Source organism: Saccopteryx leptura, chromosome 3 (assembly GCF_036850995.1).
Source record: "Saccopteryx leptura isolate mSacLep1 chromosome 3, mSacLep1_pri_phased_curated, whole genome shotgun sequence".
In the NCBI taxonomy this organism is placed as follows: domain Eukaryota; kingdom Metazoa; phylum Chordata; class Mammalia; order Chiroptera; family Emballonuridae; genus Saccopteryx; species Saccopteryx leptura.
This window is the reverse complement of record NC_089505.1, coordinates 352,766,017-352,910,195: the sequence shown is the minus strand read 5'-3', so window position 1 is coordinate 352,910,195 and position 144,179 is coordinate 352,766,017. Positions and strand designations below refer to the sequence as shown.

General features: G+C 40.6%; 3 protein-coding genes, 1 long non-coding RNA gene and 2 other non-coding genes across 7 annotated transcripts in view; 1 reads left to right on the top strand and 5 right to left on the bottom strand.

Moving 5' to 3' along the window:
* Window positions 1-1,782, bottom strand: part of UTP23 (UTP23 small subunit processome component) — an 8,366-nt gene extending 6,584 nt beyond the window's left edge. Inside the window, exon 1 of the mRNA XM_066379385.1 lies at window positions 1,493-1,782. Within this exon, the coding sequence (XP_066235482.1) occupies window positions 1,493-1,680 (188 nt within the window). The 5' untranslated portion in view covers window positions 1,681-1,782. The remainder of the gene's footprint in view (window positions 1-1,492) is intronic.
* Window positions 1,783-28,291: 26,509 nt separating this feature from the next.
* On the bottom strand, window positions 28,292-36,649 carry LOC136398069 (uncharacterized). The gene is made up of 3 exons (XR_010749971.1): window positions 36,441-36,649; window positions 34,108-34,193; window positions 28,292-28,343 (listed from the first exon to the last, which is right to left on the bottom strand). It is a non-coding gene; the product is annotated as an uncharacterized lncRNA (long non-coding RNA).
* Window positions 28,571-28,677, bottom strand: LOC136401884 (U6 spliceosomal RNA). The gene has a single exon (XR_010750809.1). It is a non-coding gene; the product is annotated as a U6 spliceosomal RNA (small nuclear RNA).
* Window positions 36,650-37,023: 374 nt separating the features above from the next.
* Window positions 37,024-140,647, top strand: EIF3H (eukaryotic translation initiation factor 3 subunit H). 2 transcript variants are annotated; one of them, XM_066379384.1, is made up of 8 exons: window positions 37,024-37,183; window positions 66,361-66,517; window positions 127,109-127,276; window positions 128,722-128,821; window positions 129,985-130,134; window positions 136,361-136,478; window positions 138,239-138,371; window positions 140,424-140,647. In XM_066379384.1, the coding sequence occupies exons 1-8, from the start codon at window positions 37,052-37,054 to the stop codon at window positions 140,519-140,521; spliced, it is 1,056 nt and encodes a 351-aa protein (XP_066235481.1). In that variant the 5' UTR covers window positions 37,024-37,051; the 3' UTR covers window positions 140,522-140,647. The 2 variants fall into 2 exon arrangements, with proteins under 2 accessions (XP_066235481.1, XP_066235480.1); XM_066379383.1 differs by having other exon boundaries at window positions 136,358-136,478.
* On the bottom strand, window positions 45,275-45,454 carry LOC136398103 (thymosin beta-4-like). Its single transcript, XM_066372512.1, has one exon. The coding sequence runs from the start codon at window positions 45,452-45,454 to the stop codon at window positions 45,275-45,277; it is 180 nt and encodes a 59-aa protein (XP_066228609.1).
* Window positions 56,877-56,983, bottom strand: LOC136401902 (U6 spliceosomal RNA). The gene has a single exon (XR_010750826.1). It is a non-coding gene; the product is annotated as a U6 spliceosomal RNA (small nuclear RNA).
* Window positions 140,648-144,179: the final 3,532 nt, after the last annotated feature.

The following is a 144,179-nucleotide window of genomic DNA, read 5'->3' as shown; positions in this document are numbered from 1 at the left end:
CCACCGCCTGATCAGGCTTAATAATGGTTCTTGATGATTTAGCCTCAATTTATTGATTGACTGATTTTACAGAAAGAGGAAGTAAGAAAGAGGCAGAGACAGAAACATCGATCTGTTTCTGTATGTGCCCTGACCCAGGATCGAACCCACTACCTTGGTGTATCAGGAAGATACTCCAACCAACTGAGCAACCCAACCAGGGCTCAATTTTACCTTTTTCCAAGCTTCATTTCCAACTATACTTTGAGCCCTAATCTCTTTCCCAGGCACTTCACAACTCCATTCCTTTGTTCAAAAGAGCCTCACAACAGTAAGTGTCACTTATTTCAGTCACTCAAAATAGTCCTTCCCCTCAGGACTGAACGGTGACTGGGCCCCAATGTTTCCTCCTCTGTGAAATCTTCATGATTTCAACCTCCTTCCCATCCTCACAAGGTTCATCCTAAGTGTTTCCACACTGATGAGAGGACACTGAACCGGAGTCAAAGGGCACCAGCTGGAGGCTGACACAGGCGCGCTCTTGCCACGAGGGCTGGGAGTTGTCCTGTCTGCCCAGTTATCTTCAGTGGCTACAGAAGTGCTTGGCGTATGGCTGGAAACATAACAGACGAATAAACAGATGACCCTGGGCAAGTCTGTAATCTCAAGTCTAACTTGTTTTTCTTTGGAAATAGAAGATGTTACTTCACAGGGAAGCTGGGAAGCTCGAAGTTTATTATTTAAAGTAGAAAAAGCCATTCGAATAATAGCACCCACTTAAAGGCAATAGGTTTCAGCCTGATCAGGCAGTGGCGTACTGGATAGGATAGAGCGTCAGCCTGGGATGCAGAGGACCCAGACCCAAAACCCTGAGGTCGCTGGCTTGAGCGTGGGATCATATACATGACCCCATGGCCCACGGTGGCTGGCTTGAGCCCAAAGGTCACTGGCTTGAGCCAGTGGTCATTCGCTCTGCTGGAGCCCCCTCCCTTCCAGGCACATATGAGAAAGCAACCAATGAACTAGAAGCGCAGCAAGGAAGAATTGATGCTTCTCATCTCCCTTCCTGTCTGTCCCTGTCTCTCTTGCTGAAATAAATAAACAAATAAATAAAGGCGGTAAGTTTCAGATACCAACAAAGGCTCTACATATATCCTACCACCTCCTCCTTTGATACTTTGGCGACCTTACAAGCACTTACGGTCTCTTTTTTACAGGTAGAAATCCAAGGCTCGGAGAGGTTAAAAACTGGCCGTAAATGACAGAGTTAGTAGGACGGGGACCAGAACTCAAAGTCCCGTCGGACTACAAAGCACGTGGTCTCAAGTCGCCAGACAAGCGACTATTTCAGGGCATCGTACTTTCCGCTACTTCGTAGATACTCCCCGACCTCCTCGGCGCCACCGCTGAACTGTCACCCCTCGTGGGCTCGCCCAGGGGGCCTGGGAGCAGCGGCCGCGCCTCTCCCGACCCCGCCGATCCCCGGAGCCACAGCCCCATCCCGCAGGCCCACCTGGTGGTGCACAGCTGTATCTCCCCCATCAGGTAGCGGGGCAGCTGCTCCCGCAGCTGGATGCGACCCCGCAGCGCCGCCTGACAGAAGGTACCGTCCAGCAGGACCTGGTACGGCTCGCGGACTCCGAAGTTGTTACGGAAGAAGCCCAGATGCTTCTTCGCGTGTTTCTGCCTCGTGATCTTCATGCCTGGCTTCCACGGACCGAGGCCACGAGACCACGAGGGACCGCGAACACACCCCTCACCGCCGTCTAACTTTGATGTCGGCTTCTCCCGGAAACGAAGCTCCCTTGGTCCCGGAAGCAAACGCCCCCACCTCCCGGGTCAGCCAGCTTTCTCGTTTACGTCACCCCCAGACGAGCGCGCGCCTCAACACGGTGCCCGCGCTTTAAGGGGCGCGCCCTTGGGGGCGGAGCTTGCGCCTAGACAGGAAAACCCCTGAGTGCGCGAGTTCTCATAGGGACGCACATGCGCAGTTATAGACTAGATGAGAGGACGTCGACACTGGGTTTAATGCGTTACTGGGCAAGCAGTGAGCCTTTCAAAAATTGGCGATGTAGTAATAGTGATAATTTTAAGCCTTAATATGTTATAGGCACTATCCTAGGTAATTTACCCTATATCTTTGATGTTTATAATTCCCAAGTGAGGGGAGGAAAGGGGTCAAAGTATATTGGCTAATTGCCTGTGCAGCTTTGTACTGATTATCTTCCTATAAAGAATTTAAATGTTAAGAATCTTTACAAAGGGCACGTTATTTAGTGTCAGAACCGACACTGGAATCCTGATCAACTGCCTTAATTTTAAACGTTCTTGCAAACCCCAACTCCCTCCTCCCCGCATTGGAACTACTATTAATAATTAGGAGCCAAATGTCAGGGCAGAGTCCTACGATTTTGCTCCTCCTCCCTTTAAGACCATCTTAAATTACTCACATGCGTGTATTTTGGGAGAAACTCTCAAGAGCAGGATCCCTAAACTAGAATCCTACTTCTGCCCCTAACTCGAGCCATTTGACTTCGAACAACTCCTCAAGACAGCTGGGCTCAGCTTCCAAACTGTCAAACAGGTTGGCAGGACTAGATTGTTTTTAGAACCCTTCTTATGTCTCTAGTTTCTGAGGCAGGAAGACTACATACTGGGTTAGTAACAGGAAGGTACAAAGCTAAGTGAAAGTTTAGAAATTCCTTGGTCAATTTGATTAATGAAGAGAGCAAATCAGAAAATTTTGAGTTCCCCGGTGGCTAATTGCCAAATATCCACTTCAAGGCAAAATAACCAAAGAATGGGGAGTATGGAATTTTGCAGTTTTGTCCTGGCCTGGAATCCATCCCAGATCTAGTTTTGGCTAAAGATTGAGAGAAAGAACCAACACAGAAAAATGATTTACAAAGTGATTGAGATGTATTATTTGCACTTGGGGATTTTATTTGAAAATACAGATTTATGGAATTGGAACTAAGATATTCTATAATGTCCTGATTCCCAACACAACATCACTTAGATGACTGCTTTCATTTAACAGAAAATAAATTTAGGTATTGGAAGCCATGAAGAGTTATTGTAGGACTGGGCTCATGGTTCTTGAGTATAATTACTTACTACTTTCCAATTTGAATCCTGTCTTTATTTCTGCGTGCCAACCCCCCACTCTGAATATACACCCACCACAGAGAAAGAAATTATACCACTTCAGCTTTGCAAAAATAGTAAAAACGTTTATAAAAATAGGCTCACAACTTTATCTACCAGTTCCATCACACACATTGGTCACATTTCACTACTAAGAAAAATGTGGTCCAGGACTAAGAATTTGAGTCATAAAAAAAAAAAAAAAAAAGAATTTGAGTCATATTCTAGTTTTTTTTGTTTTTAATTTACTAAACTACAGAATAATTTATTTCATGCTCTTATGTTTATGACAGTGCCATTTGCATGCCTGACCATTATTATGCAAACATTAAGACAGTTTATAATGGTGAAGATCAAGTTTAAAGATGTTTTCTATTACAGCAGTGTTTCTCAAAACATGATCCTGGGACAGGCAGTAAAAGATGTTGGTGTGCTGGTTTAAAATGCCCATTTCTGATTTAGAATGAGTATTGAGGGAGAGGGATTACTATTTAGAGAGGAAGTGACATTTATTACAGTCTCTGCAAGTCATTATTATGTATATTAGTATTTCTGAATGACCGTTTGCAGTAAACATCACTGTTTATCCAATACAACATTTTTATTAAGTGGCCCACTGAACATTTTTTGGCCTGATGCCAAATGAGAAGTATGACCAGTTACAACTAAGGCAGAAGCCAAACATTGCCATTATTGGATAATGGATTTAGATAGAAGTTTAAATGTGAGAATTTACTTTGAAAGTATTATAATATTATTATTAAAAATTGTAATAGTAATTGAAAAAATTTTTAATCTTATGGTGCAGGATCGATAATGTCTCAGCATTGATAGCTACTAGTTTTTTCTCAGGCACTGAACATTTTTCATGCCAAATAGACATTCAGCTATGTAGGTAGGGGGTTAATTTATTTTTCTTCATTTTTTTCATATTCATATTCTTTATTATGTCTGAATCAAATATAATTTATAATGTGATGTTGTTGTACATGATTTTGAAGATTTTTGTTCATGAAATTTTGATGAAGCCAAGTTGACATGAGAATGATTTATTATTGCAAGGTGTGACTAATTCCCAAATAAGATTTTTCATGAAAGATTCATGGCCTAAATGTCATTAAATAGGTAAACATTAAATTAAATTCAGAAAGGTCATTTGTTTAATTTTATAAGTGCTAGAATACCAGATAATTCAGCAAACACATGCATTGTGATATTATTCTGCCTTACATTCTATTTAAATATTTATAAACATTTATTAACATCCATTAGCTCAAAAAAGAATACAGTGTTCTTCCTAATGCTATCTATCTAGCTAACATATTCTCTAAATAAATAATTTCCATAAATAAATCATTTAAAACAACTTAGGTATATTGGTTCATATTGAGGGCCTATTAAATTCTTCACTCAGATCCCCTATGATAAATTCCATCCTGGACTGACTTACTGTTAATTTTCATATGTAATGTAAGGTATTTTGAAGGATGGATCTGGAAACTGCTACATTTTAAAAACAAACATTTTCAAATGTAATAGTTTTCACATGCCTATTATAGCAAGTGGAGCAATGGAACAACACAAAGATAAGCATGCTTTCTCCCTTTCCCAAGATAACATGTTGACAGCCTACACTGTATCTTGCAGTTTCGGTGGGGGGTTTTTTTTGCAGTTTTTTGATATTCATTTATTTATAACATTGACCCTTGAACAACTGGGTTTTAGGAGTGCTGACTCCCACTCAGAAAAAAATCCGTGTATAACATTTGACTCCCAAAAATCTTAACTATGGTTGTTTCTCAGAATCTGCAAGGGGCACCCCACCCTCAAATACTCAAATCTGCAGATGCTCAAGTCCTTTCTATAAAATGACATAGAATAAGGCTTACAGTCCACCCTTCTCATCTGCGAATTCCCAAATGCAGATGCAAAATATTGGTTTTGACCCAGGGTTGGTTGAGTCCAGGCATTCAAAACCTGGGGAGATAGACGGCTGACTGTGCATTTATTTAAAAAATAAAAAATCGCCTGACCTGTGGTGGCGCAGTGGATAAAAGCTGGAGCGCTGAGGTCGGTAGTTCAAAACCCTAGGCTTGCCTGGTCAAAGCATATATAGGAAGCAACTACTATGAGTTGATACTTCCCACTTCCTTCTCCTCTTTCTCTCTCTCCCTCTTTCTCTCTCTCTCTCTCCTCTCTCTAAAAATCAATAAGTATAATCTAAAACAAAGAAAAAGAAAAAATTCACATACAAGTGTACCCACACAGTTCAAACCTGTGTTGTTAAAGTCAGTTGTTTATCATTTGCATATATATGTGCATACATACGTAGGGATTTTTGTCATTCTGTTATTAAAAAATTGAACCATATTTTATCACTTCTATGCCTTTTGCTTTTCTCACCGAACACTTGGGAAAAATCCACCCTCATACCCCTTCCCATACATACCCCAAGTCAGTTAGCACAGCTCTCATTCATTATTTTTAATGGCTGCATGAAATTTCCCACAGAAGCACCACATAATGGTTATGATACAGACTGTGGATCGCCACTCAATATCTCTCCTTTTCTTTTCAGTAACAGAGCCACAATTTTATTCTGGTGAGTAATGTGCCCAGAAAAGAGAATCCATTTCCTAGCTTTCTGTGCAGTCCAGTGTAGTCATACAATAAAGTCTAGCCAAGGCCATGGGAGTATCAGTGTTACAAGGGACTTCTTGAAAGGCTGCTTAAGAGAAGCCAACTTAGCTTGGTGATGGCTACTTTTTTTTTTTTTTTTCCTACCTCCTGCCTTCCTACTCCCTGGAATTTGGATGTGATGGATGGGACATTAGCAGCCCATTTTAGATGAGTCTAGGCTGGGGACCATATGCTAAACTGGCAAAATGGAGAAGAGGAGTCTGGGTCTTCTGTGACTGTGAAACTATCTTTCCAGCTAACTCTGTGCTTGTTTTACATGAGAACAAAAATAAAGTTCTACTTTGGTTTAAAAATATTATTTTAAGTTTATTTTCATTTTTTGAGACTTTTTTTTAGAGCCGTATTAGGTTGACAACAAGACTGAGAAGGTACAAAGGTTCCCCAAATATCCGCTGCCTCCACACGTGCCTAGCCTCCCCCACTGTCAACTTCGCTCACCATGTGGTACTTCTTTTTTAAACCAAGGAGAAACCTACATTGACACAATAAATTTCTTTTATGTGCAGCCAAACCCAATCCTAATTGATAAAGTTAAAACTACTTGCCAGAATTAGAGAATTTTTCCCTGACAGATGTCTTTGATGAAACTTTGAAGTTAGTTAGTGTTTGCCGATACAATTGCCCTTTCTTTGAACAGGTTCAAAACCCTAGTTTATAAGTTTTCTGTGAAAGGTAGTCTACTTTCGCAAAGTAAAATAAACGAAAGCCTTTTTATATACTCTAGAAGCTATCTTGACATTTGTTTCTTTTGAAAGTATAAACAATTTGATTTGAACTGGGTATGTCAGTGAGATGTATCTCCTGTTGAGAAATGTTAGTTAAATATGAAGAACCCCAGCTGCTTGGGCAAAAGAAACATCAAGGAAATATCAGTGTAATTAGTGACAATCCAGTTGTCAATTAGAGAGAGCAAGTAAGATTTTCTGTCTGTTGGTCCAGCTGGTACTAAAGCTCTTACTACCGAGTAAATGACAAAAAAGAAACTGTCTCTTGAAAAAAAAGTTTCAAGGGATGTCTGTTTGTCAAAAATATTAATATTTCTAAACCAGACAGTCATTGGGAAGGGCCTACCATTGGTTATCGGATGACAGTTGTCAGATGGCTGTAAAATCAGACTAGCAAATTTTCTTGCTATAATATTTTATTTGAATGAAATCAGAGAACAAATGGTGCCGTGTGAGGTATGTCGAAAGGAATTCAGTAGTTCATGATTACAGACCTAAATAATGCTCTCCAGTGGGATTTCTCTACAACATGTTTAACGGTATTCATTTAAATGGTAACAAAACTGGTAGAGAGGAGCAAAAAGTTAGAGTGGCAGCGTGTAAAATGTTTTACTGTGATGCATAACAAATTGCCATTTGAAATTTAATTAAAGAATAACTTTAACCGGTGGAGACAGTCATACTGTATGGGAGCCTTTCATTTTAACCTATCAAAACATTTTATAAGATTAATGAATTCTTTTTAAATTACTCTAGGGAAACAAATCTTATTACTATTACTTAAAGGAGTTTAAAGTTCAAAAATGGAAAATTATGTCAGATTATGGCATTAAAACAACTTTCTAAAAATACTGTTTATTTATATTGAACAAAATGTTGAAGATAATCCTTTCACTCATGGTTTCGTATATATTTTTAAAGCAGCAGGAGGACTTCAGGGCAGAAACTGAACTCCTGGCGGCAAAAAATTAAACAGGCTTTCAGAATCCAGTAGAATATTATTTCAAAGTCTCATATTTATAATTGAATTTCACCAATACAAGGTATTAATGTCATTAATTTTATTATACAAAATAAAAGTCACTCTTAGAATCTGTGCAAATATTTTCAATGCAAGATCACTATGCTTTTTAATATTAGTTGTAAGTCATAAATCGAAATGCTGGGATGAGGAGGTCAAATGTCATTTTAAAAATTATTATTTTAGCAAACATACAGAAAACATCCACATGCTGAGTTATATGTATGACTATTTCTTTATTTTATTGGCTCTGTTTTCAACCTCCTTATTGTTCCTTCCATAATACTGAACAAATCAGCCCTTCAAAGTGTAACCTCACACAGTCTTATTATGCATAAGTATGCAGGAGGCACATGACTTAAAATGTTCCCAATTAGACTAAAAAGAAATACTTTATTCCCCCATGGCTGAATGAGAGATTTTCTTTTCCTTCCAATAAACATTTCTTTAAAAGTGCATGTGTCCATTGCTACTGGCAGGGATTTTGAGATTATGGTGTCACCAGTCTGTGGATAGAACCAAAACATTGCAGAAGTCAGAGTCAAGAGAATCAAAAAATATGGAACTGAAATCTTGATGCTGCTTTATGCTAGAGTATGCTCCCCTCTAGACATTTAGTTACATGCTAGAGTACATTCTGTTCTTCTTTAAAATAATTTTTTTTAATTTTTTCTTACTTGAAGTCTGAAACATATTAACTAATGGAATATTTGATCCAGGCAAACAACATATTTATAGTATTACCTGTATAATATCTTGTTTTAAATAAATTTACGGTGCTCTACATATGCTCTTCTTTTATGTTAGATAACACTGTGAGGAGGCAGGGATGCAGAAATAACTGTATCAATTAGCTGCTTTCAACTATCTCCTAAAGGCATCTTTTCTACTCTAGTTAACATTAAGCAAAGCGTTTAGTGTTTTAAGGGAAATGATTTTCTTTGGTCAAAGTGTTTAGTGTTTCAAGCCAAATGATTTTCTTTGGTCCAATGAATATTTATGGTGTTCTAAAAACGATAGTAATTGAATCCAGAACTTTAGTTTTCCCCTATTTATATGTTGTTTCTTCTCTCTTTCCTTATGTCTAATTTTTATTTCCTAGACCTGGCTCAATTATGATGGCACCATATTTTTCTTGGGGAGGGAGAGATGGGAAGATTACTGCCATTTCCTCCCATTTCCACAGAGTAAGAATTTCTGATCTTCTTCTCATGAGTGAGTAGCATTGGAGGGTAGACTCACTGCGTCTCTCTAGATCCTGTTATCTTGTGACTTCCTAGAGAAAGAGGGACTATTCTAACTGTTGGGCAAATAAGTTTGTAAAAATCTGTATTTTCTGGTTTTGCTTACTTTTATTGTTAAAAATGACCACTGCCCAGGTGAAAGTGCTAATTACCTTCCTGCTTGGGAAGGGCCTTTGTCTTGCCAATGTTTACTGGAAGGGAGATTTTGCCCCCACCACCGAGAGGTGCCGGAGGATTTGTTTTTCTCTCTTCCCTGATCCTTTGCCTTCCATGGGAAAAGCAGCTTTTCTGCTTTTCCCTTAGCTTTTCTGGTGGCTTGCCTGTCTTGGTGAGACATCAATAAACAGAATGGTTCACTATCCTTCAACTCTGCTGTTTCTTTACCGTCTGCCTGAATTCAATAAGAACCTGCATGTGAATGGCCACTATGGTGGCCTCTGGCCATACATTAATGCTTCAGAAGATCCAGTAACCATCACATAACAATATCACCTCAAGAGAAAAAAGAATATCTCTGTGCTTCTTTCCTAGAAAATAATCAACTCACAAGAGCTAAAAACACACCCCTTTCAGGATCTCTTGCTTAAGACTTTTATTACAGATGGTGCTTACTTGCTTCCTTAGTTTCTAGTGGGTACTAGAGAAGAACCACCTGTATGGCCAGGGGCTGCCATTGTGGCCATTCACATGCAGGTTCTCATTGAATTCGGGCAGACAGTAAAGAAATGGCTGAGTCTAAGGATGGTGGGCCATTCTGTTTATTGGTGTCTCACCAAGATAGGCAAGCCACAAGAGAAAACAAGGGAGAAGCAGAAAGCCTGCTTTACCCATGAGGGCAAGGAATTAGGAAGGCCTCTGCGATGCTAATGGCAGAAACCAAGAATGAGAGCCCCCAGTCTGCTTCATTCTATAGTGTAGAAAATTAAAGGCTTTAAGTCAATATATAAATAAAAAAGTCTCTGATACAAAGCCACTTATCTGAGGCATAAATGGGATTCCTCATAAGGGTGCACCGCTCCCTATCATGCAATAGTCAAGGGGAAAAGCTTAGTTTTGAGAAAATCTTAGTATTAAAAGGGTGGGAAAGGCTTAGTCTTAAAACTAAGCCTTAGGCTATGAGGACTTTGCCAGCTTACAGCCTGTCTCCCACACCCAATATACATGACATTTACAAACTTATTTGACCACCACTACCCCCTAGTTGTTTGCCATGAATGCAGTTACTTCCTAAAGGGATAGTAAATACAAAGGTGAGATTATTTTCCACCCTTTTCCTTCACATCAAGGCTAGAGGAGACGCTGAGTCGGTCCCACAGAGGCTGGCTGGGAGGCCTGAGCAGAGCACTCTATATCCACCTGCATACCGCCAAGAGCGGGGCTCAGACCAGGTCCAACGCTGTCAGATGCTCAAAGTCTGGCAGGAGTCAAAGGAGGACAAACACTCCCAGACAACGTGATGAAGGAAGTAGGATTTATTTAGCAGCAGAGCTGCGCGTCCCTAACAGAGTCAACAAAACACAAGCTCCCCTAAGTTAGATTTCTCACATCTTATATTTCTTTACAGCTTTAGCTTTCACGGGACAAATGCCTGATTTCTATGACTTCTTTGTTTGCAGGCCTACGTGACTTTCGTGCCTTTGGGAGGGGAGGGGAGGGGAAGAGGAGGCAGGAGGGTCTGTCCTTGATCATTTTATTACTTATTCTTCTTGCTGGAGCTGCAAGTTCATTTCAAGGAACTGATAACAAGTAAGGTTCACAGAAGTGGTTTGTTAGTTTTTCCAACTTTCCTGTCTGCCCTTGTTCCCTCAGTCAAGAACGCTGACTGAGATGGGCTGGAGCGAGAGACCCTAAGCATTGCAGGCACCTCTCTCCTCTGCATTCTTCTTGTTTCTCCTCCTTCAAAGGGAACCTTGCCTTCCACAGAGGTCTGGAAGCAGGCAGCAACTGAATAGAAATAAATTGACATTTTAAAAAATCCTCAGGTTTATCTGAATACTGAATAGGAATAAAGTGACATTTTAAGAAATTCTCTGGCTCATCTTTGGTATCTTCACTCTTTCATTTTATTGCAGGGGTCCCCAAACTACGACCCACGGGCCGCATTCGGCCCCCTGAGGCCATTTATCCAGCCCTTACCGCACTTCCGGAAGGGGCACCTCTTTCATAGGTGGTCAGTGAGAGGAGCATAGCTCCCATTGAAATATTGGTCAGTTTGTTGATTTAAATTTACTTGTTCTTTATTTTAAATATTGTATTTGTTCCTGTTTTGTTTTTTTTACTTTAAAATAAGATATGTGCAGTGTGCATAGGGATTTGTTCATAGTTTTTTTTATAGTCCGGCCCTTCAACGGTCTGAGGGAGTGAACTGGCCCCCTGCATAAAAAGTTTGGGGACCCCTGTTTTATTGCATTCAAAGAGATTTAAGAAAGCCTTCGCCAAGCCAGGAAAAGCAGCTCCAGGATGGCTGGTTCTAAGGCATGGAATGGTTACAGTCAGACATTCACTGGGCTGTGTTTTCTTAGTGGGCAGAGTTACTATGCCACAAAAGCAGAACTACTCAGACTGTTTTTATTTCATTGTTTTTTTTTCACTCAGGAATGGCAGGCTATCTTTTGCTTCCTCTCCTCATGTGGAACTCACCGATGGGCAGGGCCCACAGCTTGCTTTGTGTAAAGCCAGCAGCCATGGCCACCATCACAGCCTCCTGGCCAGTGCAGGTTTGCATAGGATTCGGGCAGATGGTAATGAAACAACGGAGCCAAGAACTGGTGGGCCATTACCTCTAATCCTACCTTGCGCCCGGCGGGCAAGTAAAAGTACACACTAGGCTCCAAAACCCACTCATTCAGTGCTCACAAAGCTACTGACTTATCCGAGTTTCCTAGAATCAAAGGTTTCTAGCTCACTAGCCTTATTCACCTCTATTCCCCATCTCCTTCTCTCTGCACAAACTCTGCACAAACTGGCTTCTCCTGCAGCACTCTGCCACCTTAGCTGACTCTCCTCTCCTCCACGTGACCTTTTTCTGCTCTCTCCTCTAATGCTAATCTCAGGAACCAAGAGGGAGCAAGCTCCCGGTCTGCCCCATTTTATAGTGTAGAAATCAAACCTTTAATCCAATACATAAACAAGGAAGTCGTCGATACAAAGTCACTTATGTGAGGCATGATGGGATTCCTCATGAGAGTGCACCACCCCACATCATGCAATGAGTCAGGGGTGTGAGGAAAAGCTTAGTCTTAAAACTAAGCCTTAGGCCAGTGGTAGTCAACCTGGTCTCTACTGCCCACTAGTGGACGTTCCAGCGTTCATGGTGGGCAGTAGCAGAGCAACCAAAGTATAAATAAAAAGATAGATTTAACTATAGTAAGTTGTTTTACAAAGATTTATTCTGCCAAACTTAGCAAAAATCCGACATAAAGTACTTGGTAAGTAATTATTATTATATGCTTTAACTTGCTGTAACTCTGCTTTATAAATTTTATAAAGTAAAGTTACTTCCCTACTTTATAAATCACTATTACTGTGGAACCCGTGGGCGGTTAGAAAATTTTACTACTAACAGAGATACAAAAGTGGGCAGTAGGTATAAAAAGGTTGACTACCCCTGCCTTAGGCTATAACGACTCGGCTTGCTTACAGCCTGTCCCCCAAACCCAATACAAACTATAACCGAGCAAACATATATATCATATTTAAAAACTTATTTGACCAACACTTTGGAAGGCCCTTATGGTTCTTTCCTTTTTTGCCTCTAACCAGATTTGAAATATTTTCAGCAAATATAGAACTATGTTAAAAACTTTAGATCCTGTGACAGAGAGAATGAAGAACATATTGTTAGAAATGGCAAATTTATTTTATCCTCTAACTGAATATCCACAATAAAATGAATACCCACACTATCAAAAACTGCCTTTTGTGGGGACATAATGGCAGAAGTACAACTTAATGGTTGTGACCAACTTTATTTGGGTGATTGAATATATTCAGTATTCTGCTTTATTATGTTGGTTCATTAGATTATTTAATCTATTCTGCATGCTTCAGGTTTATTTTGCTTGTATTTTTCTAGGGTCTTCAAGAGGAAGCTTAGGTTATTGATTGGAGACATTTCCTATTTCATAATGTTTGAATTTAGCTACGAACTTCCTTCTCAGCACTGATGTAGCTGTGTCCCATACAACTTGACAGTTTATATCTTCACATTCATTTAGTTCAATGTATGCATGTTTATTTTGTTGTTGTTGCCGTTTAACATTTTAATTGAATTTATTGTGGTGACACTGGTTAACAAAATTATACAGGTTTCAGGTGCACAATTCTTCAACATATCTTCTGTACACTGTACTGTGTGTTCGCCACTCCTTCCCAAGTCAAGTCCCTGTCCATCACCATCTATCACCCCTATACCTCCTCCCTTCCCTTTGCTCACCCCTAGTAATCACCACACTGTTGTCCAAGTCCATGAGTTTTTTCTTTTTTTAGTCCTTTTTCCATTTTTCTTTTAATTTTTTTCAAGACTTCCTCCTTGATCCATGAGTTATTAGATGTATGTTGTTTAGTTTCCAAGTAGTTGGAATTTTTCTTGTTATCTTTATGGCTGGACTTCTATTTTGAATCCATTGTGATTGGAGAAGGTATTCCGAATGATTTTAAACTTGTTGAGATTTGTTGATAGCTCTGGATACAATCTATATATTCTACAGGCATTTAAAACAAATGTGTATTTTGCTGTGGATGGGTGAAATGTTTTATAAATGTCGATTCGATCCTACTGATTGATGTTGTTGCTCAGTTCCTTTTTAACCCTGTCAATTTTCTTTCTAGTTGTTTTATCAACTGTTGAGAGAGGGAAATTGATGTCTCCAACTATGATTGTGTATTTATTTATTTGTCATTTTAAGTTTTATGAATTTTTCTTCACATAAATTCAAGTTTGTTACTGGGGCATACACAGTTAGAATAGCTAGGTGGCTTTGTTGATTGACCACTTTATCACTATAAAATGTCTCACTCTGTCTCTGGTGATTTTCTTTGCTCTGAATTCTCCTTTATCTAATATTAATATGCCCATTCCTGCTTTCTTTTGATTAATGTTGGCATGATACATTTTTTCCATCATCTTACCTTTACTATGCCTATATCATATTTGAAGTTTGTTTTAGACAACCTATGATTAGGTCATTTTTATCCATTCAACAAATAGTTGTCTTTTAATTGATATATTTAGAGCATTTATATTGATCTAATTATTAATATATTTAGGATTAAGGCTGTTATTTTATTTTTTTCTCCATATTCTCTCTCCTTTTATTTCTGTTTTTTTACTGCATTTTGTGGTCATTAAACATTCTTTAAAATATCACATTTATTTATCTAGGGTGTTTTTACTGTACCCTTTTGTAAAGCTTTTTAGTGCTTTCCTTGGTATTATATTAGATTTGAATAATTTATCACTTTACTGTTAAGTCATTTCACCAGTTTGAATGAAGTGTAGAAAACTTACTTTCCTATATGCTCCTTAGTCAACTCCTTTTACTAATGTGATGGTTTTAAATATTCTACGTCCATTCAGAAACAGCAATCTGAGATATTATATGTTCACTGGACATGGCTGCATGATGTCCCTTCCTTTAACCATGACAGTGAATACAGCTAAACCTAACCCACTGGACAAAGATTGGAGAATGGGTTTCTCCCCCAGAAAAATGAGGGTACTGTTATCATAAACTCACCAGGTGGGTGCTGAGAAGGCAAAACTCCCCACCTCCCCCCAAAAAGCCACTGTTTTTTCTCAAATAAATAACAAAACAACTTAACCAATGCCCTATTTCTTACACACACATTTTATACTGTGTTAGTTATTTCTTCTGGGATTAATTTCACAACATTTCCACCCCAACCTGAAAATTGTGGCCACAGATGCCCAAACAAGCCAAGGGCATTTAAGTCTATTCCTTCTGTCTGACATAGTCTCCCTTCACCAACACATATCCAGCTGCCACTTTCCATCTGTAGAAACTCGTAATAATATTTAAAGATTCAGATTTAAATTTAATAGCTCTGTGAAAGATTTCCCAACTCCCATGAGTCATCACACAGTTCTCACACTTACATAATATGACATATATAAATCAATTACAGCATATAATATATTGTATTTTGATAGTTTCTATGTGATGTTTCCCTCACCTGGAGTGTGAATTACTTGGGAGTAAAGACTGCTGCAACAGTTAACATATCTCTAGTGGCTAGGGCAGTAACTGATTCAATTTATATTCAATGAATTAATTATTAAATAAGTCAAATGAAATACTGTCTCAAATTTAGCAGCCAAATTTTGTCTTTACATGAACAACTTGAGTGAAGAATTTCCAAGCAACTGTTAAGTGGGACAGGTAATATTGATATTAATGAGTCCAGAAATTCCCAGAGGTCTTCAGATAAGATTGCAAATGAACATCATTTTTACCAAGCCATACTGGCTGCACTAACATACTGGGAACAAAATCAGCAAAGTCAGCACTCATTACGGTAGGCAAAATAACTCAGATGGATCTGTTTAAAAAGTGCTTGGCGGCCCTGGCCGGTTGGCTCAGCGGTAGAGCATCGGCCTAGCGTGCGGAGGACCCAGGTTCGATTCCCGGCCAGGGCACACAGGAGAAGCGCCCATTTGCTTCTCCACCCCTCCACCGCGCTTTCCTCTCTGTCTCTCTCTTCCCCTCCCGCAGCCAAGGCTCCATTGGAGCAAAGATGGCCCGGGCGCTGGGGATGGCTCTGTGGCCTCTGCCTCAGGCGCTGGAGTGGCTCTGGTCGCAACATGGCGACGCCCAGGATGGGCAGAGCGTCGCCCCCTGGTGGGTGTGCCGGGTGGATCCCGGTCGGGCGCACGCGGGAGTCTGTCTGACTGTCTCTCCCTGTTTCCAGCTTCAGAAAAATGAAAGAAAAGTAAAAAGTGCTTGGCTAGTTGTGTTTAATATTTATAATACTTATGAGAGGGGTAAATAAAAACAAAACAGGATACATATATAGAGATTTCCTGTAAGGCCAGTAGTTGCCATTGTCACCATCATGCACATGCAGGTTCCCATTGGATTCGGGCAGACGGTAAAAAAACAGTGGAGCCAAAAATGGTGGGCCATTCCTTTATTCTAGCCTCGCACTGGCCAGCGAGAAAAACACACACAGATGGAAAACACTTCCCTTTCACTCAGAGCTCACAAAGCCACTGACACATTCAGTTTTTCCTAGAATCAAAGGCCCCTCCCAGTCAGTCTCAGTCACCTCTGGTAGCCCATCTGCACACCTTCTCCCTTCTCCTTTCTTCACAGACTGGCTTCTCCTCAGCACCTGCCATCTTGGCTTCCTGCTTTCTAGCCCTCTTCCTCCCTGCTCTCACTCTGCAAAAATGGCTTTCTTCTTCTTCTCCTCCTTCCTCTCCTTTCAAAGCTTTTCGGCACAAAAACCCCTCCTCCAACCAACATTAACAATGGCCCTTCCCAAGCAGGAAGGTAATTAGCAATTTCACAGATCACATATCTGGCGTTGCCCAGCACCATTTTTAACAATAAAAGTGAGAAAACTCAAGAAACACAAATTTTATACACTGATTTTCCCAACAATTCCTTAAGGAATTCTCTGGGTAAGAGAAAACCAGACAAATTTATAATTAATGTATTACTTTATTTATTTATTTTAAAACAAAAAGACTGAAGGATTATATAACATAAGAGGAAGCCATTATAAAAGGGAGAGAACACAATTAAACAGATTCAGCTATGGCCCTTGTGAATTATCAAAAATTGTGGCTTTCCTGTAAAGATTGCTGTCTTAGGGACAAATGCTGATGAACTATTTCAGCAGTTCCTCCTTCTTCAAAGACTTATATGTCAACATAGAGCTCCATGTTTCATAGGACATACTCAAGCTCACTCCATGCTCCCTGGAGCTTTAGCACAAGGGAATGCCCTTTTTTTTGTTGTTGTTGTTGTATTTTTTCTTTTATTTATTTATTTATTTTTATATTTTTCTGAAGATGGAAATGGGGAGGCAGTCAGACAGACTCCCACATGTGCCTGACCGGGATCCGCCTGGCATGCCTACAGGGGGGGGGGGGGATGCTCTGCCCATCTGGGATGTTGCTCTGTTGCAACCAGAGCCATTCTAGCACCTGAGGCAGAGGCCATGGGGCCATCCCTAGTGCCCGGGGTGGCTTTGCTCTGGTGGAGCCTTGGCTGCGGGAGGGGAAGAGAGAGACAGAGAGGAAGGAGAGGGGGAGGGGTGGAGAAGTAGATGGGCGCTTCTTCTGTGTGCTCTGACTGGGAATCGAACCCAGGAATCCTGCACACCAGGCCAATGCTCTACCACTGAGCCAACCGGCCAGGGCCTAGGAATGCCCTTATTGATCAAGCTACCCAAAAGAAAATTATATGGAGCAACCATGACAGACCGAGCAAGTCAGTCTCATACTATTCATCACCAGAACGCTGCAGCCTGGTGTAAACAGTTTCAATTTTCCCAGGAAGCAGCACGGCAGATTGGGAAATCCTGTCCAAGGGGTCCTATACTGCCCCTTCATTTGGAGTTAACCCTCAAGGACCCCTACCAGGACAACTTTGGCAGATGGATGTTACTCATATACCTTCATTTGGCAAACAGTCGTATGTCCACATTACAGTAGTTACATATTTCGGATCTATAGTAACCTCTGTCAGAACAGGAGAGGCTGCTAAGCATGTTATAGCTCATTGTCTGTATGCACTGTTCTATTATTGGATTTCCTAAACTGGCTAAACTGAAAATGCTCCTGCATATGGAGCAAAAGCATTTACTGTATTTTGTCATGCTTACAATCTTTAAAGTTAAGGTATTATTAAAGTGTATTCAGCAAACATTTTAAGGTCAATTAAAAAAAAATTTTTTTTAAAGGGGGTAGTCATATCCTGGAACTCCTACGGGTCTACCATATCATGCTTTTTACTTAAAAAAAAATTACATTTCTTTTGAATGCTGATGAACAGTAGACACCAAATCTTTTTTGCCTGCAAACTACTACCTTCTTTATTAGATCCAGCTAATAACACTGTTTTGTCTTTTTCCAAATAGCTCCAGATATATAGAAAAGATTTATATAGGCGGATAGGGATCCTCAAACCCCTCAGCGAGATCTTCTGAGCATGGCTTTTAAGATACCTAGAGGCAGAAAAAGCCCAATAGAGATCAGGGGAACTACCAGCTTTTAGGATACACCCTTAAAGGCTCCAACGCCCCAAAGGGGTCTCATAGGATGCCATCTGGGTCCTGCTTCAATAGTGGAAAGGAAGGTCATTGAGCTAAAGCCTGCCAGGCTTACATGCCTCTGCTGTGAGGAAACAGGGACACTGGAAGGTAGGCTTTTCCCTCGCTCCTCTAAGGGAGGGTTCAGTCTCTTCCAGCCCTGCTCCAGCCACCTATGACCTAACCTTGCCCAGAATGCTGGGGTTTGCCACTGAAGGCTGAAGGTGCCCAGGGCCGTCGGCCCCATCTACGACACTGTGGATGAGCCTAGGGTATTTCTTCCAAGAAGCAGATAAACTGATCTCATTTGCACAAGGGCCACTTAACTATGTTTTGCCTGAATAGTCAGGTTTTTTATTCTTCCCTCAAAGATCTCTGTTGTGGGTGTTGATAGTCCTATTTTCTGCTGCTTTGCTTAATATATAGTGTTTCCTTTATCCCTCCTACCTCAATGCCCCACTCATATTTCAGGCTGGGACCTACTCCTAATTTAGAGCTCTCTTTTCCCCCTTTTGCCAACTTCTATTATGAATCTACCTTTGCCACCCAGCTTAGTGTATCCCAAGGTTCTCTTTACCATGCCATAGTCACAGAGCTCCAGGGAAGAGCAACCTGGTCTCATCTCTCCAGGCAGAGGAGAACAGAAGCTCCATATCCATGCATGCTGCAAATGGCTTTTCCAGTCTACCTGAATCATTACCAGCTAGAAGCAGTGGTCACTGGGACTTGGACATGAGCTGCAAAGTATAGAATGGTGACAAGAATTCCAGTGTCATGAGGACTTTTCCTGGATGTGGACTTTTCTGGACTCCTGCTCCCTGTGACAGCTCCTAACAGACTGAACTGTAGTTGGGTTGCATTTTTCAGGGATTTGGCATGGTGATGGGGCCAACTTGGACTTGGTGAACATGTTAAGGACACTACTCTTTTATGGATTCTTGTTGTATTGGCCAAGAGTTTGCTTAAAGGCTTTCAATCTCTGTAAAAAAAAAAAAAATAGAAGACTGGATAAAGAAGATGGGGCACATATACACCATGGTATACTATTCAGCTAGAAGAAATGATGACATCGGATCACTTACAGCAGAATGGTGGAATCTTGATAACAGTATGCGGAATGCAATAAGTGAATCGGAAAAAAACAAGAACTGCAGGATTCCATACATTGTTGGGACATAAAAACGAGACTAAGAGACATGGACAGGAGTGGGGTGGTTACGGGGGGTGGGGGGAGGGAAAGATGGGGAGGGGAGGGGGGGAGGGGTACAAAGAAAACTGGATAGAGGGTAACGGAGGACGATCTCTCTTTGGGTGATGGGTATGCAACAGAACTAAATGACAAGATGACCTGGAAATGTTTTCTTTGAATATATGTACCCTGATTTATTGATGTCACCTCATTATAATAAAAATTTATTTATAAAAAAAAATTGTGGCTTTCTTAGTGAGTGTCTATGGTTTAAAGAATTGCAAACAGAAAAGAGAGATGTCCCCATGGGCACCTGAAAATGAGAATTGTCACCTTTAAGTAGGATGACTGGAGCATGATATTTTGAAGAAGGCAGTCATATATATGTATCTAGCGGCCCCTGGGTTCTGAAATTTAACATAGAAATAACTAGAGCAGATCAGAGCCTGAAAAGGTCTCCCAGGAGCCTGAGAATAGGCCCATGGGGGTTGAAGAAGGTGAGGGATTATGCTTGGTACACAATAAGCCCTCCTTTACGTTTCCCAGTTTGGGATGAAATGAAACCTAACCTGAACGCTGTCCTACTTTGGTAACAATGGGGAACATCATGGTTGCCTAGGCAACAGTGACTAGCATGCTTGATATACAGGTGGGTCTCAACAAGTGACTCACCAGAAGCTGCAGAATGTGGGGGAGGGAGAGGTGAGAAACAGTCCGCAGATGCAGAAAGGATTTGTTTGTTTGTCAACACCATTTTGTAAGGTCAGATAGTTTTACACTTGTTCATCGAGATGGAAAACTCAGTTTCTGGCAATGAAAGGTATGACTCTGCAGCCCAGCGCAGAAGTCAGATAAACCAACTGGTGCAGAAGATTTCTATGGATTTGTAAATAACCTGAGAGAAGGAGATTACAAGTTTATGAGGGATAACAATTTGCTAGGCAACCAGGTGAAAGTACAGAAGAGTAATTGTGGAGAAGATTTCAACTAGCTAAAGAAAACCTACTGGAAAACTCAGATGAAAACGCAGGTATTTCGCTTGTGAGGGGAATAGTAAGGGGTGGAAAAGAAACTTCATAACAATAAGTGCCAGCTAGAGATTATACAGAGTGGCACAAATTAATTTCGTGCTAAGTAACTTCTTATTAAAACAAATGAACAAACAACTGGCATTTACTTGTTTGTTTATTTATTTATTATTTTTTTATTTTAGTAAGAGGAGGGGAAGCAGAGACAGACTCCCGCATATGCCCTTACCGGGATCCACCTGGCAAGCCCACTAGGGGGGTGATGCTCTGCCCATCTGGAGCCCTTGTTCTATTGCAACCAGAGCCATTTTTTAGTGCCTGAGGTGGAGGCCAGAGAGCTATCCTCAGTGCCTGGAGCCAAGTTGCTTGCCATTCGAGCAATGGCTGCAGGAGGAGAAAAGAGAGAGAGAAGTGAGAGGGGAGAAGCAGATGGGTGCTTCTCCTGTGTGCCCTGACCAGAATCAAACCTGGGACATCCACACACCAGGCCAACTCTCTACCACTTAGCCAACTGGCCAGGGCTACTTGTTTTTTGGTAAGAATGTCAAGATACAGCCTGACCAGGTGGTGGCGCAGTGGAAAGAACGTCGGACTGAGATTCAGAGGACCCAGGTTCGAGACCCTGAGGTCGCCAGCTTGAGCACGGGCTCATCTGGTTTGAGCAAAAGCTCACCAGCTTGAGCCCAAGGTTGCTGGCTCCAACAAGGGGCTACTCGGTCTGCTGAAGGCCCGTGGTCAAGGCACATATGAGAAAGCAATCAATAAACAACTAAGGTGTTGCAATGCGTAATGAAAAACTAATGATTGATGCTTCTCATCTCTCTCCGTGCCTGTCTGTCCCTGTCTATCCCTCTCTCTGACTCACTCTCTGTCTCTGTAAAAAAAAAAAAAAAGAAAAAAAAATTAAAAAAAAAAAAAAAGAATGTCAAGGTACATTTTTTTTTCCTGATTCACATTTGGGTTGTTTTAATTGGGAAACTGTGGAATAACCTATGGATATTTTTCCTTGGTTTTCTACTTCATTTGAAAGATTCTCCTACTTCCTGAATTATCATTTTTTTTCTACATAAGCATGTGACTACCTCGTCAGCAAATGCAAATATTTCATATTTTTATCAAGTATTTCTCAACTGGGGGCACTGGACAGTGTGTAAATATATTTCTGGTTGTCACGGGTAAGGGGGTGGGTGCTACTGACATCCAGGGGCAGAGGGTAGGAATGCTGTTAGACACCCCACAATGCACAGGATAGTCTCCCAAAACAAAGAATGGGACAGTCCCAAAATATCAGCATTGTTAAGGTTGAGACACTTGGCTCTAACCTCAGGTCTGGCGGTATATCCCAGTGTGTTCAAGAGACATTTACTATGTAATAAAGAGGATACTAAAATAGTTTGGCTCTTAAATATGTTCTTACATGTATTATGCTATTCATTTGAACTAACCTTTTATGTCAATTCAATATCTTGGTAACAAGAAGTATTTAAATACTTTAAACCTATAAATCTTCTTTATATTTGGGTAATGGCTATGGTAGTCTTATATTTTAAAACAACTTTATATAATCAGAAGCAATTAAGTCAAAAGTCTAAAAGTAATGTTGTAGACTAATGAGAATTACATAGTAATGTAAGTTGAAATAACAAGCACATCACCCCATTAAAATTAATAATAATAATAAAGAATAAATTATATAGATTTAAATAAAAAAGAAATAACAAGCACTGTACCTTAACTGGAGTTTGCTTTAATTGTATTAGTTTTTTGACAGTGGAATGAAAAAAATGTTGTCTTCTGACATTCCTCCTACAGTAATACACAAGGCTGTGTATATAATGAAATATTGAAAATAGACATCCTCCAGATTCCTTTTTTTTTTGTATTTTTCTGAAGTTGGAAATGGGGAGGCAGTCAGACAGACTCCCACGTGCGCCCGACCATGATCCACCCAGCACGCCCACCAGGGGGTGATGCTCTGCCCATCTGGGGCGTTGCTCTGTTGCAACCAGAGCCATTCTAGCACCTGAGGCAGAGGCCACAGAGCCATCCCCAGCGCCCGGGCCAACCTTGCTCCAATGAAGCCTTGGCTGCGGGAGAAGAGAGAAACAGAGAGAAAGGAGAGGGGTAAGGGTGGAGAAGCAGATGGGTGCCTCTTTTGTGTGCCCTGGCCGGGAATTGAACCTAGGACTCCTGCACACCAGGCCAATGCTCTACCACTGAGCCAACCAGCCAGGGTCAGATTCCTTTTTAAAAAACAATTCTCTAAATTTATCTGGGATTATTCCACTCTTCAGATGGAATTAAAACTTTCTTGCTTTGTCTTGTAAACTATGTCTTGCATAGTTTACAAAATATTAATTATATAAATGTGCATCTGTTTACAAAATCTGAGTATTATCATTTTTGTTTATTTCTGAAATAAAGTTTCAGAGTGCTATTTTGTGATGGCTCTGATTCTGGTAGTTTCTTTCTGAGTTTCTCTCTTTTTGTTTTGTTTTGTTTATTTATTTTTATTTTGTATTTTTCTGAAGCTGGAAATGGGAAGGCAGTCAGACAGACTCCCACATGCTCTGGGATCCACCCGGCATGCCCACCAGGGGGCGATGCTCTGCCCATCTGGGGCATTGCTCTGTTGCAACCATAGCCATTCTAGCACCTGAGGCAGAGGCCATAGAGCCATCCTCAGCACCCGGGCCAACTTTGCTCCAATGGAGCCTTGGCTGCGGGAGGGGAAGAGAGAGACAGAGAGGAAGGAGAGGGGGAGGGGTGGAGAAGCAGATGGGTGCTTCTCCTGTTTGCCCTGGCCGGGAATTGAACCTGGGACTCCTGCACTCCAGGCCGACGCTCTACCACTGAGCCAACCGGCCAGGGCCTGTTTTGCTTATTAAATGAGAAAAGGGGAGACAGAGTCAGACTCCTGTATGCACCCTGACCAGGATCCACCTGGTAAGCCCACTAGGGCGTGATGCTCTATCTATCTGGGGCATTGCTCAGTTGCTCAGCAACCAAGCTCTTCTTAGTGCCTGAGGCGGAGGCCATGGAGCCATTCTCAGCACCAGGGCCAACTTACTCCAATCAAGCCATGGCTACAGGAGAGGAAGAGAGAGAGAGAAAGAGAAGTGAGAAGGGGAGGGATGGAGAAATAGATGGGTGCTTTTCCTCTGTGCCCTGACCAGGAATTGAACCTGGAACTTCCACACACTGGGCTGACACTCTACCACTGACCCAATTGGCCAGGGTCTTGAGTTTCCCTCTTTTTGGTTAACAGATAAAGGAGACTCTTCAGATGATGTGACTCTTTAATAAACTGGCTTAACTCTTTCGAACCAATTGAAAATGAGACAAGTGAGCAAAAAGAACACCAACTTTGGAGAGAAGTAGCCAGGTTAATCCACACAATGTCTTCAGATTCAATTCAGAAACTAATTTTAATATTAATAATGGGAATCTAAATCCAGATATTAAATATGCACCTTCTACAAGACTCCCCAGAGGAGAAAGCATGGAAAACAGTCAAAGTCATGTGGAAAGAGCACAATATGAATTAAGATTTACAAGACTATCTAGATCAGGACAAAGTACTACTGGAGCATTGATGGAAGACCCACCTACCAAAGGCCAGCAAAGAGCAAGAAGCAGAAGCCCAGACCACAGTACAACCAGTGTAAGAACTGAAAGAAAGCCACTTCCATGTTCACTGGGTCTACTTTCACACGGATTTCATCATAGTCACTAATCTCTGAGAAGTGACTCTGTAATAGACCAGCTTAACTCTTTCAAACCAATTGATATTGTGTCAAGAGGGCAGAGAACACCAACCTTGGAGGGAAGTGAGCCAGGTTAGTGCACACAATGATTTCAGATTCAGTTCAGAAATTAATTTTAATCTTAATAACAGGACTTCAAATGCAGAGAATAACTATGAGCCATCTACAAGACTTCCTGGAGAGGAAAATATAGAAAATAGCCAAAGTCATGTGGAAAGTCCACAATATGAATTACGATTTACAAGACCAGCTAGATCAAAGTACAGGTAGAATATTAATGGAAGTCCCACCCGTAGTCAGTGTGGAGGAGGCCAGGACTGTGGCTCTGGATGGGTGAAGACTGAACTACTTAGTGGGTGCCCAAGAAACCCTGTCAAGCAGGTTGGGGGGGGTTCCTGGGATCCAAATTGGCTGAAAAACACAAGCATAACCTCTCCCTTGCGTTAGAAGAGGGTGTGATCCCAGCCACTGTGCCATGGCTGGGTCCTTCCAGTGTCATTTCAGAGAGAGGGGTGGGGGAGAGAGGAGCGAGAGATACAGGAAAATAGACAGACAGACAAACGAGGGGAGAAAAGAAGACACATGGGGGCATATAGGCTGGCCCATGGTTCTGCAGCAGGAACACGTGTTGGAGTTAAAGCTGGGGTAGAAAATGGCATCTGAGAGGCTGGGGTGGGGCATTGAGCCCTGGCAGGGAATGCGGAAGTAGCGACTTCCGCTTCTTCCGGTGGCGGAGCTGAAGGCGCGGTTTCTAATGTATCTAGTTTCCTTTCTGCACACTCGGCTGCAAGTCCAACAAACTTGGTGGCTCAGCCCTTTTCTTCCTCTACAGGGGGAGGCGAATATGGAGGTAGGGGTTCCTCTGAAGGAGGAGTAGCCTGTGGGACCTTAGGGACCAGCAGAGGGTCCCCAGCAGGAGCACCGGTCAGGCAGGCATGTATCGCTAGCAGGGCAGGAATGAGGCCAAGAGGGAAGGTTTGTCCTTCATGTACTTCAGCTTGAACGGACATGCTGGACAGCTCAGGCCCAAGTATTGGAGTCCAAAAGAGGCGTGTCCAGAGCCAAGGGTTGAAACCTGAGAGGATTTCCCAGTAGGTACAAAGAGCCTTTTCACTAACTTTAACTTGCCTACTCTGCAGTAGGATATAGAGGGCTCGAGCTTGTGGGGCTCGGGAGTAAGAGAGAAGGTTTCCCATTGAAGAGAGTCACTCCACCCATCCCTTGGATGCCAGTTGGGTCCCTGTTTGGGCGCCAGTATGTGGACAAGGCCCACCAGGGGTGAGGACAATGGAGATGCAGAGACCTGACTCTGGGGACCACGTTCAGTAACACAGATCCACTTTATTCAGGAAGTAAGCTAGCTTATATACATAGGTTCAGTCTATAGGGTGTTACAGCGTGTTCTTCAAAGCCAATGGCTGAAAAAGTCAGGGAGCTGCCTGGTTGGCACTGAGTCACTTCCTTAGAGCGGGCATGCTCCCTCCTGGGTGTGCCTAGGAGGGTTTCAGGTGCTGGAGTGTTCTCACAGCATTGCATCAGCCACAGCTGCTAGGAATGCACTCTGCGCTCCACCTACACCCACCAACCAGAGGGCAGCAAGGAGCAAGAAGCAGAAGCCCTGACATAGAACCAGAACAAGAATTGAAAGTACTTGTAGATCATCTGTGTTTACTGGGTGAACTTGTACAAAGACTCCACCATTGTGGATCATCTCCATATTTTGAGCAGCCTTTGGTAAATAAGACTGAGGGAGTTTTTAGAACTCAGCACCAAGAAACAATGAGACAGCAAATAACCAAACTTGAATTACAAGAAAGGGTTCTTTTTCTAACTTCTGGAATGAGGAATGCTGTTCGAGGAGACTCTCCTTCAGACACAAGTATGATGGCGAATCTGGGGGTTGAAACAGAAAATCCAACCACATGCTTCTATTTTGAAGTAGGACCAGTTCATCCTGTAGCATATTCTGAGAGAGACCACATAACTTGGAGAACTCAGATAACATCTGAGACACCAGGTAACACTGTCACGTTAGGAAGTGAACAAGGAGAACTTGGGCATATGTTTTCACACTATAAACAGGCGATCTGAGAGCTTATATCAGGACCACTGGAATTCCCATTTGTAGAATTTTAAATACTTGTTTAAATGATACAACATCTGGAGCAATTCAAAGCACGTTAAGGCAGACAATAACAGATTTTAGTGACTCAAGTAACCTTATGGACAGTGACAGAGATTTAGAGCCTAGTTTCTCAGCCCCAAGTCAAAACATAGTAAGGGCAGCGTTACCCAATGGAAGAGATATTTGTCAAGGTAGTAGGAGTTTCAGTTCCAATTCCAGTTCTAGCTGTGATTCCTGTTCCACATTGACTTCTAGTTCAAACTCCAATTACATGTCTAGTTCCAGTTCCAGTCTGATGTCCAGTTCCAGCTCTAGTGATGGAAATTCAGAAATTATTACACTGTTCTCTGAAGGCAGTGAGGAAAGATTTTCTCCGCACTCATCATCAGAAACCAGAAGTGACAGATATCTATGACCTCCATAACATTTGATGAAAGTGACTCTTGGCCCTCCCTTCATCAGCTTTTCTCTTACATGATTATTATAACCATCCTACAGGGCTCAGCAAAGCACAGAATAAAAACTTGGCTGTAAGATCTTCTGTAGGAAACGATACATTAAAAGTCTATCATTTGCGATACAGAGTATACAGAAGGCAGTAAGCTCCGCATCCTCCCTGGCTCCGATGAATATCATGTACACTGCATTGATCACTGGCTGGCTGAAAGCTCCATGTGCCCTATTTGTCACAGGAGTGTAGTAGATTCTGAGAGAGAGTAGATTCTAACTGAGATATGAATTCTCAGCTATGCAAACGATTACACTGAGGAACAAACAATAGTCATCTGTCTTATATCTACTTTTGGAGTGATGCTCAAATATAACAATCTGAATCTAATTATGAATCTATGCAACAATATGAACTGACTCATTGGTTCTTGAAAAAAAATATTGTATTTTCCCCAATTTCTATTTTCAAATACAATAAAATATTAAAAGTCATAAAAGTCTTAGATTATCTGACAGTAAAAACAGTTCACACTATAGCAACTCATTGAATTTCAAGAAAAACTTGGCAGGTACACTGGGTTGGGATGATCCTTATTCATGACAGAAATGCCTTAATATGATTATAATCAATCCACATAGATCCTGGGAGTTATCTAGTTATGTAAATCCCAAATAGCTATCTGAAAGCCATGTCCTAACTTGGCTGTGCATGCAAAGAACAGGAACCCAGCCATGATAATTAAACAATTTAAGAATTTATTAGAGCCTGGCCGGGTGGTGGCACAGTGGATAGAGCATTGGCCTAGGATGCAGAGGACTCAGGTTTAAAACCCCAAGGTAGCCAGCTTGAGTGCACGCCCATCCGGCTTGAGTACAGGGTTGCTGGCTTGAGTGTGGGATCATAGATATGACCCCATTGTTGCTAGCTTGAGCTCAAAGATCATTGGCTTGAAGCCCAAGGTTGCGCGCTTGAGCCCAAGGTTGCTCACTTGAGCAAAGGGGTCACTAGCTCAGCTGGAACCCACTGATCAAAGCACATATGAGAAAGCAATCAATGAACAGCTAAGGTGCCGCAATAAAGAATTGATGCTTCTCATCTCTCTTCCTTCATGTCTGTCTGTCCCTGTCTGTTCCTCTCCCTACTTCTCTCTTTCTCTAAAAGAAAAACAGAAAGAATTTATTAGAGTCACTCACACAAAGACGTCATGTTACATTCATAAACTGGTGTAAAAAGCTTTGAAACTCTCTTCATACCTCTCTCTCCAGCACTTTACCACACCCTAATACTACCTTGGAGATTCTCCTAGTCCTCACTACCAATATATAAGTCAGAGTCCTAGCCAAAAATTAATGACACACTTGACAAAGGTGATGGCATAGCATTAAACAAAGAGACTATTTACTAAAACTGTAAGGAATGAGGGAAAGCAAGGGATGATAAAGTACGCTGAGCCTAGCAACTGAGAGAAGCCACTACTGTCACCACTAAGTGTGAAGGGACATAGAGACTGTAACGCAGAATGTCCTGCAATTAAACAGGGACACCCAGTAAGATCTGTGACCTTATATAGACAAATGGCAGCCACTGCCAACCAAAAGTCTAGGGGTTTCATGGAAGCAAATGGTCTTACCTTGCTTTCCTCCTTACTTCTGATTTCCTGTTGGTAGTTCACACGAGCCAAACCCAGCCTGAAGACACAGAGCAAGAGAGACTGGTTGATGAAACTATCAGAGGTCAGCCTCCTGAAATTACAGATCAGGGTGGAGAAGGATGGTAAATGTATCTGAAGAGCAAATCGGACAATCTACCACAACCAGCATTCCCAACTCCATTCAAACCAAGTCTGTCTGGGCTTTCTTGCTTTTTCCTCCGGTTCTCCATTTTCTGCTCTCTCTCTCTCTCTCTCTCTCTCTTTTTTAATATGGAACGCTTCACGAATTTGCGTGTCATCCTTGCGCAGGGGCCATGCTAATCTTCTCTGTATCGTTCCAATTTTAGTATATGTGCTGCCGAAGCGAGCACCATTTTCTGCTCTCTTTGACTCAGCTCTTTAACAACCCTCTTAAACACGCAGATCTTGTAAGATAAGAGTAGACATTACATTTTATCTTTAGAATACACTTCATTCTTAGGAGTGATGAGATGGTAAACTTAGAACTTAATTCTTTCTCATAAAACATGTCCCGCTTTGGTTTGCTGTGATTGTAAACAAAGAAAAAAAAGTAGTAAAGGTAGTAAAGCTGTGTATTCAAGTTTCAACAGCTTTTTATATATGTTAGTTCATATAATTATTTTAAAAATAGGTTCTATTCCTTATAAAGGGCTGTGTGGTTTACAGATGACTCTTAATCTTTCTGTGAATGGTCCAAAGCACCTGTTTGCTGCTTGGAGACTCTCAACGTGCAATCTAAAAGCCCTAAAAGTAAAACCTAGGTTAAAACACATCTACCTAAATTCAGTTCTAATTGTCCCCAGTGAAAATAAAAGTATTGCCCCAAATCACAACTATTTAAAATCAAATTTTAGATTATGCTTTCTTTCCAGTCTGAACATAGTAAAGGATTCTTTCCCTAATGCAGCCTAAAATTTCAACTCCTTTCTTGGGGGTTGGGATATATTGGCCAGTCCATCAAATTTTGCTTAAAATTTTTGATCTTGGTTTAGATGAGAGTACATTGTATTAAACCTAAAGCAATAATCACAATCATCATAAATTTTGTGCAATATGCAACCTACATTAATGTGGGCAGTGTTAAGTATAAATCTGCTCTAAAAATTTAAAGTCAAAATCATCACTGACCTTTATTTCCAATGTGAATTGCTGGCAGCCACAGTCATTGCACAGAATTGGGAGTGGTGGTGAAGTTTTTAAATACATTTTGCACTAGCATATTTTCCACACAGAATACACTTTCATGGCCAGAAATGTAGACTTAGATCAATCCTCTAAAGTTTCACATTTAATTTTGAAAGCTGTGTGAATATTCTGGTTTGTATTAAGTATTTCTGCTCTGGCCAGTTGGCTCAGTGGTAGAGCGTCAGCCTGGAGTGCAGGAGCCCCGGGTTTGATTCCTGGCCAGGGCACACAGGAGAAGCGTCCATCTGCTTCTCCACCCCTCTCCCTCTCCTTCCACTCTGTCTCTCTCTTCCTCTCCCGCAGCCAAGGCTCCATTGGAGCAAGGTTAGCCCGGGCACTGAGGATGGCTCTGTGGCCTCTGCCTCAGGCACTAGAATGGCTCTGGTTGCAACAGAGCAACGCCCCAGATGAGCAGAGCATCGCCCTCTGGTGGGCATGCCGGGTGGATCCCGGTCGGGGGCATGCAGGAGTCTGTCTGACTGCCTCCCCATTTCCAACTTCAGAAAAATACAAATAAAAAGAAAAAGTATTTCTGATACCAGTTTTATAAAAAATACTTTTTATTTTTTTAATCTAGTTTTAAAATCTTTTATTTTTTATTGACTTTAGAGAGAGGGAGGGAGAGAGAAATATCAACTTGTTGTTCCACTATTATGCACTGATTGGTTGATTCTTGTATGTGCCCTAACCAGGGATTGAATCCACAACGTTGGTGTACCCAGATGATGCTCTAACAACTGAACTACCTGGCCAGAGTAGAGACCTTCTTTTAGTCATTCTTTTGGGGTAGCACTGGTAGCGACAATTTTCTTAGTTTTTGTACATCCAAAAATGTTTAGATTTTCTTTTTATTTCTTAACAGTATTTTGGCTGAACATTGGTTTCTGGGTTAAGAGTTCTTTTATTTTAGCAGTTAAAAAATACTATACAGATTCTTTCTGGTCTCTGTCATTTCTGATGAGAAATCCATTTTAATTCTCATTGTTTCATTCTTATAAGTAAGCCATTCTTTCTTGTTACTTTCAAGATTTCCCCCCTGGCTTTCAGAAGTTTAACTCTGATAAGCCTTGCTGTGAATTTCTTTGGATATATCTTGTTTGTAGTTCATTCACTCAAGCTACTTGAATCTGTAGGTTATGGCTTTTCCCCTAGTATTTGGGAAGTTTTCAATCTTTATTTCTTCAAATTCCTTTTAACCCCTGCTCTATTCTTTTTCTCTGAGACTTCCATGACAGGATTGTTATTTTGTTTTTGTTTTTTTCAGAGTGCCACAGTTCTGCAAGGCTCCGGTTCATTTTCTTTGTTGTTGTTCCAGTCCGTTTTTTATTGTGACAAAATATAAGCTTTAACAATTCATTGCTATCAAGTGTGTTCACACTGTTGTGCAACCATGATCACTGTTTTATCATCCCAAGTTGAAATCTCTACCCATTAAACAATAACTCCCTATCTTCCCTATCCCAGGTCCTGGTGACCACTATTTCACTTTTTTTCCTTCAAAAATTTGACTATTCTAGGTACTTACTGTAATATAAATGGAATCTTATAATATTTGTTCTTTTGCTTGTTTAATTTAGCAAAATTTTTTAAGATTCATCCATGTTGTAACAACTATCAGACTTTCATTTCCTTTTAGGCTGAATAATATTCCACTTTATGAATATACCACATTTTGTTTATTCATTGATGTTAAAGGACATTTGAGTAGTTGCCAACTTTTTACTATTTTGAGTAATGCTGCTATGAATATTGGTGTACAAATATCTGTTTGAGTCCCTGCTTTCCATACTTTTGAGTCTATACCTGGATGTGGAATTGCTGGATCATTTAGTAATTCTATGTGTAATTCTTTGAAGAACTGCCATACTCTTTCACATAGTGGCTGTACCATTTTATATTCTGTTCATCTGTGTACAAAATGGATAGTTTCTATTGTCCATCTCTATCCAACCCATTGATTTTTTTCCTTTGTCCTTTCCATTCTGCTATTAAGCCCATCCATTGAGTTTTTTATTTTTGGTTACTGTATTTTTTAAGTTCCAAATTTTCATTTGATTCTTATTTATATCTCCTATATCTTGGCTGAGACTTTTAATTTCTTAGCTGAAACTCTTAATCTCAAGTGTGTTTGTAATTGGTAGTTGAAACATTTATGACGGCTTCATTAAAATCTTTTCAGATAATTCTAATATCTCTGTCATGTCGGTGTTGGCATCTATTGATTGCGTTTTATCATTCAGTTTGATATCTTTCTGGTTCTTTTTTTTTAATTTTTAATTTTATTTATTTTTTACAGAGACAGAGAGTGAGTCAGAGAGAGGGATAGACAGGGACAGACAGACAGGAACGGAGAGAGATGAGAAGCATCAATCATTAGTTTTTCATTGCGTGTTGCAACACTTTAGTTGGTCATTGATTGCTTCTCATATGTGCCTTGACCGCGGGCCTTCAGCAGACTGAGTAATTCCTTGCTGGAGCCAAAGGCCTTGGGTTCAAGGTGGTGGGCTTTTGCTCAAACCAGACGAGCCCGTGCTCAAGCTGGCGACCTCAGGGTCTCGAACCTGGGTCCTCCGCATCCCAGTCCGACGCTCCATCCACTGCGCCACCGCCTGGTCAGGTGATATCGTTCTGGTTCTTGATGAGAAGATTAAAAAAAAAAATTAAACCATAGGCCCTGGCCGGTTGGCTCAGAGGTAGAGTGTCGGACCGGCATGTGGAAGTCCCAGGTTTGATTCCCAGCCAGGGCACACAGGAGAAGCACCCATCTGCTTCTCCACCCTTCCCCCTCTCCTTTCTCTCTATGTCTCTCTTCCCCTCCCGCAGCCAAGGCTCAATTAGAGCACAGTTGGCCAGGGCGCTGAGGATGGCTCCCTGGCTGCTGCCTCAGGTGCTAGAATGGCTTCAGTTGCAGTAGAGCAATGCCCCAGAGGGGCTGAGCATCGCCCCCTGGTGGGCATGCTGGGTGGATCCCTGTTGGACACATGCAGGAGGGAGTCTGTCTGTCTGCCTCCCCCCCACACTTCTCCCACCCCACTTCTCATTTTGGAAAAAAACAAAAAAATGAATTGAAGCATAAATTTTTGCATATTTTGTTATGTAACTCTGGATCTTAAGACCTTCTGTTTCAGTTGGCTTCCTCTGACATAGCTCTGACAATGGAAGGAGGGAGTCCTTCCTTTTACTGTCCCATGAGGGTACAAATAGAAGTTCCATGTTCAGTTTCCATTGACTCCCTCAGGAGTGGGAATAGTTCTTTGTTACTGATGGGGGATGGAAGTTTCAGCTTCTACTAGGCCTCCACTGATACCTCCTGGATGAGAGGGGTAGGAGTGCCTAATTACTGCTCTCCAGGTTTCCTTCATGGGATTAGTGATTTCCTTTACTGCTGTGGTAAAATCCTGACCCTCCACTAGGCCTTCTCTGACACCACTCCATTTGGGGTTGAAGTGGCTGCCTCATTACTTACTGTCTGATGAGGGTTAAAGATCAAACTCTCCACATGGTCTCCACTGACAGTGTGCAGAGAACAGTTTTTGGTTTTGGGGTTTTTTTTTTGGTCTGTACTTCTGGGTATTTCCAGATCACTGGACTTCAGCTCCAAGCATGGGACATATGTAGCAAATAGAAACAATGGGAAGTCTCACCACTGTCTTGTTTTTTGGGTCCCAATGTCCCTAGCCACTCTTCCTCCTTCTTTTCACCTAGCAGTCTTTTTTATTTTTCTTCTATATATAACGTCCAGGGGTTTAGATGTACTTATCGGGAGGAATAAGGCAATGTATTTCTACTTCTCATTTTGAACACATTTTAAGATGGAGCCTATAGAAATTTCTGATGGATCAGGGGGTGGGGTGAGAGGAAAACAGAGAAGTCAAAGATGGCCCCAAGGGTTTGGTCTTGTTAATTAGAAGAATAGAGACATCAAATGAGATGGCAGAGATTATATAGCAATTTTTGGGGGGGGAGTTGGGCTTCAATTTTGGAAAAGTTAAGTGGGAGGTGCCTGTTGAACATTTAAGTAGAGATGTTGAGTGGGCAGATGGACATGCTTGTGTGGAGTTCAGTAGAGAGTTTTGGGGAAATAGAAATTTGGGATTGATCAGCATATGCATGAAATTAAGCATCTTGAGAGTGAATAAGATCAACATGATAGGGAGTAGAGATAAGGGAACAAAGATGTGTCAGGACAGAACTCTGGTGCTGTTCAATATATTAAAAGGTTGGGGAAGGGCAGATAAATCATTAATGGTGACAGAAGCAAGGAGAATCCAGTGAGATAGGAAGGAAACCAGGAATTCAAGCAAAGGAAGTAACATTGCTTCTAGGCCCTTTCTAGTTAGGGTGATTATATTGATTTCTTATTTCAGATTCTACTTCATGGGTCTTCTCTTTCTCTTTCTCTTTCTCTTTACTCCTAGATTTATAGGGTTGGGTCCCTGTAAACCCATTGTAAATTGAAAATATTGTAAGCTGACAATGCATTTAATTCACCTAAATTAACATCATAGCTTATCCAGCCTACCTTAAACATGCTCTGAACACAATAGCCAAAAGACATTGGCAACACAGTACACGGTAGAGTTTCGATTACTTACCCTCCTGATCTTGAATTTGACTTGGGAGCTGTGTTTCGCTGCCCTGTCCAGCATTATGAGGGAGTATCATACCACATATTACTAGCCTGAAAAAATATCAAAATTCAAAATTTTAAGTACAGTATGGTTTTTATTGAATGCATATCATGACTTTTGCACCATTATAAAGTCAAATATATAAGTCAAACCCTTGTAAATTGGAGGTCTGTGTTGCTACCGCTTGGCTGTAGGCTGTTTCATGCAGAGGGCCCACATGCATTGTCTTGGGTCAGGTTAAAAAAACCTACCTAGTGTGATTAGCACACATGACTGCAAAAACCTTAGTGGGCTATTTCCAAGGCTAAAAAAATGGCAAAGAAATTTAAAACTTTACTTACTAGTTTTATTGTTACTAGTAATATTAGTATTTTAATTTTGAAACAAAACTGTTATGGGTTGTAGGATAAAGCAATTAATAAATGTATTATTGCTTGTAAGTAAACTGAGTGCTTTCTGGTGCTCATCATTTCAGCTACCCAATGATAGGCAAAAACTTCCAGTTCTGGTTCTTCCATGAGGAATTTTCTTTTTTCTTCTTCTCTCTCTTTCCTTTTTTGATTATCTTTCTCTTAGTGCTTTCTAGTGTAATTTACTATAATCCACCTTCAGTACTTCTAAATTTGTGGAGACTCTCTCTGTGTCCCAGGATAAATATTTCATGTGCAGTTGAAAAGAATGGATATTAACTTTTTGTTTTGTTGTATTTCTGAATTTTTCAGGGGTAACACTTTTAGTTCCCAGATTGTAATATAACATCAGACTTTCAAAACAAGAACTTCAGGGCAGGATATAACCTTCACGGGTGTAACCACTTCATTAGTTCTGCCAGGGTATTTACTGAATGAATCAACATTTCAAAAATAAGGGGTAGACAAAATGATTTTGGATGCACAGAATGTTTTAAACTCCTCCTCTAAGATGGTTTTCTAAGGTTGTTAAGTATTCTTTTAAAACTTGAGATGTGGCCTGACTGGGTGGTGGTGCAGTGGATAGAGCCTCAGATTGGGATGCGGAGGACTGAGGTTTGAGACCCCAAGGTAAACAGCTTGACGCGGGCTCATCTGGTTTGAGCAAGGCTCACTCACCAGCTTGAGCCCAAGGTCGCTGGCTTGATCAAGGGGTCATTTGGTCTGTGATAGCTCCCCATCAAGGCACATATGAGAAAGCAATTAATGAACAACTAAGGTGCTGCAACAAAGAATTGATGCTTCTCATCTCTCTCCCTTCCTGTCTGTCTGTCCCTATCTGTCCCTCTCTGACTCTCTGTCTCTGTCACCAATAAATAAATAAATAAATAAATAAATAAATAAATAAATAAATAAAGTAAAACTTGAGATGTGCTTTTTAAACTTAAGTCAGTGTGATTTTTTTTTTTTTTGTACTTTTCTGAAGCTGGAAATGGAGAGAGACAGTCAGATAGCCTCCCGCATGCGCCCGACCGGGATCCACCCGGCACACCCACCAGGGGGCGATGCTCTGCCCCTCCGGGGCGTCGTTCTGCTGCGACCAGAGCCACTCTGGCGCCTGGGGCAGAGGCCAAGGAGCCATCCCTAGCGCTCGGGCCATCTTTGCTCCAATGGAGCCTTGGCTGCGGGAGGGGAAGAGAGAGACAGAGAGGAAGGAGGGGGTGGGGGTGGAGAAGCAAATGGGCGCCTCTCCTATGTGCCCTGGCTGGGAATCGAACCCGGGTCCCCCTCACGCCAGGCCGACGCTCTACCGCTGAGCCAACCGGCCAGGGCCAGTCAGTGTGATTTTTAGGGAATATATTCTGCACATCCTTCAACACTTTGCATAAAATAAGTTCTTGCTCTTAGGTAAATCTTACCTTAAGCTAACAGCAGCAAAGGAATATTAGTTTTGGTAATTCTGAAAAAAAACTCCCATGCTTTAATTAATTTCTGTATAATCTAAGTGGTTAATTTTAGGTAAGAAGTTATCCACAATTATATGATAGTCCTGGACGGTTGGCTCACTGGATAGAATGTTTGCCTGGTGTGCAGACTTCCTAGGATCAATCCCCAGTCAGGGCACACATGAGAAGCTTTCATCTACTTCTTTCCCTCCCTCTCCCCCTTCTCTCTCTCTTCCCCTCGCACAACAGTGGATTGATTGGTTCAGACATCGGCGAGGACAGGGAGGATGGATAGCTTGGTTGGTCCCAGCGTTGGCCCAGACAGGGGTTGCCGAGTGGATCCTGGTTGGGGCACATGCAGGAGTCTATCTCCCCCTCTTCTAACTTAAAAAATAAATAAAATAAAATTACGCAAGACAAAATGCAATACTGTACTACTCACCACTGATTAACAGAGTAAGGTTGGATAAATCAACGTCTGTTTCCTAATTATATGTAACCGCAGTCAGTTAAACTCTTTAATAGTTCACAAGATTGGGAACTGGAATTAATAAAAAAATAAGAGAAAGCATTTTTACGCAGGAAACGCCATGTAAATGTGAAGTAGAATGCTATTAGGATCAAGACTGACTAAAAGTAAAAATGGAAAACATTCAAAAAGGTCTACTTTTGGCTTTGGCGGGAAGCTCAGCTTACTGGAATATCATCAGAGTCGCAGGTTGGATCCCTCCATCAGGGCACATACAAGCAACCAATGAATGCACAACTTAAGTGGAACAACACTTGGATGTTTCTCTCTTCCCGTTCCTCTCTGTCTCTCTAAAGTCAATAAATAGATTGAAAAGGTTACTTCCACGGGGAAGCTTCAAACGCATCATGTACGTCAACAAAAGGTGCCGCTGGGGAAAGATAAGAGATGGGAGGTGAAGTCCGACTCCAACCTTTCCACCCTGCTCCGCTCCTCCAACGTCGCACTGCGCATGACGTCACGTAAAGCTTGTACTTCCGCTTCCGACTACTCACATTTCCCTTTCTTCCTGTCCCGCTGGAAAGATGGCGTCCCGCAAGGAAGGCACCGGCTCAGCTACCACTTCTTCCACCTCCACCCCCGGTGCGCCAGGGAAAGGCAAAGGCAAAGGCGGGTCCGGAGATTCGGCCGTGAAGCAAGTGCAGATAGATGGCTTGGTGAGTGGGGTGCCGGTTCCCCGGGTCCACGTGGGCAGCGTAGATCCGGGCTCGGTCCCGCCAGAAACGCTTCCTAGGAGCCTCCCCTCTGGGCTAGGTGAGGCAGGGCCAAGCTTTTTCCCTAAAACTTTCCTTTTTCATCTCGACTTTTTGTTGGGGAGATGCGACAGCCTTCTCTGACATCTGATCAGGTGGACTGAGGGCCGAGAAAGGGACCGAGGCTAGCGGTGTGTGTGACACATCCTTGGGGTCTTGTTTTGAGATGCTCGAGAGAGGGGACTGCAGAAAGAATTTTCTGGGAGACAGGTAGGTGACCGAGGTGTCGAGAAGGATCTAGGACTCTAGGATTTTTGGAAGGGGAGAGTAAGGTAAACTTTGTTTCCCTTCTGGGATATGAGAGCTCTAACGTCCCGAGTGGAGATTTATTTCGTAGCCACTTTTGTACCTGTGGTTCAGTGCTTTACCTGAAGCAGCTTAATTGGAACGAACATCTTCTGTGTTCGCTTCTTTCCCCGTCTGTGAATGTTGAAGTGCCTCTGGATTTGGGTTTAGGCTTCCTACCATCTGGTCTTTGCTTGACACAGTGTAAGAAAGTAGTAAAAACACGCTTCTGGAGCCAAACTGCTTGGATTTGAATCCCACCTCTAATTAACTGAATGATATTGGGTAAATTACCTAATCTCTTTATGCCTTATTTTTCTCATCTGAGTTCTTTTGAGGATTAAAATTGGCTATGTATCAGTAACTAGCAGAATGTCTGGGACATAGTAAGTTTCCATTTTCTCTTAGCTACTGCTGTTACTATTTGCAGTTTTTAAGGTCCCTTCTCGTGGCTTTAGTTATTATTTATATCCTGATAACATGTAGGTTTATATTTTTTGCCAGACTTGATTCTTGAATGCCACTTTTGAATACTCAGCTGTCTGCTTGACATCACTGTTTGGATAGGCACCTCAAATTTAGCATGTACAAAATAAAATTAGTGACTTCTCTCCCTCTTTAATCACTCCTCCTCATTGGTATTACCCCAGTCTGTCACATCTTAGTAAATGGAATTACCATCTCGCATTTGAATAAGTCAGAAAACATAGGTATTTCTTTTATCCTCAACATCCAGTCCTTCAGCAGATCCTGTTAATTCCATCTCCAGAGTATATCAAATTCACCTGCTTCTCATCCGAGGACCACCAATCATGTCCACTTAAAACACAGAATTCTTACCACAGTCTTCAAGGTCCTGCTACTCTTGTCTCTTTTTGCAAATGCACCTCATACTTTCTTCTAGGCTCTGGTCACAGTGACCTTTCAGTTCTGTGTTTTTTCTGCCTGCAATATACTCTCAAATAGCCCTTCCCTCTCACCTTAAATAATACCATCTCAAGAAAGGCTTTGCCTGATAATGTTGCCGAAAGTAGCCTCCCAATCATTCTCTATCACACCACCCTGTATTCCCTTCATAGTGTTTTCCACTGCCTGTAACTGCTGTTTGTTTCCTCGGTTACTCCACCAAAATATAAGCTGCTGAGGGCAGACAGCGACTAGACATTTTCACTTGTTCTTCCCAATACTGATCCTGTTAACTGACACCAGTAGAATAAATGAATGATAAAAGATTTTATTTTATTTTTGTACCACTCCTAGTTCATGTCCTAATAACCTCTTTTATGGATTGTTTTAATGGTATCTTGAATTGTTGTCTTAGCCCTCTTTAGTCTATTCTTCATATTTTCATTAAAACATTTACTTAACGTGAAAGTTCTGATCTTGTTAACTGCCTTCCGAAAATGTTTTCAGTGACTTTGCAGTGAATTAAGGCCCACCAAGATGATGTCCTGGCTTTTGTGTTTAGGTTTATTTCCTAGTATTTCCAGGCTTCCTAGGAATTTTTCATTTTATTATTTTATTTATTTATTTTTTTTTACAGAGACAGAGAGTCAGAGAGAGGGATAGACAGGGACAGACAGACAGGAATGGAGAGATGAGAAGCACCAATCATTAGTTTTTCATTGTGCGTTGCGACACCTTAGTTGTTCATTGATTTCTTTCTCATATGTGCCTTGATCGTGGGCCTTCAGCAAACCGAGTAACCCCTTGCTCAAGCCAGCGACTTTGGGTCCAAACTGGTGAGCTTTTGCTCAAACCAGATGAGCCCGCGCTCAAGCTGGCGACCTCGGGGTCTTGAACTTGGGTCCTTGGCATCCCAGTCCGACGCTGTATTCACTGTGCCACCACCTGGTCAGGCGGAATTGTTCATTTTAGCTACATGAAACTATTTTGTAAACCAGATGTTGGATTGCATTTGTTTCTGGCACCTCAATAGTAGCTATGACCAAATTTTTGTTCTTGTATTCTTGAGCTTTTCCATTCTTATCTTCTATTCTACTTATCAATTCCTGTTACTTTAATATTACGTTTCCCTTAACATGTAACATTTTCAAGACTTTACCATATTAAAATATTCAGCTCTGTCTCTACTTAGCATTCTTAATTCCCGCTTTTTTCCTCTTTAAGTCAGTGGTTAGAAGTTGTCCATATTAGCAGTTTTCCACTATTAACTCACCTGCTATTAGAATCTGCCACCACCAGTTACCTGACTTAGTTTTTAAAATTATCATTGATGACATTTGCAAAGACATGAAAAAAAAATCAAAACGTTGTATATGCAAAGTCGTGTCTATAAGACATAATTTAAACCGCAAACTGTCCAGTCACTTGCCATTCAACTTGAGAAATAGAACATTGCAAGTATGTTTAAAGCTCTGTCCCCTATTTTATCCTTTTCTCCCCTGTTATCACTGTTGTGATCTTTGATTCAGTAATTTCTTGTTGATTTTATAGCTTCACCACACAAGAGTATTCCTAAACAGTTTGTTTAGTTTTGCCTGTATGGGTCAATTAAATCATAGTATGTTCTCCTATCTCTTGAATTTTTCACACACACAGACACACACACTCACACACTCATATATACACACATACCGTGTTTGAGATTAGTTTATTCTAGAGTGAGTAGTTACAATAAATTTTCATTACTATATACCATTTCATTCTATGGATATAATATAAATTTCTTTGTTAATGGACATGGCTGTTCTCCTTGTGTGAAATGGTATCTCTCAATCATCTTTTTTTCTTTTTTTTTTTTTTTTTTTTTATTTTTCTGAAGCTGGAAACAGGGAGGCAGTCAGACAGATTCCCGCATGCACCTGACCAGGATCCACCTGGCACGCCCACCAGGGGGCGATGCTCTGCCCATCCCGGGCGTCGCTCTGCCCATCCGGGGTGTCGCTCTGTCTCGACCAGAGCCACTCTTGCACCTGGGGCAGAGGCCATGGAGCCATCCCCAGTGCCTGGGCCATGTTTTGCTCCAATGGAGCCTTGGCTGCGGGAGGGGAAGAGAGAGACAGAAGGAGAGAGGGAGGGGTAGAGAAGCAGATGGGCGCTTCTCCTATGTGCCCTGGCCGGGAATTGAACCCGGGACTCCTGCACGCCAGGCCGACGCTCTACCACTGAGCCAACCGGCCAGGGCCTCAATCATCTTTTAAGTGGCTATTTTGTTAGACTTGTCAACGTGTCTTTTACTGTACACTGCACAGAATCAGTGATCAGTATAGCCTTTTGGAATGAAAGAGTGGATCTTCATTGTTGTAAAGTGTTCTTATTGTTCCCGGGCAAAATCAAGCTAATTATTCCTGTTGAACTTATGGTATAGAACCCTTCTTGTTCTCCCAAACCAGTTGGAATCTTAACCTTTCTTGTACACATTATACTTTTGATACTTAGAAAGTATGGTCCATGTACCAGCAAGACAAGCAGAACTGGCCTTTCTTGGTAGCTTGCTAGAAATGCTGAGATACAGTATCTCAGACTCGCAGACCCCTCTCCTGACACAGTGTATCAGATGATTAATCGTATATTAAATGCTCGAGAAGTACTGCTCTCTCTGGTCTACATTGATCTCTTCCTTGCTTTGAACTTTTTATGTGGATGGCTTGCGCTGTTCCTCTTGGCATATGATCATATGCTGTTCATTAATGGTTTACTGTTGACATATTTTTCCTTTCTCACTGAGATGTTAATATGAAGGCTAAAGTGTAAAACATTTGTGTCTTACACAGTTCTAGTGCTTCAAACCATTGCTATTGAAATCTATTATCTTTTAAATGTTTTCCCCTTAATGCAAAATGTTACCTTGTTGTTGAAAATTGTTAGCGACCTTATTCCTCCTTAATGAAAGTAGGCTAGAGGATGTTACTACTAACTGGAAAAAGTCAGAGGTGCATACTTCTTTGTCATCCAGATGTCAGCTGAGCTGTCACCTCACAGGGTCCTGACTGAACTGAAGTGTCCTTCTCAGTTCACTGACCTTTCTATCACCCTGTTGGGCCTTTGATACTGTCTGAAATTCTCCACTTGTTACTTTGTCTTCTCGCACTAAAATATCAGCTTCTTGAGAGCAGGACTGATGTCAGATTTGTTCACTATAATTTTTACAAATGTTTAGAACAGTGACTGGAAAGCTCTCAAATTAATTCAGTGTTCCTTTCTCATGCACCACGAAGTATATTTCCCCAAACTTCGGTTTCTTACAGATTTATTACTTTAAAATGTATGAGGAAGTGAATATATCAGAATCTTTGTATTTAGTAATCTCTCACATTCCAGGTGATTTATAACTAAAACAAGTCAGTTTAGAAATAATCTCAAGTTTGGAGAAAGGGAACCTTTAGTTTATTGTCACAGATTAAGAGGTATCGGGGAATCAACATTGAAGAAAATAGAAGGTATGTTAAGAAAAATTGGAAGAAGCACTGGCATGCTATTCCTAATTAAGGTAGGTTACCTGCCTTAACTAGGTGAACCGAAGTCCCTCGGACTTTTCCTTCCTGGGGTGCTTCCAAGATTTGGATAAACCCTGAAGATATTCTGGCCACTTCCTTTTTCTTCAGGTCAGTGGGCGTATTGAAATCTATTGTCTTTTAAAAATGTTTTCTGACAGTGCTTCCTGTGTTCATGGCATGTACAATGGTGATGACAGCTGTACTAGTGTGTTTCTTGTAACTATCTTGGGATAATTTAAAGGGCCTAGAATACATGGCATTTCTCCTGGAGGAGATGATTTAATTAGTGTCTCTGGGCCTTAGTTTCTTCTGCTTTAATATAAGGATAATGCATGGCCTTCTAACTGTAATAAATACACATAATTTCCTAATGATATATAAGTAGTGTCGATAACAGTTTTAGTGCAGTACTTGGTATGGGTCTTGTTTTCTTTCTTAGATTATTGCCGCATTTTTCGCTCCAGAAGACACACCTCCCCTCAAAAGAAGTGGAGGGGAAAATGCCCATGCATTTTCTGGAGCAAAAAATACAGTATTTTATTAAATATTTTAACATACCATTTGGTTCAGAATATTTTTTTTTCTTATTTTCCTCTTTAAAACCCTAGGTGTGTCTTATGGAGTGAAAAATATGGTAATTACAAAGGGAATGTAATGACTTTTTTTTGTGTGTGTGACAGAAACAGAGAGATACAGAGAGAGGGACAGAGAGACTGGAAGGGAGAGAGATGAGAAGCATCAGTTCTTCGTTGCAGCACCTTAGTTATTCATTGATTGCTTTCTCATATGTGCCTTGACCATGGGGCTACAGCAGACTGAGTGACCCCTTGCTCAAGCCAATGACCTTAGGCTCAAGCTGGTGAGCTTTGCTCAAACTAGATGGAGCCCGTGCTCAAGCTGGCAACCTCGGTGCCTCGAACCTGAGTCCTCCGCATCCCAGTCCAACAGCCTGGTCAGGCACTATTTTTTTTTTTTTTCCTAAATGGATTTTAGAAATGGAGGCAGGGAATGAGAGAGAGACAGAAACATATGTACATATGTTCCCTGACCAGGGATCGAACTGACAACCTCTGTATATAGGAGGATGCTCTTACCAACTAACCTTTCTGGCCAGCGAAATTTTAATTGTTGGTATTAGTTACAGTGGCATTCCAAACTGGATGCTTTACCAAATAAATGGAATATAATGACAAATTTTAATTTGAGTTGTTGCACCATATCGGCCTAGGTGAAATGGCATACAGTATTCCTCAAACACCTGTTTTGACGTGAAAAGGTGAGGGGCACAGTAAGTATACAGCAGACTGTTGGTTTTTTAATCTTTTGCTTTCTTGCCACTTTTGGCTTCAACTAGTTCTTGTAAAATTATAAATCCAAAATCTTTTTTTTTTTAATTGAAAATTTTTTTTAATTTATTCATTTTAGATAGGAGAGAGAGTGAGAGAGAGAGAGAGAGACAGAGAGAAGGGGGAGGACCAGGAAGCATCAACTCCCATATGTGCCTTGACCAGACAATGTGTGCAAGGTTTCGAACCGGCGACCTCAGCGTTCCAGGTCGACGCTTTATCCACTGCGCCACCCCAGGTCAGGCATAAATCCAGTTCTGATCCTCGGCTTTCTACCCAGGATTTCGTGAGTGTGGCTGAGCAGTCCCATGTATTTTAGTGTTGGCGTCGTTTTTCTGGACTTTGAGCTCAGTCCTAGCCCCCGGACTGGGGAGGAAAGACTACAGAGTGGTGGACTTTGAAGGAGGTCTTTGCCAGTTCTTATTTTTGTGGTCAGATAGTCTCGCTTTTCCAACTCCACCTACATTTTCTGATGAGAGCTTCCAACTTTAGCACTTGGATGAAAACTTGGATGCATTTGCTTTGCTGTTGGAAATTAGTTTATAATTTTGTTTTTGTAAAGTCATTTAAATTATGGTTCTTGAGTGTTATTTCATTTGGCAATATATGAGAAAATATATTTAGAGGCAAAATATACTGAAAGTTTTAGTTTTTCTCATAAGCTCCTATTTGTAGAAGATTATTCTATGAAATGGGAATATCCTGTAAAGATTAGATTTAATAGCAAAGTACAGTGTAATTTACATAACCATCTATTTGATGGCCCGCTGTCTTTTTTCATTAAAACTGAAGGGGCTGAAATGGATACTTCTGTATGCCTGAGTAGTGTTCTGTGTTTTTGTTTATGTTGGTAGGAAGCCCAAGCATACCAGAAAAAAAGAAAATTGATTCAGTAAAATAATGGTAACTCAGTATTAACTTAGTCAAAATATAAAACTTTTATACCCTTTGAGTCTGAATATGGGCTGTGTTTTGGCATAAAATTTTAAGATTTTATCCCCCCCCATAGTACCTAAATGTCACAGATATAAAACAGAACTTATAGACAGGTTTGGAGAAATCACAAAAAAATCACAGAGATACTTAGCCAGTTTATAAGCTCATGATATGAGAGTGGGTAGCACCATTAAGATTTTGGGCTTTACTTTTCTGGTGTTTTTTTGTTTTTTTAATGCTTTAGTGAGTACCTAGAGTTGAGGTTAAGAGATGAAAGGTTATGCGTTTTAATCGTGTTGCCAAATAGCTCTCCAGATGGTTGTGTATATGGTACAGTCAGCTTTCTCCTACAGAGGAGAGGAGTGCTGTGCTGTTCGCACCCTTGCTGCCCGAAGGTTAGAATTTTAAAAAATCTTCGTCTTTATTTTAAAAATTTAGTATGTGTGTTGAATGCTTGTTACAGAGATTCAGTTCAGTAGCTATTTCTTGTCTGTTAGTGATAACACCAGCTGCCCAAGTTACCCAAGTTTGTGGTATTATCCTTGGTTCCTTAGAGTTTTCCTTGGATTCTTTTAAAATCACTTAGATTTTGAGTTTACAACTATATTGTCTATATTCTATTTGTTGCCCTCCTTTCTGCTTTCAAAACACTTTTATTTGCATATTAAAAATTGTGCATTGCAATAATTAAGATTATTTTAACCAAAAGAAGATGGCTGTCTGATTTAAACTGCATTTTACAGGCTGTGGGACATCTTGGACCAGCTTGGTTTTTCCTCTAGGTTGCACAGTTATCCCACCCAGCTTCTTCCATCACCAGCGTGAAAGTGTGGTTCCTTCTCTGCCAGCCAGGCAGGCCGATGGGAAAGGCAGTGCAGCCTCGTGGTCAGTAGTTCCCTGATGCGAACGGGGGCAGTTCAGTCATACAAACTTAATCCAACCACTCTGCATCTTACAAAGTGAAACGGTTAGAAGTAAAATAAGTGCTTGTGGAATGTCCAGTGTGTATTGGTGTGTGTATGATTTTTCTGCTTGCTCTGTTCAGTTGTTTGTTTTGAAGCCAGTGGATTTTTCTCTTGCATTTCTGTCTCCTTCAGTTTCAACTTACTGAGTTTCTCAATCTCAGCCACATCTGGTGTGTCAGACATGGTTGCAGAGGAAGTGGAGGAAGGCAGGTGAATGAGTGCCGCCCCTCTGAGCTCCTGGAAAAGGCTCACGTGACTGCCTGGTCCTACAGATTCCTTTCGTACTTGACCATCACACACAGTGCTGCGGCGTAAATAATCACCCTAAAGGACAACTGGAGTCCTAGAATGCAAAAACCTTTTGGAAATGCCCATTACATTTTTAGCCTGACTTTTAAGATCCTCTTTTCTTTTTGTTTTTAGCCACCAAATGATGGCTTGTAGATACTGTTTTCAAGTTTGGTAGTCTTTAAAACAGTTAAAATTAAGATTTTCTTACTTGTGGACAGGAAAAAGCCCTTCTGTTTTATATATTGTGCAGAAATACCTAATCTTCAATTTTGTTTTGCAGGACCTTGTTGAGGCGGGGTGGGGGGAGTAGAACTCCCCCCTACATTTTAGTTCTTAGAGCTGGACTAATAGAACAATAAATTGACACAAGATAAAAGGAGAAAAACACACTTACTCCGTGTGCATGAGAGATCGCAGTGAGATGCTCAGATCATAAAATGAGGCTTAAAGAAGTGATTGAACCAGGCACGTTTTGTATTTTTTAGACAGAAGAAAAAGTAAATTTGTGAAGAATTGCCAGGATGAGAAAGTTAGTGCTCATTGGAAAGGAATCTAAGCGGAGTTTGGATATTCATCAGCAAGGAGTCTAAACCCAAAGTGTTAGTCAAAGCCCCTTGCTCTGGGGGGCCAGCTCTGTGGTAAGGGTGTCTCAGGCCTGAGCAGGAAGGCACGCCCCTGGAGAGATTTACAGCCTGCAGTCAAGGAGACGGAAGGGCCAAGGTGCTCCTCTGGCACCGGCTGCTTGTCGAGTAACCTTAATTTAAAGTACTCAGTGTGCCACTGTGGGATAATTAGGGGTGGCCTGTCTCAGGACCCAGCGACCTCTTCAGGAGAGCAAGGTGAGTAATCAATCACCTCCTGCAATTACTGTGGTCTAGTTTTCTTACTGGGAAACTAAAGGCTTTTTAATTTATTAAACCTGTTTAATTAAACAGCCATTATACTGGATACACATGGTATATAAATCAAAAGGCAAAAAAATAGTACGTAGTGAAAAGAAACTCGCACTTTCATCCCTGTCTTCACCATCTTCCCAGAGGCAGTTGGTTAATCTTGCACATTTCCTTCTGGACCTGTTCTAGCAAGCACGTCTTCTGTTAAGGAAGCAGAAACCCAGAAATCACCTACAGGCCTTCTGACTATACAGTGCTCTGTGCTTCTGAATTTAATGACAAGATGTGTTAGGAACTAGACAGCTAGCTCAAAATAGTTTTGAAATATTTTGTTCTGTGTGAGAGAGGAAAGAAATTTTGTTCCAGCTAAGTCTAGTCATCACTCATTTATTTTAGAAAAATTACCTTCCAGCTTCATGTAGGCAGATTTGCAGATTGTTTATATATGTTGAATTGGTAAAGTAAAAACTTGATGAATTAAACATCATTATAAATTAACATTTAATTGTGATGATACATTTGTATGTTTGAGTACATCATTGCTTTGTACTGACTTAATTTTTATGATGAGAGCAGTTATTTTGTTGAATTTTTTGAGGTTATATTTCTCCCCTTTTTCCCAGCCATTGTTAGTTGATTTAATTTTAAAACTGCGGACCTTCAGTGAGCATTAGATCCAAGAGAATAATAATGAAATATGCTCTTTCAAATGAAATAGTATAGAGGTGATATTGATTAAGTGTATTGGAGCATTGTAACTAATCCCATATGTGTCAGAAGCAAAATATCTTTTTTCCCCTATTGAAATTACTTAAAATTCTTTCTCATCAAAACTTAACAGCAGTGATTTAAATCCTGTTTATTATTTGACTTAGCCAGTTATGAAATGGAACCCTTATCCCATTTGAACCATAAAATGTGTTAAATTTAAGACTTAATGCTGCGTTCTGCTTTTTGAATTTACATTTTGGCAGTAGCTACCTTCTTTGTTCAGTGTTTGAAGCAATGATCTAGGCTTAACCAAATAAGAAAACTGCCAAGTTCACAGATCAGTCATTGAAAGATGCCAGAATTAAGTGAAAGTCTAGATATTGATCTTACAGAATATGCTAAGGGGAGATTCTGTGGCATTACAGTTTCTTTGAGACTAAAAGTCTACAGTAATAGCTGTTCTCTGACAGTGATTGATGTGAGAAATTGATGTGGACCTTACCTCCCAGAATCTATAAAAGTGGCGTGAAGACTGCTGGGAGTCACGCATCCTGCCTGACCTGTTCTCCAGCTAGCCGGCAACTGGTGCAGTTTGTGTTTTCTCTTTTTCAGACTTTTAGGAAATGCTTAGAGTGGATCTAGTCTTTCTTTTTAGCAAGGATAATGATGTTTTGAAGAAAACTTACATAAATATATATATACACACACATATATGCACAAAAATTCACACAAACACATGTATACACACATATTTTGAATGAATCTGTTTAATCTCACTTTTGACTTTTAAATACATATTTTAAAAATATCCTGAAAACCTATGGTATTGGCTGTCAGGAGATAGCTCTAGGTCCATATGACTGATAAATTTTAACAAAAATATGTTTGGTCTCAGGTGGTTGAGTTTTAGATTTTACTTATTTATTTTTGGAGAGTCAGAAAGAGGGTGGAGAAGCGGGAAGCATCTACTCATAGTTGTTGCTTCCTGTATGTGCCTTGACCGGGGAAGGCCAGGGATTCACACTGGTGACCTCAGCATTTCAGGTCAATGCTTTATCCACTGTGTCACCACAGGTCAGGGAGGTGGTTGATTTTTAATGAGGATTTAATGTTTCGTCCTCTAAGGAAAAGATTCTGAACATTGTAGGGAGACAAGTCTCAGTACCATAAGGGTACCTTGCATATTCTAGTCACTAACTAAATATTTGTTGGCTAGATGGATGGATGAGTGAATGAGATTAGGTGAAATGTTTATTGTAATAATACATAGTTATTGTAACTATTTACTGAGTAGCTAACATTTACTGAGGATTTAATATGCACTGTGTGCTAGGTACTGTGGAGGGTTTTATTATTATTATTATTGGTTTTACAGTGAGAGGAGATGAGGCGTGAAAAGTAACGAGTCATAGTTGCTTCACTTTAGTTGTTCATTGCTTGCAAGCCCAGGGTTTCGAGCCAGCGACCTCTGCATTCCAGATCAACTCCCCATCCACTGCACCAACAAGGGCCAGGCTGGATGTATTACTTGTTAATCCTTGAAACAGTGCTATAGCTAGGTACTGACTGATTTATCTCTCCAGGAGGTAGGTGAGGCCAGGATAGACAAGGTAAGTAGCCTGAGGCCATGGAGCTGGCAGCAAACTGTCTTTTGGATTCTAGTGCCTAGCCTCAAAAACTGCTAGAGGATTTTTCAGTTGGTACAGAGCAGAGGTTCCCATTTGTGTATATACTCATAAGAATTAATTTTTAAACTTTTACTAAAGTTACCTCTCTCACTTGAACATTATTGTTTCACAAAGAAATAAAGATTAGTTTAGAGTTATTGTGTTCTGGAGAACATAGAATAACAGATCACTGAGTAATAGGGCTTTTCAGTTGGGCTCATTTGCTGGATAAATAATTCACTGCTTCATCTCTGTCTTATAGAGCATCTGATTTAAAGTGGGCTTCTATTACTGAAATAAGTTTGTTTTTACCATTCTAAAAGTAGTGCTCTGAACCAAATCTAAACAATAATGGTCTGACCCCAGCCTAGGAGAACGCCTGTCCTCTCTTAGAAGCAGGAAGGGGTGGAAGATAAAACTCTGGGCTTGGTAGCCACACAGTGAGGCGCTCACGTCTATTGAGGTAATATTATATTTTGAGAAACTTCATATCAGGGACATAAGTGGTTATAATATCTGAAATGTTCAGTGTTACAATAATATAATGTTATAGTAATTAAATATGTAGGGATATAGAAAAATATGGAAGATATATAGAAATGTTAGGATAAATATTAAAATTCATAAAGGCAAGTGAATAAGGTTATGCCGTCTGGATAGGAACTAATCTAGTGTGTACAGATAAGATAAGCAGACTCTGCCTTTCGCATGCAGGGCCCAGTTAGTGTGTGTGTGAAGTTGTATATAAAGAGATAGTGGCTTGATATGATAACATAAAAAACAAGCTTCCCTAGGAACACTTTAAAAGTGGCTTGATGTGACATTTCCGTAGCTTAACATAAAAAGGGCTCCCTGCTAGGAACTCCCAAAAGGTGGTTTGAGGTGGTAATCCTGTAGATTGACACCTGTTGGAAGGCATAGGCCAGAAAATGTACTAAAGCTAAGGGTCTCCCCTGCTGGGGTAGTCCCCAAACTCCAGTTTTGAACGTGGACTGACTCCACACTGCGCTGACCAAGAAGAGCGGAGAGGAGCATGCCGACGGGGGGCCCCCTTAAGCTGTACCCAGGCACGCCATAGGATTTGTGAGTAATAAACTGCCTGTGTCATTCTTGCAACTAACTTGTGTGTCGGTCGTTGTCTTTCCTCTGGTGGCAGTTGGTCTCGGCACTGATAAGTAGAATCCTCCTAGCTGCCTCAAGAGTAGTCTCAAAGAGGCTGCCAGCCCTGCTGTTAAGCAGGAGTGTCCAACTGTGCTGGGAAGTCGAATTAGGGACTTCTGATCGAAGTAGAGCTTGAGCTCTATTGGACATTAAACTTCTGGAGTTGGGAGAAAACTGTACCTGCTTAATGTTACAGGGTCTGTGAACCAGTGCTACCCAAAGTGTGGTCCATGGTTCATGAACTGTTTACTGGTCTGCACAAGGTAAGCATAGGACTGAGGTTAAGTATTTAGGAACTTTTATAGCCACTTGATGTTGTTGTGATAGCCAAGTGTATGATCTCTGTACTTGCCTTTTCGGTGTCTTCTGAAAATTTTTACTTTCCTAGTAAGCAGTTTTTATTCTTTTACTAAAATATTAGTCTGTAATGGACTGGAGGAAGACAAGTGTTTACCACTGATAGCTTAAAAAGCACTGTTATAAGCGATTTTTATACCTATTTTAGCCAATAGCATTTTCCTATAGCCAGAGTCTAGTAATATAGTGCTCACAAAAATTAGGGGACATTTTTTTTTTTCTTTCATTTTTCTGAAGCTGGAAACAGGGAGAGACAGTCAGACAGACTCCCGCATGCGCCCGTCGGGGATCCACCCGGCACGCCCACCAGGGGCGACGCTCTGCCCACCAGGGGGCGATGCGCTGCCCATCCTGGGCGTTGCCATGTTGCGACTAGAGCCACTCTAGCGCCTGAGGCAGAGGCCACAGAGCCATCCCCAGCGCCCGGGCCATCTTTGCTCCAATGGAGCCTTGGCTGCGGGAGGGGAAGAGAGAGACAGAGAGGAAAGCGCGGTGGAGGGGTGGAGAAGCAAATGGGCGCTTCTCCTGTGTGCCCTGGCCGGGAATCGAACCCGGGTCCTCCGCACGCTAGGCCGACACTCTACCGCTGAGCCAACCGGCCAGGGCCAAAAATTAGGGGACATTTTATAGCTTCATATTTATTTTTGAAATATCCCCTAATTTTTGTGAGCAGTATATTTAGGACCATATCTAAAAGACGTGTCATCACAAAATACTCGACTTACTTTACTAGTTTTAGTGGCAAAACATTTTAGTTGTTCCAGTATTTCGTTATCTGTGAGCTGTTTAAAAAGATGAACAAGTAGTTCCATGTTTGCTTACTCTAGATCAGTGGTCCCCGGGCCACGGACTGGTCGCGGTCCATGGGCCATTTGGTACCAGTCCGCAGAGAAAGAATAAATAACTTACATTATTTCTGTTTTATTTATATTTAAGTCTGAACGATGTTTTATTTTTAAAAATGACCAGATTCCCTCTGTTACATCTGTCTAAGACTCACTCTTGATGCTTGTCTCAGTCACGTAATACCTTTATCCGTCCCACCCTAAAGGCTGGTCCGTGAAAATATTTTCTGACATTAAACCAGTCGGGCCTGACCAGGTGGTGGCGCAGTGGATAGAGCATCGGACTGGGATGCGGAAGGACCCAGGTTCGAGACCCCGAGGTCGCCAGCTTGAGCGCGGGCTCATCTGGCTTGAGCAAAGAGCTCACCAACTTGGACCCAAGGTCGCTGGCTCCAGCAGGGGGTTACTCGATCTGCTGAAGGCCCACGGTCAAGGCACATGTGAGAAAGCAATCAATGAACAACTAAGAAGTCGCAACGCGCAAAGAGAAACTGATGATTAATGCTTCTCATCTCTCTCCGTTCCTGTCTGTCTGTCCCTGTCTATCTCTGCCTCTGTAAAAAAACCAGTCGGTGGCCCAAAAAAGGTTGGGGACCACTGTTCTATATGAGCAATACAGGTTGCCGTCTGAGCATTCTCTGTGAACTCAGCTTTAGAAGGGAAGGTTAAAAGTGATAGATGCTGTAGTTCTACAATATAAAACCACTTTGTTTCTAGTTATTTTAACTGAGCTTTCAACATATCCTTTTATGTGTATTGCAGGGACAGTGGGGAAGCTGCTGCTTTTCCTGGTGAAGATTTATTATCAGTTTGCACAAAGTTTGAGTTGCTATTTTGATGATTTGCATTTGGCTTAGGTTAGGCTTCTGTTAAACTGATCTCTCTGCCTGTTGAAAACCGGACTATATATGCAGAAATTACCCCAGCCCCTGGTAGTGTGTACACATGCATTTCGTCTGGAAATTTACATGTGTGTTCAGTAACAAATGTGAATAGAGTTGAAAATGAGCCATATCAACGAGATTAGAATATAAAGTCAGCAGGTGCTCAGGCTAGGTGTGGATTTTTCTTCTTTCAAAACCGCTTATTTAGCTCATATGGTTTTTAATATACCCAAAAGAACATGCTGAAATCAAGATATGTCCATATTATTCTGTCAACTCAGAAGCAATGTCAAAAAAGGAAATTATATAAATTCTTTGTGAAATTCTGTACAGTAAACTGGATAGCTATATTTAAAAATCTCTTAATCTTTTTATTTTTTTCTAACATTTTAAGAAAGATTTTATTGGTTTTTAGAAGAGGAGAGAGAGAGAGAGAGAAAGGGGGGTGAGGAGTGGGAAGCATCAACTCATAGTTGCTTCTCAAATGTGCCTTGACCAGGCAAGCCCAGGGTTTAGAACCAGTGACCTTAACGTTCCAGGTTGATACTTTATCCACTGTGCCTCCACAGGCCAGGCTGATATTTTCTTTATCTGATATTTTTCAAATTAAAAACAAATACATGCTTAATATAACTATATAAATAATACAAAAATTCATAAAAGAAAAGGTATATCCTTCCACACCATTCTTATACATGCAAATATGAAAGCATAACTGCATATTAACTGTATATATATATATATAATATGATTTTTGTTTTTTTGTGTGACAGGCAGAGAGAGGGACACGTAGGGACAGACAGAAAAGGAGGGAGATGAGAAGCAACAATTCTTTGTTGCGGCACCTTAATTGTTCACTGATTGCTTTCTTACATGTGCTTTGACCAGGGGACTGCAGCAGAGTGATCCCTTGCTCAAGCCAGTGACCTTGGGCTCAAGCTGTTGAGCCTTGCTCAAACCAGATGAGCCCACGCTCAAGCTGGCGACCTCGGATTTTCTTTTTTTAAAAATTTTTTTAATTTTTTGGTATTTTTCTGAAGCTGGAAACAGGGAGGAGTCAGACAGACTCCCGCATGCGCCCGACCGGGATCTACCTGGCACGCCCACCAGGGGGCGATGCTCTGCCCATCTGGGGCGTTGCTCTGCTGCAACCAGAGCTATTCTAGTGCCTGAGGCAGAGGCCACAGAGCCATCCTCAGTGCCCGGACCATCTTTGCTCCAATGGAGCCTTGACTGCGGGAGGGGAAGAGAGAGACAGAGAGGAAGGAGAGGGGGAGGGGTGGAGAAGCAGATCGACATCGGGTTTTCAAACCTGGGTCTTCTCTGTCCCAGTCCGACACTATATCCACTGCGCCACCACCTTCTCAGGCTGTAATAGGTTTTTTATTACTATTAATTTTTAAAGCTTTTTCTAAAAAAAATTTTTTTTTTGTATTTTTCTGAAGTAAGAAGCGGGGGGGCAGAGAGACAGACTCCTCCATGCGACTGACCAGGATCCACCCTGCATGCCCACTAGGGGGCGATGCTCTGTCCATATGGGGTGTTGCAACCAGAACCATTCTAGTGCCTAAGGTGGAGGCCATGGAGCCATCCTCAGTGCCTGGGCCAACTTTGTTCCAATGGCTGCAGGAGGGGAAGAGAGAGATAGAGAGGAAGGAGAGGGGGAGGGGTGGAGAAGCAGATGGACGCTTCTCCTGTGTGCCCTGGCCAGGAATTGAACCCGGAACTCCTGCATGCTGTGCTGATGCTCTACCACTGAGCCAGCTGGCCAGGCCCGCTTTTTCTAATTCTTTGTCATGGGCCTCTTGGGAATCTGATGAATGCTACAGACCTCCTCCCCCCTTTCTGAAAATACATAGGCACTTATTGGTCTTCAAGTTTTTTTCTGGCCTTCAGGTCTGAATGTTTGCTTTCAGTGCTTTTTTTTTTCTTTTTTTTTAGCGGGGGGAGAGTTGAGAAGCATCAATTCTTTGTTTCTGTGCCTTAGTTGTTTATTGATTGCTTTCTCATATGTGCCTTGAACGTGGAGCCCAGCAGAGCTAGTGACCCCTGGTTCAAGCCAGCAACCATGGAGTCATGTCTGATCCCAAGCTCAAGCTTGCAACCCCTTGCTGAAGCTGGTGAGCCCATGCTCAAGCCAGCGACCTTGGGGTTTCACACCTGAGTCCTCAAGTAGCCCAAGTTTATGCTCTATCTACTCCACCACCACTCGTGAGACAATTGAAAAAAAAGAATTTTTTTTTTCCAGGTGAGAGGAGGGGAGACAGTGAGACAGACTCATACATGCATCCCGACTGGGATCCACCCAGCAACCCCATCTGTGATTGGTGCTCTAATCAACTGAGCTAGTTTTAGCTCCTGAGGCCAATGCACTCAGACCAACTAAGTTATCCTCAGTGCCTGGGGCTGACAATGGAACCAATCTAGCCACTGGCTGCAGGAATGGGGGGGACTGTGTGCCCTGACTGGGAATTGAACCTGGGATGTCCATATGTGGGTTGATGCTCTCTCCATTGAGCCACCAGCCAGAGCCAAAAGATTTTTTTTTTAATTTTATTTTGAAATTAAATTTAACAGGGGACATTGATCAATAAGTGTAACATAGATTTCAGGCAAACATCACTACATTATTCGAATAGTCAATTATGTTGTACGTCTATCACTCAAAGCCAAATCATTTTCCATCACCTTATATTTGTCCCTCTTTACACCCTCACCCCAACCCCCCTCTTACATCTCCCTCCCGCTGTTAACCACTGCACTCTTATCTATGTCCATGAGTCTCAGTTTTGTATTCCACCTATATGTGAAATCATATAGTTCTTAGCTTTTTCTGATTTACTTATTTCATTCAGTATAATGTTCTCAAGGTCCATCCATGTTGTAAATGGCACTGTGTCATCATTTCTTTTTATTTTTTTATTTTTTGACAGAGTCAGAGAGAGGGACAGATAGGGACAGTCAGGCAGGAAGGGAAAGAGATGAGAAGCATCAGTTCTTTGTTTCAGCCCCTTAGTTATTTTCATTGATTGCTTTCTCATATGTGCCTTGACGGGGGTAGGGGGGCTGTCGCAGAGTGAGTGACCCCTTGCTCAAGCCAGCAACCTCGGGCTTCAAGCCAGCAACCATGGGGTCATGTCTATGATCCCACACTGAAGCCAGCAACCCCTTGCTCAAGTTGGTGAGCTTGTGCTCAAGCCAGGTGAGCCCTATGCTCAAGCCAGCGAACTTGGGGTTTTGAACCTGGGTCCTCTGTGTCCCAGTCTGACACTATCCACTTTGCCACCACCTGGTCAGGCTGTCATCATTTCTTATGGCTGAGTAGTATTCCATTGTATATATTTACCATATCTTTTTTTTTTCTTTCTTTCTTTTTTACAGAGACAAAGAGTCAGAGAGAGGGATAGATAGGGACAGACAGACAGGAATGGAGAAAGATGAGAAGCATCAATTATCAGTTTTTCGTTGTGACACCTTAGTTGTTCATTGATTGCTTTTTCATATGTACCTTGACCGTGGGCCTTCAGCAGACCGAGTAACCCCTTGCTCAAGCCAGCAACCTTGGATCCAAGCTAGTGAGCTTTGCTCAAGCCAGATGAGCCCGCGCTGAAGCTGGCGACCTCGGGGTCTTGAACCTGGGTCCTCCGCATCCCAGTCTGATGCTCTATCCACTGCTCCACCACCTGGTCAGGCTGTACCATATCTTCTTTATCCAACCCTCTATTGAGGGGTACTTTGGTTGTTTCCATGACTTGGCCACTGTGAATACTGTGATGAACATAGGGGTGCATATGTCTTTACATACCAGTGTTTTCGACTTTTTGTGGTAGATACCTATTAGTGGGATTGCTGGGTCATAAGGTAGTTCTATTCTTAATTTTTTGAGGAATCACCATACTTTTTTCCATAATGGTTGTACTAATTTTACATTCCCATCCGCAATGAATGAGGCTTCCTTTTTCTCTGCAGCTTCTCCAATAGGTAACTGTCTTGTTGATAATAGCCAATCTAACAGGTGTGAGATGGTGTCTCATAGTTTCGCTATGCATTTCTCGAATAGCTAGTGAAGATGAGCATTTTTTCATATATCTGTTGGTCATTTGTCGTCTTGGGAGAAGTGTCTGTTCGGGTGCTCTCCCCATTTTTTAATTGGATCGCTTGTTTGCTGCTGAGCTTTGTGAATTCTTTGTATATTTTGGATGTTAACCCCTTATTGCAACTGTTGTTTGCAAATATCTCCCATTTTGTTGGCTGTTTGTTTTGTTGTCAGTTTTGTTTGTTGTGCAGAAGCTTTTTAGTTTGATATAGTCCCATTCATTTGTTTTTGCCTTTACTTCTCTTGCCTTTGGGATCAAATTCATAAATTGTTCTCTATGGCCTAGGTCCATGAGTTTAGTGCCTGTGTTTTCTTCTGTGTAATTTATTGTTTCATATCTTATGTTTATATTATTGATCCATTTTGAATTGATTTTTGTGCAGGGGCACAAGAACTGTAGTCAAGTTTCATTCTTTTGCATGTGGCTTTCCAGTTTTCCCAGCACCATTTATTGAAGAGGCTTTCTTTTCTCCATTGTGTGTTTTTGGCTTCTTTGTTGAAGATGATTTGTCCATATACATGAGGTTATATTTCTGGGCTTTCTGTTCTGTTCCATTGGTCTGTGTGTCTTGTTTTTCTGCCAGTATCATGCTGTTTTGATTACCGGGGCTCTGTAGTATAATATGAAGTCAGGTATTGTAATACCTCCAGCTTTGTTCTTTTTTCTCAAGAGTACTTTGGCTATTCGAGATTTTTTTTTTTTAATATGGAATGCTTCACGAATTTGCGTGTCATCCTTGCGCAGGGACCATGCTAATCTTCTCTGTATCATTCCAATTTTAGTATATGTGCTGCCAAAGCGAGCACTATTTGAGGTTTTTTAAGGTTCCATACAAACCTGGTGATTTTTTTGTTCCATTTCTTTAAAAAATGACATTTGAATTTTGATGAGAATTGCAATAAATTTGTATATTGCTTTGGGTAATATGACCCTTTTAACTATATTCTTCCTATCCAGGAACATGGGATATTTTTTTCCATTTTATTGTGTCTTTTTCAATTTCCTTTAATAATGCTTTGTAGTTTTCAGTATGCAGATCCTTTACATTCTTTGTTAAGTTTATCCCTAGGTATTTTTTGTTGTTGTTGCAACTATAAAAGGGATTATTTTTTTGAGTTCACTTTCCAAAGTTTCATTGTTGGCATGTATGAAAGCAATAGACTTCTGTACAATTTTGTATCCTGTGACCTTACTGTATTGGTTTATTGTTTCTATTAGTATTTCTGTGGAGTCTTTGAGGGTTTTTTATATACAGAATCAGGGCATCTGGAAAAAGTGAAACCTTTACTTCTTTTCCAATCTGAATGCCTTTTATTTCTTTCTCTTTTCTGATCACTCTGGCTAAAACTTCCAGCACTATGTTGAATAAGAGTGGAGAGAGTGGGCAACCTTGTCTTGTTCCTGATTTTAGAGGAAAAGCTTTCAGTTTTTCACCATTTAGTGTGATATTCGCTGATGGTTTGTCATATATGGCCTTTATTATATTGAGGTACTTTCCTTCATACCTATTTTATTGAGTGTTTTAAACATAAAGAGATGTGGTATCTTATCAAATGCCTTCTCTGCATCTGTTGATGGGGTCATATGATTTTTGTTCTTTATTTTGTTGATATGGTATATAACGTTAATTGATTTATGTATGTTGAACCATCCTGTGCTTCTGGAATGAATCCCACTTGATCATGATGTATTATTTTTTTAATGTGTTGTTTATTAAATTTGCTAGTATTTTGTTTAGGATTTTTGTATCTGCATTCATTAGAGATATTGATCTTTAGTTTTCTCTTTTTGAAATGTCCTTGCCAGGTTTTGGTATGAGTGTTATGTTGGCCTCATAGAATGTGTTTGGAAGACTTTGAGAAGGATAGGAACCAACTCTTCTATGAATGTTTGGTAGAATTCACTAGTGTAGCCGTCTGGCCCCGGACATTTATTTTTGGGGAGGTTTTTGATAGTTGTTTCTATTTCCTCCCTGATTATGGGTCTATTTAGGCTTTCCACTTCTTCGTGATTCAGTCCAGGAAGATTGTATAGTTCTAGAAATTCATCCATTTCTTCTAGATTGTTGAATTTGGTGCCATATAATTTTTCATAGTATTCTACAATGATCCGTTGTATATCTATGATATCTGTGGTAATTCCTCCTCTTTCATTTTGGGTTTTGTTTATATAAGTCCTTTCTCTTTTTTTTCATTGATTTTATTGATCTTTTTGAAGAACCAGCTCTTTTTTGTATTAATTTTTTCTATAGTTTTCTGTTCTGTATTTCCTTTATTTCTCCTCTAATTTTTACTATTTTCTTTCTTCTGCTGATTTTGGGTTGCCTTGCCTTTGTTCAACTTTTTCTAGTTTCTTAAGATGTGATGTTAAGTATTTACTTGGGATCTCTTATTTCTTGATATAAGGCTATAATGATATAAACTTCCCGCTTATTACTGCTTTTGCTGTATTCCAGAAATTTTGATATGTTGTATTGTCGTTTTCGTTAGTCTGTGTATATCTTTTGATCTCTGCTTTTATTTCTTCTTTGACCTAGTCATTTTTTAGAAGTATGTTGTTTAATTTTTACATTTTTGTATATTACTTTTTTTGCAGTTGAATTCTAATTTTAAAGCCTTGGTCAGAGAATATGCTTGGTATAATCTCAGTCTTCCTGAATTTGTTGATGTTAATTTTGTGACCCAACATATGATCTGTTCTTGAGAATGTTCCATGTACACTGGAGAAAAATATGTATTCTGAAATCCTGGGATGAAATGCCATGTAAATGTCTATTATATCCATTTGGTCTAGTGTGTCATTTAAGGCTGATAATTCTTTATTGATTTTCTGTTTGGATGATTATCTAGAGCATCAGTGATGTATAGAGATCTCCAAGTATAAATATATTTTCCCCTCTTTTTATTTTTAGATCAGTTAGTAGATGTCTTAAATATTTTGTTGCTCCCTGATTTAGCGGGTATATATTAAGAAGTGTTATGTCTTCTTATACACTGTCCCTTTTATCATTATGAATTGACCATCTTTGTCTCTGATTACCTTTGCTGTCTTGTAGTCATATTGTCAGATACGAGTATGGCTGCACCGGTTTTTCTTTGAGTATTATTTGCTTGGAAAATCATTTTCCAACCCTTCACTTTGAGTCTACTTTGCCCTTGCAGCTTATATGTGTCTCTTGAAGGCAGCATATGGTTGAGTTTTACTTTTTGGTACCTCTAATCTGATACTCTGTCTCCTTGTTGGTGAGTTCAGTTCATTTACGTTTAGGGTAATTGTTGACACTTGAGGATTTCCTATAGCTATTTTATGTATTTTCTGATAGGTCTGTGTCTCGTTTGGTTCTTTTTTATTTTCTGTCAGTTGTTTTTGTTTGGTGGTATTCCATACTTTTTCTTTTTTTAAGCTACGTGTTTCAGTAGTGGCATTTTCATGGGTGGTTACCTTTAGGTTATTAAAAGAAAACTTGCCATAATTACAAGAGTCCATTATCATGAGTGCTTCTGCACTCCATCCTCCTTTGCTACTGCTGATCTTTATCCTCTCCCCCTTTATGTTATTGTTGTCACAGACTATCTTTGTTTTTATTGTGATCTTGCTGGAAGTTTTACTTGTAGTTTGATTTGTTTTGTTCTTTGTATCTGTTTAAATAACCCCCTTTAGTATTTCCTGTAGTGGGGATTTTCTGGTAATAAATTCCCTCAGCTTCTCTATGTCTGTAAAAGTTTTTATTTCTCCTTCATATTTGAAGGATAGCTTTGATGGATATAGTATTCTTGGCTGGTAATGCCTCTCTTTCAGTACTTTATTTTTTTTTTTCTATTTTTGTATTTTTCTGAAGCTGGAAACAGGGAGAGACAGTCAGACAGACTCCCGCATGCGCCCGACCGGGATCCACCTGGCATGCCCACCAGGGGCGACGCTCTGCCCACCAGGGGGCGATGCTCTGCCCCTCCGGGGCGTCGCTCTGCGGCGACCAGAGCCACTCTAGCGCCTGGGGCAGAGGCCAAGGAGCCATCCCCAGCGCCCGGGCCATCTTTGCTCCAATGGAGCCTTGGCTGCGGGAGGGGAAGAGAGAGACAGAGAGGAAGAAGGGGTGGGTGGAGAAGCAAATGGGCACTTCTCCTCTGTGCCCTGGCCGGGAATTGAACCCAGGTCCCCCGCACGCCAGGCCGACGCTCTACTGCTGAGCCAACCAGCCAGGGCCTCTTTCAGTACTTTAAATGTTTGGGTCAACTCTCTCTGGCTTACAGGGTTTCTTCTGAGAAATCTGACTATAACCTAATGGGCCTTCCCTGATATGTTATATTCTTCTTTTTCCCAGCTGCCTTGAGGATTCTTTCTTTGTTATTGATTTGTAACAATTTCATTACTATGTACCTTGGAGTATGTCTGTCTGGGTTGAGGTAACTTTGGTGTTCTATTTGCCTCTTGGATTTGAGGCTCTAACGCTTTCCACAGGCTTCGGAAGTTCTCATTGATTATTTGTTTAAATACATTTTCCATCCCCTTTTCCCTCGCTCTCTTCTTCTTATATACCCATTATTCTTATATTGCTCTTTCTGATGGAATCAGACAATTCTTGTAGGGCTTTCTCATTTTTTTAAATTCATGAGTCTCTCTTCTCTATAGTATCTCTAGTTGCCTGTCTTCAATGTCACTGATTCCTCTCTCTGGCCTGTTCCATTTGCTAAATTTGTTACCTCATTTTTCAGTTCATGTATTGAGTTCTTCATCTCTGTTTGGTCCTTTTATAAAGTTTCAATCTCCTTGGTGAAGTACTCTTTTTGTTCATTAATTTGTTTTTTTTGAGCTCATTAAATTACCTGTCAGTGTTTTCTCTCAACTCATTGAGTTTTTTTAGAACTTCAGTTTAGAATTCTTTGTCATTTAACTCCCAAGTTTCCATGTAATTGATTTTTTCTGGAGATTTTTCATTATGTATCTGAACTATGTCTCTGTCTTGTGTGTCTGTGATGTTTGATTTCTTCTTCCTTGATGGCATTTGAAAGTGGTATTAAGAGCCCTAACAAGAAACAGTTTTTTTCCAGTAGGTGTTGCAGTACTACAAGTTTTGGCTCTGTGAAATTCTTGGGCAGAATTCCGCTGACATAGTGATGTAAACAGGGCCGCAGTCACGTGGGTGGGCGGGGCGTGTTGTGGGGGCTTTAGTTTCAGATTTAGGCTTTGCGGCCAGCTTTAAGGCATTGGCAGTGGTGGTTTCAGGTCTCTGGTTGTTCTTCCCCACATCTCAACAGACCAGGGGATCAGACGTGGAGCAATTCTGCCTGTCAGGGGAGCACTTCTGCCTCTTGGGAGAGAGTGGACCCAAAGAGTCAGCTGTGGTGGGCCTGCCACCACCTCTCTGTACTGCGTAGGGAGGGGCATGGAATTTGCAAGGCTGGGGGGTGCACTTTGTTTTCCCTCACACTGCACAGAGCGTGGACCACTGGTAGAGCATTGGCTGCAGTCATTGGGCTTGAGCGCTATGGGTCTAGTGTGTGCACTACCTGTGGGCCAGTCTCCATGGGCTAAGCATCCACCAGGGGAGTGTGCACCTTGCTGTGTGAGCTGGGCATCGTGGGCTCAGCGCCCATCGATGGAGCCTGCGCCTCACCACGAGAGCCAAGCACTTTGGGCCCGTAGTGCGCCAATCCAGTGAGCACTGCAGGCTGATTGTAGCCAAGTCATGTGGGCAGTCCTCAGTAAATCTGCATCTGGTTGTGCCCGCCTTAGTTCAGCTTCTTCCCCCCTGACCCTCAGTCTCTCCATCTTCCTGGCTCAGAATAAAACTCCCTCCCTGAGTGTCCAGCAAGGGGAGAGAAAAATTCAGTTCTCCACCTTCTCTCCTTTCCAGATTCTATGCTGTGTTTTATCTGCTGCGCCCCTTTTCAACCCCTCCCACCTTCAGTCTGTTCATTGTGCAGATCTTTTAGGTGTGGCTATGAGCTCAACTGGACTTCCTTTGCTGCATTATAGTTGTTCAATTTATTGAAATTTTAAAGGAGAGATCAGAAATATTTCTCGTGCCGCCATTTCTCTGATGTCACTCCCAAACAAAATGTTAAAATGAAAGCCTCAGGTAGGTACATTGAATTTGATTAAATTTGATTGCAGTTCTAAGAGAAACACCTTTAAAGATAAATTTAAGCTACCCCCATTTATATGGTGGTTCTCTTATGTGCAAGGCTTTCCCTCACTGCTTCCAGACATGGTCAATAAGTCTACAACATAGCTCTGAGAAAACAAACTTTCCCACTCCAAAGAATTTGTAGACAGAATTCTGGTGATTTTTGGGCAGGGCTTCTATATCTTTCTATAGTAACTGGTGTTTGCAGACATCATTAGATAGAAAATTGTTTAATTCATCAGACAGCATAATTTTTATTTTGGCCAGATTTAAATTCTTTCCTGGTATGGAATTGAAATTTTTTATATGATTTTGATAGATCTTAGAGATTCTACTTAATGTGCATTTTGAGGGGGATGGAAGATTTTATTACTCATGCTTATTTATTCAGATTTTAGGTTTATTGACTTCTGGTATAATTAATTTGGATATATTAAATTGTTTTTTTATTTTGTAATATTGAGAATACTTTGTTTTATCAGTGAAATTCTTTGTTGCTTGTAGCCTTTTGGAAATAATTAAGTTTTCACTTTTTTTAAAAGGCCACACATTTTAAAAAATGTTTTATTTATTAGAAATTATAAAATAGTCTGCTTTGCTCTTTCAAATTGTCTGCACTGAATAATAATACTTGGAAAAATTGGTTCCTTGAGGATAATTTCAGGAGACAGGACATCTTTTTACTATCTTGCCAGCTGGGATTCCTTGCTGAGATCCACCCAACTTGAGAATGTGTCAACCTCAAAGCTAGGAGACAGTTCTAAGTTCTAGACACAGCTCGCCTACTCAGAGAACATACTTACTCTGCAGGGTAAGTCAAGTAGGTCAGAAAGCATGTAGACTCAGAGTATGAGTTTGGGAGATGTAAAAGAACTTGGTAATTTAAAGTTCTACTGGTCAGTTTCCATCACTTGAGATGTAGTTGAGAGAAAAATCTTCATTTACTCATGGATTTATAGGGAAAAGGAACTTAGTCGTCATTAGTTCAAAGTAATCTTAAAGATGAGGTCAAGCCACAAAGCGTAAGTCTGCTGTGGACCACCCGAATTCTTCTCTGATGGATTACTAGCATTGCCTTCCTTTCCTCTCATTTCTGTAGTATAGGAGTTCTGCTACCTCTTATAAGGTGGTAAGATTTATGCTTTTAAAATGCTCACTTTTGGGTTTGTATTTCTCAGTGGACTCACTTTTCCGCAACACAGGGAATCTTAACAAGAAAGGAAAATTGTGATTTAACCAGTTATGTGCATTGTAATCATCTGAGAAGTTACAACAAAACAAAAAAAGAAGGCTGCTTCCTTTGTTAAAAGTTAGAATGAAATATATAGAATGTTAGAATCACCTGGAGAATCTAAAACCAAAACCAGGAAATTACACCTTCCCCTCAACAAAACAAAACAAATCCGAAACCAGAAAAAAAGCAATATAGGAAACCCAGCCCAGATCAGTTAACTCTTGAGTTTCAGAGGTTCTGTTCGGACATCAGTCATTTTTGTTTTGTTTTTAAGTAACTGATGGCTCTAGTAAGTATCCAGGGTCAGACCCTCTTCATTTATTTGAAAAGCAGCTCTCCAGGTCATTTTGGTAGCTTAGAATGAGTGCTGTTATAGAGCTCCTGAGTATGTGGGATAATTTTTGACACTTCTAAATAAAATATAATATAGGAATATGTTCTTGTTTAGGAGAACTATTAAGCTTTCCATATATCTGTGTTTAAGTAAGAACAAGGAGCATGGCATCAATAAACAGGATTCATGAAAAGTAAGTCAGCACAGCTTTATGGACAGAGGCATGTGATTGGTTGGTGGGAGAAAAAATGAAAGACCATGAGCATGACAGAAATGAGACTATTGGTGGAACATTCCCATCTTGTAGCTTGTGAGAATTGTACTGGTGATGATTAAAAGCTGTATTGCATTCTAGCAGCTAATGGAGGTTCCTGTTGATGCTACTTGACTTCTGGTGACCAGTGCCCGAAAAATTTGAGCTCCAGCACCATTCCCTATAGCCCTGTCTTGCTCCCTCACCCTGTAACTCGACACTGAACTACTCCATGCACCAAGGCCTGTTTCTGCACCCTAGTTACAAGGATCTCTTCCCCACCCTGCATTCTGTCTGTTTCGGTCTCATTATTATAAACACATACAGGACACCTTAAGTTACTTGGTAATTAAAAGTACTTTGGAGTTAGAAGTGATAACTCACTTTTCTAATTTAATCTCCATTCAATTACTTTTGTTTCCTCGCCTGTCAAATAAATGGGGAAATAATATTACTTATACAGTGGTTATATGAATTGAGTCATTCCATATAAGACACTTAGGTGGAGTGTTTGACATACCAGTAATTGATAAATGTTTGCTGTTTATTCCTTCGGTAAATACATTTCGAGTACCTTTTATGTGCCAGTATCTGTGGTAAGTGTTGTAGATATGGCTACTAAAACATATCTTTGTTTGTTTGTTTGTTTTAGTGTGTGTGTGTGTGTGTGTGTGTGTGTGTGAGAGAGAGAGAGAGAGAGAGAGAGGGAGGGAGAGGTAGACGGACAGGAAGGGAGAGAGATGAGAAGCATCAACTCATAGTTGCGGCACCTTAGTTGTTCACTCATTGCTTCTCATACATGCCTTGACCAGCTGAGCCAGCCCTTGCTCAAGCCAGCGACCTTGAGCTCAAGTCAGCAACCCTGGGCTTTAAGCCAGCAATCTTGGGTGTTATGTCTGTGATCCCACATTCAAGCTGGTCACCTTGGAGTTTTAAACCTGGGACCTCAGCGTCCCAAATTGATGCTCTGTTCACTGTACCATCACTGGTCTGGCAACTGTGAACTTTTAAATTAATTGCCCAGTTAGCCATACAGTGGTTACCTTTTTATCTTTATGGAAATATTTAAAGGAGAGAGTAATACAAGAGTTGGTTATTTCATTAGAGATTATCTGGTATATCCTGATCGAGGAAAATTGGATAGTGCTGGAGTCTTGTTTCTCTGTGTTGTCTGTTGCCAATCAGATTTGTCTTAGATGCAGGTTCCCGTTGCTGCTTCCGGTGACTAATGAGGTGCCCTGTTCAGGAACCATCTTGAGATGTTGAGAAGTTCTCAGGAGAACAGTTCTTGAGGCATTCAGATAATTGAAGTCTTTATTTCTGTCTTGTTCATAGTTCTGTCTTCTATGTCAGAAAATTATCTTCCTGTAAACAAAGGTTAACAGAATCACTTCCTCTATAATAACCTAAGGTTGAGGTAATATTGTTTGGTTTAACTCAAACAACTCCTGGATGCTAGCCCTTTGGGGAACCTTGACCTGGAAGACATGAGTGTTATATGTGATTGTTTTTGACATGTCTTCAGACTCTAGGAATTTTAAGTATTCAATTAGACCAGGGATCCCCAAACTTTTTACACAGGGGGCCAGTTCACTGTCCCTCAGACCATTGGAGGGCCAGACTATAAAAAAAAAAACTATGAACAAATCCCTCTGCACACTGCATATATCTTATTTTAAAGTAAAAAAAAACAAAACAGGAACAAATACAATATTTAAAATAAAGAACAAGTAACTTTAAATCAACAAACTGACCAGTATTTCAATGGGAACGATGGGCCTGCTTTTGGCTAATGAGATGGTCAATGTCTGGTTCCATATTTGTCACTGCTAGCCATAACAAGTGATATGACGCGCTTCTGGAGCCATGATGCGTGCGTCCTGCGTCACCGGAAGTAGCACTGTACGTGAGCAGCGCCACTGCCACATACAGTAAGTACTCCAGGAGCACAGGATGCATCTTGTGCTCCTTTCACTGACCACCAATGAAAGAGGTGCCCCTTCTGGAAGTGTGGCGGGGTCTGGATAAATGGCCTCAGGGGACTCCTGAATTAGACCATATGTACTTTATTTTTTGTGTAAGGGTAAAGGAAATGATTTGTAAGAAATTTGGTTAGTTCGATTATGTAATTTTGTTGTTTTTGAAGCCTACTAGTATGGTTTATTTATTTTTCTTTGAAATAAAGGAAATGTAAACTATAAGAATGGCATTTAAGCTTCCTTCTCTCTTTCTTAGGTGGTATTAAAGATAATCAAGCATTATCAAGAAGAAGGACAAGGGACTGAGGTGGTTCAGGGCGTCCTTCTGGGCCTGGTTGTAGAAGATCGGCTTGAAATCACCAACTGCTTTCCTTTCCCCCAGCACACAGAAGATGATGCTGACTTTGACGAGGGTAAGGCTGCTTATCCCAAATGTGTCTTTGCTGTGCACACAAGTGGCTGTGAATATAATTCACACTGTAATAGTTGATAATCTTTTATTGGGTGTCTTACCAGGCTAATCTAGAACATTCGATTTCTGAGTTTCTTGAAAAAATGATACAAATTCTCTGAAATGACAAAGTATATAGAAAACTTCATTAGTTTGACCTTCTGTTATTTGAAATTTGTGATTCTTACTTTAGTAATTTGGATAGGAGCTGGACTGATGTTAAACTTTCCATTATGAAATTAGCTTGCCAAGTAACTTACATTGTACATACATGAAAGGGATCATCATCATGTGTCCAGCATCCATTTCCTTCTGTGGCAGCAGTTTTCAATGCTGTGCTATGGGATTTTGACTTAATGTTTACAAAGAAATAAGTTGAGCTATCTACTTCAGAAAGAAGACTTTTTCAAGCATTTAATTTTTGTGCTATAGGTGTAATCGCTTTGTTAGCAAAGGTCTATAATTAAAAGCTCACCAAAGGCTTAGGTCAGTAATCTAAAAGGTTTTAAAAAAAATCTGGCCCTGGCCGGTTGGCTAAGTGGTAGAGCATTGGCCCGGCATGTGGAAGCCCCGGGTTTGATTCCGGACCAGGACACACAGGAGAAGCGCCCATCTGCTTCTCCACCCTTCCCTCCTCCTTTCTATCTCTTCCCCTTCTGCAGCCAAGGCTCCATTGGAGCGAGTTGGCCCGGGCACTGAGGATGGCTCCATAGCCTCTGCCTCAGGCACTAGAATGGCTCTGGTTGCAACACAGCAACACCCCAGATGGGCAGAGCATCGCCCCCTGGTGGGCATGCCGGGTGGATCTCGGTAGTTGCATGCGGGAGTCTGTCTCTCTGCCTCCCTGCTTCTCACTTCAGAAAAATACAAAAAAATATATAGCTGGAAATAATTTCTCACTTGTTAGAACTCTCAGGGCTTATTTTCTATATAAATTTTATTTTATTTTCTGGGTTTGTTTTTTTTTAGAGAGAGGCAGGGAGAGAGAGAGGAACACTGACCTGCACCTGTATATGCCCTGACCGGGAATCGAACTGGCAGCCTCTGCACTTTGGAATGACACTCTAGAGCCGTTGGGCTAGGGCTTAACTTTCATTGATTTTTAGAGAGCCAGGGGAAAGAGGAGGGTGAGAGGGGAAGGAGAGAGAGGGGAAGAAGAAGGGAAGCATTTGCTGGTTTCTCTCCCTGTGTGCCCTGACCGGGGATTAAACATGCAACCTTGTTTTGGGACAGCGCTCCTAACTGACTGAGCCAACCAGCCAGGGCCAAATTTCATTTATTTTTATAGGGGCAAAAACACGACATGAAATTTACTATCATAACCATTTTTAGCTATGCTGTATAAGTAATATTAAGTATATGCAGGTTGTTGTGCAAGAGAAATTTTTCATCTTGCAAAAACGGAACCTCTACATCCTTTGCCAAGTCCTTCCCCAGCCTCGCACCCCCCGGCTCTGCTTTGTTTCTAAGAGTGTGACTGCTGCAGTTACCTCATATATGTGGGAGCATGCAGTATTTGTTTTTTTGAGCCTGGCTGATATCTCTTAATGTTCTTAGGGTTCATCCATGTTGCAGTACATGACAGGATATCCCTCTTTTTTAAGGCTGGGTAATAATTCCATTGTATCTATATGCCACATTTTCTTTATTTATATGTTGATTATTTTCACCTCTTGGCTATTGTGAATAATGATATAAATATCTCTTCAAGATCCTAATTTCAGTTCTTGGGTATATACCCAGAAAGGGTTTTTTTTGGTCACATGGCAGGTCTATATTTAATATTTTGAAGAACTACGGCACTGTATTCAGTAGTGGCCTCACCAGTTTACATTTCCCATCAACAGTGCTCAAGGATTCCAGTTTCTCCACATCCTCACCCCTCACCAACACTTACTGTTTGCTGGGTTTTTGTTTTGTTTTATAGTGGCCCTTCTAAGGTTTTGATTTTCATTTCTCTGATAGACAGTGCTGTTGAACGTCTGTGTGTGTGTGTGTGTGTGTGTGTGTGTGTGTGTGTGTGTGTCAGAGAGAAAGAGACAGAGACAGGGACAGACAGGAAGGGAGAGAGATGAGAAGCATCAGTTTTTTGTTGCAAATTCTTAGTTGTTCATTGATTGCTTTTCCATATGTGCCTTGACCAGGGGGCTATAACAGAGTAAGTGACCCCTTGTTCAAGCCAGCAACCTTGGACTCAAGCCCGCGACGATGGGGTCATGTCTATGATCCTATGCTCAGGCCAGTGACCTTGCACTCAAGCTGCTGAGCCCGTGCTCAAGTTGGTGACCTCGGGGTTTCGAACCTGGGTCCTCTGCGTCCCAGTCCGAAGCTCTATCCACTGCGCCACTGCCTGGTCAGGCTGAACATCTTTTCATAATGTTTCTTGGCTCTTTAACTTTGGAGAAATGGCTATTCAAGTTCTTTGCTCATTTTTTAGGAGTTTTTTGTTGTTGAGTTGTTCTTTAGATAGTGTGAAAATTAATCCCGTATACGTATGGTTTGCAAATATTTTCTCATTTCATAGATTACTTTTTCATTCTGTTGATTGCTTCCTTTGCTGCACAGAAACGTCTTAGTTTGATGTAATACATCTTGTCTAGTTTTGCTTTTGGTGTAATGTCTAAGAAATCATTGGCAAGACCAATGTTACGATGCTTCTTTCCTATATTTTCTTCTAGGACTTTTAAGCTAATACCATACTGTTTTGGTTATTGTTGCTTTGTAATATGTTTTGAAATCAAGAAGTATGAGACTGCCATCTTTGTTTTCCTTTCTCAAGATTATTTTGGCTATGTAGGGTCATTTGAGATTCCATAAGAATTTTAGTATTTTTTTTTCTATTTCCACAAAAAAAACCTTTTTTGGGATTTTGATAGAGATTGTATTCACTTTGGATGGTATGGATATTTTAACAATATTAAATCTCCCAATTAATGAACACAAGATGTATTTCCATTTTTGTCATTTTTTCTTTCTTTGAGCAGTGTTTTGTGGTTTTCATTGTACAGGTGTTTTTGCGTCTGTGGTTAAATTTACCTTTAAATATATATATTTTGTTTGTTTTGATACTATTGTAAATGAGAGTTTTAAAAGATTTTCTTTTAGTCATTCATTTTCTTTTCTGTTGTTTTTTTTTTTTAAGTGAGAGGACAGGAGGTAGTGAGACCCACTCCCACATGTGCCCTGACCGGGATCCACTTAGCACCCCCATCTGGGGCTGATGCTTGAATCCGCGAGCTGGCCTCAGTATCTGAGGCTAATGCCTGCACCAGCTGAGCTGTCCTCAGCACCCAGGGCTGACTGACGCTCAAACCTGGCCAGCCACTGGCTGCAGGAGGCAAAGAAGGGTGAAGGGAAGGGGTAGAGAAGCAGATGGTCTACATTTCTTCTATGTGCCCTGACTGGGAATCGAACCCGGAACATCTGCATATCAGGCTAACGCTCTAGCCACTGAGCACGCTGGCCAGGGTCCATTTATTTTCTATATAACTTTTAACTCATCATTTTTAACTTGGAAAAAATGTTTATATCATCCTTTTAGTAACTTGAACGTATAATAGCTACAGCATGTATTCTTGCTAGGGTTAGTACCTTGATAATGAAATTTGATCTACAAAAATAATTTTTTTCATTAAAGTTATACCTTTAGCAACCAACCAAGGTTATTTTATTCTAGGCATTTGAGTGTTTTGTGCAGTATGTGTCTTTTTTTATTTTTTACTGGCTAGTCTCCCTGTTTCATCTGAACTACTATAATCTGTGATTACGGTTGAGATTTCTGTGCAGTTCACTTTGGCAGTGTTAGGATATCTGTTTCTCTGTTCTCAGCATAGCTGGAGATGTTTAATTATATTTCCGTAGTACCTATTTTAGAGCTGCAATACAAGAGAAGACAAGGATTGTTTGTTAGCAGTTTTATTTGTTTTCAAGTGAGGAACCTGAGAGGGCTTTGCTTGAAGTAACTCACTCAGTCACCGGATTAGTGGCACAGTTGGGAGTAGAATCCATTCATGAGCAGAGTATATTGTTACAGGTTTTCTTAGGTAATTAATTTTGTTTTATAAAATTCTCAATTTAGAATATGAGCAAGAAACACCGTTCAGTGCAGTTATGGTAGATGAACAAAGCAAAATACTACAAATTTTAGATCTTGATCATTGGAAGCTGCTTCTCTTATGGACTTGAGGTAATGGGCCAATATGCTATTTCATTAACATGTACTTTAAGAAGCTCATTAAAAATGTTTTAATACCCCAGAGATAAGGAAAAACTTCAATTTAGCATTAAATAATAAAAGAATTGCTGGACATCTTGTGCTGTGTCCTACATGTGCATTGCCTTAATTAGTTGTTACTCGGCACAGTTGAAGGTTTTATCAGTCTCATTTTCCAGATCAGGAAACTGATGCTCGTTAAGACAAATAACTTGTCCAAAATCACTTAAGTAGGAATTTGGAGACTAGGGATTGAAATCTCTGGCTGCCTCGTCTGTATCTCATGATTTTCTCTCTCTATGGTATTGCTTTTAGACACTTAGTCCAGTGGAGGCCAGCGGTTAAAGGGTATTGAGAGCATCATTTTTCTGTATCTGAAATCTGCATTTTGGGTTAAATAACTAAATTTGTTTTTCTTGGTTTATCTTCAGAGTTAGTAGGATTTGTCATTTTTATTATACATGTGAAAAATCAAAGAATATGCTATTTCTTCATTGCCTTATGTAATAGTCTTGAATTTTAGGTCTTCTCACTTAATCTACTAATTTGTCTAAATGGACATTTGTATGGAGTCACCATTAGTTTTATATCAAACCCAGATAAAAGGTAAATTTTCCTATTATATGGGTAGATCCTAGAATAGAATATTGGGCATGTTAGGCTAAAGGCCCATTGTTTTGCTTCTTTTCTGTTATTTTACACCTCAAACAGAAGGGATGGATTTGTTGTTGTTGTTGAGCACGCACCAGGCTAGCACTTGATTTTGATTTTCACCTTCCTGTGGAGGAAGCACATGCATTGGCTCTATATTAGAGATGGGGAAACGGAGGCCCAGAAAGGGGACAGCTTTCTCAAGCGTTTGCAAGCACCAGCTGGCCCAGTAGGTCTCTCTGACTTCAGGAAAGGCTTTTTCTTCTTCCTTCTCTCTTATGGAAGTAAAATACTCACCAAATAATTTAATTTTTAGTGATTGCATTATTTTGAGTTGCTTAGGTGTTTTTTTTTTTACTTAAAATTTTTTGTTTTTTTGTGCCTCATGTAAAGTGAAAATTTTTAATCTGTGGTCCAAAAGTGAGTTGTTTCAAATTAGGGGTTGGCAGATTACAATCTGTGGACCTGCTTTTGCATGTAAAATTTTATTGTAACACTGTCATGCCCATTCATTTCTGTGCCTGCGTTCCTGCTTCAGTGACATAGTTGAGTACTTGTGTCAAAGACCATGTGGGCACCAAGTCCAAATTTTTTAATGTCTGGCCCTTTAAGAAAGTTTGACGAGCTCTTTTTTATATATTATATAATTTTTTCTTCTTATTTTTCCTCTCTCATAAGAAAGAAGAATAAGACAGTAGTAGCTCTCTCTATTGATCATAAATCGGTGGCTTTTTTTGTCATTGTTTCTTCTACATGTTTCCCTTGACATTGACTTCGAGTCCAGAATGTGTCGTGGGCACTGGAATGAAAATGCTCAGCCTACTGGGCGTTTGTTTCACGGGAGCATCTGGAAAGTATAAGGATAGGCAGTGTTTGCTTTAACTTAAATGCATGTTTCCTGGAAGAAAACCCCACACACTGGATTGTTGCTGTTCAGGGGAACTGTCTATAAGTAGGGAAGAAAGACATTTAATTCATGGTTGCAGACTCGTGATCAGATATTGTGGAAAGGTAATGGTATGAGGCCAGTGAACTTGGGTGGGAATCCCAGCTTTCTATTTAAAAGTATCTATGTGGCACTGAATAATCGCACTTCTGAACCAGCTTTTTTCTGACTTTGTAGTATCTAACTTATTTAGCACATATTAATTGCTCACTTACTGAGTACTAGAAACATAGCTGAAGGATAATTTCCTTATAAGATTAACATTTTGGATTGTGCTACCTTGGATTATGTTAAATAGGGTGATCAAAACTAAGAAAAAATGGAGCCTGAAGTTTTCCTTGTTTGTTTCTGTCCATGAATTCACATTGTGTTGTTGAACATGTGATAACTTTCCTTAAGTGGTAAATCTGGACACACTTTTATATTACAGAATTCACTTTCTAGTTTAAAGTGTGAGATAGCTTGCTCATATTAGAAAATACAGACTTAAAAAAATGTGTAGAAAAGCTCATATTAAAATTCCCATTAGGGGGCACTATTATCAAGCTTAGGAGAAGTGGAAACTAATTTGTTTTCTCAGACACGCAACCAGAGGCTTGCTAAAAGGGGAAAATATTTTCATCTGATAAGATTCAGATACTGTTTTATACAACTGAATTCTTTAAATATGTTATAAAGTACACTGAATTAAACACAGATCCAATAACTCACTGTCTTGTTTTTAAGCAGACTAGATCAGTTTAATATTGCAGGTGATATAAGAAGCCCACTTTACTCTGTATCAGAGCCAAATACATAATTTTCATATTTGGAGTGGACAAATTTTTATTCTCTTTAAGTCAGTCCAAAGGATGATCCTTGGCTTACACTAAGTTTCTTTCCAAACGAAGCATGAAGACCGTATTCCACTGCTGAAATGCAGTTAAAGGAATGAGTTACGCCTTAGTCAGATAGTATTAATGTGTGCAGTGTTTGTAAGCACTGAAATAATTCCATACACTGAAGTGACACACATACCCAGCTTTTAGCTTTTTTGTTCATTTTCAGATACTTAGAACTTATTTTCTTTATTATTCAAGTTTGGTGTTAGAGCAAGCTTACTGTAGACTGTTATATACAATTATTTTGTTATTAAGCTTCCAAAAGAAAAGCAGTGGTATAGTCTTAAAACAGACTTTTCAAAGGCAAAACTATGAATTGGTAAAAAATGTAAGTAAAATAAAATGTATTCAGCATAATTGATTGATTTCAGAGAGAGAGAGAGACAGACAGACAGATACCAGTTTATTGTTCCACTTATTTTTGCACTCATTGTCTGATTTTTGAACCCATAACCTTGGTGTATTGGGGCAGTGTTCTAACCAACTACCTGGCCAAGACCTATTCAGTGTAATTTTTCACAGCATAGGTGTTCTTCTTTGCTTTTCTTTCTAAACCTATTTTTAGAAGACTTTATTGATTTTAGAGAGAGAGAGAGAAAGAGAGAGAAAGGTGCGGGGTGGAGAGGGAAGCATCAACTTATTGTTGTGTCTTGTACATGCTTTGACTGTGCAGGCCCAGGGTTTCAAACTGGCCTTCCTGGTGTGTGCTTTATCCACTGCGCCACCACAGGTCAGGCTGGTTTTTTTCCTCCCTCGCTCTTTTCCTCCCTCCCTTACTGGGTTCAGAGAGAGTAGGTTTGAGTAGTTGTATTATTTGCAATACTTTCTACAGAAGTAAGCTATTTTTTAAGTTGGAAAAGAAAGTCTGTTTACTTCCTCCTGAGAGCTCACCTTCCTTCTACTTCTTAGTTTGCCTGCAGCTCACACCCAAGGGCAAAACTGCTTGAGCCCAGCAGATGCTTACTGTTTTGGTTTTGCATTGCTTTTGAGTCCAGAGAAGTGCTGAGTCAGGATAGAGAAAGCTTTTCATATTTTTTTAGACAGATGGGGACATTTTGTGAAAAGACACGATGTTTACTTATTATTTTGTATTATCTTCTATCTGTATGAATAGTCAGTGAGCATTGTGATGTTGGACTGATTTTTTTAAAATCCTGTTTATTGCATTTTTAAAAAAGCTTTTATTGGTAGAAATATTGGATAAGTTGGACAGTTTTGGGAGTGAGTTTAGAAATTTATTGGAGAGGTAGGAGCATGTTTACTTTGTGACCTGAAATCATGAAGTAGAGGTATGATAAAATTTCAAAATCTCAGAAAAAAATTATTCTCAGCAATTCATTTCAGCTTTTATCCAGCAAATTAACATTGAGTGAGTGGTGGAAAAGATAGAGAGATAGGAAATCCTGGTTACTGCTTTGAAAGATTTTAAGTGGGAGAGACAATTGTGAAACAGAATTGATGTAAGTCTAGAGTGAGGAAGGGAAAAAAAATGATGGGAACACCCAGCTAGCTATGAGCTACTAATTAATTACTCTTGGGGGATGCCTTCACAAGGTGTGTGTGTGGGGGGTGAGGTTTGATTTCGTAGGTGGATGCCAGTTGCATTTTTAAGTAATTTTTAAGGAAGTTATGTCTTGTGAAGTATGTCTAATTATTCACATTTCTTGGCCCTCATAAATAACACAGCCATCTCTAGAAATAAAGAACAAACTCCGTAATATAGATTCAACTTGTCATTCTTATTGTTCAGAGATAATTATGTTTCCTGACAATAGTTTTCAAATTTTGTTGCCGATTTTGTATCCAGTAGAGAAGTTGCTCTTTTGATATATGAAAGGACTCCCAACAATAATTTAGTGTCATGTTTGTACAGATTTAGGACTATGCTGCACTTAGTTCTATTTAAAATATTTGGTAAATACTCAGAAAATGTATTTAATGTTTTAAATATTTAATAAAATATTTTATATGTATTGCATTTTAAATGAAACATTGTGTAGGCAGGTAACTAGAGAGACTTTGTACAATGAATTAGGATATAATTCTCCTGGGAACTGATCTTTTTCTTGTTCATGGTAGTATTTTGAAAATGTTAAAACCATTCACATTTAATGATTTATCATTGACTATTCAGGGCAGTGAACTTTAGATTATTTCTTACTTAAATTATTTTGATTGCTTAGAAAGCCTATGGTTTGTGATTTGAAACTAATTTAAAACTTTAAACTTTCTGTGTTCAGTGTTTGGTTTACTAAGGTGATTGGTATATGAGAAATAAAATTCAAATATGAACCCCCATATTTTTAATGCTTTTTTGTTTTTTCAGTTTGAGTATCTCAAGATTTTATAAGAGTAGGAGCAAAGTGTAGCTTTATTTTCAAAACTTGGAAAATATTTTTGCATTTACTTTATGTTTTAAAACTTAGAGTTTGTGTTGTTTTTTTTTTACCCCCCTTTTAAATGAGTTGAGAAACTTGTGCATGGGAGGATATACTACTGAAAAAATGTGGTCAAGGTAAAAGATTTTTCTGCTTAAGAAATTAAAGCGCTTTATACTGTGCCCTCCCTTGGTCCCTAAAGTGGAAGTGCTATGGTTTGGAAAGAAGCCAAGTAAAACCTGTTCAAATTTTGTGCAGACTTAAAGTAATACTTTAAGATTTGAAAATTACAGGTGGATTCAGTACTTAAATAGTATTTAAAATTCCTAAGTTTCCCAGGTCTAAAAATGTAATCCTTAAATTACTATTCCCAGTGGTTTAAATTTTAATTTAGTAAAAATTGTCTTATTTTTGAATAACGTTAGGTATAGATATTAGAATTTACTTCCAAACTTTGAAGTAATAACCATTAAAACTGAACTGTTTGGCACTAATTAAAATGTCAAAAAGCCACAGTTACAGTCTGTGACTAAAGATTGCTGTTTGTTTTTTAAGCATTGTCCTAAACAACATAATTTAAACTTGCTTCTTATCTTACCCAGAAGTGCTACTCAGCTTCATGCCCCGATGAAATATACCACATGAATGCAAGTTTTGTAGATTGATAGATTGATTATAATTAGATGTGATGTTTTTGTGCCAGTACTGAGTTTCCCGAACTGCTCTTGATATGAAGAGTGGGGCCCTGGCCGGTGAGTCATCCAGAAACGACACAGGTTTGTTCCTGGTTAGTAGGGGAAGCAACCAGTGAGTGCCCAGCTAGGTGGGAATGCTTCTCTTTGTCCCTCTCTCTCCCTCTCTCTCAAATCAATCAAATAAATAAAAAAAGTGGTGCCTTAGTCATGCCAATAAACATGTTCTCGTTATGTTCGGTCTCACTTGGTGAAATCCTCATATCTCTTGCAACTTACCTGTTTGAGATTACTCTTCATGGTTTACCTGTTATTTTCAGTATGGTGTTATCATACCTTCATCTCCTTTTCACCATGAAGATTTTTTGCTGCTTTATCAATTTTTCTGAGTACATTTTAGATGCTTTCTGATAACTTGAAAAGAAAGGCAATAATTTATTTTGACTAGAGTAACAATATGTATAATGGTGCTGGTTTATGGTGCAAGCCTGCGTCTCCCCCAACTGTGCCCCTCAGCCCCGTTCCCATTCACCCTTTGTTTTCTGTAACATTTAACCTTTGGGCACTTGAATATACAGAAACCCTTTCTTCCCTGCTTGATTGGTGAGAGGGTCACAAGGTTATTCTAGCTGTTTTTGCAGAAATGGATCCGTCCTGTTTCTGTTTTGTCAAATTGGCTAGGTGATGCATCATAGAGACGTCTTTTGGTGGCAGGTTTCTAGCCCATAGTGAGTAACAGTAGCCGTCAGAGCCTGGCAGCAGGGTCCTGGCGGGGGCTTTCTGGACTGTGACCTGCTGGCAGGAACCACAGCACGCGGCAGTGGCTGCGGCAGCCCCGCTCGCTCCACAAATACGGTTGTCCTTAAGCCACTGTAGCTTCCAGTTCATCTGCTCGCTCTTTTCTCCTTTTCTTTTCTTTCTTTGCTTTGTTATTCATTCCGCAAATCAGTATTTCTGTGGAAACTATGTGCCAGACATTTTCACTGGCCATTGCATACCTGTCTCTGCTACGGCTCTTTTCTGAACTGCCCATTAAAGAGCTCAGCTGTTGTAAGCGGTGTATTTGACTAGATGCATAGGAGGGTCTGTTAGCACATATGTTAGTGAAGTCAGACTATTAGTATAAAGTGAGGACTGCACTGCTATCTGGTGAAAGCGTCTAGGACATTTTTGTGTGGTTGGTGAATGACTCGGGTCACAAATGGATATCTGTACATCTTTAAGTTTGCAATTTAAAGTGAGCCCGTTGTTTTGTAAAATAATTTTGTTTCTGACAAATTATAAATTCATCTTGTTTTCATTTTCATATTAGAAGTATTTTTATTTTTTAGTTCACTTGGCAGTGGCTTCTAAAAGTTTAAAGTTTCCCTGTCAGTAATTGCATTTGTAAGTAAATGTACTTGGGTTCAAAAGTGTGTTACCAACATTTTTGGTAATGTGAATTATTTCTGCTTAATTTTTAAATTTCTTCTTTCCCTCCTCCTCCTACCACTGCCACCACCGCTCACCCTGAAAACACAAAACAAAGCATTGGAAAGATTCAGTACTGGAAGAGAGAAAGGTGTGAAGCATGGTGATGTGGCACCTTGATGGGCATAGCCCTTCTCGCTGGTGATAACACGAGGACTGGGAAGGTGCAGACGTAACATGAGCTGGAACCCCTGTGAGCGTATCGGTGCTTCTTCCCTGCTCTTCAGGAGACACTTGACATGGCAGTGTGACGCTGATTTATGCCACAATCCAGATTTATAGTCTTTCCAAATTGTCTCTTCAAATATGGGCAATCTGATAAAAACTTACAGTAGCCATTTCTACATATATGGAAATGATGTGTGTACACATATACCATTATAGCTCTCTATTGAGAAAATTCCCAAAATCATTTTTACACACACACACACACACAGTTCTTGCACACTTTCTGAAAGGCATAAAAGGAAGGAAATTTAGATGAGTTCAGGCTAAGGTTCTGGTAAAGTTTTGGTTTATCACTGATTATAACAGTGGATCTCCAGCCTCAGTTTTCATTTTTGTGGAGTAAACCACAATGGGAACTCCTGTAGTGTTTTCAGCGGGTGGGAAACTGAGGCCCATGTCTGCGATTTTTGGCAAACCCTAAACTAGATATCCTACCATCGCATCTGATACGTATTTTGCCAACTTTGAAGGGTTGTCAGTAATCTGTCCAGGTCACTGAGTGATTGATACGGATGCCTGCAGTTGTGACTTACAGGTATGATGTATTCAATGCAAAAGCTATTTTTTAGTGTTAAAATTTATTATCAGCTCAGCTGGAATTAAATGATTGTTGAATATAACACTGGATTTTAGAAACTTTCCTAAGTTTGTGTGTATATATACCAGTTTGTAATTAAAAATAAAGGGCAGTTCTAGTCTTCAGGTGAACAGAAAATTAGTGGTGGCTGAGTATATACAGTCAGCTCAGATACTCTAAACCCATTTATTTAAACATTGCAAGTTATCACAGCTTCTAGTATTTTGTTACATGGAATAAAGAAACTAATTAAAATATAGATTGATCAAGGTAGGTTCAGGGAGGAAAAATATATATTAAATGCCACTGAATACAAACAGTTTGACTAGATGGTTTAATTTGACTTAAGAAATCAGTGTCTGATTGATGACACAGGAAGACTTGTAGAATCCATTGCTGTGCAGATGACTTAAACAGACAGTGCTGATAAAGCCTGTCACGCGAATTTCCTTCTTTACACGGTATGGTTAAGTGGTATGTTGTGCAATGTTTCCAATCTGCTGCGGCTGCCATCTGCACAAGCAGCGTGAACAGAGGGCATGGAAGGGGAATGGATCAGTGAGTTATAAGGAATCTGTGAACACTGGGTGCCACTTACAAAACACTGAGCAGTTAGAGATTTTCCTTCAAAACCAGTAACCAGTGCAGCTAGCTGTCAGTAACCTGGAGGTGTGCAAGATGTACATCTGTCACAGTTCGCCTTGTCGGATCATGATCTTACTTCCTTTACCTGATTTTTCTCTGTTTTCATAGACTCTTTTTGCTGTATCAGTATTTGTTACCATTGTTGAGGTAGATTTAATAATCCTGGTATTTTTCCTTTGCCTAAATCAAATCTTATTGGAAACAAACTATGACATATTGATAAAACAAGTTTTCTGAGAAACATTTAAGTGCTTTTTAATAAGTCAGTAAGACCTGTAGATGGGAAAATTGCTTTGAAATCTTACAAGTTGCAACTAACAGGAAACCATATGAAGGAGAAGCTGTGTATGAGGGAGGGATTGATCGGCAGAATCTAACCTGTATACCTTTGTCACAGATAAATTGCATTTGAATCTGAGGTTTATAACTTGTAAAATAGTTCTTTGGTGTGCACATTGTTACCCTTTTGAGGTAAACATGTGAGCCCTTAGAAAGCTGTGTTAAGCACAAGTCATCTGGACCTCCTTAGGGATTAACATAACCTTATAGATGACTAATAGTACAAAGCCACTGTGGTTTCTGTGGTTTGACCAACCGTGGCTCCAGTTCTAGAACATTTAAAACGAGACCTGCTCTCTCTTTAAATATATTTTTGGACAAAGAGTTATCAGAAAACTTGAGTAACTTAAGCAGATCCATAACTGGAGGGGAATTAATAACAGAAAGTTTTGTTGACAACAGGAAGTAGATTAAACAGTGCAACTGTGGTAATGAGTACCATATATGATAAGCCTGAGCCACCTGGGTCTTATTAAGCTGCTTGATACTTTGATCACAATATTATTTCAAGGCTTGTCTATTTAAATTGCTAAGTTTTCTTGTCATCTTTGTGATTTAGATTATAATTTCTTTCATTGCAAAGAAGTTTTTTTTTTTTTTTTTTAAAGAAAGGCTCTGGCCAAGCCAAAAACTCTACAGAAGTGCAAGGTAACAGCTAAGCCAGTGATAGAATGAGAAACTATTAAAACAGAAAATGAAAACCTTTGAAAGTATAGCAGTTGAACATCAAGTTCATCTGATCTTGCGTCACTTTAATTTTTGCTTGGATCATAATTACCCTTTTATCATATGGTAATGGAGTGCTATAAGAATGTTTGCTATAATTTAATTAATTATTGTTTGCTATAAATATATGCATTTCAAATATATATATTTCATGTTTTGAGAATGTAGTAGTGCTATTGGTTTCCTGTTAGCTGGTATTAAGTGGTTTTGAGGAACATCTTTGAGAATTTATGGAAAGATTTTTAACTACTTCACCCATAATGAATGAATTATACTAATCACAGAATTTAATTTGTTTGAAAAATTGTCTTGCTTTGTCTTTGAACTTGAAGTTTTAAACTTCAGTTAGTCTAAAATAGATGAATGACATTTTTAGTCATCAAAATCAACAGACTTTCCTTCCATTAACTTTCTTTACTGTAGAAGTATTTTTTTTTACAGGTATTTAATGATATCTTTGTTAAATATTTAAGTAAAATGTTTTGGCTTAGGATGATAAATTTTCATTCTGACTAGTAAAGGGAGAACGGGAGATTTAGTAATATAAGATGTGAAGTTATTAGCATTATAGTAATAATCACTATTAAATGCCAGTTTGAATATTCATATGTAAAATACTCCGTACATTTATTCACATGCACATTAATTTTCAGTTTTGATTTTTGAGTACTTTTACAACTGGTGGTATATTGTGGCGTGAAGTTTCTATGTGCCGGTGTAACTTGTAAGCCTGGCTAAGGGCTAACTGAAGATGACCTTTGAAAATGATCTGACGTGGCCCTGGCAGTGAAAGGAGTGTACCGAAGTGAAGCAGCCTTTTGGTTTTCTCTGATAAGACAAAGGAGAAAAGTGTTAAAAACAGGAAAAGATTTGACCATTGGAAAGGTTGTGTATCAATAGTTTGTAATATTCTTATTTTTGAAAAATAAGGTAGTAGTACTTTAATTTTGAGAGGTATGTGACTTACTGATTTAAGAAAGATGAACTCGTGTTAAAGGGAGACGCATTGATTTTAAGAACAAGTATGTGATACAAGCATAGAAAATGAAATCTGTCAATTAGAGCAAAGCCTTAGTTCAGGGGAATGATCTGAAATGATAATATAGGGTCAGATATGGACGGCTTTGAATGATTGGAGAGAAGCTTAAACTTGAAGCAGTTGTGAATCATCCTAGGTTCCCCAGCAGAGGTATAATATAGTATAAGATGACTATTTTGTGGCTAGAGGCAGGTAAAATAGATAATGAAGGTACGAATGAAATGTGGATAGTAGCAGTAAGAATGAGGGATGAAAGAAATGGCAAAAGATTGAGTTCAAGGGTGTACACACATTTCCAGAGTTTGACTTCATGTATCAAACAACTTCAATATCTGATGTTTTCTGAAGAATTAAATTCCTGTTTGTCATCCCTTTCCCTCTTGAATTGCTTGTAAAAGCACCTGTTTTGTGATAATAATTATGTATCACAGAGCTGATGGGTATAGAAAATGTTAAGCTGTTAATAACCACCAGGGGAATTCCTGCGCTTATAACAATACCAGCTTTACTAAAATGTTATTATATATTTAAGATTTTAATTCAAGGAGCTGCTTGGGCCATTTTGAAAGTACATACATTGTTTGAAATAGTCAATGTGATAGAGATGTGAACTGATATTTTTAGGACTGTATTAGGGAGAGAATTAATTTTTATTGTAACGTTCCAAAGGACAGAACTAAGATCTACTAAAAGTAGGAATAAGTGAAGAAAATCTGCCTCACTCTTCCAGCAGAATAGTCCATTGGTTCTCAAACTTTTTGAAATCGGATGCATTTTAAATCCTACAAATAATTGTAGGTGCACTATCTACAAATTTTTGAGAAATACGTTATAATAATTAAGTCAGATATTAAAGAAAAAGTATAAAGTCCAAGCGTGCTTTTATGGTAATTAAAATAAATAACGGCAAAATTAAATTTATTCTGACATTAAAAACATTTTTGTTACTTTTTTTTGAGTTATGCTTTTTAGAATTCATAAAAAAAAGGGTTTAAAAAAAAAAGAACACCAAAAAAGTTATCTTTTTATATATATAGATACAGTCTTAGTAAGATTTAGTAAATTTGGCAGGTCCTGGTGCGAATGTGTTAAGTTTTTTCATTCTTGTGTTTATGAGAAACATGAATCTGGTGTCCTAGCGATTTCTTCAATGTTTAGGCTTATATTTGAAAGGCAAACTCTCATTTCCTCATCAATACATTGAAGAATTCCTCTCTTTTTACTCTTAATTGTGTTGAGTGCAGGAAACCCCCACCATACATATCATCTTAACTTTACACCAAACAGGATAGAAGAAACTTGCCTCCAGTCTTTCCCGGGAACATGGGGGGTAGTGTAAACAATCCAGCACCACAGCTTAACAGCCTTTTGCAACCTAATCAGGCAAGTGAGGTGGGGGGTTGGGCAGACAGTCAGATTACAGCCAATTCCCCACACCTCTGTCCCCAAAAATCTAAACTCCAAAAACCCTGTTGGTTTTTTGGTCCCCAACAGGCACCTATTTCTCTGGAATACCGTAGGGCGCACACTTTGAGAACCACTGCCTTAGACTGTTGTGCCCCATCTTAAGGATAAATTTTGCAGCTTGGATTCTTTCATCCATTTAACAGTCTTTGCGAGCTACCTCAGGAACTTTGCCAGATATTGATGGATAACATGATGAATACAGGGAGGAGAGAGACAATAGACAGTTAAATAAAATATTTACACCCTGAGTTAAATACTGTGGAAGAAATAAACAGCTGCTCTGCAGGGTGGTGCCCACCTTAAACAGGTCCCTTCAGAGAGTTTCTAGTATGGCAGTATGTTCAGCTGGAGGATAAAGCAAATTTAGTTGAAGGGACAGATAGGAAAGGGCTGGCTATGTGAAGAGCTAGGAGCAGAGGACAGCCAAGTGCACAGGCCACTGCTGAGATAGAAGGGAGCGTGGTGGTGTTCAGCAACTCTCAGAAAGTTAGTCTGTCTGAGAAACACTGCTAAATAAGAAAGCAGCAAGAGGCTATGGAGCTGAAGCGTTTTAAATTATATGTAGTAACTAATTGAATTAATGACTGTCATGTTCTTTATATAATTCTGTGATTTAATCAGGGCTTTTATTTGTGTTGCATTTGAAATATTTATGAAAACTGAACTTGGTTATTGGATTCAGTGTGTGTGTCTGTGTGTGAATGTTTTGTTTGTTTTATTCAGTGAGAGGAGTGGAGGGAGGGGCAGACTCCCGCATTCTCCCTGACTGGGGCCCACTACTAGGGGGGCAATTCTCTGCCCATCTGGGGTGGTTCTCTGTTACTCAGCAACCAAGCTCTTCTTAGCACCTGATCCAGAGGCCACAGAGCCATCCTCTGTCCAGGGCCAACTTGCTCCAATCGAGTCATGGCTGCAGGAAGGGAAGAGAGAGAGAGAAGCGAGAGGAGGAGGGGTGAGGAAGCAGATGGGCATTTCCTCTGTGTGCCCTTGACCAGGAATCGAACCTGGGGCTTCCTCATGCCAGGCCAACACTCTACCACTGAGCCAACTAGCTGGCCAGGGCCAGGTTCATTGTGTTTTTCCAAGAAAGTTTATCCATGCCACTAGGTGAGCTTCGAAAATAAATTTCTCTGGTGTCTTTAATTCTGGTTCAATTTTTTATTTTCATCAGTGCTATATATTATATTATGTACCTTAATATGTAACTTTTCACACAGATTAGATGAAAATTTTGCTTTACTTATATACTATACCATCTTGGACATATTTTTGGTTATCTAAAATTGTACAAATGGATTAGAATCCACTTCTGAATTTGAATCAGATGGTGGAGAGCGAGAGCATTAATTGTAGCTCATCACCGTTTCAATATCAGGACTGTTTGGTACAGCAGTTACCTGTTGTCAGGTGAGAGGCTGACAGTGTTACTTGCATAGTTTGTTTCCACTGCAAAGTGCCTTTTTTTTTTTTTTGTATTTTTTTGGTATTTTTCTGAAGCTGGAAATGGGAAGGCAGTCAGACAGACTCCCGCATGCACCCGACCGGGATCCACCCGGCACGCCCAGGGGGCGATGCTCTGCCCATCCCGGGCGTCGCTCTGTCGCGACCAGAGCCACTCTAGTGCCTGGGGTAGAGGCCAAGGAGCCATCCCCAGTGCCGGGCCATCTTTGCTCCAATGGAGCCTTGGCTGTGGGAGGGGAAGAGAGAGACAGAGAGGAAGGAGAGGAGGAGGGGTGGAGAAGCAGATGGGCGCCTCTCCTGTGTGCCCTGGCCGGGAATCGAACCCGGGGCTTCCGCACGCCAGGCCGACGCTCTACCACTGAGCCAACCGGCCAGGGCCGCAAAGTGCCTTTTGTATAAAGGAATTCTCTGGAATTTCACATTTGCGGTAAATACAACTTGGATCACTAATAGAATGTGCTCCAGTGTGAGAGTTACATATTGGCACATGTAGCATGCACCGGGTACAAGAACAGACGTCGGAGACCTTCAGGAGTATAGATGTTTCTTTATTGGCCAGTTTAACCTGCGCAGGGGGGAATTCCCAGGTGTCCGGAGACACTGTACCCACAAGGAGCTACAAACGGGAATCGCCCCTGGCGCTTACAGCTAGGTCCTTATATATTCTACGTAAGCAAGCATTATACAGAAGCAGATGTGGCAATTACCTATTTGCTAAGGGGGGCACACACAGCATAGCAACAGGGGCTGGGTCTAGCTCATTGGCGAATTTCAAACATAAACTTCTGATAAGGGTCTCTAACCAATGGAATGCAAACGTTTGTCTTCCTTTGTTCTCAGCCTTACAGGGTCCCTATCCTTACCTCCCTGTCTCTGCTCCTACACTCTGGCAATCCCAGCACATTTTGAATCTAACATTTTGATCTTTTCTTGGTCCTTACAGCACACAGTCTATGAAATTATTTAAGAGATGAAGGGGGAAAAAAGCTTGAAATAATTTGCTTTAAAATAGGCTGAAAAAGCTTCTGTGTTTTCTTTTGGATATTTGAAACACTTCAGCTTTTAAATTATTAAAGTTAAGAAAATAGGGAAAGATATTGAAATTTTAGGGCTATTCCTTTGATTTCCCTTTTATGCGGTTCTTTTTTTAAAATTTTTTACTATGTATTTTATTCTTTATGGTTAAATTGTAAACAGGATTTTTTAAGTGATATATAATTGACATATAACTTTGTTAGCTTCATTGTACCTTTTATGCAGTTCTTAAATTTTTATTTGAGTATATTGGCTCCAAGGATCTCTTCTTGTTTGTGGACTAACCTCATTCTTCTGTGTATGGAATAAAACAGCAATTGTATATCAAGAGTTTACTAGTAAAAGAGATATTTTTACTAGTTATTAGAGAGTAGCAGTAAGCAACTTTCTTTTTCGCCTATCTTTTTAACTGGGGAAGATCTTTTAAAAATAAAAGCCTTGAAAATTAGCCATTGGGAGGCAATAATCTTTGAATGTTGTCATCATTGCCATCCTTGTTGTTACTGAACTGGTAATGATAACATTACAACTCCTTAGGGTTGCTACCATTTATTTATTGAGCACTTTCATGTGCCAAACATGGTGCTGAGCACTTAATATGCATTCATTTAATTCTTGCAGCTACTTTATGAAGAAAGTCCTGTACTCTTGTCCTGGGCAGCACGTGGTTGCAGCCAAATGGCTGGTATAGGAAACAATTTCAGAAGAGAAGTCATTTCAGCACTAGGTTAAACTAGTGGGTTTGAGCTGCATGTTAAAGATAGGTGGTTCCTGCCATGTCGGAGCTTTTCTCTGACACTGCTGAGAGATATCAGCTGTACTAAACCACTTGTTTCTCACCCAGATCAAAATCTGTAGGAGAGGGAGTTGTCCTGTTCTGTCTTCCTCCTGACCCCTGCTAGACTCAGTTAGCAGTTATTCTCAGACACTGCCCCCTCGCCCATTGTCTCGAGACCTGCCTGGGGAGTTCAGCTGCACCGTCTGGTGTGAGGAATGTCTAAGAACTGCTGGAGATGTGGGAAAACCACCTCAGTAATGAATATTTTGAGGACTGTCAGACTGTGTTTTAATTATCTTTTCAATTATTATTTACTTTTACTAGACTGGATGCTCATTGAGCTCAGGGGCTAAGACTGATTTATTATTTCAAATGTAGAACAGTGTGGCACATGGTGAAAGCTCAATACAATATTTGTTGAATGGCTAGCACTGAAAAAGAGAGTTTAGAATTGCATACAAAGCTCAAGGAGTTAAACTTGGTCCTGTAAGTAGTGCAACAGTATTAATAGTGTTTGAATAATGTGACAAAAATTTTGACTGTTGTATTTTCCAAACAAGAGCTTTACTTTTTGTTTGTGGTTAGGGAATAGCCTTTCTTAATTTTAAAAAGTATTTTTTCTTCTTAGCTTTGAAGAAAAGCTAATTAGAATAAAGGAATTGAACAAAATAAATTTAGACCACAGAAGTCTTATTTTATGATTAAAGATAGCTGGTTAAATGTTTTCAGCATACTTTATATTTAGAAGGGTGGACCTAACTTGGAAAAGCATGTAATTTCTAAGTAAATTAGCAGTGATAGACAATCCCTTCCCATTTCTCAAAAAAGGTGTTTTTTAAAAGTGCCAGTGTTATGTTTAACCTAGCGATTGCATCCAGAATGGAACTCTGAGCCCTAAGTCTGCTAAATTTAACTTCCATGGTGGGTGCCCATTTTACTACGGGTGCCTTTCTGGCTTCCCTTCTAATTGTATAAACCTTTTCTTCTCTTTCTTTTTTTAAAGAATGTTGGTTGATCCACTAGAAACAAGAACAGTAAGCCAAGCTTGCATTTTGACCACTGACTTTTTTGCTAAGTAGTAGCTCAAAAGAAGAATTTTTCAAAGAAGAACTTGCAGACTTTAGGAGACTGGTGATTGGGTTTTAGGTTTGTTGTTTGTGCCGCCGTCACCAGCAGCCGGAGTTTGGATAGTCTCACCTGCTCTCTTTCTTGGGCACATAAGCAGTTCTTGCTCTCGTGCCAGATCATCAGCAGTTACTAGCCTGTGAAAATACTCTGCCTTCTTCAAGTTCACTAATTCCACTTTAAAAAATTTATAGTGTCATTTGCCATTGGTCTTAAGGACCCTTGCCTTTAGAAGAAAATAATCAGAATGTGTGTGGTTTCATTTAACTGTTTTGGTGAAAAAATATTTTTTAAAGATTTCATTTATTCTTTTTTGAGAGGAGGGGTGGGGAAAGAGAAGTGGGAGACGAGCAGAAAGCATCAACTCCCCTGTGTGCCTTGACCGGGCAAGCTCAGGGTTTTGAACTGGCGACAGCAGAAAAAAACTTAAAACAGTGAAAATTAGGAGTTGGCAACATTAAAGAAGTATAAGAGCTGATATGAGAGAGTGGGATTTCTCAAAATGGGGAAAGACATTGTGGTAGGGAGAGATTTCTGAATAAAGGCTACTGTAAGACTGAAGGTACAAGAAATGCAGGATGTGTTAAAAGCTAGTCTTTTAGCTTCAGTTTTCTCATTTATAAAATGGGGACAGTTGATACAATTTAGTGTGTATCAGTATGACTTTTATTTAAGACAGCGGTTTTCAACCTGTGGGTTCCGCCCTTTGTTTTGGTTGTTTGACCCCTGCCGGGGTCACGACCCACAGGTTGAGAACCGCTGATTTAAGAGGTTTGGCCTTTCATACCATTAATAGTGGGCAACTATGAAGGCTTTTTGTGAGCATTATAAGAATACTTGGATCTATTATAAGAATAAAAAATAGTAGACCACAGGAAGATCAGGCATAGCACTGGTAATAGGAATGGTGAGAAGGGGTAGATATGAGAAATTTGATGTCTTCTGAGGAAAGGCTTAATTTACAACAGTGAGTGACAGCTAACTTGACTTGTACGATCCGGAAAATTTTGGCTTAAACTTGCTTTAAATGAAATGTGTATGGTTTAGTTCTTTGAATAATCAGCCATGTCAAATTTATTTTATATCAGATTGATCAACTTCTTAGAGCTATGGTAAAAATAACCACTATTATAATTATTTTGTATGTGAAATTATAGCTGTCTAGTAGTCATGATAGTGGCCCTCAGGAGTAGTATTCGAGGCATAGGCTCTGGAATTGGACTCTGATCAGATATTCACTGTGATAGTACATTTGCCTTTAGGGTTGTTCTGAGGATTAAGTGGAAATGTATGTAAAACATAAAGGCAGTTCCTGACTTATAGTAAACACTTAATGAGTGGTTGAAATTGTTGTTTTTTACAAAAGCATAATTTGGGATACATTTTGGGCTCAGTTTTGGGTTTGTTGTATGCCTGGAGGTAAATGAAATGTATAGGGTCTTATCTTCTACTACAGCATAATTTAACTTAATCACTTGAGATTATGCTTATCAAATTTCAAGATCAAGCCTTATTGAGTAGACTAATTTGCATCGTATAATTCAAAGTAGTCAGGGCAAGTCAAAATTTAGAAGATCTTTAAACAGTGTGTTATTTAATAGGAACAAATAACGGTTTAGGCCTGAAGGAAGAAACACGAACCGTGACTAATTCAGTATGAGAAGGACAGGCTCAGCTCAAGGTCCCCAGTAAGGGGGTTAGAGTAAAGGCTGTAACTTAGTGCAGTGGGGACCCTTACTTCTCTGTAGTGGCTTAAAGAATAGGGACGGTGGCTGGAGCACAGAGAAAGTTGTGGTCATCCTGATGGGTCTAGTTTAATTCATAAGCTCAGTGGTGGAGTGAATTTGACTTTCTTTCCAGTCTGTAGGAAGGTATCTTATGTATTGGTAGGTCTTCAGTAACCCCATGTATGCAAATAGGCATGCATTTAAAAAATATATACTTTCCTAAAAACCTAAAAATGTCTTCTTTCTTTTTCATTTTCTTTTTAAAAATATTTATCCAGGCCTGGCGGTTTCCTTTGGGGTGATCTGCAGCCCCTTCGAAAAGCCACAGTGAGACAGCTTCTCTGAGCGTACTGTGCTATGGCGAGGCTGGGGTGCTGGCCTTTTTATGTTTGCCTGCCTATATTGTTTTGGTTTTATTTTGTTTGTTTCTTTTTAAAATTTTTGGTTTCTGTGTTTTTCATTGTGTTTTTGGAGCAAGGTTGTTCTGCCTCATAGATTTTGTAGTCATATTTATACTTCATCAGTTTTACCCTCACAAGTTATTTTATTTTTTCCCCTCAAAAACCGTAAGCATGATCCAGCGATGAAATATATGAGTATATAATAGGTATTCAGTATCATGCTAACAAAAAAATAAACTATGTAAGTATTCTGAAGCTCTAGCCATGGAACTGTATATTTTAGGCAGAAATAACACATTATTTCAGATACAATTGTTATTGTGCAATAGAATCTGATCCTTGATACAGTCATGAAATATGCTTATCTTCTATCAAAGTCTTAATCATTATCTGTTGATTATACTGGAATTAGAAGACTTTAAATAGTGTCAGGCTAGAACTGTTTCCTAGTGTTTTGGGAAGGGATATTTTGCAATGTTGTAAGCCTCTTATTTTATTATTTATTTATTTATTCATTCATTCAGTGCACACAAGTGTGAGGGTAGGGAGAGAGAGAGAATGGGACAGACAGGGACAGACAAACAGGACAGCAGAGAGATGAGAAGCATCAACTCGTAGTTGTGGCCCCTTAGTTGTCCATTGATTGCTTTCTCATATGTGCCTTGATCAGTGGGGCTCCAGTCAAGCCAGTGACCCCTTGGCTCAAGCTGGTAACCCCAGGGTTTTGAACCTGGGTCCTCAGTGTCCCAGGCTGATACTCTGTCCATTGCTCCACCGCTATTATATGGTCTTTTGTGATTGACTTCTTTCACTTAACGCAGTGGTTTTCAAACTTTTAATACTTGGAGACTGGTGACCTAGCTGGCTGGAAACAGAAACATGCAATGAATAAAGCAGGGGTCTCCAAACTACGGCTCGCGGGCCACATGTGGCCCCCTGAGGCCATTTATCCGGCCCCCGCTGCACTTCCAGAAGGGCCACCTCTTTCATTGTTGGTCAGTGAGAGGAGCACAGGATGCATCTGCACCCTGTGCTCCTGGAGTACTGTATGTGGTGGCACTGCAAAGTGCGGCGTCGCTCACGTACAGTACTACTACTTCCGGTGATGCGGACGCACGCGCCATGGCTCCTGAAGCACGTCATATCACTTGTTACGGCTAGCAGTGACAAATATGGAACCAGACATTGACCATCTCATTAGCCAAAAGCAGGCCCATAGTTCCCATTGAAATACTGGTCAGTTTGTTGATTTAAATTTACTTGTTCTTTATTTTAAATACTGTATTTGTTCCTGTCTTTTTTTTTTTTTTTTTTTTTTTTTTTTTTTTACTTTAAAATAAGATATGTGCAGTGTGCATAGGGATTTGTTCATAGTTTTTTTTTTTATAGTCCGGCCCTCCAGCAGTCTGAGGGACAGTGAACTGGCCCCCTGTGTAAAAAGTTTGGGGACCCCTGGAATAAAGTTTTATCATACTGTGTATAACAGTGCAACACACAGTACAAGGTGGTGCTTGATTTTTGAACTCCACATGTATGATGCATTGAATACTACATATGTTTGTATGAATGCTTTTGGCTATTGTGCATGATTTATTGTGCAAAAAGTTGTTCGAATGAGCCTACAAGTTCCAAAGATATCTAAGACAGCCTCAATAATATTTTCATCAGTGATACAGGCTCATAAGTGACAATCACTCTGAACATTAGTTAATTCGACCAAGATCATTGGGTCTATAATCTTCATACAATATCAGGGTAGTTAACTCTTTGGTGGACTCACGAAATTTCTGGCAGACTAGTGATTGACAACCACTGATTTAGCATAATTTTTTTTTTGTGTTCATATTGTGGCAGGTATCAGTGCTTTATTCCTTTTTTTTTCTGTATACATATTTTTTATTGTGGTAAAATACACATAATGAAATTAGTCATTTTAACCATTCTTAAGTATTCAATTAAGTGGCATTAATTATAGTCATAATGTTGTGCACCCATTACCACTATCTATTTCCAAAATTTTCTCATCACTCCAGACAGAAACTTCATGCCTATTAACCAGTAACTTTTCATTCCTGCTCCCTCATCTTTAATCTGTTTTCTGTCTCTAGGAATTGGACTTTTTCCTAGGCACCTACAAGTAGAACCATACAATATTTGTCCATTTATGTCTGGCTGAGTTCCTTTAGCATGTTTTCAGGGTTCATCCATATTGTAGCATTTATTAGAACTTCATCCCTTGTAACAGCTGAGTAATAATTCGCATTTTGTTTTTCTGTTTAGCAGTTGAATAGACATTTGGCTATTATGAACAATGCTGCTATAAACATTTGTTTATAAGATTCTGTGTGTTTTCATTTCTCTTGGGTATATACTTAGGAGGAAATTGCTGGGTCAGATGGGAGCTTTGTCTGTAATCTTATGAGGAACTGCCTGACTTTTGCAAAGCAACTGAACTATTTACACACTATTTTTAAATCTAGATACTCATTAATTCTGAGCTTTTACCTCACTTTAAAAAGTATTATTTACCATATCTCATTTAAAAGCATTTTTTTTTTTTTTTTTTTTTTTTGTATTTTTCTGAAGCTGGAAACGGGGAGAGACAGTCAGACAGACTCCCGCATGCGCCGGACCGGTATCCACCTGGCACACCCACCAGGGGGCGATGCTCTGCCCATGGGGGGGGGATTGCTATGTTGCGACCAGAGCCACTCTAGCGCCTGAGGCAGAGGCCACAGAGCCATCCCCAGCGCCCGGGCCATCTTTGCTCCAATGGAGCCTTGGCTGCAGGAGGGGAAGAGAGAGACAGAGAAGAAGGAGAGGGGGAGGGGTGGAGAAGCAGATGGGCGCTTCTCCTGTGTGCCCTGGCCGGGAATCAAACCCAGGACTTCTGCACGCCAGGCCGACGCTCTACCACTGAGCCAACCGGCCAGGGCTTAAAAGCGTTTTTATTGCAAAATATGTTTACAGGAGAAGTATGTAATACAAATGATGAATAACTACAAAGTGAACATCCACATACTTTGATCAAGAAACAGGACATGGGTAGTGCCAGAGGCTCTTCCTGAGGATTCTGCCTGAACACATCTCCCTGTGTTCCCCCAGAATAAAGTTTTTTTTTTTTTTTTTTTTTTTTAATTTTTTTTTCTGAAGCTGGAAACAGGGAGAGACAGTCAGACAGACTCCCGCATGCGCCCGACCGGGATCCACCCGGCACGCCCACCAGGGGCAACGCTCTGCCCACCAGGGGGCGATGCTCTGCCCATCCTGGGCGTCGCCATGTTGCGACCGGAGCCACTCTAGCACCTGAGGCAGAGGCCACAGAGCCATCCCCAGCGCCCGGGCCAGCTTTGCTCCAATGGAGCCTTGGCTGCGGGAGGGGAAGAGAGAGACAGAGAGGAAAGCGCGGCGGAGGGGTGGAGAAGCAAATGGGCGCTTCTCCTGTGTGCCCTGGCCGGGAATCGAACCCGGGTCCTCCGCACGCTAGGCCGACGCTCTACCGCTGAGCCAACCGGCCAGGGCCAGAATAAAGTTTTTGAAGCTTAATTTATTTTTTTCTGAGAGGGAGAGAGATGAGAAGCATCAATTCTTCGTTGTGGCACCTTGGTTGTTCATTGATTGCTTTCTCATACGTGCCTTGACTAGGAGGCACCAACCAAGCCAGTGACCCCTTCTTAAGCCAGCGACCTTGGGCTTCAAGCCAACAATTATAGGGTCATTCATGTCTGTGATCCCACGCTCAAGCCAGATGAGCCCATACTCAAGCTGGCGACTCAGGGTTTCCAACATGGATCTTCAGCATCCCAGTTTGATGCTCTATCCACTGCGTCAGCTCAGGCTGAAGCTTAATCTTTTATCATTTTACCAGCTATGCTTGTATGCGTTATGAATTTAATTTAGTTTGTGCCTGAACTTTATAAATTAATCATGATACATCCTTTTTTCATGTCTTGCTGTTTTTACTCAGCTTTGTATTTGTGAGGTTCATTTTCGGTTCATTCATTTTTCCTTGTATTCTACTGTGTGACTATTTTATATGTTGTTTATTCATTCTGTCCCCAGTAAGCATGTGGATTATTTCCGATTTTTATGTGAAAATTCTAGATTTTTAATAGCAGTGCACATATCAAAGCATACTATATGCTAAAGTTGGCCATTTGCAACCCTTATTTAAGGTTTGAATACCAGAGAGATCAGATACTATTCTGTGTTCAGAGCTAGTACTTGAGAAGAAGACATTTCACTGCTGTCTCATAGGTTTGTATTGAGTTTGACAGTAGTTGCCTGTTGCAAAGTTTTTGGAACTTTTCCCTTGGTATTCAATTGTTTCTCTAGGTTTTCCCAGTAATGTAAGTATCATATAGCTAAAAGTGAGAGAAATTGTGTATTAAATTAAGCCAACTAAGTATGGTATTTATCTTTATATTTAACGCTTTGCATTGACCATTGACATTTTGCTGTGTTTCATTTAAGCTGTGGTCATTGTGCCTCTTGACCTTCTGAAGTACTTACGTTTAACTATCGTTAGCTTGTATTATAAGGATGTGTGGATGGTAGTCAGACCTGGTTCAATCTAGATTAGTGTCTTGGGCATTTTAGGTTTCTTATTTGAATGAATGAATGATTGCTTTGTGACAGTTCTATTATCAGTATCTTCAGAAGGAATCATGAGGTGCATAAGTAACTTAGCAACCCTCACAGTTAAAAGCTTTTTAAAAATTTAGGTAGTTTTCAATAGATTTAAAAATTATTCAAAAATGAAAGCAGCCATGGTAAACACTTTGGAAACGACGCACTTTTAAAACCCTGTAAAAAAAAAAAAAGCCCTGATTAAAGAAATATCTCCGGGCTCTTCTAAAAAATAAAAATTGGAGCCAAGTAGAAAGCACTATAAAATCCTATCAAATGGCCAAATCAGTTCCTCTTGAATTCCTGTATTTATTTGTTTTTAGATGATGTAGTAACAAAATAATGTAATTATATATTGTAGCAGTTTATTTGAAAACTTCCAGGTTGACTTCTGAATTTTACTATATCCGTTTGTGATTTGTGTCTTCTTGTAGTTTCAAAGTGGGGCAGGCTGGCTGTGGATTTCTAGTGCTTTCCTTAAATGTGTAAACGTTGTTGATTCTATTCATTGAAATTGTTTTTGCTGTATTCTCTTTTTTAATATGGTATATAACCTAAAATGTCTTGTGTATTTTCAGTGTGTTCTTGATTGCATGCTTAGTTTTTGCATGAGTCAAAGGTAACATGTAAGGTTAGGCACATTCTTTGTTTCCAATTAACTGCTCCGTCCGTTCGCGTGAACTGACTTCAGGTTTTCATTGTCATCTCTTGCCTGAATTACTGTCATTGCCTCTTAATAGGTTTTCTTGCCTCTGTCTTTTCCTTTTGAGGCAATCCTCAGTCCAAAGTCTGTGTCACTCCCTTACCTTAAGCCCTTTTCTACAATAGTTCCTCAAGTCTTCCTGGCCTAGGGCCCTTTGGGATCTGGCTGGCCTGTGTTTCTGCCTTTCTTGTTCTTTCTCCTGTGTGTATTATATAGCGTGAGATTGCTTATAGAGTTCCCTAAAGATTCTTTTTCACATTGCTATGCTTTTGCAGAATGGTTTCCTCAGGCCAGAATACCGCTCTCACTTTTTCTGCCTACGACAGGTTTTGAACCTCTGTTAAACCTTTTCTAATGCCCCATCCTCATTATCCCCTTTAGTTAATTCTGCACCCTGTACTCTGCTGAGTTTCCAGCATGGTATTGTTACCTACCTTGTGGCTTTCTTTCACACTGGACTACTGGAAGGCAAGGGCTGAGTCTTCCTCAGGGCTGGCTGTCAGCCGCTTCCGCGGTGCCTGGTAACGGAGGCTTGTGCTCAGGAAAGACGAACAGGGATCACCTGGAACTGGAGCTGGGACTCCCTCTGTAATGACTTTGAATATCTTCACCTCCTCCCATTTTTCATGTATTATGTATGGTGTGGGCCCAGTGGTCACTCCTCTTTTATTTTCCAGGTTGTGTACACTGTTATCCTTTCTGATTAGTAGTAGGTAGTCAAAATACCCACAGAACCACCACAAACATACAAAATTAACTTCATGGAGCTTATCATTGACTTGAAACGTGGTGTAAAATCAGTTCCTGATGTGATGATAAATGTTTTATATTTAAGTAATATGGTTTTAATTCAGTATATGGAACCCAAAATAAGCTTCATAAATAATTTTTGCAAACTATACCCTCAGGCTTTTGTGATTAGTTGTTCCATTCAGTATTGAAGAGGCAGAAATGGGAAATCAGGTATTCATTCTTTTCATTGAGGACTTCCTGTGTTTAATAGTAGGACTAGTCTGTAATTGTATTCTCTTTTTACCGGCAGTAAAGTTTATTGTATTAAAATGCTGGGTAAAATCCAGTGTGTCTTCCATGGGTACTAATGGAAGTAGCTGATAGTGTGAGGTGATGGAAACATTTTCTTTCTAAACACTTTTCAGTTTGCAGTTGATTTCTGTTACTCTAGGGGACTGATCCTTCACAGCTGTTAGAAAATGTAAGTGGGTTCTTCTCCTGCTGTGCAGATCTTGCCTTGTTTGGGAGCCTTTCATGGCACAGTAGGGGCTTTTAAAAGTGTCACAAATGTAAGGCAGTTTATGCTGCAGTAAACATGGAATTTTGTTGCTGTTTATAGCAGAAAAGTCAAAGTTAAAAGTGAATGGAGGCGGAATGCTGCTGAGCATGGTGTGCTTGTGAAAGTAGCCTTTTTTGAGTTAGTAGTGCCCTCTCTTCTAGTCATCTGCACTTTCTCTGTTTTCTTTTTCTCTTTCTTCTACTCCAGATTGTCTTATTGGTGATTTGAAAAATAAGAGCCGAGTAGATTGATGGATCACAGACAAGAAACAGCATACATCCTGTCTTGATTAATATACTTGAGGGGCTGGGGGAGGGGGTAATCAGTCATCACGTGGTAGAAGCAGTCTATTGAATAGGATGTTTTGAACTGAAGTGTGTACTTATTCCAGAAATATTTCCCCAAGTACTCAGAGGCCCCATTGTTTGCACATTGCTGAGAAAAAGAAAGTACCCTGTGGCTGGAAAAGATGCTTCGTTAGTACCTTTTATTCTCTGTTTGGCTTCTACAGTTAGTATGGAGATTATAGCTATCACACTGGAATGCTAACCTTAGCAGCAGATGTGATCCTAAAGCATGTTACACATTTCACCAGATGTTCCATTTCTCTTTAGGGCAAGCTTCTGGTTAGTTTCTTATATCAAACACAGTAAGAAATGAGAACTTGAAGTTTATTTTAGGGGTACTATGGTTGTTTATAAATAACAAAGAGAAAAGACATGGTCTTTTATAACCTAAAACATGGTGTGATTTGCATAATATTGAATAAGTTTGTTGCAGCCACATTTTATAAATCTTTTTCTAGCTAATATGTGTCTATATTCTGTATGGAAAAGCTTGGGAAATATATATGTCAAGAAGTAGCTCTTATGAAATAAACACTAATCATATTCTTTGTTAATTGTGCAACAAATATTTATGATTTACATGCACTTTCCAAAAGAGCATTTGAAGCAGCTATGAGTTTCTTGCTAGTTTGACAATTTAAAACATTTCATAATTGAACAAATTGTGGATATTCTTAATCATAACATCTGTAGGATGTTGATTTATAAAAACTGAAATGCTGTGTTGTTTTCATGCTATGCATACTTCCTTTTGTGTATGCGTATAGTTCAAAAGAATTATTTTCTTATCTGTTTCCTTCCATCTTTAATTTTTAGCACTAGTCATAATTCTGAGTCTAGAAGAGATTTCATGATATTCCAAATTTCTGTGTTTTTCCTTCCCATCAGTAATAGTCTAGCTGCTAGACTCTAGCAGTTTTATGTAACTTTAAGGAGTGTTGCTTTAAAAAACAGTAACATATAAGGAGAAACGTATCATCCTGTTTCTTTTGGAATAATAGGAATAGAATATCAGCTAGGAAATTTATATATGGGTGATAGTTGAAGAAGGGGAAGAATCACAGCTATTTTTCTTTCTTTATTTAGATGGGGGCAGATAGGAACAGGCAGACAGGAAAGGAGAGAGATGAGAAACATCAACTTGTTTTTGCGGCACCTTAGTTCATTGATTCACAGCATCTTTTCAGAAATTTGCTTTATTCGTGTTTGTTCTGCATCTCCACTTTAGGGGCGTCCAGTAGGAGCAGCTTTACAGTGGATGTGTTTTGGAAGATATACTCTGTGTTCTTCCTATTTTGAATCAAATATTTTGGAAAAAGTCCTCATGCTGCTGGACTTCCATTTGTGGGAATTTGATCCTTTCCATCCAGGTTCATTGTGGCTCTCTTTAGAGGTTGTAGCACAAATGCTTCTCTTCAAGCTTAAAACACAGGACAAAGACAAGCTTTTTATTTATTAATAATTCTAAGAAAGGCTGCGGGTTTGAGATTAGTCCTGTTTTCAGATAAGGAATTGTTAGAGACAAGTCTTACTTTCTCCTTTTAAACTCTCCATTTTAAATTTATACTACTGTAGTGGACATTTCTTACACTTTCTTTTGTAAAGTGGAAATAGCAACAGTACCCACATGATAGTACATTTTGGAGGATTATTGTAAATATATGTGAAGTGTGTAAGCTAAAAATAAATGTAGGCTATTTTAGTCATATTGTGGCTTAAAAGAAAAAATAAAGCTAGCTAAAATGAAAAATAATTCACCATATGTAACCTGCATGGGTTTTTTTAAATCACTCCGTGGTGATATGACCTTAGCATTTACAAAACAAGCATCTTCATGATAACCAGAGATGACGTTTTTGCATTTGCCCAGTTTTGACATTGTTTTCTTAGAGTCCTTTTTGTCAATATTGACATCAACCATTTTTTTTTAGTTCAGAAAATTTTGTAACATGTAAAATTTTTTAGCTAATATCATCCATCCTTTTGCATGTGCATCACTGACAAATTGAAACAAGTTAAATAGTTGATATGGACTCAGTGTATAACTCCAAAATTCAAGTGTTGAAGCTGGAACCCCAGTGTGATGGTTCTTGGGGTCTTTGGGACATAACTAGGGTTAGATGAAATCATGAGTGTGGGCCCCTGGTCTAATAGGATCAGTGTCCTTATCAGAAGAGACACCAGAGAGCTCTCACCAGGAACCATCTGGTTCCAGCACTTTGATCTTGGGCATCCCAGCCTCCAGAACTGTGAGAAAATAAATTTATGTTATTTAAGTGGTCCAGTTTACGGTAAAAATGTTATGGCAGCCCAAGCAGGCTAACACATAAGTGATGATCAAGATTGGACATATTAAGGAGATGAGTGCATTATATAGGACATTGCAACAAGGAAAAGGTGTTCTGCTTAATGTGTGGTGTATGGATGGCTCTGCTTTTATTCCCGATTGGAGAGCAGATGTCGGCTGAAATTTTTGTTTTATGATGCCATCTGTGAAATGTTATTGTTTAGTAGACGGTAGGTACTTTGAGATGTTTTGACCTTAAACATTTATGCAAGTTTAGTTGATTTTCTCTAGACAGGCGCTTAACGTACTAGTCATAATTCAGTGTCAGATGATTATCTAAGTAGAGGTCTCCAAGGAAAAGTTCATGCATCACAACCATAGCAAACAGCATATCGCAACATTTCATTTTTATATATCCACTTGGTGAGGTTGTCTACGAGAAGTAACAGGCAATTGGAAAGTAAGACTTTAAAGTCCCCCCTCTCCCACCAAACATTTCCCGCTCATGGCTTCATACCACTCTGCATGTCCTTAATAAAATTTCATTTTAATTTTGTGGGGAAGGTAAACTTATTAGGTATAGACCAAATACTTAGAATAATTTTTGTTTTTTATCTATTATGAATAATTTAACCAGAGCATGAATCTCCTACCAACTTGGGAGTGTGACCTGGAAAGAGTTCTGTGAAAGCATCTGAACTGTGCTACCTCTGGGGACAGGAATACCTTTTTAAAGAGTTTTTGGTCTGGTTTTGAGAAGTTCTTGGAGAAAGTGTCTATGACATGGCCTAATTTATGGAGAAGAGAAACGAGAGAGAGCTGCTTGGAGAGAAAAATGTGGTGGCAGTGAAATAAAAAAAAGGGGTATTCGCTAATTATTCTTAGTAACTTTTTATGGCCTCAAATGAAACACTGTTCACTTCAATCAGGCTTTTGACCTCTATGCTTTGACCTAATTGCCAGACTTCCTTTTTCCAGGGAAATGCTTGAGGAAGCAGCCTTCTCTTCTTTCTTATACTTTCTTAATAGCCTTCAACTGACTTTAATTTTGAGTTGTGCTGAGAGCTTAGTGTTGCTTGATCCCTTCACTGTAAAGAACAATTCTTCAGCAAATGGACCTGACTTTTATGCTCTTTGATCAGAACATAGCCTTTGACATTATGAATGTCTGTCTCTTAGACCTTCTGCTGCAGCTCCATAGGAACATCTGGTTTACCTCTTGAAATGCTTCTGTTACCGAACTCCTCAAATTCTTGCATCTCTCTTTTTTGTCTCCCTATCTTATCTATATCTTTAGACTTAACTATCACTTTTGTGAGCATGTGAATTTTTTTATGAATTAGAGAACAGAATGTACTCTATTTGAACTTTTTTTTTTTTTTCATTTTTTTGAAGCTGGAAATGGGGAGGCAGTCAGACAGACTCTCTCATGCGCCCAACCAGGATCCACCCGGCATGCCCACCAGGGGGCGATGCTCTGCCCCTCCGGGGCTTTGCTCTGTTGCATGCAGAGCCATGCTAGCGCCTGAGGCAGAGGCCACAGAGCCATCCTCAGCGCCCTGGCCATCCTTGCTCCAATGGAGCCTCAGCTGCGGGAGGGGAAGAGAGAGACAGAGAGGAAGGAGAGGGGGTGGAGTGGAGAAGCAGATAGGTGCCTCTCCTGTGTGCCCCAGCTGGGAATTGAACCCGGGACTCCCGCACACCAGGCCGACGCTGAGCCAACTGGCCAGGGCCTATTTGAACTTTTAACCCCTTGCTAAGTTTTTCTTAAATGTTTTAGATTATAAAAAAAATGAATGGAACACTATTTCAGAGAATTTGGAAGAGGGAAAATTACTTATCTTGTCTCTTTAACACAGTGGTGGTTAATAATTTGTTGTTTTTCTTTCGAAGTGTTTAAAATATGCTTTAAAAATTTTTAATGATTTTCCTTTTTGTATCTGGTTTTTTTTTTATTAAATTTAATACAGTGACATTGATAAATCAGGGTACATATGTTGGGAGAAAACATCTCCAGATTATTTTGACATTTGATTGTGCTGTATACCCCTCACCCAAAGTCAAATTGTCTTCTGTCACCTTCTATCTGGTTTTCTTTGTGCCCCTCCCCTCCCCCACCCCCTTTCTCCTTCCTCGCCCCATCCCCCTTCCCCAACCCTCCACCCCCGTTGCCATCACATTCTTGTTCATGTCTCTGAGTCTCATTTTTATGTCCCATCTATATATGGATTCATATAGTTCTTAGTTTTTTGTTTTTGTTTTTTCCTGAAGCTAGAAACTGGGAGAGACAGTCAGACAGACTCCCGCATGCGCCCGACCGGGATCCACCCGGCACGCCCACCAGGGGGCCACGCTCTGCCCACCAGGGGCCGATGCTCTGCCCCTCCGGGGCATCGCTCTGCCGCGACCAGAGCCACTCTAGCGCCTGGGGCAGAGACCAAGGAGTCATCCCCAGCGCCCGGGCCATCTTTGCTCCAATGGAGCCTCGGCTGCGGGAGGGGAAGAGAGAGAGAGAGAGAGGAAGGAGAGGGGTAGGGGTGGAGAAGCAAATGGGCGCTTCTCCTGTGTGCCCTGGCTGGGAATCGAACCTGGGACTTCCGCACTCCAGGCCTACGCTCTACCACTGAGCCAACCGGCCAGGGCCAGTTTTTTCTGATTTACTTATTTCACTCCATATAATGTTATCAAGATCCATCCATGTTATTGTAAATGATCCAATGTCATCATTTCTTATGGCTGAGTAGTATTCCATAGTATATATGTACCAAAGCTTTTTAATCCACTCGTCCTCTGACGGACCCTTGGGCTGTTTTCAGATCTTCGCTATTGTGAACAATGCTGCCACAAACATGGGGGTGCATTTCTCCTTTTGGAGCCGTTCTATGGTGTCCTTGGGGTATATTCCTAAAAGTGGGATAGCTGGGTCAAAAGGCAGTTCGATTTTCAGTTTTTTGAGGAATCTCCATACTGTTTTCCACAGTGGCTGCACCAGTCTGCATTCCCACCAGCAGTGCAGGAGGGTTCCTTTTTCTCCACATCCTCGCCAGCACTTATTCTGTGTTGTTTTGTTGATGAGTGCCATTCTGACTGGTGTGAGGTGATATCTCATTTTGGTTTTAATTTGCATTTCTCTAATGATTAGTGATGTTGAGCATTTTTTCATATGCCTATTGGCCACCTGTATGTCCTCTTTGGAGAAGTGTCTATTCATTTCTTTTGACCATTTTTTGATTTGATTGTTTGTCTTCCTAGTGTTGAGATTTACAAGTTCTTTATAAATTTTGGTTATTAACCCCTTATCAGACATATTGTCAAATATGTTCTCCCATTGTGTAGTTTGTCTTTTTATTCTGTTCTTGTTGTCTTTAGCTGTGCAAAAGCTTTTTAGTTTGATATAGTCCCATTTGTTTATCCTGTCTTTTATTTCACTTCCCCATGGAGATAAATCAGCAAATATATTGCTCCGAGAGATGTCAGAGAGCTTACTGCCTATGTTTTCTTCTAAGATGCTTATGGTTTCACGGCCTACATTTAAGTCTTTTATCCATTTTGAGTTTATTTTTGTGAGTGGTGTAAGTTGATGATCTAGTTTCACTTTTTGCAGGTAGCTGTCCAATTTTCTCAACACCATTTGTTAAAGAGGCTGTCTTTACTCCATTGTATTTCCTTACCTCCTTTGTCAAATATCAGTTGTCCATAGAGCTGTGGGTTTATTTCTGGGTTCTCTGTTCTGTTCTATTGATCTATATGCCTGTTTTTATGCCAGTACCAGGCTGTTTTTTGAGTATAGTGGCCTTGTAGTATAACTTGATATCAGGAAGTGTGATGCCTCCCACTTTATTATTCTTTTTTAAGATTGCTGAGGCTATTCGTGTTCTTTTTTGGTTCCATATAAATTTTTGTAATATGTGATCTATATCTTTGAAGTATGTCATTGGTATTTTAATTGGTATTGCATTGAATTTATAGATTGCTTTGGGTAATATAGACATTTTAATGATGTTTATTCTTCCTAACCATGGGCACGGTATATCCTTCCATTTGTTTGTATCTTCCTTGATTTCTTTTATCAATGCTTTGTAATTTTCCGAGTACAAGTCTTTAGTCTCCTTGGTTAAGTTTACTCCTAGGTACTTTATTTTTTTGGTTGTAATAGTGAAGGGGATTGTTTCCTTAATTTCTCTTCTGACTGTTCATTGTTGGCGTATAAAAATGCCTCTGATTTCTGAGTATTGATTTTATATCCTGCCACTTTGCTGAATTCATTTATCAGGTCCAGTAGTTTTTTGACTGAGACTTTAGGGTTTTCTATATACAATATCATATCATCTGCAAATAATGATAGTTTTACTTCTTCTTTTCCAACTTGAATGCCCTTTATTTCTTCTTCTTGTCTGATTAGTGGGGCTAGGACTTCCAGGACTATGTTAAATAAGAGTGGTGAAAGGGGGCAGGCACCCCTGCCTTGTTCCTGATCTTAAGGAGATTGCTTTTAATTTTTGCCCATTGAGTATGATGTTGGCTGTGGGTTTCTCATAGATGGCTTTTATCATGTTGAGGTATGTTCCCTGTATTCCCACTTTGCTGAGAGTTTTGATCATGAATGGGTGCTGGATTTTATCAAATGCTTTTTCTGCATCTATTGAAATTATCATATGGTTTTTCTCCTTCTTTTTGTTTATGTGATGAATCCCATTGATTGATTTACGAATATTGTACCAGCCTTGCCTCCCCAGAATAAATCCCACTTGATCATGGTGTATGATTTTTTCCATATATTGTTGGATCCAGTTTGCTAATATTTTGTTGAGGATTTTAGCATCTATATTCATCAGAGATATTGGCCTATAATTTTCTTTCTTTGTGTTGTCTTTGCCTGGTTTTGGAATCAGAATTATGCTCGCCTCATAAAAGGAGTTTGGAAGTCTTCCTTCCTCTTGAATTTTTTGAAATAGTTTGAGAAGGATAGGAGTTAGTTCTTCTTTGAATATTTGGTAGAATTCTGTTGTGAAGCCATCGAGCCCTGGACTTTTCTTTGTTGGGAGTTTTTTTTTTGTTTTGTTTTGTTTTTTTTTTCATTTTTCTGAAGCTGGAAACAGGGAGAGACAGTCAGACAGACTCCCGCATGCGCCCGACCGGGATCCACCCGGCACGCCCACCAGGGGCGACGCTCTGCCCACCAGGGGGCGATGCTCTGCCCATCCTGGGCGTCGCCATTTTGCGACCAGAGCCACTCTAGCGCCTGGGGCAGAGACCAAGGAGCCATCCCCAGCGCCCGGGCCATCTTTGCTCCAATGGAGCCTTGGCTGCGGGAGGGGAAGAGAGAGACAGAGAGGAAAGCGCGGCGGAGGGGTGGAGAAGCAAATGGGCGCTTCTCCTGTGTGCCCTGGCCGGGAATCGAACCCGGGTCCTCCGCACGCTAGGCCGACGCTCTACCGCTGAGCCAACCGGCCAGGGCGGGAGTTTTTTGATAACTGTTTCGATCTCATTTGTTGTAATCGGTCTGTTTAGGTTTTCTGATTCTTCCAGATTGATTTTTGGAAGATTGTATGTTTCAAGGAATTTGTCCATTTCATCTAGGTTGTCTAGTTTTTTGGCATACAATTCTTCATAGTATTTTCTTACAATATTTTGTATTTCTGTTGTGTCAGTTGTTATTTCTCCACTCTCATTTCTAATTTTATTTGAGTCCTCTCTCTTTTTTTCTTGGTGATTCTAGTTAAAGATTCATCAATCTTGTTTACCTTTTCAAAGAACCAGCTCCTAGTTTCATTGATCATCTGTATTGTTTCTTTAGCCTCTATGTCATTTATTTCTGCTCTGATCTTTATTATTTTCTTCCTTCTACTACATTTAGGCTTTACTTGCTGTTCTTTTTCTAGTTCTTTTAGATGCAGGGTTAGGTTGTTTATTTGAGCTTTTTCTAGCTTCTTAAAGTGTGCCTGTAGTGCTATGAACTTCCCTCTCAGTACTGCTTTTGCTGTGTCCCATAAATTTTGAGTTGTTGTATGCTCATTGTCATTCGTTTCTAGGAATTTTTTTTATTTCTTCTTTGATCTCATTTGTTATTTAACAACCTGCTATTTAGTTTCCATGTGTTTGAGAATTTTTGAGGTTTTCTGTTGTGGTTCATTTCTAGTTTCATGCCATTGTGATCGGAGAAAGTGCTTGATATGATTTCAATCTTCTTAAATTTGTTCAGACCACTTTTGTGCCCTAACATGTGGTCTATCCTAGAGAATATACCATGAGCACTTGAAAAGAATGTATATTCTGCTGCTTTAGGGTGAAAGGTTCTGAAGATATCTATTAAATCGAGTTGATCTAGTGTGTCCAATAAGTCTGCTGTTTCTTTGTTAATTTTCTTTCTTGAGGATCTATCTAGTGATGTTAGTGGGGTATTGAAATCCCCTACTATTATAGTATTGCTGTTGATCTCGCCCTTTAAATTCATCAAAGTCTGCTTTATATATTTAGGTGCTCCTATATTAGGTGCATAGATATTTATAATAGTTATATCTTCCTGTTGGATTACTCCCTTTATCATTATGTAGTGGCCTTCTTTATCTCTTACTATATCCTTTGTTTTAAAGTCCAATTTGTTTGATATAAGTATTGCTACCCCAGCTTTTTTTTTCATTTCCATTTGCATGAAATGTTTTTTCCCATCCTTTTACCTTCAATCTATGTGTATCTTTTGTTTTAAGGTGTGTCTCTTGTAGACAGCAAATGTACAGGTTCTGTTTTCTTCTCCATGCAGCTACCCTATGTCTTTTGATTGGGTCATTTAATCCATTTACATTTAAGGTTATTATTGATATGTAGTTGTTTATCGCCATTTTATTCTTTAAAGCTGTATTCCTTTTTTGATATATTTTTCCCACTTTGATCTATTTACAACAGGCCCCTTAACATTTCCTGCAGCATTGGTTTGGTTGTAATAAATTCCTTGGTTGTTTTTTGTCTGAGAAGCTTTTTATTTCTCCTTTGATTTTAAACGATAACCTTGCTGGATAAAGTAGTCTTGGTTGTAGGTTCTTGTTTTGCATTACTTTGAATATTTCTTGCCATTCCCTTCTGGCCTCAAGTGTTTCTGTTGAGAAGTCAGATGTCATCCTTATGGGGGCTCCTTTGTAGGTGATAGCTTTTTTTTCTCTTGCAGTTTTTAATATTTTCTCTTTTTCACTTAGCTTTGGTATTTTAATTATGATGTGTCTTGGTGTATGTTTCTTTGGGTTTCTCTTTAATGGAGTCCTCTGTGCTTCTTGAACTTGTGAGAGTTTCTTCTTCAGGAATCCCTATGATGCAGATGTTATTTCTCTTCATGTTGTCACAGAGCTCTCTAAGAGTTTTCTCAGACTTTTTGATTCTCTTTTCTTTTTTCTTCTTTGCTTTTATGCCTTCATTCCAGTTGTCCTCCAACTCGCTGATTTGATCCTCAGCTCTATCTATCCTCTTTTTAATTCCTTCCATTGTGGTCTTTATTTCTGATACTGTATTTGTCATCTCTGACTGATTCTTTTTTATACTTGCTATTTATTTAGGTGTTCATAATGACCATCCATTGTTCTTCTAAGATCCCTAAGCATCCTTACAATCATTATTTTGAACTCTGCATATGGAAGTTTGATTATTTCCATATCACTCAGTTCATCTCCTGATAGTTTCATTTGGATTGCACTTTTTTGTCTTCTCATTGTCTGTATTTTGTTTGTAGAGTTGGTTGAGTCTAGGCTTGGTGTTGTCTGCCTCCAGTTTTCAGTATTGTTATTTCTAGGTCTTCTTGGGTTGGTATCAGCTATTATTTGTAATCTACTTTCGGATTTGGGCAGCTTTGAAGTCTTGATTTGTTTGTTTTCTTAACAGGTGATAGTCTTGTTTACTGATCTCAGCAGGGGCCTTCCTTGAAACTGTATCCAGGAATGTGGTGGGTGTAACCTGAGACTCTGAAGGCCTCTTCCACCAACTAATCTCTCTGGGGGCAGGGTGTTTTCTCAGCTTCAGTAGAGGGAGGTGTATCTCAGATCTCCCTGGAGACCTGAGTTACTGCCTCTCCTTCCCACTTCTTGTTTTCAGCTGTGTCTTGTTGCGCTGATTAGAGCTGGAGAGATGTCTGGAGATCTCTGATCTGGAAGCAAATTTAGTACTGTTTTGTCGGGAAGGATCAGTCCCTCCCCCAGCTATGGCTGCCTCCAGCACGGATGAGTCAGCTTTTTTTAGATCGTCTCCTGCATTCCTTAGCCCCTCACAGTCTGTCCCTCTCTCTTTCCTTTCTACTTGGGAGATAAGCTGGTCTTTTCAACACACCTCGCTTCCTGGTCACCAGGCAAGTGGCTGTGAGCAGTATTTTCTGCTCTTTTCCCTGGAGTGAGATCCCCTCTGGGCTCTCAGCCTCACCCCCCCCTCCACTCCGTTCCTGTAAGCAGGGGAGATTCAGGCGCTCCCTACCAGGATTGTATTGGCTTCTTCTTTGCTCCTTGGTTTCTGAGAGCTGTTCTTGTAGTCCAGAGTTGGTTTTTCACGCTTATTTTTTCCTGAATTGATTTGTATTCCAGTTTGGTGGTGAGAGCTGGGTGTCTGCGCGTCCGCCTACTCCGCTGCCATCTCAGGTCTCCTGTATCTGTTTTGATAATACATATTACTGTGCTATTGCATGATCTTTACCACTATTGGCGAAGTAGTACTGGAAACTTTGGAAGGTAAGAACATGTTGCCATCAAATTAAGTAGCTTCTCATTTTTTGTTAAACCATTTTTCATGACTACTTAACTAGTTTTCTTGTTATCCTATTTTTTTTTTTTTTTTTTTTTGTATTTTTCTGAAGCTGGAAACGGGGATAGACAGACAGACTCCCGCATGCGCCCGACCGGGATCCACCCGGCACGCCCACCAGGGTGCAACACTCTGCCCACCAGGGGGCAATGCTCTGCCCCTACGGGGTGTCGTTCTGTCGTGACCAGAGCCACTCTAGCGCCTGGGGCAGAGGCCAAGGAGGCCATCCCCAGCGCCCGGGCCATCTTTGCTTCAGTGGAGCCTCGCAGCGGGAGGGGAAGAGAGAGAGAGGAAGGAGAGGGGTGGGGTGGAGAAGCAGATGCGCGCTTCTCCTGTGTGCCCTGGCCGGGAATCAAACCTGGGACTTCTGCATGCCAGACCGATGCTCTACCACTGAGCCAACCGGCCAGGGCCTTGTTATCAAATTTTGAATAACCTTCCTCCAGATATTCTGCAAAAAAAAAAAAAAAAAAAAATCAGAGTTGCAGACATAAACATGGTTACGGTTTATTGTAAAAGAATGTGGGCTTGGTAGCTGGGAGTCTGCCTTTGAGTTGTGGTTGGTCACTTAACTAATATCTACCTTACATAGAAAATGTAGGGAGTATCTGACCTGTTGATTAAATGTAATAAGACTCAGTAGGTAGAAACTATTCTTAGTACCAGCGTTAAAAAAAAAAAAAAGATTGTTGTTCTTAGTGGTATGTGAGAGTAGTACCACTTGAGTGTGACCATATACTTTATTATACAATTATATTACATCTTAACTGTCAGTGACATTTTTTTTTCCAAGTTACACATTTTTCAGGTGGAAATGAAATATTTTAGTTCAAATTTACTTGATTACCAATACTATTAAAATATGGGCTATTTATTTGCACAAGCCTAATGGAGTAAAGTTCTCCATTTAAAAATAGTTGTAAATATCATCTTTATTTTCTGTAATGTATTCTTCTAAAAGAGATATAAATAAAATTAGCTATGTAATGTCGAGTCATCCTTTCTAAATACAGAGACAGTCTTATATGTGCTCATTGAGGTTTCTAATAACCCCAGAATATTTGCAGTGTTGTAGACTGCTTTCAGTGTTTTATTTTGCTTTTTTTCTTTCTTTAATATTAATTATTCTGGATAAATTTGTGTGTGTGCTAATTCATTTTGTATACCGTGAAGAGAGCTGTCATGGAATTCATCTGACTCTTTTTAAACAAGGACTTAATAAAGCACCTACTTGTGCCAGGCAGCTTACTTGGTGCTGGGGACACAATGGCTTAATTGGGAAAATGAAGACACAACAAGGCAATTATAAGCATAGTGGGATAATCTTATGAAAGCAGCAGTATGGTGCACAGAGGAGGGACACTTAAGTGGAACTTGGGGTGCTGGGAAGTTTCTGGAAGAAGGGACATCTGAGCTGAGCCCTGGAAGATGGGTAGTACATGTCTGGCTTGTTCTTGCCTGCTGTGTATGTTAGCACTACTGTATTGATCAATGTACAGTTAAGGCTTGTCCACCCACCTCCTGTCCTTTCTGTAATTAGTATCAATAGTAGTATACCAAGAGACACGTTACGATAAGGTATGATTGCTGTAATTGGTCCCCAGCTTCAGGCTGTCAACTGCATATGTGTTTGTTACAAGGTTTTCTAAACCTTTTAAAAGTTCTGCCTATTTCTGGGCTATATCACACTTTGACAGTAGTGAGTTTTATAAATGAAATCTTAAAATGAACATTGAAAATATTTTAACTTCCTACCCTCAGATTTGAGGCATTGAAACTGTTGTTCACATAAAATTCACATATTGAGGTATAAGATTTATTATGATTTTCCTAGAAGACTTTTCTACTTTCTTAATAATGGTTCGGTTCTTAAAGGCTGTACTATAAAGGATAATGGATTAGTTAATAGTTTAATAGGGTAGTTTGTTTTAGTTACATCAACTACATATTTCTGTTTATTGAATTTGGATTTTTAATTCTTACTGTTTTGTAATCCCATCTCAAAAATTAGGAAAGCAGTTAATTCAATAATAAAACTAGTAATATAATCGCCACTTCTCAGGATAATTTAATCGTCCTGGACGATTGACCAGGACTCCACAGCCTAAACCAGTGTTCTGAGTAGAGTTGGGGTTTGCTCACACATTGGACAGTGTGTGGAGACGCTTTGGGTTCTCACCACTTGGGAGTGTGCCACTGGCATCTGGTGGGAAGAAGCCAGGGTACTGGGAAGCATTCCACCATACACATACAGGAGAGGCTCTGCAACAAAGCATTTTCCAGCCCAACTTGTTAGTGGTGCCCAGGCTGAGAAACCCTGGCTTAAATAGATCATGATCTGAATATAGGGGCACAAAAATCTAGGAATGTGGCGACTACCTAAGCAGTTGAAAAAAAAAAATTTGAATTACTGTGACACAAAAGGTGTGAATTACTATGACACGTGCCTAAGAATAGATTGTATTGACTTTTTGAGTCATTTGCCCCCTAGACCTCAAAGTTTTTGATTATTTATAAAACTTCGTCAAATGGTGGCATAACGCCACCAAAAACTTTTGTGCAATTTAAAAATAAACTACAATGGCATTTTTTCTGGTATACCAATAAGAGGTTTTCCAAGACAAATATAAAATAATACTTTCTAAAGAATTTTTTTTTCCAGAATAATCTCATCAGTAAGGATGGGGAAACTTCAAACTACCAGAATTATCATTTAAAGTAGCGTTTTTGGTGTTTTTTTTAAAGTCACATTGTTGCAGAGAACCCTGTGCAACCAACTTCAGAGTTAATGACAGGAACTGTTTGGAGAGAAAGAGTAGCTGCATCATTACCTTTGCAAAATGACTGCTGGAAACTATGGAAACTGTTGCCGGGTATCAGTCACATCCAGCGTGCAGAAGCACTTACTATTAATGTGCACACAACTAGGTATCAGCTCCACAGTTGATGTGCACAGAAGCATTCATTCCTAGCAAACATCTTGTTCCTCCGAGGGGAAAGTGCTGCGTGATTTTGTTGTTGTTCATCATGGAAAACCCATGATTCAGGAGAAGAGAGTATTTATCTACTTATTTATTTATCATAGCTTGTGAGCTGTGATGAGGGCTGGAAAAAGTGTTGGCATCAGTATGGATACAGTTGCATTTTAGCAAGAAAGGAGCATGGGCACCACAGTGCCCACCGCCTGCTGTTTAGTTTCACTGGCTCTACATTTCTCCATTCCCCTGAACGTATATGAAATTGGGATACATTTTTAAAAATTGACTTAGAGAGAGAGAGACCTTGATTTGTTGTTCCACTTATTTATGCATTCATTAGTTGATTCTTGTATGTGCCCTGTTGACCAGGAATTGAACCAGCAACCTTGGTTCATGGGGACAGTGCTCTCTGACTGAGCTATCTGGCCAAGGTGGGATGCATTTTTAATGCAAGATGTCTTATAATTAGAATTGCCAGCCCCTTTTTTATATATACTCAGTGGAGGTTTAGTGTTGAAATAATGTTATGCTTTCTAATCTGACTTAGTATAGAAGGAAATAGTGAAAATAATAAAATCAAAGTTTCAGTCTCTGAGTATTTATTTACCTTTTAGAATATGCTGAGTAAGAAATGTGTGGCAGGTGACGTGCTATTTCATACTGCCCTGCACCAATCTTTTACGTGGGAGAGAGATGACTTTTTTTATTTTTCTTTAGCAAGAGAGAGTGGGACAGAGAGAGAGGTACAGAAGGACAGACAGAAAGGGAGAGAGATTAGAAACATCAGCTTGTAGTTGCAGCACCTTAGTTGTTCATTGATTGCTTTCTCATATGTGCCTCGATGGGGTGGGAGGGTGGGGCTCCACCCAAGCCAATGACCCCTTGCTTAAGCCAGTGGCCTTGGCTTCAAGCCAGTGACATGGGATCACGTCTGTGATACCACACTCAAGCTGATGAGCCTGTGCTCAAGCCGTCAATCTCAGGGTGTCAAACCTGGGTCCTCAGCATCCCAGGTGACACTCTAGCCGCTGCGCCACCACCTGGTCAGGCAATACTACATTTTTATACTTTCTTTAGGAGATAATCAATACCAAAAAAAGCTATTTCCATTTTTAAAAATAATTTGTTAAAGTAGCATGTTTTAGCTAAACGTGTACTACCCTTGGTAGCTTTATATATAGTATTACCTGTGAGTTGAAAGTATTACAACTTATAACTGAGGTTATGGTGCTGGGATGGCAGTGTTCCCATTACATCTAATACTGAGATAGGTAGGATAGGGGTACTCCAGAGCTTTATCAAATCAAGGATTAGAATCTAGTCCCCAGAATTTCTCCAAAAGAAATACTAATTTTTAGGTTTAAGTGTGTTCCTTGGACAGAGACTTAATGAGAAATTTCCATAATTTTGGAGTCTTTGTCCATATATGAATGGGTTGTCTGTTGATAGCAAAGTGCTTGATGCTTTTCTTTATGACCTAAGAGTCTGAGTAAGGAAAGAGCTTCTAATTTTGTAAAAATAGAATGAGAAAAGAAACTTCCTAGATCAAGGCTGTCTATTAAAACCTGGAGGTAGATGTAAATCATCTCTGTTAGAGATACACAACAGCTTTGTTTTTAATTTACTAAAACTTTTATTTGTATAATTAAAATTAGGATTATTTTTTAAAACCTGAAGTCAGGTTTTCATAAGCGTCAAATGTCCATTAAATGATGTGTAGATGATAAAAGTTTGAGAGGCAGTGTTCCAGTGCTTGTCTGCCATAAAATGTAAGTGTTGGGCGGGAACGCTGACGACCTCTTACCAACTCCTCGTCCTCCTTCAGGCTGGCCTGGGCCGTTTTCTGTGTGGGGAGCGCACATGCTGTCCGGTCTGGAACTGCTGTCCCTTCTTGCACGTGATCCTCGGTGCTGCTGCCCTCTGTTTGACCACTCTTGTTGTTAGGGTTTCTAGGCCATATTTTTAGTGAAACTGACTTTTCCATTTCTCCATATGGTATATTAGCACTTAAAGACACAATATAGATAACTGATTCAAATTTCAAAACTTAGCAAAGAAACACATGAAATTTTATTGTAGAGGATTTTTATCTGGTCCCTGCTTTAACTCTTTTTTGGTGCATTGGCCGGGAAACGAATGCTTTAACTCTTAAAATGTCAGATTTCTCCCAGTTTGACTATTATTTACTATTATCACCATCACCATGTGATAAACATTAGACCAAATCATTTGTTCACTGGAGACAAATTAAAAATTGGTTGATTTTTTTAAAACTGTATTTTTAACTCTTTGAGTAGTACAAATGATCATGTACATCCTTGTGCTTCCTGACCATCCTGAGTACGATCAATTTATCTTAGAAATGTGTAAGGCAACATTAAAAAAAGGTAAATGTATGTTCTTCTAGTTTCCATAAATTGGTTATCAAACAAACATTATTTTCAGGTAATAAAACTGTAACTGGAGCTAATTTTGTTTTTTGAAAGAAAAACAAAACTCCCTCCCAGGGGTCAGTGAGCACGAAGAAAAACTCACTACTCCAAGGGGGAAGGCAGGTTGGCTATTTGGAGGGTGTGCTCTGCTTTCTTGTAGTTAATGGCAAAGCTGAAGTTGCAGTTCAGGCCTCCTGTTTTCTCAGCCTGCAACTATTCTTTAGCACTGGATTATTTTACAAAGTAAGAATCCAGGCCTTTGACTTCCAAGCTTGATTTCCTGGTTATTAACAGATAGTTTGCTCACTTTAAAGGCCAGAGAACTAACTACGTGGGATTACCCAGATATTTTCTTTGAGGAACAGTAAGCGTTTCATAGACTCGGTCAGGACCGTCACCCTGTGTGTCATATCTGCTCCTCGAGGATGGCAGGTGCAGGAACCCTTTCTGTCCCCATCGTCCTGTGCTGGACAGCACCTCGAAGTCTGGACGTTATGGCTTGGAATAAATACTTGTCATGTAACTACATATAAGGGGTCATGGATGCATTCACTGTTTAAGGTTTTTCTTCCCAAAAAATGTAAGGAGGAAGCATCTATAAGCTACTTGTAATAGCTTTAAATTGTAGTGATCTTTTTGAGGAAGGAATATTTCTATCTGTATCCATCCATCCATTCATCCACATCTATATATCTTCTTTGGGGATAAAGGAGGATTTTGTTGTTGTTAAATGTGATATTACCTGGTTTGACACTATTTGAAACATTGCAAATACTCTGATTAACTTACCTTTTAATCAGGGCATTGTCTGGTCTGCCTTTGGCACATTTTTAAAAGCCTCGACATGCTGCTGGCCCCGTGTCTGTGGACACTGCAGTGTGGGCTGGTTGTTTGGGTGGGGGTGGGGGGCGTCTGAAAGAAGTTCAGTGAACGTAAGTCAGAGATGGTCCTTCCCTAGGTGGTTACTTATGCTCTCCTGAATATTGATTTATTTATAGTTATGCAGTTTATTTTTATTTCCATCAATGTAGACCATAGAGGTTAATTCCATTTCAAACATCTGGCAGGATCCTGCCTGCCAGTTGCAGAAGGGAATTATTTGGTCTGTTTTGTAGCCTTCCAGCATCTCTCTGTAGTAATTTTCTTGCTTTTCAGTGATTTATACTCCCCCCATACACTGTATTTTATCTTCTTCTCTAATCCAGGAGGCCTCCATAGAAAAGCATCTTCAGGAGCTTTGGATTACTTAATGACAACTGATTAGACATATGGTTTCTAGAGATATCTGTGTAAAAACTTCAAAACATAGCAGGATTACTGATGAGGCTGGTTTTTAGTAGGTGACCATAGAGCCTACACTCCAAGGTACATTTGTAACAGCAGAGCATGATTTGTGCTAAGTGTATTTTTATTATTAATATTTTTGCCAGAGACCCACTTTTCTACAAATAGAGAAGGGTTATCGCTCTAGTACAGCGATTTTCAACCTGTGTGCTGCAAGAATTTTTAAAACATGCACTTCCTAACTATTTAGTCAGGGGCACTGACCTCTTTTTCCTGAAGATTGTCAAATACAAAAGTGATAGCAGCTAACCTGACCAGGCGGTGGCACAGTGGATAGAGCATTGGACTGGGACGCAGAGGAGCCAGGTTCGAAACCCTGAGGTCACTGGCTTGAAGCCCAAGGCTGCTGGGCTTCAAGGGGTCACTCACTCTGAGTTACCCCCCCATCGAGGCACATATGAGAAAGCAATCAATGAACAACTAAAGTGCTGCAATGAAGAATTGATGCTTCTCGGCCCTGGCCGGTTAGCTCAGCGGTAGAGCGTCGGCCTAGCGTGTGGAGGACCCGGGTTCGATTCCGGCCAGGGTACACAGGAGAAGCGCCCATTTGCTTCTCCACCCCTCCGCCGCGCTTTCCTCTCTCTCTCTCTTCCCCTCCCGCAGCCAAGGCTCCATTGGAGCAAAGACGGCCGGGGCGCTGGGGATGGCTCTGTGGCCTCTGCCTCAGGCGCTAGAGTGGCTCTGATCGCAACATGGCGACGCCCAGGATGGGCAGAGCATCGCCCCCTGGTGGGCAGAGCATCGCCCCCTGGTGGGCAGAGCATCGCCCCTGGTGGGCGTGCCGGGTGGATCCCGGTCGGGCACATGCGGGAGTCTGTCTGACTGTCTCTCCCTGTTTCCAGCTTCAGAAAAATGAAAAAAAAAAAAAAGAATTGATGCTTCTCATCTCTCTCCCTTTCTGTCTGTCTGCCTGTCTCTCTGTCCCTGTCTCTCTCAATTAAAAAAAAAAAAAAAAAAAGACAATAGCCTATATGGCAGTTGCCATTCAGTGTGAATGAATAAAAATTAGACTTTCCTTTTTTTTGGTCAGATTGGCAAAAAATATATATTTTTTGGTGTGCCGCAGAATTTTAGTAATTAGCTTATGTGTGTCATGAGATGAAACAGGGTGAAAATCCCTGTTCTGTTAGGATGCCACTCCCTGCTTTACTCTTGCCTTACTCACCCCAGCCAAGCCCCCTGTGGTAAGGGCATATATCTTCTGTTGCCTACCTTGGGAATTACTAATTTTGATCACAGAATAATTTAGTTGAAGTCTCAATTTAGCTTTCCCCATGGCGGGACTTCCTGGCCTGGGTAGGACAAGGGTAAGAGTGACATTTTGTTGGGTTTCCTGCTGAGAGCTGGCCTTTTCTCTGTACCTTGGCCTGTTCTTGCTGCTGTATCTCCGCTGATCTCAGTACCATCTGTGCTGCTGTTTGTCTGCTGCTGAACAGAATTGATTGCTGACTCAGACTTAGTAATCATTCCTCTACGTCTCTCCCCCATCTTCCTGGCCACATACGTAGAGGAATGGAAGTTCCCAAGAGTCGGGACCACGTTTGGTTTTGTTCTGCACTACATCTCAGCAGTTGTTACTCTCTGAGTCTTGAGGCCCTTTGAGAATTCAGTGAAAGCCTTGGACCCTCTCCCCACAAGTGCATTTGCATATGGCTTTGGGAAAAGGATATTGCAACAGGAAAGGTAACATGGCCTTGGTAACAAGAAGTCACAGGTTTTCTAACCTCAGATTGATTGTTACTGCCATGAGGATTTCTGCTTGATCCTTTTCTCCACGTGGTGCGCTGTATTCCTTAACCTGTAAAAACAAGGGTGGACGAAGCAGAGCATGTAGGGAGAGAGCTAGGGACAGAAAGGGTGGATGGAGAGGAGGGTGATAAGTACTCCTGTTTCTCTGATTTAAGTACTCCATAGGAAAGTATATGTCCTTCCTAACCTTTTTACTGTGACTTCTGTCATTTTTACTTCATGCTAGCTTTCCCTTCCTTAGGTTACAGTTAAGAAGACTCTTAAAAGATCGTGTCCTTCAGGCTTTCTTCTGATAGCATCTTTAATACTGATTTTCTAATCCAATTGTCCTGATGTTTGAAGGTAAAGGAAACTGTCTTTGGATATTTGAGGCTGCCAGATTGGGTCATCTTATTTAGTGATACATGACATGTTATAAAGCTGTTTGCATATCTAATTGAGGTAAGCTACTTCACTTAGGTGGGCTGTATTTCAGTAACTTTAGCTCAGTCCCCTGAGTAAGCTGGCACCCACCCCGGTTCTCAGTGTTTTTTTTTAAAGTCACCTGTTGGGGAAAGGGCAGGAAGCTTATTTTCTTTCTTTGGAAGAGTTATAAATGGAATCAGGAGATAGAAATTTATATAGCACAAGCAATTACATTGTTATATACTCAGTAATAATAGAACACCCAAGATTACCTTTTCTTGAAATCTAATTTCTGTAGCTTGTCTCTCTCTTTATTGAATCTGTTCTTTATTATATAACTGAACATAATTAGCTTATAGTTTCTTTTTCTAAGGAGTATTATTTTCCTTTTGTAATCCTTTTTCCTTGTAGATTGTTCTTTGATCATATTTGTATTTGTACATAGGAATTCAGTTTCATGAAGTGGATGTTATAAATTAATAGACTTTTTTTGTGTAAGTCACATATACAACCTCTAATCTTCTCCCGCATTTTCCTGATTTCTCTTGCTCCCAGTATGGAAAAGGAGAAAGGGGATAAGTGTACACAACACTTGAGGACCAATGTTGTCAAACCTAATTCTCCAAAAGCTTTTCCTTTGACCCAGATAACTACTATACTTTTGCACCAAGGTGTTGTGAATTATTTTATTTAATCCTCTTAACTATCTTTCTTATGAAGTAGGTACTGTTTTCTCTTCCACTTACAACAGAGGAGACCTATACTGAGATCATTTGTAGTCGGTCATACAACTAATGTATGCTAAAGGTGATATCTTAGCCTGACCCACCATAACAGAATACCATAGACTGGGTGGTTTAAATAATAGGAATTTATTTCTCACAGTACTGGAGCCTAGGAAGTCCGAGATCAAGGAGCCAACAGGGTTGTTGTCTGGTGTCTCCTTGGATTGCAGATGGTCACCTTCTCACTGTGTCTTCACATGAGTACTCAGTTACTGCCTATGGATGGAGAGAGAGCGGAAGCAAGCTCTTGTGTCTCGTCTTGTAAGGGTGCTAATCCCATTGTGAAGGCCCCGCCCTTGTGACCTCAGCTAAACCTAATTATTTCCAAAAGCTCCCTTTATAAATACCATTATATTGGGGGTTAGGCCTTTAGCATATGAATTTGGGTATGGGTCACAGTTCTGTCTCCAGCATGTGATATTCAGACCAGGTTGGATACTTTAGATTCTAAGTAGTCTGGTATCCTATTCTGTTCCCTGCGTCCATAATTTAGGAGCCCTGGTTCCCAGCTTATTTGCTGATCATGTTAAATGTAGGCAAGTTTGTTAGCCTGGCCAGCAATAGAAAATTCTCTGTATATGTGTACTCCGTTAATATATGTACCACACAATTCTTTTGCAAAAACAAATGAACAAAAACACACAAACTGTGGAAAATAAGGGTAAGAATAAGTAAGACAACAAAAATCTTCTATGATATCACTCCCCTGAAAACTGTTGTCATTACCATTTTAGCATATTTCATTCCAGTCTTCCTTTTTAGAAGGCTGTTTACCTGTTGGCCTTATAGGATTCATAGTTTTAATCTGATTTTTTTTCTCTTAACATCTCATCAGTCTATGCCAGTTAAACTTTTTAAGAAACATTCTAAATGATTTTCGCCTTTGAGAAAACAAGTTTGGGAGCTACCAAGAAGGTAGATGACTGTGAACTGAGTGTGGGAGAAGTCGTCAAGATTGATGACATAGTGTGCCCTCACTGAGGGAGGACACGCCGAGGAGCAGGCAGGGGGCGGACTGAGGGAGGACACGCCGAGGGGCGGGCAGGGGGCGGGCTGAGGGGGGGGCACGCCGAGGGGCGGGCAGGGGGCGGGCTGAGGGAGGACACGCCGAGGGGCGGGCAGGGGGCGGGCTGAGGGGGGACACGCCGAGGGGCGGGCAGGGGGCGGGCTGAGGGGGGACACGCCGAGGGGCGGGCAGGGGGCGGGCTGAGGGGGGACACGCCGAGGGGCGGGCAGGGGGCGGGCTGAGGGAGGACACGCCGAGGGGCGGGCAGGGGGCGGGCTGAGGGAGGACACGCCGAGGGGCGGGCAGGGGGCGGGCTGAGGGAGGACACGCCGAGGGGCGGGCAGGGGGCGGGCTGAGGGGGGACACGCCGAGGGGCGGGCAGGGGGCGGGCTGAGGGGGGACACGCCGAGGGGCGGGCAGGGGGCGGGCTGAGGGGGGACACGCCGAGGGGCGGGCAGGGGGCGGGCTGAGGGAGGACACGCCGAGGGGCGGGCAGGGGGCGGGCTGAGGGAGGACAAGCCGAGGAGCAGGCAGGGGGCGGACTCGGTAGAGTCCCTGTGTGCTATCCTCAGAATGCAGCGCCTGTGGATGTCCCCCTGAAAAGGCTCAGTATCTGAAGAGCCATCTGGACTGGAGGTCAGTTTTTTTTAAAAATTGTCATCACCTGGTTGGAAGTTGAAACCACCCATTTTTAGATGAGGAAATGCGTTAACTACCACCAGCTCGCTCATTGGGCATCCTTCTTGTAGAGGCAGGGGCACCTTTTACAAGAGGATGTCACTATAATCTTACCAGGTTCCCAGTACAGATGGCACTCAGTAAATGGTTTCAGACCATTCTTTCCCCCAGTTTGTTTGCTGCAAACAGTACTTCCAAAAAGTCATTATTTGTTCTCTATTTTGATATTTAGTGCTCACTACTGATGCATCCCATTCTGCTTTTTAAACAACTAGGGTGTGAATTGATAGTTCCCTCCCTCCCTCTCTCCCTCCTTCCATCCATCCATTGATTTTTCAGAGAGAGGAGGGTGAGCGAGAAGCATCAACCCATAATGGTTGCTTCACCTTAGATGTTCATTGATTGCTTCTGATATGTGCTTGACCAGGCAAGCCCAGGGTTTTGAACCAGCAACCTCGGCCTTACAGGTCGACACTTGATCCACTGCGCCACCACAGGCCAGTGTTTCTTACAGGATGAAACTATTAATTCCTTTTGGTAGTACAGTACCTTACTCTCTTTGGGATTGGGGGTGGCTTGTACAAACTTTTTTGTGTTATGGCTAGTACTAATGGGGCCTTCCTCCTTTTGTTTTACATTAAAAATCCAGATTTATAGGAAAGGTAAATGAAGTGTGACTGATTATTCTACTATAGGAATGTCTTCTGACTCTCAGAAAATTGCACAATATTTTTTCTTTGAAACCCTACATGAAAATTTTATTTTAGGGTTAAGAACTAGAGAAGGTCTTAGCTACTTTGAGAGCTGATGGTTTGTTTGTTTTTTATAATATAAATGACCGTGTTTCTCTTTTGCTTTGATTGCCAGTGTGCTCAGAGTTAAATGTATATATTTTAATCAAAATCTCTGTGGCTTCGTTTCCTTTATGTCTCTGCCTCACCCTCAGTTTCCACTTTCTATATCTAATTCACGTTTTCTCCACTCCTGATTTTACTGATTATTTTATGTTTTAATGCAAGTGCCGTCACGTCCTTTGTGAACATGGGAAGATGGGTGTTTAGATGGAGATCATTTCTCTTGTACATTAACAGTAATCACATTTTTGAATACTTGAGTAAGCACCTAACTGGGCCAGCATTAATCCAGTACCTGATACTAGCAGTAAATGTAACATGGGGTGTTTCCTGTCCTTTTGAAAGAGTTTATCGCATAGCATAAAAATATATAAATTTTTGTAAATCTAGAAATTTTTATTCGGTCTTCTAACATACCATGCTCTTAACTGTTGCAAGAGTTTGCTCTGTCCACTGCAGCACTGGCCAGGGCAGTGGGTTATGCTGTAAGTGAGTTCTTGGTAGTGAGAGGTCAGGGGTCTCCAACTCTGGTCATGTGAAAGTGAATTCACTCTGTATAAACAAGGCCTCACATGACAAAGTACAATCAACTTGGTAGCTGTTTCTAGCATTCATTTGCATGCATTTGATTTCATGACCAAGAATATACATGTATATATGTTTTAAGTTCTATAACCTCAAAGAAATAGGAGCTCTTTGGCTGTGTTTCATGATTTGGGTAAAAAGATAGCCATATAAATTTGTTACAGTTTGTGCGTGTTATTTTGTTACTTCCTGTGAAGAATCCAGTTTGTTTCATAGAAGACTTCTTGAGATGCACTGCAACTTCAAAAAACCTGATTTCCAATAATTTTCAAAACTTACTAGGTTTAAAAGATGGAGTCACATACACACACCCATTCCCTTATTCCCAGCTTGGTATTGAGAAGAGATTATTTGTCAAAATTCATAAACACTTTAGAGAAGATATTAAACCATCTAGGACAAATGAACTATTTAAAAAATATTTCTGTAAGATTATTGAGAAAGGCAGTATTTTGGTTACTCGTATTTAAAAGGAACAGGTTAGTTGCTAGGTAGAGTAGAAATTACATTCAACACTTTATTGTGAAAAGTTGAACTGTTACCATATACTTTTTAGGCAGTTGCAGGGTGGCCTTAAGAACAAACGTTCTAATTGGAAAAAAAAGAGAGAACTGTGATACTGACTGGGTGAAGATAATAGGGACGTTTTATGAAATGTGTGTAGTCCATTGTTCTCTCTACCCAAAGAAGGCTCTTATTTAATTCTTCTTCCAAATGCACATTCTGTTTGCTTAAATCTACATCTGCTACTAGCTTTGAACATTGCCTGAAACGTATGTGCAGCTTGGCAGAAAATCTGATACGAAGAGGAAAGCACAGGATAGTTTGTCTTGTTAAATAATGAAGCGGAGCCTTGAGAGTTCCTGGCCCTCCGGTGCTCACTGGTGCCCCATGCTGCTGCTGGGAGAGGCTTGTAATTATTTTCTTAACAGCTCTGCGTAGGTTAGCCCTCATGCTAGAATGAGTAGGAGAGTTTGATGTATTTCACTGCCCTGTCCAGTTTGTGGAAATCATTGAGTCATTTCAGAGTGGTGGAGTTTTGTTTGTTTGCTTTTAAAGCCATCTTTTGATTGGGCTTAATTTGTTTCTTTGCTGTGAAGAGTGTGTACTAGATCTGGTCTCTGTTCTCTTAACTTGATGTGTTTGTGCAGATCGTCTTTGAACTGAACCAGTTCTTAGTTACAAAGCAGTCTTGGCATAAGTTTCAAATAGTACCACAGAATGCAGTGTTTTAGGAGTTTGATTACATATTTGTGGGAATTATTGACTTTGACATTAAAAAATCTTTGAAGGTAGTTTTATCACTTAAAATCTTACTGGAGTTCTAAATTATTGGTTAATTTGTGATCAAACATGCTGTGGTTTCTGAAAACCTAGAAGTGCTGGGTTTCTGTTGTATCTGTGCATTCTGCTTTATTCGTTCAGAAGTAATTTACACTTTCCCAGTAAGAGGAGGTGAAATTTTGTAAGTGGGTGGTTGCCTGGGCTTCGGAGTCAGAGAGTCTGAAGTCAGATGGAGTCCTGCCACTTTATAAGCTGTGGTAAGCAGCTTTTCTAAAAGGGTTTCAGTAATCATGATTATTAGCTCAGTAAGTTGTTGTGAGGAATAAAGTCAGCGTGGAGACCACTTCGCAGGAACTGGACATAGTAAGTGCTTCCTGAGTGCTAGTGTCCTGTGCGGAGCTCTGCCTGTCCCTTCAGGCTGTGCTGTCTGGGTATAGTTTTAATGTAACTTTATAACACTCTAAAATAATTTGATTGGATACAATATTATGTCACTAACTAAGACAGTAGATGCATTAAGTTTTTAAATTTAAATTAGGTTCCTTTGTCCTAAGAGTTTCCTAAAAGGACAGAAGTGAAGCACCTTGCTCCCTCACTCTGACGGAGTTCGGTGTAGAGTGGGCTACAGCTTTACCTGTCGCTTCCGCGTCCCCAGCCCAGCCGCACTGGCAGTGCTCTGTTCTGTGCAGTGAGAAATTGTATGTCATCAGTGCTCGCTCACAATAATGAAATCAGAAAGGTGATTTTTAAAACAAGGGTGAAGGTTGAAGGTGAAAAGAAGGCTGGCTAATGATTCTACCTGCACTGAATAACTTCTAATCCAATGTTCTTCCCAGTGATCTTTAAGAGAGTGCGAATCTCAAACTCCTGTGTGGTTTGGCTGTGCAGCTCCAGAGACAGCATTGAAGTAGAAGACAACATACTATCTTCAGTGTTTTCATATTTGAAGATAAAAGGAGAAAGCCCAACAAATGTGGTGGATTTTGAAAGGAATAGTTATTGGGCAGCCTGCCTTAGTTAAGACAGTTTTAGCTTTAGGCAATTTGAAATAGACTGTTTTGCAAAGAGGGTATCTGGAAAAAGTGAACATGAATTTCCTGGTGCCAGACTTGGAACTGTTCTTTGTAAACTGGGTTCTTCTTGCTCACAAGAGGCTTAACCAATTAAGACAAGTATAGAGGTCGAAGAGATTTCTAAAACTTCAGCTCATTTTTATAATCCTAAATTTTGTAGCGCCATCTCAGTGACATCTAAATGTGGCTTTTGTATTAGACTTTTGAGTTGGCTTTGAAATTTATTTGCTATGCACTGTTTCTTCAGTAGGGTGTTAGCTTTTTAAACTAAGAATCTTTCCTTGACCTTTCACCACACAATAGACTTTGAAATAGTTCCCCCTCCAAAAATTTTCCCGATGGCTTATTCATTTTTGGGAAATTCCCCATGATTGTTTAGCCATTAACTCAGAAGTGTCATTGGTTGAAATTGCTGCTTGGGGTTCTGTTAAATAAGAGAACTTTGGAATGAAAACGAGAAGGCGTCTAACCTGGACCAGCTCTACAGAGTTTCCTCTAAGTGCTTGCTCCTACTTCATTGATCTGCAGTAACTCAGCAATGGGGAGTTCAGAGTTCCGCACGTCGTATGTCAAGGGGCCTCATTTTTTCTTTTCCTTTTGTTTCTTTTGAAGTGATCCTCTTTGTTCTGAGGTGTGATGCACTGCCTGAATAGGAGTGAACCTTATCGCTGTCTAGCCTTTTACGTTCTCCTGTTAAAAATCCAGCCCAGGAAAGGGCATTAGAAGGCAGTAAGTAGTAGCTCTATCCCCTCACCCAGAGCCTGTGGGCTGGGACACAGCGTTGTCACAGCCACTGCCAGATAGCATGTGCCCCCCCCCCCCCCCTCCGCTACATTAGTGTTGTAGCTAAGTTGTGTCTTACCTACTCACTTCTAATAGGACTCCCGTGAGGGACTAGCATATCCACGCAAGCAGTGGCATTTGCCCCAGAGATTACAATCTGGAATGACTGGCTATTCCTTATTTTTTGCATAAAATTACCGGCAGGTCAGCATTTCCCCATTGTTTCCTTGTCTCTTCTCTAGGCTAGAGGTGGAAATAGGGGTGGCGGCTCTGACATGAGCGGCGGCTGCCAGGACGGTTTTGAGACAGTTTAGTGGGACAGTCTCCTTACATTTTTTATTTCTACCTAGGTTTACTGGGATGATTGTCAGGGTTTTAGCTTCGTACTTTTTGAAAACTTGGGTTGCAGGAGGAGGAAAAACTGTGGATCAAGGGAGACAGGGCCACGCATCAGAAGGACACGGACAAAAGTCCACAGAGATCAGGCAATTCACATGGCTGCTTTTGAGTTGTTTCTGGTTCCTTGACTTGTATATAATGGAAAAAAACATCCCTTTTAAAGAATTTTATTAAATCAAAGTGATCTCTCAAACCATGCAATTAGTAGAGCCTCATATGAGTAGTCCTGAAGAGGGCTGGGCCTCAGTGCACCCCAGCCTTATCTTTCACAGATTACCTGCCCTCCCTCCTCCCTCCTCCCTCCTCCCTCCTCCCTCCTCACTCCTCCCTCCTCCCTCCTCCCTCCCTCCTCCCTCCTCCCTCCCTCCTCACTCCTCCCTCCTCCTCCCTCCTCCCTCCTCACTCCTCCCTCCTCACTCCTCCCTCCTCACTCCTCCTCCCTCCCTCCTCCCTCCCTCCTCCCTCCCTCCTCCCTCCCTCCCTCCTCCCTCCCTCCTCCCTCCCTCCTCCCTCCTCCCTCCTCCCTCCCTCCTCCCTCCCTCCTCCCTCCTCCCTCCCTCCCTCCTCCCTCCCTCCCTCCCTCCCTCCTCCCTCCTCCCTCCTCCCTCCCCCCTCCCCCCTCCCTCCTCCCTCCCTCCTCCCCCCTCCCCCCTCCCTCCCTCCCTCCTCCCTCCCTCCTCCCTCCTTCCTCCCTCCCTCCCTTTCTCCCTCCCTCCTCCCTCCCTCCTCCCTCTTCCCTCCCTCCTCCCTCTTCCCTCCCTCCTCCCTCTTCCCTCCCCCTCCCTCCCCCTCCCCCCCCCTCCCTCCTCCCTCCCACCCTCCCTCCCCTCCCTCCCTCCTTCCTTCCTTCCTTCCTTCCTTCCTTCCTTCCTTCCTTCCTTCCTTCCTTCTTTGTTTTCTTGATTTTTCTTTTAATTTTTATTATAAAATTGGGGTGGTAAGTTCAAACCAAGTTAACGTCCAGCAATTTCACATAGCATAGGCCCAGCACATGTTTTGTGTGTGTGTATAATAGTGAAATTCGAGTGCATTGTAGGTTTTCAAAACCAGCTTTGTCAGCTTGCCTCTCATTGATCTTAACCCTGATATTTTTATATTTATCTACCATAATTAGGTTGTATGAAAACTCTTATCACCTCAAAAATGTTTTTATTAGTCTTGGCAAATCTGTGTCATGACTTTCTGAGCTATAGAAGAGGAAAATGGAAGTGGCCCCTCCATCCCCAATACCACACAGCTCATCTTTCCATTTCGATGTCCCCCACCCCCAGAAACAAATATGACAGAGCAGTGGGGATAACTCCACAGGTGACAGGCCTCATGTCCCTTTGTCTCTTGCCTAGCTGAGAAACACTTCATTTTCATTCTTATCCTTATCTGGGGCGCTGTAAGGTAGGTATGACTCTGGATGAAGGAAGAATTTGTAGGTTTGCTACTGATTGTAGAGTTTTTTTTGCCGCCTGTATCCTAACTATGCTATTATAAACTATTGTATTCAGGCTGCCTGAGGGAAGGCTTATTAAGGTAACAGAATCTTTTTCAGAGATAAGCATTGGTTTTTTTTTTTTAAGTATTAATGCATGCAGGAGGCCCTGCTTTAGTTTATAGAAAAATCATTGCTTATTATTAGCATAGCTGATGAACAATGCAGAGTCATAGATAGCACTTTGACAGGAATGAGCTCTCGGGTATTTTAGAGCTGGGAACAGTATGTATCAGAGAAGAATCATTAACTGGACAGCAAGACTCCGCATGGGAGAGATCTCAGAGCTGGGCTGAGAACCTACATCTCCAGATTCCCAGACTCGCCTTCCTTTCTACTCTTGCAAGGTAGTGGAATCTGACCTCTGCTTATGGCTAAATTGTGCATTAAACACATGTTTTGGGAGTATTGATTGTTTAAAAATTATCCTATAAAATCATGTTTGTACTGTCAGCTGCTTGGTAAGCTCTCCTCTCTTCTTCCCTAGTCCTGTAAAGTAAATGGTCATTTTTCCGGTTCTTCCTTTACATGTGGCGTTGAAATTTTTCATTTATAAGTAAATTTGATTAAATTTTATTAGCCGAAACAGTGATTTTACTTTGCCTAGTAACAAATGTTGAAAAATAAGGCTGTGTTCATCTGAGGAAGGTTCTTTTATATTTTATGATCTGAATTTTGTTTGCTTGATGAAACTAGTGTTATAACCAAGGAAGTGACAGGCGTAGAACTTTACTTTTGTTAAAACCTGAGTGTGCTTTAAAAATGACAAGGTTAGATTTTGAGTTAAGCAAATATATTTACTCAACCTAGTTATGCATTCATTATAATAGAAATAGCTTGGATATTATCTTGACTATAAATTTTTCTCCTGTATCACATATTTGCTATTTATTATTGGCCTGTATTGCTTTTTTTCTTTTTTCTCTTTTCAAATATTTTATTTATTCATGTTAAAGAGGAGAGAGAGAAAGATAGAGAGGGAGAGAGAAAAGGGGGGGGTGGAGCAGGAAGCATCAACTCCCATATGTGCCTTGACCAGGCAAGCCGAGGGTTTTTCAAACTGGCAACCTCAGCATTTTAGGTCGATGTTTTATCCACTGTGCCACCACAGGTCAGGTGTGTATTGCTCTTTCAATGTTTTATTTATTGTCAATTTGCACCTATTTTTCTAGTAATGCCGCTTTAAGTTTATAGTGTACCTTGAAGTCATTAATTTGACAAAAGCAAAAGTCATCCAACCTTTTTATTCCATACATGGGGATTAAAGTAGAACTCTGTGCTAGTTAAAAAATCTATTACTTAACACAAAGTAACACAGAAACAAAAAAAAAAACTTTTTTAACTTTAGCATATGCAGCAGGGGGCACCAGATGAAGGCAAAAATGAATTCTTATATTTTAAATCTGCTACAGCTTGTATCCTGTTCATATTTAAATAATGTGGTAGCTAATTGTTTTCCCATTAGTTTTCTTAATGGTTTTAACTTCAGTTCTAAAAGCTGTGTTGAGGAAGACATTGATAACAATTCTCACTTACTAATTCAAATGGAACTTCTTACTACCAGTAAGTATTTAGACACATTTTTTGTTAAACATACATTATTTTTACGATTTAGAAAGGGGAGAGGAAACTACCTTTAATAAATAATTCCTTGTGTAGCACAGGCATTATTACTGTGTTTTTGATACCTTTTCTACGAAATCTTTTTTTCACTGATATAAAAAGGAAAGTCCTAGTGATTTGAAAGCTTAATTTTATTTTCTTTGTGTGTGAGCTAATGAATTTTCAATCTGGAAACCTGTTCTCTATAGCTAAGAAGTAGTTGTATAGAAATGTATTTCCAAAACGGCTTGTCCTCGTATTGGTGGCATCATTGGATACTTTGTCTTCTCCCCTCCCACGTCCAGTTCAGTATCAGATGGAGATGATGCGGAGCCTTCGCCATGTGAACATTGACCACCTCCACGTGGGCTGGTACCAGTCCACGTACTACGGCTCCTTCATCACCCGGGCGCTCCTGGACTCGCAGTTCAGTTACCAGCATGCCATTGAGGAGTCTGTTGTTCTCATTTACGGTTTGGAGGAGTTCCCTTTAGTATTGTTTTCTTCCCTTAATATTATTACTGCTACTATTCTTGCTTTCTGTCTTCTTGCCTCTGAGAGCAGCCTGGCAGGCCTTCTCAAGTAAATACCAGCCCTGTTTCTGCAGCAGCCTCAGCAGCAGCTAAGTCTAGACAGGGTTTCCTTCTCTCTGTTTATTTTTCTTGCTATCAGAGCCCTGATGTGTACATTTTGGAATGCTGGAGTAGCTGCTTCATTTTTATTCCTCCATCTCCCCTCCCTCATTTGAAGGGGCTGGTGGAACTAGACCAGATGTCTAACAAACCCCGATTGCTAGAGCGTCTGGCTCCGTACGTGACTGACCAATCATAACACAGCGTGCCAAGTGTTTTAGACCTCTGACAGCAGCGTACAAAACCTGGACTGTTTCTTAGCACAAAGATTTTTTTCTTTTCGGCCTATTTAATGGTGTTTCCTCAAGCTCTCCAGACCAGATGTTCTGTGCTGTATCAGAACTGTAGGCGATTTAACAGCTTTATAGCCTTCCCCCTCCCCAAACACTCACAGTTTGCCATATCTGGCAGACTTGCATATAGTTTCCAGCTGAGAAGTAAATGTAACGTCCTGAGTATCTGTCAGAAAAAATACTAATGAATACGATCAATCTTATGAGCTGCCCCAAAATTGTTTCAGTATGTTAACAATTGGATTACAGTAAAGAACAAGTTGTTAAAGTGTACTTATATTGGCTGGAAACATTGCATCATCAGACCTTGATGAATTTTCCACTTGTTTCAATCTATTTTGGTTTTCATTTTATCACCTATTGCTAAAAGTTTCACTGTGTTAAGTTTCAGACAACATGAATGTTAACACAGGTTTTAGGCGAATATTGGCATGCCAGAGCCGTTATCATGCAGCAAGTGCTAAGCTCCTTACTCAGGGGCTGTTGAAGCAGTTAGTTTTGACAAAATGAGTTTCTATGGAACTAAAAAAAGACGCTTTTGTGATAGCGTTTGGATTTTAGTGGGCTGAGTTTTTAAAAATCTGCTTTAGGAAATTTGAACAGTAAATATTAGTATGGATAAATTTTGTGTGCAGGGCTCTTAGTTGCTGAAGAACTACACAAATGCATGCGGTGACTTTTGATATTTAATATTCATCAGTATTTCCCCTCTAATTGTAATAGTTGTATAGAACATATGATATATTTAATTTTCATCAAGATTACTGGTTCTAGCTGTGGAAGTTACCTATTATGAGTAGGATGATAGGTTTCTCCATTTTCACTTCCTGTTTGCAAAACTGTTTTGACTCTGCTTCAAATTGTGTTCTGATTCGGTATTTTGATCTTTATTTTGCAAAGATTAATTGCTAACTAACAGAATGTGCCTAGAACCAATGTCATTCAAGCACTAGTAGTGACAAAAGTCTTAGTAATTTTTCTTTCTTATTTGAGATCCCATAAAAACTGCCCAAGGGTCTCTCTCACTGAAGGCGTACAGACTGACTCCTAAACTGATGGAAGTGTGTAAAGAGAAGGATTTTTCTCCTGAAGCGTAAGTGTTTGGGGCCTGTTAGGCATACAGTGAAGGGCTGGGTGATTTGCTTTTCAGATTTTAGTTTGCCATATTTATTGAATCCTCGGTGGTGTGGTAATGCCTTTGCCATGTGGACGGTAGAAGTTTTCTGCATGGCCGAGGGCCATTTGATTTCTCCCATTCCGTGTTTAAACTGTTCTTTATGGAATGTCTCATCTGTTGTTCTCACTAAGGGCAAATTCAGTTGGAGTGGGAATTAATTAGCTACTGGATTTAGAGAAATAAATGGTTAAAGGAAGGGAGGTAGAATGAATGATCAGCGGCTGTCAGACTATAAACTGTCAGTCCAGTTGTGAGCTGTATGTCATATTTTCTGGACTTCTGTTTCAAGGGGGTGTGCGGGGAGAGGATATACAGATTTTAAGGATTCAGAAAGGAATGTGGCTTACTGGAAAATTTATAGGTAACAAGCATGCAAAGAATTAATCAATAAAGCCGTTTTGTGTTCCTACACAACGGCTTGGGAACATTTTCATTATACTTTTTAAGAAATGTATAGAATTTTTAAATTTTATGTTCATTATAGGAATTTTATTATAGTTAGTAGCCTTGACTTCATGTAGGACAGACAGACAATTCATTGCTAGTTTCCCATTTGACTCCTAAATAAATTAAAAAGAATTTTAAAAAGAAAAGCTAATTTATAAAGAATTTCTGGATATGGTAGTTATAACTAAGCTATGAGACATTGTGCTGTGTTCTAAAGCATTATATGTGTACTGTTCTGTGAGTAGTATTCTGCTGGTTAAATGAACTTTCCAAGAACCTGAGTAGATTTCTTTTTTAGCTTTTTAAAATGTTCTAGAGATTATATAGCATAACTTTCTATGACATTTACATTTTATTATCAGTGAAATTTTCAAGATACCTGATTACAAGGAAATAATAGTTTCTTTGCCAGCAGTCTTATTTTCTGGGTTTATAGCTCAAACTGAGGTCATTTTCAGAGTTATTCAAATTGTTCGAGTTATGCTTGACTGTAAAACCCATTGCCTTTTTAGAGCGTACTAATGAAACAAAGGTCTTGGGGAGGGCCGGTAATTAGGGGAAAATGTATGAAATAGTCAACTTATTATTTACTTCTGACCACCAGACTCAGGTATTTTTAACACGCTTCACAGATTGAAAAAGGGAAATATCACCTTTGAGCACATGTTTGAAGAAGTGCCGATTGTAATTAAAAATTCGCATCTGATCAACGTCCTCATGTGGGAACTTGAGAAGAAGTCCGCTGTGGCAGATAAACACGAGCTGCTCAGTCTGGCCAGCAGGTACGCCGCGCTTGCCTAACGAGAAGGCCCCTTTCATCACTTTTTGCAAAAGATTCCTTTGCATAGACTCTAACCTGTGAAAGAAGGAAAAAATTCCTTAAGCACATTTTGAGGTTACTAAGACAGGTACTTGTCCTGCCCTGCTAAGATCCAGGAAAAACTGCCACACTGATAAAGAGAAACTGTGTCTGAATACTAATTAGTTCCTATTCTGAGAACCCTCTGCTGCCTTTGCTGTCTCATTTTTGCTATAATAAGGTGAATGCCCGGGGGTTGGGGTTTCTTATTTGGCTCAGTGTTATTTATTGTACATTGCCCTCAGAGGCCGGTGCTATTATGTCTGGATATTTAATAATGCTCGAGAGAAAAACAAAAATCCTTTTTTTGTTTTGTATTGTTTTGTTTTGTTTTACTGGTGGCACTTGCCCTGGTTCAGATGCAGACTTTGTTAGCAGAAAGCTTCCGGTTTGAATTTCAAGCTAAAATTCGTGTGTCCCGGACCTGGCACTGTCTTTGCTCTCTTAGACAGCGGTGACATAATTTGCTCCCCTATCGCTGCTTTGGTCACCGAGTTGCTAAGATTATTTATTATGTTGAGAAAATGCTGACTGAAGTGTTCCAAAACAGTTTCCTTTATGGAATTGCTGTTCCTTTGCCCCTCGTTTATCTCTTAACAGAAATGTGACATTCCTATCTATAACCCCTCTTCAAAGCCCTTTAGGTTTGATATTAGGGATTTTTTTGTGGTAGGTGAAGGCTAACAGCAGACCCCTAGAATGAAATTAAATGGAAAAGTAGGCCATCAGTCAGTACACATTTGTGAATGTGAAAGAAACAAGGTGTGTTTCCTCAAGCCACCAGAAGCTCAGTTATTTATCAGATTTTCGTTTATGCCCCATGGCAGCTTGGACAACAGAACAGTGTAAGACTCTTTCGGCATAAGACAAGTGGGATAAACCCAGAAGGATCGGAGAGCCCGCTGTCTTGTCCTTGCTCCGGGCTGGGTAGACTGTGGTTCCAGACTGTGTGCACGCAGCACAGAGGCCAGGAAAGTCCTTCCAGGGAGGGAAGCCGGGCAGTAAACAGAGTGCTAACTGAGCCACTCAGGCTGCGGCGCTGATTTGGCACTAAGGAATGTGCTGTTTGCCTGCAAACGTGTATTCATAATAGTCTTTAACTTGTCCCTTTTAGAAAGTCATATTTTTCGTTATTGCTTTTACAAACCCACTTGGCACACCTGTATTCAAAGCTTTGAGCTGAGAGCCTTTTTCAGCATTGCAGGGTTACAGTTCGACAAATTAAATATATAGTTATATAATAGATTTAAGTGTACTACGTGAAAGCTTTTGCTTGTATAATTTATGTTCACCTTTTCCCAAGCTTCCTTTATGGAGCACACAAAACACATAGACCCCTTCTGTGCTTTAACATGACCGGTAAGCTGGTCTGTGATGTCTGTTTGTCCAAAGCAGCAGTGTAATAGCCAAGAAAATGTTCCCAATTCGCCATAGCTACTAAGATCTAGACAAATAATTTTATTTTAGCTTTTAACTTCTGTATTTTATGCAAAATAGGGAGAGGCTCTTTTCTTCCCATGTTAAGTTATTTTAAGAGTAAATTGGTGTTTCTATTGGGAGAAAAAACATGAATCTTAATACTAATGTACTGTTAGATTGACCCAAATTGATAATGCTATTTTAAAAGTTGTGTTCACCTCAAATTTTAATTTATAATATTGATCAGGCAAGCTGCCATAAAAGTTTTTCTGAGAAACCGTGTCAGAAATCATTATTAAATAGCTCCTTAAACATTTTGCTTGGTCTTGCTTTTCACAACCCATATGTGGATACCAGTTCTTTGATTTACCTATGCTGTGAATAGAACATACTATGGTCCGTTTTATATAAAAAGTTCTAATCTTTGATTTTATTAGATGAAAGTTCAACTAATGGCTATTTTTTAACAGCTTTTATTAAATTTTTAAAATGTGTTACATACACCTTCAGCTTTTCACACATGGAAAGAAAAACAATTATTTTTATTTCCTCTTTAGAAAGGTAAACTGAAGTTGGGCACCCTGCATTAAGGACAGTCAGGATAAGTCGATGCTGTAGTCAGAGCTGATATATCACTGCACATCTTGGTTGACATCTGTTTAAGTTGTCTGTGTTCAGTTCTTTGTTTCCTTGGCAATAAAAGAAAAACTTATTTTATTAAAACCCCTAACAACTCCATGTTTCAGTATCTAGTTGAATTGGTCTGATGAAAGAACCATAAAATTGCCCTTGGTAAATGGCCCTGTGATTTCCTGGGAACTGTGAAATAGTTATGTATTACTGTTCATTCCTTTTGCCATACAAGGACAGATATTTGAGTTTTCTTTTTTTTTTTTTTTTTTTTTTTTGTATTTTTCTGAAGCTGGAAACGGGGAGAGACAGTCAGACTCCCGCATGCGCCCGACCGGGATCCACCCGGCACGCCCACCAGGGGGCGACGCTTTGCCCCTCCAGGGTGTCACTCTGCTGCGACCAGAGCCACTCCAGCGCCCAGGGCAGAGGCCAAGGAGCCATCCCCAGCACCCGGGCCATCTTTGCTCCAATGGAGCCTCGCTGCGGGAGGGGAAGAGAGAGACAGAGAGGAAGGAGAGGGGGAGGGGTGGAGAGGCAAATGGGCGCCTCTCCTGTGTGCCCTGGCCGGGAATCAAACCTGGGACTTCTGCACGCCAGGCCGATACTCTACCACTGAGCCAACCGGCCAGGGCCTTATTTGAGTTTTCTTTGTTTGTTTTTGAGTTTGTTTGTTTTTGAATATGTCTTATTGGATAGATTTCTGAAGATCATTATTATAGTTTATTAATGTTATGTAATGTTGAAAGTCCACATATCTGTGCTGTGTTCTTTCACTAGAATGACATATACCTGCAATGCATAGTATTAGTACTTTAAAGATATTTTTGGGTGGAAGGGATGGTCTGTTCTGGTCGTACCTTTTTCATTGCTAAAATCAGTGTAGTCAGCCTCCAAGACTTAAGCTCTGGGAGTGAATACTGTGTGACAGTAACTCGCCTTCGTGCTTTTCTCCACTGTCACTGTGCACCCCCTTCTAACCTCTCCAATGACCTGGTTTTAAGGAAAATTGAAAGAATAATCAGTGAAACACTCATAACCCTTTTACCAAGATTCACCAATTTTGCATCTAAAAAATCATGCTTTTCCCCTGGAATCTTTTGAAAGAAAATTGCAGACATTACTCTTAACCCCTGAAGACTTACTTGAACATGCATATATTAAGATAAGGACATTTAAACTGGTTTAAGTCTCTCTCATCTTAAAAATCAAAGTTACAAAAAGAACATCTTTTGACTTCATGCCATTATTCTTTCACCTTTTGCTTCCTATTTTTCTTTTTTTGTAGTCCAAATTTTTAATAGAATTTTACACATGTTGTCTGTTTCCTCATTTCCCACTCCTCTTCAACACTGAAGGCTCCATCTATTCTGTGATGCTAGAGCTCTCCCTAAAGTCACAGAAGACGCCTTTGTCACTATTACTGGGTGTTTTAGATGCTTAAATGGTTACTATGTTGATAACCCTTTCTTCTTGAAATACTTTCTTTGGAGTCTCCACCTCCACTCTCTGTGTCACTTCCCGCTCCCCACCCACAGTGAGCCTCGCCTGCACGTCCCTAGGACCAGTATTCCACGGGGTCTGTCCTCCCCGTGTCCTTTCCTGACTTCCGTGCCCTCTGCTACCTTAGGCCGGGCCTCCTTGTTCCTGCCCCTGCCCCTCACGTTCAGTCTCCTGACTTCCTGTCTTCCACCTTCCCCTCTTTCACCGCAGTGACCTTGCTAAACGCAAATTGGATGATCTTACTACGCCTTCACTTAAAATTTTTGGCTGGAGCCTCTTTGGTTTCATTGCTCTTTCTTTCCCCCAGACTTGCCCGTCTCCTGTGCTCCTGGTGTAGGAATTACTTGCAGTTCAACAAGCACATCCTGCCCTTCCTGCCAGTCTGAGCGTGCCGCCTGCGCCCAGTGCCAGCGTGGCCCCGTTCTGCCTGCCGTATCCCCCACTCCTCTCCAGACTCAGAATCCAGCTGTCACAGAACTCAGAAAGGCTCGGCTCATCGACCAGACTGCCTTTTATGCTTTGTTCCGTTGCAGCGGTTATCGGCACTGTGTCGTAGTTGCCTTTTTGCCTTCCTCTCGGCTCACTGGGACGTATTGAGAGTAGCAACAGCTTACTGAGTGTCATTCTTACTGTCTAACAGCTGGGGAAGTATGCATGTACTTGATGATGTGTGTTGAGAGAATGCATGCGGGATGAGACAGTATTGTTAAATTTTCACCCTGAAGTCGTGTGGAAAGCAGTGTGACTATATAGTCAGTAGACCTAGACATTTGATTAGTTATGGGGAAAAAATAAAGTTAAAAATGATTCACAAAATGACAATGGAATAAGATACATATGAAAGAAATTTAGTTTGAAAGACACTTGATTCCTAGACAGGTTAAATCCCTGGGCCTTGGTTATGCAGGTAGTGCCGGGCCTGGGTCTGGTGGTAATTTTCTGTGTACACACACGCACGCACGCACACTCATGCACGCACACACTCTCACACATGCAGACACAGCCATCTGTGTGCTTTCTCTGTTTAACAAAGAGCCAAAACTTTCTACTTTTCTTCATGTTACAGATGGAATCCATATAGAAGCCATATTTTAACTGGATTTACTTTAGTTATTCCCAGCACTCCCAGTCTCTTAAGTTTCACTCGTGTATTAGTACTGTGTTCTTTTTATGACTCATTGGTCTTCTGTTGTGTGCATAAAGCTCAGTCTATCCATTCATCCTTTGGTAGACATTTGAGGTTTTTCTACTTTTGGCTGTTGTGAAGAATGCAGCTATTAACATGCACGCACAAGCTTTTGTGTGAGCATGTGTTCAGTTCCCTGGAGTATATACCAGGGAGTGGAATTGCTGGGTCATCTAGTAACTATGTTTAACTTTTTGAGGGACAACCAAACTTTTCCACAGCAGCTGCACCATTTTTTCATGCCTACCACAATGCATGAGTGTTCCAGTTTTTCTACATCCTTGTAGAAACTCCATGGCACCTTTCTTGCCGCAGTTTGGGGCCCTCATTCACACTGCGTTGTTGGGTGTTCTGTGCTGTGGGCACTTCCCATATGTGCCCCTCTGACCTCCCTAACCTGACGCTGTGCCCGGCCGTGCAGCCAGTCCTGTCACCTGCCTAGTTCTCACCCTCCTCAGGCCCGCAGCCGTGTGCTTTCTTCCTTCCAGCGACTCCTCTTGCATGGCTGGTCCCTTCCAGTCCTTTGCTTTCAGCCTGTCCTCTCCTTAAAGGCGTGTTCTGGCCGTACTACTTAGACCGTCTCTGCTTCCCCCCTCTCCTTCCCATGCTCAATCATTGGTAAGGGCAGTGAGATACAGACTTGAATGTCTCATTCGTTATTGTCTCCCTGTCTGCTGACACTGAAGCTGGAACCTAATAGGTCTTTAAATGAGTGAATGAATACGTTTTTCAGCTAGCTAACTGTGTAGTACACTTATGGAGCAGCAGGCCTTAGCATGCAGGAGATAGCTGCAGGCAGAAGTCAGTGAATATGGTGGTCATTGTCGTGCCGTACATTAGTGACGTGCATTAACATCGCGTTATAAGAAGAATTTTGTAAACTTCTGGAGAGGAACAGAAGTATGAACGACTATACTACAGATTCTAGGGAGGGCAAGAAGAAAGGAGCCCTCTTTCTTCACTTGGCTTTGCAGAATAAATGCTGTGGTTGCTCTTTTAGAACCCGCTAGATAGGGATGTCTTAGTGGGTTCGTAGGTCTTCCTTTCTGTGGCTACTGGCTTATGTTCCAGAGCGTAATCTGGAGGAGAGGCTGCTGAGAAAAAGTTCAGGAGTACTGGCCTTGGGGTCAACTTGGTTGTAAAGGAAATACACAGTGTAGATACTGTGCATGTATGCTGTCGAGCAGTTCCCGCCCTGCCGTGCCTGTGCTCTGACAGTGACATACAGCTGTTTCAGACACAGATGGCTGAATGACAGGCTCCGCCTCTACCCCTGCTTTTGCGCAAGTGCGGGCTCTTATTCTTTTAGCAAATGGCAGGTCATTTTACCCTCTCAGACCTCCTCAGAGCAGTGCCATAGCTGTAACTTGAAAACATAATGTGTCAGTGTGTTTCCTTTCTGTTTCAGCAGTCACCTGGGAAAGAGTCTCCAGTTGCTGATGGACCGAGTGGATGAAATGAGCCAAGACATAGTTAAATATAACACGTATATGAGGAACGTGAGCAAGCAGCAGCAGCAGAGACACCAGGTCGGTGTGACGGGAACACTCCGCAGTCCACTTCCGGCATGACATTTAAGATCTAAAATACTACTATTAGTGAGAGAGAGAGACAGATAGGACGGGAGAGAGATGAGAACCATCAACTTATAGTTGTGGCAGCTTAGTTGTTCATTGATTGCTTTCTCATACGTGCCTTGACCGGGGACTGCAGACGAATCACTGACCCCTTACTCAAGCTGGCAACCTTGGGCTCAAGCCAGAGACCTTTGGGTTCAAGCCAGTGACCACAGGATCATGTCTATGATCCCATGCTCAAGCTGGCAGCCTCGGGGTTTCAAACCTGGGTCCTCAGCATCCCAGGCCGACGCTCTATCCACTGTGCCAATGCCTGGTTAGGCTAAATTATTTTTGATAAAGCATTGACTATTGACTAGTAACTCTATACCATATCTTAAAAGATTATTTTTTATATAATATGTTTCTAACATATTTACAAATTGTACATACTTAAAAATACCTGTCTTAGAGCAAGAATATTAAGCCCAGGTTGTAATGCCAAGGTTATACAAATAAGAGTTACACTTATTGAGAAAATCAAAGTCAGAGAGATTCTGGAGTGTCACAGCTCATTTCTTTACTAACTGTAATTGGGTTGGTAGTGGCTCATTGCAGCATAGTTAGCAATCTTCAGTTCATTTAAAAAACTGAGCAGTTGTGATTAAGAGCAAGCAATTTTGATAGGAAGTAGTAGACCAACTGCTGTGAAATAGATGGTATAATACAGATAAAAACCCTAGAATTACTTGAATTTTCTCACATGCACATATACTGTTATGGCCATTTAACCTTTTCTTTAGTAGTGTTGTCCAAAGATCACATGATTTTCACAGTTCCTGGAATATTGTTTTGGGGCTGTATTGCTCTGAAATGTTCGTAACATTTGATTCATAGATAAGTGGATTCCAGAATGTTTATATGTGACAGTGTGTGTCTGCCTACTTTGTTTCCATTCAGATGTACTTGAAACTTGGTGTGTTGTTACCAGAATGCTAAAGCCTAACTAAGTGGTTCTAAGAATGTTCTATTAAAAAAAATTCACCGCTATTAGCTCTTGACTGTACTTTGATCTATAAGTTTGTAAATATATATATATATATATATATATCCCCACCCTTTTTCCAGAGAATCATAGAAATCTGGAGTTTGAAAGCATTTTTTGAGTTAATATTCATTGTTCCTTAGGTCTAAAGCACAGATGATTATCTGTTATTAAAAGTAATAGTAGTTACAGTTATAATAATAATAGTGATGATGATGTTAGAATAATAATCACATCATCAGTATTGTCGTTTTGGTCAGTAGTGATAAAGTTGAAAGATTTTCCCAGTGTGGTAGTCCATTAGTTTGTTATTAAAGTTAAGATGACTTATAGTGCGGTCGTTTACCCCATTGTCCTGAAGGGGAAGTGACTCCCTTTCTCCCACTGCTTAATCCCAAGCTTCTTTACCTTTTACGCCTCCCGTTTCTCACATCCCCAGTTGTATTTTCCCAAAGCATTAGTTATAGACTCCTAGACCTTAGAGTGAGTGACACTGGGTTTACAGCAAAGGAATTTCCTTCTATTGTCACAACATTTAGCCTCTTAGAAGCAGGAGTTACCAGGGGTCACCCTTTATAAAACAGAGGTTGGGATTCAGAGCAGTGGGGTTCGGCTGACCGCACGGGTGGGCGTGGGAGGGTTTTCCGGCTGCACTAGAGGCTGACCAGGCCGTGCCCCTCCCCCTCAGTACCAGCAGCGCCGCCAGCAGGAGAACATGCAGCGCCAGAGCCGAGGCGAGCCGCCGCTGCCCGAGGAGGACCTGTCCAAGCTCTTCAAGCCGCCCCAGCCGCCGGCCCGGATGGACTCCCTGCTCATCGCAGGTACCGCGGCCGGGGAGGTCGGGGCGGGGCTGTTGCCACCGTCCTGCAGAAAACAGGCGACAGGCTTAGAAAACAAAACATACGTCATACGACCTAGTGCATTTAAAATGGTTGAGTGACACATTTGAATCTAGTACCTGTAATTTTTTACATTTAAGGATCTGTCAGTCTGTGTTCCTCTCAGGGTCCTGTCAGTGCTTCACATTTTTGATATGGCATTTATACTTACTTTCTAAAATGGGAAGGTTTTATTTGTGGTTTGTTTGTTTTTTTGACAGAGGGAGACAGGGACAGAGGAAGGGAGAGAGAAGAGAAGCATCAATTCTTCGTAGTGGCACCTTAGTTGTTCATTGATTGCTTTCTCAAATGTGCCTTGACCGGGGGCTCCAGCTGAGCCAGTGACCCCTGGCTCAAGCCAGCGACCCAGCGCTGAAGCTGATGAGCCTGTGCTCAAGCCGGCCACCTCAGCGTTTCAAACCTGCGTCCTCTGTGTCCCAGTCTGACAGTCTGTGCACTGTGTCACTGCCTGGTCAGGCATTATTATTATTATTTTTTAAGATTTTATTTATTGATTTAGAGAGAGGCAAGAGAGAATAGAAGGGGGAGGAGCAGGAAGCATCAACTTGTAGTATTTACCGTATTTTCTGCTCCATAAGATGCACCCCCCCCCCCAGAAGTGGAGGGGGAAACGCCCATGCATCTTATGGAGTGAAAAATACAGTATTTTATTAAATATTTTGATACACTGTTAGGTTCAGAATATTTTTTTTTTAATTTTCCTTCTTAAAACCCCAGCTGTGTTTTATGGTCAGATGTGTCTTATGGAGCGAAAAATACGGTACTTCCCATTTGTGCCTTGACCAGGCAAGCCCAGGGATTCAAACTGGACCTCAGTGTTCCAGGTCGACACTGTATTTACTGCACCACCACAGCCAGACTGTATTTTTTTCATGGAAAGTAAGAAGAAATGTTTACAATCTCATGGTGCAGAAGATCACTTAGCTGAAGCCATTAACTCTTCCTGTGATAAGAGCACTAAGTCCAAGTCTGTATATGGGTGCTTGATTTGAACTGAGTTTTCTGACTTAAAGAAGAGTGTTTCCCTTGTCTTGACTTAAATTGTAGCAACAGGAATGTAATTCTGAATAGACTTTCTCTGGGGATACTTAACATTTAACACCTCCTTTAAGTGGTAGAAATTTGATTTCCTACATTAGGACTTGATTTTGAATCTATAATATTCATTATATTATTAGCTATAAATACCTTACTTCAATATAAATGTTGTTTAATACTGTTGGATTCAATCAGCCAGTCGTCTGTGAAGCATTTATTAGAGTGAAAATCCTACTCAAAGGAAAGCTGATCTTTCACAGTTTCTATTGATGTATTTTTAGGGTGGGTGAAATATCTCAATTCCATAAAGCTTTGTAATCCACACATAAATGAAATTTGGGGAACTAAGATGCATTCTTTAATTAAGGTCCAGTGCAGGGAGAATTGTATTTCTCATACTTTAAAAAAATGCATAACTGTTGCAACAGATTAGTTTTAAGACGTAAAAGCAGTGATGAAGTCCTTTTCTCTCATGGATTCTGTGTCCCTGGTCGGTTCTGGATCTGGGGGCTGAGGCCCCTCAGTATTTCCAGAGCCCAGACTGGACACCCCTGTACTGTTCACACCTGGGTCAGGGGGTCGGGTTAGTTTGCAGTTCTTCTATCTGCTCAGGAGCGCTCGTGCTGGTTTTTTTCTACCTTGTACAGTGTTGGGCCGAGCTTCATAGTCAGCACATTTTGATTGACAACTAGTATGTCTTCCTGTTTTTAAGTTGTAGTGTTTCTCCTCTGTGTAAGCAAGAGTGGAAGATAGTTTAAGAACTTCTAACCTCTATTGTCCCTTATGGAGAAATAGAATTGATTCTTATGTCCTCTCAAAACAAAACAAAATACTTGTAGTTCAGTATTATGTTGATTTTCTTGTGACCAGAGTTCTAGGTCATTGTAGAATTTGTGGCCCATGGTGACTCTCTTTCTCACTTTCCCAAATGCACAGGCCAGATTAACACTTATTGCCAGAACATCAAGGAATTCACTGCCCAAAACTTGGGCAAACTCTTCATGGCTCAGGCTCTTCAAGAATACAACAACTAAGAGTGGACGTTTCCAGAAAAGAAGTTAACATGGACCCTTGAGATCACATTGGGGCAACTCTTGGAAGAAATACATCAGCATATTGGAAAGTCTTTCTCGCCAATAATAAAATGTAGATAAAAACAATCTTGACTGCTTGCTCATTTGGCTTACATATTATATCTAGGTGCTTGTTTTTGTATTCCTTCGATCTATTACTTTCTCAAAGATAAAACAGCCTCCACTGGAAGCTTCATCAGGCTCAGACCTCAGGAGCCCGTCACCTTTGCTGCCTCTGGTGGCACCTCTCAGCCACACTCTGACCTGTAGGCACCGCCAGAAATTCTAGCGCTTCTTCGCCCAAGCGCCCTATAAGCCCAGGCTCGTGTCCAGGCCCAGGAGCCATCCTCCCCGGGCCTGGTCTCGCTTCAGTGTCCAGCTTCTCATTTTTCTGGTAATGGTTCACCGGTCCTTATGCCCACAGGCCACTAAAAAAGAAAATCACTTTAACAAAGGACTATATTTAATATGAAAATGAAATTCATTCTGTGTATATTTTAAAATTTAGGACTTTGTGTTTATCTTTTTCTTACTATGAAATAAAATTCTGCTAAGACCAGGGTTTTGGAGTGAGGAAAGAAGATTTGGGAGGACAGTAGTACATTGGGAACAAATTTTTAATTCTGCATTTGAAAGGTCATCGGAGGTCTCACTCTTTGTGTAATGCCAAAGCCAGGTTTACGTGCTGGTGGAGGCGTGCCTGGGACCCTCCTGGTGATTTCCACCTTGAAGACATAGCTCCTGAGAGGATAATCATGAGTGGATAAGGGTAAGAAAGAAGGGCTGAGAAATATTTTTTCAACAACATTGTTTTGGGGGCACCATTGGGGCTCTCAGATCAGACAGCTGGATTGACACCTGGCTCTTCTCCCTTTGGTGTGTCCTTAGACCAGTTGCTTAACGTCACCCTCGTCCAAATGAGGTAAGAAAAGGAGCCGAGTGTGTTAACCCTGTCTGGTGGGTGTGAGTGTTGAAGTTCATCAGGGGTTGGGTAGAGCACAGCACGCAGTGGTTGGGATGTTGTAGGCACTGGGTAAGTGTTAGGATGACGTGGACACGAAGCACTATTCAGGATACTGGGTTATTAGCAGGTTTTTGCTTTTATGAAGGTTAGGTGCTTCATCTCTAGAATCTAAACACTTTTTTACATGTGTAATTTAGTTTTCTAAGAAATACTTGGAAGTGGACTTAACTGGTCAAAGGGTATTTAAAATTCCAAGGCTTTTAACTTGTCAAATTGTCTTCAAGAAAAGTGTATGCTGATTTGCACTCACCCGTTGTGATTTCTTATTTGAGTCAACACACATTTGAGTATGGCTGTGCTCAGTAGAGGAGTGTTATTGCTAAAACTGGCCACGTCCCTGCTGGGCGGATTGTATCCTCTTAATCATTTCCCTGCATTCTAATCTGGATGTAGATTTTTATTGCGGAGTTGAACAAAACACCCTTGAAAACAGCAAAATGAAGGACAGTCAGTTCAAACATAAGCTTAATTACTGTTTCTCTCCTGGTGTAAGATTAATGTAACAAGACTTCATTTTATTTTAGAAAGGTGTGATTTTTTGGTGTAAATTCCATATGCCTGCTTAGATAGCCATAACTCAGAGTAATCTATGAGTACATGCTAGTGGCGGATCTCAGTAGTTTCTGAGTTAGGAGTTCCTGTGGAGGGGAAACTGTGTAAGAAAACATGTCAATGGAAATGAAATCTCCCCAGTATGTAGTGTTAGGGAATGACTTCTGTTCTGCATTTGATTTGAATGCTATATTCTGACATTTTTCAGGAGCAAATACATGTGGTTCATCTTCTATAAATATTTACAGTTTCTTTAAGTTGAAATGAGGAAAGCTCATAAACTGAGTACCAGGTCTAATAAATCATTCACTTACCCAAGAACAAGAAAGAGAAGTCTAGTATGTTAATCTAATGGAAAATTAGAAACCAAGAAAGTCAAAACATTTGCCATTAAACCCCATACTCATTGATAATGCTTTATAAGGCTCTGGAAAATAACAGCATTATTCTTTTTTTTTTTTTTTTTTTTTTTTTTTTTTTTTTTTTACAGAGACAGCGAGTCAGAGAGGGATAGATAGGGGCAAACAGACAGGAACAGAGAGAGATGAGAAGCATCAGTCATCAGTTTTTGTTGCGACACCTTAGTTCATTGATTGCTTTCTTATATATGCCTTGACCGTGGGCCTTCAGCAGACTGAGTAACCCCTTGCGCGAGGCAGCGACCTTGGGTCCGAGCTGGTGAGCTTTGCTCAGACCAGATGAGCCCACACTCAAGCTGGCAACCTCGGGGTCTTGAACCTCAGTCCTCCACATCCCAGTCCGACTCTCTATCCACTGCGCCATCGCCTGGTCAGGCAACAGCATTATTCTTCATTAAAATTTAGACTGCTCAAAGTACTTTATTTTAACATCGAGGTAAAGTGAAAGGACTTCTCCCTCCATTTTTGGAAGCTTGGCAATTGAAATGTAATCTAATGTTACCCTAATTAAGAGGTTGTTATGATTTCTTATTTACAGCATCTGAATACTTCGTATTTAGAGTCTTCTAAGATGTTACTACACTACATTGTTCAAACTGTTTTTCTAACATTCTTTAGAAAACCGACCTTGGCTTCACTTTCAGAGCGTGCTGGCATTGAACTTGGGTGTAGTTATCAGAATGTTACGAAATAATTTTTTGAGTTGTAAACCATTTCTTTTTATAAACAGTTCTCATTTAAATTAAATGTGTAATATACCATTTATCAATTGTTTCTTCTTTCTGTTCTCACTGTAGTTATATCATAGAAATGGAACAAAGGGCTTAACTCAGATATCTATAGGGCTTATTTTAAGCAAATGACTCAACTGCCCATCTATAGAAGGCATGATCAAAACATCCCTGCCCTGGAGAGTGTTTTGGTCCATCTCAACAGAGCATCCTCCCTTATTTGGAATGTGCGGAAGGGGTGAAAGTAGTTAGTAGATAAGTATTAAAAAGAGGATAAATATCTGTGCTTACCAAATTAATACAAAGAGAAAGGAAAAGCAGCGGATGCCTTTTCTATCCCATGGCCTAATGCTGCACTGGAGTGATTAGGACCTACTTGAGTCCCAGCCCCTGGATGGATTGGAACGGGTCAATCTGACCAACTCCCAAGTTACTCAAGACAGAGCTTGAGGAGCTGGAGAGCCAGAGCTAGTGGGAAGTTACAGTTCATTGGAGCAGACAGCTGTGGCCTCGTACCTAATACCTTGAGCTTCATTTTACATAGATGACACCACCTATAATGCACCTTCAGCCTGTTCCACAGCCACTGGCAGAACCCAGAATCCTGGTGTCTGGCGATTTTAGGGATACAGTCTGTGGTGCAGAAATGGTTTCCAAGGGCCCGCACCCCACTCTGGGGAGTGTGGACCATTTCATCGGGCTTGCATCCCAGACATTTCCTGACCTGTATCCTCTGTTCTCAGAGGGCCTCAGTCATGTGACCAGTGGATTAGAGTGACAATTTGATTCCTTAGAATTGATGTTGACATCAATTGCATTTTCTTAACAACTGAGTTAGGCACCCGTTTCAATACTTTCACTGATTCAAGGGCAAGCGGTCTACCAGAGATTGG

Bases quoted from the DNA above. Each gene is read 5' to 3' on its own strand.
- EIF3H (XM_066379383.1), top strand. From the start codon at position 37,052: ATGGCGTCCCGCAAGGAAGGCACCGGCTCAGCTACCACTTCTTCCACC. The intron at 127,277-128,721 runs GTTTGGAGGAGT...TTCTTATTTGAG, and splicing joins GTCTGTTGTTCTCATTTACG to ATCCCATAAAAACTGCCCAA. The intron at 128,822-129,984 runs GTAAGTGTTTGG...CACGCTTCACAG, and splicing joins AAGGATTTTTCTCCTGAAGC to ATTGAAAAAGGGAAATATCA.
- LOC136398103 (XM_066372512.1), bottom strand. From the start codon at position 45,454: ATGTCTGACACACCAGATGTGGCTGAGATTGAGAAACTCAGTAAGTTG.